Raw genomic sequence first — 144,179 nt, forward strand, 5'->3', positions numbered from 1 at the left:
TACATTCAGCCCGGTGACGTCTTTTATTATTGCTACCAACAGACGACTTTTTGATAACTTTTTAGGTTTAGGGGAGACATCTGACAGACGTGGGGCTTATGAATGTGGTATTTAACCCCCAACCCCAAAAGTTCTTTCCTCAAGTGAATAAGAACGTCTGGGGATACGAGTGATTGGGCCATTAAAGGCTGTATCTATCACCTCCCTCCCCTGCATTTCAAAGAGCCAGTCGTATAAATCTAATACCCACAAAAAGAAAACTACCTTCTGGCATCGCATATCCTGATACAAATTATCTGATCGTGTAGGTCGGTGTAAATGTTGGAATAAGAAAACCCCATTTCACGTTTTAAGTCATAACGATTTCCCTGTCACCTGCATCATGTCTGGCACTGATAAACCAACCGGACCGGACCCATAAGAGTTTAAATCTGAGGCTTGGTTGGGGTTTACTGTTCTCATAAAGCCACTCAGGAAGGACGGAGATAGGATTGTGCACACCTCCTCTATGTCTTCCTGCAGATCAGAGTTAAAGTTACGAGAGGAAATTTATCGTAAGTTTGTCAGGTCGCAGGTTTCCCGTGGCGGAATAGGGTCAAACTCCCACAGTTTGAATTCTAAGTCGGGGTTACATGAAATTCGGTGAACCTTAGCTATGAGGTGATTATGAGTCTCCTTGGTTGCTAGTAAAATCTACTCTCCAGTCTTACCGCATCTGACCATGAACTAAGCTGAGGGGAGTTAGAGACCTTCAGTGGGTTAAACTAAATGCAGTAGAGTCAGTCTGGGCACGGGACCATCTTCATCTCTCAGCCCCAATGCCTCAGGTGAATAGTTGTCTGGCCCTTCCCGTCTGGTGGTGTAGTGATTAGAACACCCCAGTCGGTATGACGTCCATGCAGAGGTTCCATCCCAAAGACGTGACTGCAGGTTTTTTTTTTTTATTATGTAATGCCAAGGCTGGTTATTTGTGCTATAAATGCTACTCTCTCTCTCTCTCTCTCTCTCTCTCTCTCTCTCTCTCTCTCTCTCTCTGAGCTTGCAAGTCATCCTACTGGTCGATCTTGGTGGGCAAGTCAGTAGGCTGGTGGGCTAATGGGTGGGGTAGGCATGGTGTGCGGGATGTTTGGGTGGATAGGTGGGTCGTTGGGTGGGTGGGTGGGTGAAGTAACTTAGTGGATTGGTGTGCAGAGGGAGGTGGATAATGTGGGTGGGACCTTGAGTGGTGAGCAGTGTGAATGTTGTGTTGATGGGTGGGTGGGTGAATGGGCAGTGTGGGTGGGTGGGTGGATGGACAGTGGGGGGTGGGTGAGTGAGTGGGCAAGGTAAGTTAGTGCTAGGGATGGGTGTGTGGGTGGGCAATGTGGATGGGTAGACAGGGTGGGTGGGCAAGTGGATGGACAGAGTGAGTGGTGGGGGGGGGGGGGCGTGCGGGATGAGTAGAGAGTGTGGCTTTTGTGGTTGGGCTGTGGGGTAGAATGGATGGGGTAGATGGGTGGATGGATGTGCGGCTTCTCTGATAACAAGGCAAGTTGCTAGACTGCCTTAAAGGTACTGGACTACGATTGTCTAGCCTCGAGTCTCTATACCTGGGAGGAGGTAGCATATGACCAGTTGTTACCGTTCTATGCCCTTCTCACTTCATCTTGCCTCGACTACTGAGATGCCCTTTCTTATCATTGACTGATCCCGCATTTTTCAACCCTTTCATTGCTGTTGTTCCAGTTAAGTATTTTATTCGGAGTAAGACCAGATTTTGTTCAACTGAAAGAAATCCTAGCACTTAGAGTCTTCAGAAAATCAATATAAATTACTTTTTTTCAGCTGCTGGTACTCGAAGAAAATTTATTAGGCGAACTCCTGACGATTTCGTCCCCTCGAGTTAATCCTACCTGCCACGAAGTTGAAAGAGGGAGTCCAAAGCTTTTTTACACCCGCGCCCACGAAGCGACCATGAATCCCTTCTTGTAGCTGTATGCTCCTTATTTAGTTCACACATTTTGTTCCGTCACTATCCACACCTCACCAGTCGGCAGGATATTTATTGCATGACAGTCCCCGTCTCTCAATCATTATTTTCTACTCCTGTCTATCGTCATAATTATGTCCTTCCTTCCATTACATCTTTCAGTGTGCTCTCAACACTGGACAAGGAAGAATTTACCTCATCTACGAGTAGCTACCTCATTCGGGGTCTGCCAACAGGTCTTCTTCCAGTCGGCGTCCAGTTTGAAAACCTCTTTGAGAATCTCTCTTCCGTCCTTTCTGCATGTCCAAACCGCATCATCTTGGACTCCCCAACTACTTTCAAAATTGACTCGATGTTCATTTCTCTTCTTTTATCCATAATTCTCAACCTAACCATTTTTGGAACTCCCTTATTTAATTCTTAACAGATTTGTTTCCGCGGCTTGTATTTTCGATTTCATCTTTGAGATAATGGCCCACGACTTCGATCCATACTGAAGAATTAGTCTTAATATTGTTGTGTATGTGATGGTCTTACATTTGGCTGGAACATATCTATCATTATTGGGTATAAAGCTTGTAAGTTTGAATTATATTTACTAATTCTGTGGTTTATTTCTTGTTCTTGTAAGTTATCTTCATTACATTTTACTCCCAGATACTAATAACTTTTTTCTCTTTTCAGTTGGTGGTTGTGTATAAATAGATTCCAGTAATGATAATTTCTGTGGCTCTTCATTACTTCTGTTTTGTTTTTATTTATTTTCATTTCCATTTTTTTTTTCAGTGCATTGTTCCAGTTACTTATTGCAACCCGCATTGTTGATTCATCTGATGTTGCCATAACTATGTCATCTGCATATATCATACTTGTCACTTCATTCCGATTGTTAACATCCCTCAAACATTTATCCGTAGAGAAAATAAACAGCAAAGGAAAAAGAACTCCTCCCTGCCTAACTCCAGTCTTAACTTCATACCAGACTCCATCACTTTCTCTCCCTTTAAGATGATCTTTATAACTCTGATTAGCTTCTTATTTATTTATTAGTATTCATCTTCGAGCACTCTCCAAAACTTATTTCTATTTATATAGTCAATGGCCGTTTCGAGATCAACAAATGTTAGTATCTTTTCCTGATTCTGCTCCCATGATTTCTCAAACAATGTTTCCAGTACAAAAACAAGGTTGTTAGTGCTTCTTCCGAAACGAAACCATGTTGACTATTATCTAGTTTATCTTCTGCTATGTCTTTCAATTTCTTTTCAGTTATCCCTCTTAAGTCTTTTCTTTATGCCGTAACTGGGATATCCCTCAGTAATTTCCACTTTCTTGTTTCGAGCCTCTCTCTCTCTCTCTCTCTCTCTCTCTCTCTCTCTATATATATATATATATATATATATATATATATATATATATATATCACAGGTTTTGTCCAGTCTTCTGGAATCATCCCCTCCGTCCAAGTAGTGTTGAAAGTATGTTAACCAGTCTAATACTTCTGGTTCCACTTCCTTAATCATTTCAGTAAACAATCCATCATGCCTTTTAGCTTCGCCATGTGTCATAGATTTCAGTGCATGGACAACCTCAGACCTATCATTTGGATTTGCAGTTATATCTTCATCATCATCTTCCTCACCAACCACACGATCCTCAATATTCTCTGTAACTATCAATAGATTATTAAAGTATTCTCACCATCTTAGAGCAATATGTCCTGCATCCAGTAGTAGCTGTGTACCTTCGTTCCATATTAAATATGACTGCCCTGTGTCTCCCTATAACTTTTGACAATGTTGCAAAGAAGCTTCTTGGTTCCTGACAGATCTTGTTCCAGGTCCCGTACATTATTTTCTCATTCACGTTCCTTTCATCTCTTTGTCATTCCACAGTTGCTTCGTGACATGACATACTCTTATATTTCGTTCAACCATTAAGTTTTCTTCTTTAATCCATTGACCATTTTGATTTGAGTAGTCCTTAAAATGTTCCATATAATAACCTTTTCAGCCACTTCTGGTATCATATCCGAGATCTTATCCTTCAGTCGTCTCAAGCGCTCCTCTTCCTTACATAACATGGATGGATATTTTCTCGTCAATCATGACGCTTGTACAATCATGCCTTACGGTGTATTATAATGACGGAGCATTCATGGTCCTGTAAAAGGGTATTTTGTGTGAATTTTGATCGTTTCTTATGCCAGCCCTTCTTCAACACCCATCTATTTCTTTCTTCTTGAGCTATATGATTAGGGCGAGGGCGTAGCTAGGGTTTTAAAGATAGGGCGGCCTAGTTATGGTATGGCCCAAGGAAGACCCTTCTGAGAAGGCTGGAAATAATCCCTCGGAAATTTGAGGTGGCCAGGCATATCACAAGGGAGGTCAGTGTCACCCTGATCACCCCTCTGGCTACGCCACTGCTCTAGAGCTAGAATTATTGCTATACATACTGTGTCATACCCATCTTTACGAGGTGCGCCACTCATTAAAAATTGCACAGTCTCATTACTTGCGTATTGTCAGAACCACTGATTGCAGAAGCACCATGACTGCACAGTAATTTTGACCGTGAATGGTGGAGTTACACTTGGCGAACGAACGTGAACAAACGCTGTCGAAAAAGCATTCCCGAACCTTCGCATATAATGTATATCCAATCACTCACGGCCCTGTGAGCATTCGTTCATGTCCCTGGACGTCAGTATAGTAATAGAAGTAGGCTTCCTCCACCCCAAACTGGTGGTTTTATATACTGACTCACAGATCGTCCAGTGGCTCATGTCAAGCTAGTCCCTGACATTTTGGAGCACCTCTTTCTCCTTGCTTCACTACCCTGGTGCTTTCGCCGTCAGTGGATCCCCTCACATGTAGGCATCCATGGTAATAAAACTCCAGCACGTTGGTAACCGTGGCACCTGATCCTGTCGCAGTCTCTAACCTCGCACGTGGTGCCTGCATGTCGTAATGGAATGCAATCCTTGTGACTGCCCTTCCTGTCTTTCACCTGGGGCGTTTTCACACTAACTTCTCTTCACATCCTTGGGCTCGCCATTCGCAGGGATGCTGATGTTGCAATTAGCATATTGCGGTTGGGCTACTTGGGCCTCGCAAGTCACCTGTTCCGTTATGGTATGATAGAGTACCCATGATACCAATGGTGTCCCTGGGTTGAAGGGACCGTGGAACACTTCCTGTTGTGGTGCCCAAGATTCCACTTCCTCCGCACACCCGAGAAACCTCCTGGCATCTCTGGGAGTTTTCTTCCTCCCTTCACATCCTGTTGGGAAAGGGGGGGGGGGATAGTGATGAGAACCCTCAGACCGGTCAGTGCTTTTTAAAGAAACATTGCCATGTGAAAGTATTATTTAATCGAAGATTCTTTTTTTAAGTAGCAGCCAGCATGATTCTGTCATATCCCTAGCTTCATCAGCTTCCATAGATACCATGTTTTTACATACGAGAACATTTACCATACTGTATGTGTCCACATTTTTGGCCTACCATGCCTTCTTCCTCCTTTAAACTCACACACTGTACCACTCTGTTTACAATACACCAGTACTTTCCATATGACCATACAACACAACATCCCAAATCCGAATATTCATTTTCCAAAAACCTCCACTTTCCAAAATATTTTTAAATGCAATAGGTGGGTGTTAATGTTCTCTGACCTCACACAGTCGGGGCTTATTTGAAGAAAGTTTATTTGTGAACAAGTGTAGCAGCGGATGACATATTACTAAAACGAGGTACTCCTATACATTTACTGGTCATGGTACTGTGTGTTATTTTTTTATATACGATTTTCTCATTGTTATCCCTATGACTCCACTTTCCAAAATATTCCATTTTCCGTAAAGCCTTTGGAACCAAGCATTTCGGATTTGAAAGTTTGTATTGTGCCATCTAAGCCCTCTCTTCAACCCTACTGGCAAAAGACTTCAGTGTGGGGTCAACTAAAACAGCATCATTCAGTCCTCTTGCTAAAACTCCATCATTCAATCCTCTTGCAACCTCCACACCGAAACCATCATAGCACCATCCGCTTTCCTTCCCGCTGCGTCTTTTCTTTTTATAGCATTTTCACATTTGTCTGTTTGCTGTTGCTCCACCCAAGTACTCGTACTAAAATTAATATTTCTCCATTCACTAGCACATCATCCCTGAGAGTTATCTTCTCTCTCAGTGACCATTACTTTACTGTTATCATTATTTATTTTAGGAGAACACAGTATAGTACTTCTTCTTCATTTAACAATACAGTACCAGTAAAATGAGGAGGCGGTGGCTGAATCGGTAGAGAGGCGGCCTGCAGTCCTAATGGACCCAGGATCGAATCCCGGCTGGGGGCAGGGAACAGTTTAAGGAATTGAATATCCTAAAAAGCAGACTTTCCTGATCTGCTAGATGACCCGCCGACATGTCGTACAAATACCCCCGCTAATACCAATACACCAATCCTGTATGAGACAGCTCTAGCTTGTATTCCATATGGATGGTGGGTGTTAGCGCCGAAGTGGTGACATGTGGAGGTGTAGGAGGACTACTGGGCCTTGGGATAGGTCACTACCCTCGAGAAATAGGCCCTGAAGCCTTTGCCCAGAGTCGGACACGTAAAAAAAAAAAAAAAAAAATGCGTTTTGTGTGCGCGTGACGAGCGAGTAAACGTTTGTACATATTCCTATCATCATAGTTTCGTCTTGGTGTAAACTTTCAGCATTTCTGGTGAGGTAGCTGAACAATAACACATGAATAATTGCACTAAAATATTTACTTTCTTGCGTTTTTTCTCTGGACGTGCATATTGCGAGGCGCCGTAGCATTTATCACAAGCGCAATATTCACAGCTCTGCTCCCGACTTGCCGTGTTAACGAGCTGCGTCGTTAAATGTTTGACTATTGATAAAATGATAAAATTCAGAAATGGGGCGATTACCTTTGCTGATTTCATCCCCTAAACATAGAAAAAACGTTCATCCAAAATTATGAGCGCAATATCCGATTTTTAATTGTTAGAATTCATGCAAGGAAACATAGTGTTACAACAGGAAGTCTTTTTTAATTCGATTTCATAGTGGAGCATGTCAGTTGAAGCCCTCGGTACATTCCCTTGGAGAGCTGGGGATTCCAAGCGGTTTCTTTAGTCTCATGAGTAAATACAGTATGTAGCTAAAAATAAAATCTATTGAATGTATTTACTACCTGCTGAAAGAACCAATTCTCCATCTCACATTGTAGAAAAGTTATTATCATCTAGAAACCATCGCGGTCGGGTCGGGTCGGGCCACTCATTTCTTAACTGAACGTAAACATCGCTTCGCTCGCTGCTCTCCCTCGCTCATAATCATCTGCAAATAACAGAACAGGAAGTTTCCAAACACTGCCCTTTCATAAGTACCGCTCCAACATCCACTGACGTACATTATAACACTTTTATAATATCATCCATATACAGATTGAATAGCCTGGAGATATGACACATCCCTATATCAGTCCAACATTCAGATAGCAAATTCACTCAGTTCACCATCCACACGCACTGCAGCCTTAGCGTCCTCGTAAGTACTCATCACGGCATTCAGCGCGTCCCATTTACCCCGAATGTTCTTAATATTTTCCACAATCCATGTCTGTCCACTCTATCATATGCTTTCTCCAAAGCAATGAAGGCCATATACAACTTATTTCCTTTCTCTAGAAACTTTTCCACTAAAGACCTTAGGATGAATATCTGATCCACACAACCTCCTCCCTTCGTAAAACCTCTCTGTTTTCAAACTAATTCCTATGTTATTTCTCTAACTCAGTCAATAAGCATTCTACCATATACATTTCCTATTACACTAGGAGGACAAATGCCCCAGTGATTGCCACACTTCTTTTTCCCCTTTTCCATTGTACAGGGGAATAATTATACCTGACTTTCATTCCTCCGAAACTCTACCTTCCATCCAGGCCAATCTGCACATCTTCCATATCCATTCTACTACTGCCACTCCACCATGCTTCAGCATTTTACCACACACTCCAATTCCTGGGCCTTTCCCCATTTTGACTTTTTTCATTGCTTCCACTACCTCCATCCTACTGATCTCTTTCTCCCCTCTCATCTCCCTCCTCCTCCCAGCCATTACCCAGCCACTTATACTAACATTACTTTCATTCTCTATGTTTAACAATTCCTTTGTGTCCGCTCTATCTGCTCACTTATTCTCCTTTCTCCACTATCAGTCTACCGTTAACTTTCATCCCCCTACTGACTGCTTTATCACCCTGTCTAACTCTCTTTACCTCCATCGAGAACATTTTCTTACACTCTGTCCACTTTACACTTAAATTCCTTCCAGATTCCTCGTCCACTCTCCTCCTACTCTCTCTCATACTAATCTTTACACCTATCTCTCCCACCCTACATATAACTCTCTATGCCGTCTGTCAGCTTCCTCCATGCCTCTGCTTCTCATCCACTCACTATAGGCTTTCTTCATTTGCGCCACAGCTTGTCTCACCTCTTCATTTCATCGTGCTGTTTCTTGCACCCCCTTTCGACTTTCTTCACCCCAAACACCACCTCACACGCTGCACAGATTTCTTCTGTGAATATCTTGCACACATCTTCCACGTCCCCCAAATGCTCTAAATCATGTTTATCCAATCTCTCCTCCACTTCTCTCTTATACTCTACCTCATTTTCATCCTCTTGCAACCTTTCCACCCTCCTTGCATGGACTGCTTCCTCCTGCCTTTCTCTCCTATTTATCCATCGCATTTGTACCTTGACTTTCACCACCACCAGGTAGTGGTCAGAAAGTCCTTTCCTCCAACCTATGAATGCTCTCGCATCAAGTTCATACCGTCTCATTCTGTCATCCACACACACATAGTCATTGCATTCCGTTCATTCAGTTCACCACCCACCCTTCTCTGTTTTCATGGTTTTATTATTTTCAGTTAGGTGTTACTAAACGACGGTCAAAATCACAGGAAACACTAGGAAACGTTTTGACATCAGTAAATAAAGATTTGTTTCTTGTCTATGCCATGTCCACTGATGGCTGTCTTGGTGCTGATATAATGTATTCATAGTTACGAGGCTTTAAACTAAAAAAAAAAAAAATGTTATTCTATCCCCTTCCGCATTTGTCTCCAGCACAAGTAGCTCCAGTGACACTCAGTTTCCTCTAACTGTCGTCCGAAACGCCCCGTTTCAGTCACTATTTATGTCATTTTCTGGATACGCTACTGTTCCAAAGGTTTCCTGCAGTTGATTGTAAAATTTCTCTTTTCCATTTAAAGGTTTGTCTTTTCGAATCGTTTTCAAATACCGCATTCTTGGTTTATGTAACTTGTTTTCGGGGTTATAATTTTCATAACGCGATTTGAGACAAACTGCAAGTCCTGAAGCAGCCCAGATTTCTTTTTTCTCATAGCTTGGATTATTGGATCAACAGCACGGCCGGATCTGGGGCAGGGCTCAAAGGGCCGCGGCCCAGGGCCCCGCGCTTTTCAGGGGACCAGTGCTGACTCAGTGATTACAATGAATTATGGTAATTGCTTCCTTTGCCCTAGCATAACATAATCCGGCTACATACCTAGCTAATAATAAATCAGTGAACAATCATATTAATAATCATGTCAGAAAAACAAAGTACTTATATGAAAAAGATATGTAAGTAAACGAGCAAACTATACGGTACTAAACATATTTTGAAGCAAGGTATGCCACCAACTGCAAGGTCTTCTACCAGCCTGGTGTCTGTACCTGGTAGCAGTTGACTGATGTCATCTGTAACTTACACCCTTCTACCCAGGCCGAATAATGTATTGGCTGCGGCCAACAACAGCGTGTTTTTATTATTATATATCGGCATCCATTGACTGTTTATGTTCTTCCCTGATTATTAGTAGCCCATACCAACATCTATGTGCCTATGCGTCAGCATGTTTAAATTCATTTGTGAATTTATTATATAGAAGGTGACTAGGTGTTAGTTGCTTGAACATTGCATTTGATTGTACTGTAGGTGTAGCCTTTGTGTGAATCTGCTTGAGCCATGACGGGACGTGAACGTGATCGAACGACATTAAATACCGTCTGGTGTAGCCAAACGAACGCAAAGCATTGAAGCTGCAAGTGAGCAGAACAAGCTCCCTAAAATCACAGGTTGGCTTAAGAGTACGACAGTAACGGTTGGGTTATCTCACACTGAACATGATAACAACGAAGTCGAGAAGGAAACCAGAACTACTACTACGTCAGCATTACCTGCTACTGGTCCTGTTGCTGGTTCAAGTACTGCAGTTAGCGAACTCAGGGGTGATGAAGACGCAAATGATTCTACTGCAGAATGTGGTCCAGGAGAAGACAGAGAAAGGGCTGAAGATTATGAAAAAGACATTGGCCTCTGGCCAGAGCAACTACCTGAGGAGTTCAGAAGCTGCTGGATCGAGAAGGGTAATGCAGAATGTCGTAATGTAGAGAGTGACTACAAGAATTCTGCTGGCCGGGACGAAAAAGACTCGTCATTGTAAAAAAAAAAAAAAAATGTTTAGCAGAAAACAACGTTATATGGAGATGAAATCGATCTCAGCTGGCTTTGCTATTCTGAAGAGACCGGCCATCTGCTCTGTTTTACGTGCCGTCGGATGTCACACACTAAAAGTCGGTTTACTTCCAGATTCCAAGACTGGAAACACGCTAGGGAGTCAATAGAAGGGCACAGCAAGTCAGATCAGCACAAACAAGTAGTATCTAGCTTGTCCAGTAGAAAATCTTTGCTAGGGTGCGTTAACGCGGGGCTAGTTCGTCAGTACGTCAGAACGGCATTACTAGTACGAAGTGCAACGACGACGGCGCGTCGATGTCCTCATGTTTCTATGTGAACGTGGTCTGGCTATCCATGGTGACGATGAGGTGATAGATTCTGTGCATAACGGAAATTACCTGGGAACGATGGCGCTTCTTAGCAAGTACGGCACTTCCAACGCGGACGTCTCAACAAACATGCCAACCAGGGGAATGGTCACGTAAACTACCTCTCATCGACAGTATGTAACGAACTAATCAATGTGCTGGGTGGGAAAGTGATGCGTGCCATTGTAGCAGAAGTTCAGGGGGCCAGATATTGCTATATATCAGTGGACTCTACTCAAGACGTGTCGCACATGGACCAGCTATGTCTAACTATCCCATACGTGATGCCAGAGGGACGTTCGTACCATTATTATACTAAATCATTTCGGAAAGTAGATCGCAAAATTATTGCTGGATTTTCTGTAAACGAACAAAACACCGATCTCTGTCTGTCGCGGTCAATCGTATTACAATGCCAGCAACTTGTTTGGAAAATACTACGGCATTTAGACGCACATAAAAAGTCATTGTGGATTTGCCTAGTTTATTCCTTGCATGGCTTATTCTCTGAGCCTTGTCGAGATGTGTGCTGCTAGATGCTGCACGGCTGCTGTGACTATGTTTGGTATGATTCAACGGCTGTATGTTTATCTCGTGAATCTGTTGTTGGCGAAAACATGGACATATGCTGAAACACATGCTAGGTGTCAAGTGCTTTCAGATACATGGTGGTCGGCCCAAGCAGATGTTGTAGAGATGCTGACCGATGACCACCAGCAGAATATCATGGTACTACCCCTGGGGGTAGGGGGGTTTCAAGAATAATCCCCCAGTATCCCTGCTTGTCGTACGAGGCGACTAAATGGGTTGGTGGTGGGTTAGTGCCCCACCCCGTAAAAAGAACTAACTAAAAAAGCAAACAAAGCGCCTCGGACCCGGACGGACCATACGTTGACGACTAAGGAACGGACAGAGGACATTCTTAGGGTGGGAACATGGAATGTGAGAGGAGTGAATGATGAAGTGAAAGAGAGAGAGATTGTTCAGGTGCTTGAGGATGCAAAAGTGGATATATGTGGATTGACTGAAACTAAATGGAAAGGTGAAAGGGTGAGAGAATGGGAATATGGTTCAGGTATATGTGCGGGAGTCACTGAGAATGAGAGGGCAAGAGAGGGAGTATGTCTGATGATAAGCAAGAAGTGGAAGGAAAATATAAGAGAGTATGGAACAGTGGGTGCAAGGATTGTATGGGTGAGGATGAAAGTAGGTATACAAGCATGGGCGATTGTATGTGTGTATGCTCCAACAGAGGATCGAGTGGCAAGAGTGAAAGATGAGTTTTGGGCGAATGTAGAAGCATGTATGGACAAGTCTGGGAGGAGCGAGAGAGTGCTGTTGATTGGAGACATGAATGGCAAAGTTGGGAATGTACGAGTGGATGGAGTGGTTGGTCAGTGGGGTGTGCCAGCTTAAGTAGATGGGAATGGTAGTGCTTTGGTGGACATCTGTGCTTGTAAGGGGTTGGCAATAGCCAACACCTACTTTCGTCATAAGATGATCCACCGGTATACATGGAGAGTGATGAGGAGGATGGATGGTGAACTTGTTGAACGAAAGGCAATGATAGACTACGTGTGTGTGGATGAGCGAATGAGAAGACAAGTGTTGGATGCAAGAGTGTGGAGAGGGTGGGGGAATGGAGTCTCGGACCATCACTTAGTGATGGCCAAGGTAAAGATGCAAAGAAAGTGGTTGAGGAGGCGAAGGGGAAGACAGGAGGAAGCAGCTCCTGTGAGAAGAGTGGAGAAATTGCAAGATAGTGAGAAAATGACAGAGTATAAGAGCATAGTGGAAGAAAGATTGGGAAGGTATGAGCTAGAGCAGATGGAAGAGGTGGAAGACGTATGTAAGATATTCACGGAAGAGATAGGCGCAGCGTGTGAGGCGGTTTGTGGAGTGAGGAGGAGATGCAAGGGTGTGCAAGGGACAGCATGGTGGAATGATGAGGTGAAACGAGCTGTGGAACAAAAGAAGAAGGCATATGGTGAATGGTTGGCGAGTAGAGGTAGGGGAGAAGATGAGAGAGAGAAGAGAGAGGTATATGTGAGCAGGAGAAGGGAGGTTAAGAGACTGGTGAAGGAAAGTAAGAAGAAAGTGGATGAAGAGTTTGGGAGGAATCTGAGTGTGAAATGGAGGGAGAGTAAGAAATTGTTTTGGAAGGAGGTAAAGAAAGTAAGGCAGTGTGAAAGGGGAAATAATAGGGGAGTGATAAATAGGAATAATAGATTGTTAGTGGAGAAGAGAGAGAAATTGAGGAGATGGAAGGAGCACTTTGAGGATTTGTTGAATGTAGAGAGTGAGAGCAGTGTGAGTATAAGTGGTTGGGGAATGGCTGGGAGAAGAAGAGATGAGAGGAGGGAGGAAGAGATCAGTAGGGCGGAAGTAGTGGAAGCGATGAAGAAGATTAAGCTGGGAAAGGCCCCAGGAATTCATGGAGTGTGTGGTGAAATGCTTAGGTATGGGGGTGAGATTGTTGTGGAGTGGATATGGAAGTTGTGTAAATTGGCTTGGGAAGAGGGAAGGGTTCCAGAGGACTGGAAATCAGGTATAATTGTTCCTCTGTACAAAGGAAAAGGGGAGAGAGAAGTATGTGGTAACCATAGGGGTATTTGCCTTCTTAGTGTGACTGGTAAAATATATGGTAGAATACTCATTGATAGGGTTAGGCATATGACAGAGGAGCTAGTTGGAGAAGAACAAGGGGGATTTAGGAAGGGAAAAGGGTGTGTAGATCAGATATTTGTTCTAAGATGTTTAGTGGAGAAGTATCTAGAGAAGGGAAGGAAAGTGTATGCTGCCTTCATGGACTTGGAGAAAGCTTATGACAGAATAGATAGGCAAGGTATGTGGAAGGTATTAAGAATATATGGAGTGGAGGGGAAATTGTTGAGTGCTGTAAAGAGTATGTACGAGGGAGCTAGGGCTACGGTGCGAGTGGATGGTGAGCTGAGTGAGTTCTTTGATCTCAATGTGGGACTGAAACAGGGGTGTGTGATGTCTCCATGGCTGTTTAATATATATATATGGATGGGGTTGTAAAGGAGGTGCAAGGTAGGGCAGTGGATGTGGGGGTGGCTCTAATGAATGAGGGTGAGATTTGGAAGCTTCCGGTGTTGCTGTTTGCTGATGATACAGTATTGTTGAGTGAAGATGAATGGGAGTTGCAAGGTTTGGTGAATGAATTTGGGACAGTGTGTAGGAGGAGGAAGCTGAAAGTTAATGAAAACAAAAGTAAAGTTATGGTGTTTGAGAGGAATGAAGTCACAGTGTGCAGTGAGGTTGGATGGTGAGGATATGGAGATTGTGAGTGCATTCAAGTACTTGGGTAGTGTGATGAGTAAGGATGGAACTTTGGGGGATGAAGTACATGAAAGGGTACAGCAGGGAAGGAAGGTTGTTGGTACACTGAAAGTAGTGATGAGAAATAGGGAGGTGAGTATGGAAGTTAAGAAGTCACTGCATGATAGTATTGTGATCCCTACCCTGACGTATGGAAGCGAGGCGTGGACCTTGCAAGAGGGGAACAAGTCAAGAGTGAGAGCAGTGGAAATGAGTTACTTGAGAGGAGCATGTGGAGTGACATGGAGGGACAGGTTGACGAATGAAGAAGTGAAGGAACGGTGTGGGGTGGATGTGGATGTGGTTGAGAAGATTAGGAGAAATACACTGAGGTGGTTTGGACATGTGGAGAGAATGGAGAATGAAAGACTGACTAAGAGGGTGTATGTAGGTGAGGTGGAGGGAGGGAGAGGGAGGGGTAGACCGAGGATAAGGTGGAGGGATGGAGTTGAGAGGTATATGAGGGAGGGGGGGGTGAGTTGGGGGGAGGGTAGTCAAATGGTGGGTGACATATTGCCTTGGAGGCGTTTTGTCTGCGGCCACCCTTTGCGAGATTAGGGCGTCGGGCTATAGATAGGTAGATAGATAGACGATCATCTAAACGCAGACGCCAGATGTGAGGCATCTGCTATTTTGAAGGAACTGGAGAAACTTGAGACGGTGATTCTATGAGTAACATGGTAGGAAATTCTGAAGAGAATCAACGCGACAAGTCAGCGGTTATAGAAGCCGAGCCTCGATCTGAACACACACACACACACACACACACACACACACACACACACACACACACACACACACACACAAAAATACTACTCGAGTCACTGAAAGGATTCGTACTGGATCTGCAGGAATGGTTCGACGACTATGAACAGATCGCTATTGAACAATGTGATCATAGCGTATATGATCAGGGACGTGTTCGAAAGAGGAAGCGACATCACAATGAAGTAGACAGCGCAGATCAGGACACTCATCTACCACCCAGAAGGAGAGATTCAGGACCACGTCCTGCATATCCATCATTGATCAGCTATCAACGTCACTATGAGATCGCCTCAGGGCTTATGAAACATTCCAGCAAACGATTCGCCTTCTTTCAGATAATGACCATGCAGACAGACAAGCTTCGGGACCACGCTGCCGACCTGCTCAATAGTTATCCCATTGACCTGGAACCTTGTCTGGTTTCGGAAATTGTACAGTGCATTACCACTCCAGCCATTTCTCAAGACGATGCAGACAGAAGACTCTGAAAAATGGTCAGAAACGAGTACGTTTTCCACAATACATAGATGTGATATGGTGGTAGCGTTCGCCAACGTGGAGATAGCACTACGTATTTACCTGTCAGTGTTTGTGACGAACATCTCGAAACTGAAGAGGATCAAGAACTCTGCGTAGTATCATCGGCCAAAATCGCATGGGATCGCTGTCCATACTGAGTGCTGAACACAAACCTATTCAGAATAGTTAGCACACTTGCGCGATTCAGAGCCAGAGGAAAAAAAAAAAAAGTTTTCAGTGTCTCGCAGTTTCAGAGTTTGTAGTTATTCAGTCAAGTATATGTTTATTTTCTCTATGCCATTAATTTATCCGATAGTAGTGTGATATTCTAATATTTATCAAAGGAGTGTTTTCAAACACGAATGTTTTGTCACGCATAAACGATAGTTTTGCTTTTGCCAAGCCTAAGGTGCATTTACATGTGGATACTTGTATAATACTGTATATGACTAAAAATGGACCTGTGTGCTGCAGCCCTGACAACCAGGCCCCGCGTACTTCTAGGGCCCCACAACACTTAAATCCGGCCCTCTGATCAACAGTATGCAGAACCGATAGTACAATGAGTAATGCGATTATTTTCGCCATTATTGCAACCCCCAAAGCAAGCAAACTTTCGGGTGACAGCTGTAGCTTAGCGACAACACTGTGCATGCAGTGGGGACACAAAAATCCAACTGTGAGGCTTTGCTACGTTAGATAGTCCAGCGTTTATAAATCGCTTCATGCTGTGCATTCTTTGTCATGGCTAATAAAATGCCCGCGACCGGACCTTCCGCCCCGCCACCCCCCACACCACCACCGGGCCACCACCACCCCACCACCCGAGGAGGAGATAACGGTTAGTGACCCGGGACAAGAGGGTCATCCGACCACTACTGACCTGGGCCCCTTCTCCCCGCAACTACCTCAACACCAGGTGAGCCCAGACCCGCAACAAGTTACACGGCGGGTTAACCCTCGACAGCAGTGAGGTGCGACTGATACGTCAGTCCCTCGTAGTCTTGTGGTGACGACCACAACTTCACCCCAACGGGACAGGAGGTCCCTAGGTGAGCCACGGGGTGTTTACACCTACTGCCACCGCGAGCCACGGGGAAGTACCTTCCTCTGCCGCAGTAACCCAGGTGAGCCACGAGGGGCTTGTATCCTCTGCCACAGTGAGCCACGAGGGCGTAATACCCTCTGCCACAATCAGGACAGGAGGTCCTTTGACGAGGGAAGAGAGCCCTCTATAACAAATAGGGCAGGAGGCCCAATAGTGGATTGTACGGGGCTCACGCCCCTAGCCGCTCTAAGGGTAAGAGACCCTCACACACCGCCACAATTGGGTCCCAGGACCGATCAACCTGGTGCCACGGCAATTGTAAAGACAAGAGAGAGAGTCGCCTCTGTGCTACCCTCCATAAGTGCAAGAGAGACCACGGCCTCCATGTGTCCTCTAGAGCCAGCTAACTCCTGCAGGAGTAGCCGGACACCACCCGGGGGAGTTACCCCTAAAGTGTCACCTGAACAGAGGCCTGGTCCCAGTCGGGACCTACCTCCTACCTCCGGGAAATTCTTGTCTTCCCCAGGTACCAGCGGGAGACGAGGCCGCAGCCCACACCTGACGGCACGTCCCCCAGTAGACCTCCGCAGCCCTCGGACCCCTAGGCGAGCCCGGCAACCCGTTGACGCCGACCTCCCCCTGCCGCAGACCCTACGACGTCAGGCCCGTCTGCTACACCTGTTTGGCCCCAGTCCCTAGGGCCAACACAGACAGGCCTCCCTTCACAGTGACCAGAGGAGGGCCTACAACAGGTCGAGACCCCAGGCAAGAGGGTCTCCCTGCACCGTGACTAGAGTGAGGACCTACACCTTACAGTGACAAAGTGATATCGCCCCAGAAACTCGGGCAAGAATAGTGACTTTCCCTTTCCTGTAGTGATCCAGTGACAGAGTGAACCAGCGGGATTACACCAAAAAGTGTCCGTAAATACCTTCCCCTAACAAAGACTATAAGTTCCGGGTTCATCCGAGCAGTGCTATCCCAAAGTCCAATCTAGAGTAGTCTCCCCCCTTGTCAGTGTACGTGCGGGCGAGAGTTGCCGCGCCGAGCCTAAACAGTGAACTCTAGTATTCTACCTCCCTTGTTAATTTATAGTAATAATCCCTCCTCGGCTCATCAAGCCCAGACATCTCTATTGCCCCGACACGCTAAGACCTTTTGGACTTTGATACAAGTGAATCCCATCCACTTACGGACTCTTAACCTATTATAAAGCATAATTAAGGAGTGTGTGAATATCCCATATTACACTAACGTAACTCTGTATATCTGTATCCTCTGTTTATAATACCATCGTATGTGATATTGTTAAGGTGTTGTAATTAAGGTAATAGATGTGTTAAAGGTGGACTGCCTAGTTTTTATGTCCTGTTCCCTTGTTAGTGCATTACTTCCGGTCCGGAAAGAGGACCCCGCTCAATAGTGTCTTTAGTACGAGGAGTCGGCCTAAAAACACTCAGCATTAAAAAAAAAAAAAAAAAAAAAAAAAAGTGAATTTCTGAGTTTGTGCATGGGAAGGGCTCGTTATCAATGAGTCGGTTTTTGGCGCTTGTGGGCGGCTTTGGCAATGGGTTATCAAACTTTTTGATTTTTTTTTTTTTTTTTAATCAAGCTTTCACAGTCACTACGCAGGTTGAATGTTTAAGCCAAGTAAGCCACAAAATTATAATTCATTGCTGATTGCTCTGTTCAGTTGTTGTAAGGGAGGCGTCGAAAGTGAGTACTCCGAAGTTCCTATTCCGAACTCTCCGGGAACTCAGCTGACGGAAGGGAAGTCCGCTGGAGTTGAGAGTGTGAGCCTCTAAGGTTATCTTTTGGTAATGATCAGCTCACGGTTGATATCAGGTAAGGGTCGAGCTTACATTTTAAAGTGGAATAAGATGAGTTAAATTACTTGTCCGGTTATTCTCCCGAGGTAATATAAATGGCAGTATTTGTGGGCAATGGTATGCTACTGTATAGGGGTATTCCATTTTCAGGGCGGTATTTAGGTGAACAGTGGTCGTCTTATGAGATGTAGTAACCCTCGGGTTAGCCTTTTACGTTGGGTACCCTCATATGTAGGCATTACAGGCAGTAAGGTAGCCGACAGCGCTGCACAAATGGCCCATATGTCAAGGGTGTTGTAGCAATTAGACCCAAACATGAGCACCATTCTCCGACAATTCTGGAGCGGCAGCAGGGAACTGCGGGATGCAGATCTTCGTCTTGTTTTTCTTGGGACGAATTTATGACGGTACAGGCCTGATTCCTCACCCCTTCCATGGGGGTGGCACCCTATCCGCAAAATGGATGTGGTGCTGATGTGCCTGCAGCAGGGACTCGCTGCTTTGGCATCGCACCAGCATTGCCTGGTTGTTCATATTGCAGTTAAGAAGAGCATTGATTATGTCTTATGATTCTGCCCACTTGTCTACTCCATGCACACATAGTTGAAGGATTGACTATACAGTATATGATTAATTTTTTACTCAGGTGCGGCCTTTCCATATTTTGTGTTAAAATGAGTTTCACAGATTGCTTTATTATTTTTCCTGGATTATCATACCTACTGGACATTGCTTCTAACTTACCTCTGAAAGCTGTAAATGAGGATTTAGGATGCATAAATATTCCGCTGGCATCTACCAGTAGCTGGCCTTATCTAACATTCCTATTGCACATTTTTAAGTTTGAAAGTTGGCTGTAAAAGGCTGGATTAGGTCAGGTTTGGTTAGGTTAAGTCGTTAAATTTCCCATAGCTTTGACTGTTATTAGTGTTTGTCTTCCTTGGGTATATTTGAGTATGTTTGATACACTGACACATCAAGTCACAGCAGTGGTTGGTAAACAACGCAGACAGTTGGAGAGATCGTTGGTACACACACTGCTGTCGGTAATCTAACTGCTTCTTTGAATACCTCGTTTTTTTTTTTTTTTTTTTTTTTTTTTTTTTTAAATCACTTCTTGCAGTCGGAATTCAACATTTAACTATCTGTGTTGGATATGTGCCAAAATTAGCCTACTATCCTTGAAATCATGAGTTTGTTATACAGTATATAATTAGAATCACTGCTCCCATTTGGTCAAGAATTACCTTCAAGATTGGTGTTCATGATCTCTGTCCCATCTAGTAGATGGCGTTGGATTAAGGGATGACATCCACAGAAGAGTGTTCAGTAATCCTTAACCCGTTAACTGCTCATGGCTTTTTTTTGGAGGTGGCCGTGGTGTGCAGACAGGGGTAAAAATGAAATTTCCCAAAGGCCAAATTTGGTCTTAGAAATTGAGAGAACACATGCCAAAGTATTTAGTAACAAAATATTAGCTCAATATGGTATTTACCTTGATAAAGCCATGGATGAACATCGAAGTGTCTGAGTCCCTATTGGAATGTACCGTATGGTTTTCGGTTTCGGTTTTGGTTTTGAAGGCTCAGACATGCTAGCATGGGTCGGCCTTGGTCACCATGGCACTATATTTGAAATTCACCTGCACAGCCAGGGCTGTATTGAGCAGTCACACTCAGAACAGCCCAGGCTGTATAGAGCAGTTAATGGGTTAAGGAGCCTTAGGACCACTTTATTTTGCAGTTTTCTTATGCTTTTTCCTTAGCACTTCATGTAATACTTTAAGTATTTTCTGATTGCATTTTCATGTCAGTATTTTTACATTCTTTTAAGAGTGGTGAAAAGCATTTTTAAAAGTGGTGTTTGTTTCATACAGGTGCCATCTTGTGGTGTGCGAATACAGTTGGATATAATTTTTTAATGAAATTACCCTTATCAATGCCCATTTATCCACACCTAACCTAAATTCTCATAATTTGATCCAACTTTTTTTTCCCCCTAAGCTAATCTGTTAAATGCTAACCCAACCAAAATTATTCTAATCTGAACTCACCCTTATGTAATTATGTTTTCCTTGTTTATTGTTGGATTCTCTTCATACTTGAAAGCACACTTCGGAACACCTTTACAGAGTCAATGAACCAGTTCAAAGGTAGGTGAAAAACTGAATTTTTAGGAGGTGATCCTGTGTCTGTAAGGATAGCGAGTGCTCTGCCTCACCATCGCCTACCTGCGGGCAACAAGGCTTGCGTCCTGCCAGTAATACATACACTTACCACAACGAGAGGACGAGAGCAGATGAGGTCTCCTGTCCAAACAGTCCTTAAAACATCAAGAAGAACCAAAGAACCCTCAGGTTCCTGATACAGCTGCATTCCCTAAAATCTTGCATTAGGTGCCTGCGTGTTGTACTGGAATGCAAACCTTGTGATAGACCTCCCTGCCACCCACCTGGGGTGCTGTTACACTGATTCCTCTGCATGTCCTATGGCTCGCCACTCCTGTCAGGGTGTTGACGTTCCCATCACCAGGTTGCGGTTAGGTCACAGAGACCTTGCAAGTCACCTGTACTGTTTGCGTATGATAGCACACCCTTGGTGCCAATAGTGTCCCTAGGTTGAAGAGACCATAGAACACATCCTGTCGTAGTGCCCCAAATTGCACTGCCTATGCATACTCTTGCGAGACCAACTGGCAGCTCTGGGAGTTTTCAACCTGTCTCTACATCCTCTTGGGGGGAGGGTAATGAGGACCCTTGGTTGGAGCAGTTTGTCTTGTGGTGCATGTCTGACTTCATCCGTATATGTAGACAGCTCCTGCATTTAACTTGAGGCCCTAATCAGTTTGCAATGAAAAGTCATTGGGCTGTTGTTTTGGCTGCAACCCTCATACCCAAGAGAAGAGGAGCCCTCAGGCGTCCCCACCTTTCCCTCCCAGTCCTCTTAGGAAGTGTCATTGGAGATCCTGCTCTTCACCAACAGACTGTGCTGCACACATATGTATTCCTGTGGTCATCAGAACAACTTCCCTGTCTGTGATTTAGTACCACCCACCATTGGTAGAGGAAGGGCATTGGGTCATTGGTAATCCTGAAGGAGCTGTAAGACCATCTTATTTTGCAGTTTTCTTTTTTTTTTTACCTTAGCTCTTCCTAGATTTGTTTAGTGTGATATGATTGTGTTTTCAGGTTTTGATGTTTTTCCTTTAAAAGTGGTGGAAAGCATTTAAAAAGTGGTGTTTGTTTCCAATCCCTAATGGTTCCAAAGATGGATGGATGCCATCTTGTGGTGTGTGAAGACAGATGGGCATCATCTTACAGTGCCCTTGAATGAAATTATCATTGCCTGTTTATACAAACCTAACTAAAATTGTGAATTAACCCAGCCTAATCTATTTTATGCTGATCTAACCAAACTTAAACCTATCATTTATGTAATTGTCCTTGTTTATTGATGGAGCCCGTTGACACTTGAAAATGCACTTCTTTACACCTTTACAAAATCACTGAATCAGTTTCAGATGTAGCTAGGTAAAAAGAAAAAAAGGTTTATTTTTAAAAAGTGGTCCTATGTCTCCTTTAGGATTACCAGGTCATCTTATGACTGAGGCCCTTTATACCCACAAAAAAAAAGATGAAAAGTAAAAGGTTGACCTTGGCTTCCAGCCACAGGAAGCGTGTGTATGATGAGGTCCTTGTTGGTTACCGCCTTTCTGCATACACCGCAATCCACAGTAGCAAGAAGCAACAAGGAATCATGCGGCAGAGCTGACAGTGGTACTGTGTGAAATGCCCATTCATTCCAGCGCATCTTGTCGTGAACCAAGTATTATGCAATACATATGTGCCTCTTTGCTTGTAGGTGGTGACAGCCATCATCCACTTACTTGATGTAGTGCTGCCTACTTCTTCCTTAGCCTTTATCATTCTTTTACTGTGCCTGCCCTCCTTTCTTCCTATATCTCCCATCATTCCTGTCATTGCAGGCTCATGGGAATGAGGAATGTGGTGAGTCCCAGTATTTACTCAGCATTAAATTTTTGCCCACATAGAGACTGAATGAGTCAGGATACCCACTAGGCATAATATACAGTCTGAACAAACTATGTATTAAGAACCAAACTTGCACTAAATGTAGCAGAAATTAAATAATATAGGACCACTGAAAGGGCAGGTTGCCATCACATGCCATCAATGATATTTTAATTTTCGTTTATGATAAATATAAGCAATTCACGCTATGTTATATATACGTGTTCTCTTTGTATTATTTATATTACTGTATATGACATTATTATGATTCACAGTTTCACACAACAATGTAGATATTTAACAAAGAAAAATATGCTTTTTAAACAGCTTGGGGAATGTTTGTCCAAATCGTGGAGCCATCTACTGCTTTTAATTTGGTAAATTTGTCCTTTCATACAGTGTTGGAATCAAGAGATTTCTTTTGCTACTTGATATGCTGTGTCTTACATTGTTTTGACTTTGTGATTGTGACATGCTTGAAGGTAAATATCAAAAGTGGTGAACTTGCCATTGTTATCTGGAAACTAATGGAACAGAGTGGTGAAGGGGAGGGTGGAGGAAAGTATTAAGATCAGCCAGAATTGGTTAGGTTACATCTAGTTTGCATGAACATTGTCAGTTTGCTGTTGCAATAAAGGTAAACCAGAAACTGTAAAAAAAACATGTGGCTTTGAAAAAAAAAAAAAAAAAAAAAAAAGTAGTGGTTAAGCAAAAGCACAAATTGTTCTTCAGTTATTACTTTTAGGGACTGGTGGGTATGATGATTGATAACGGTCAGTGTGGAAATTATTAACATACCATACAATAAGATGTCAGAATCATGCGGCAAGTTCCCATTTCCGCCCCCCCCCCCCTTTTTTTTTTTTTTTTTTTTTTTTTTTATTATAATAATAATAAGGAAGAAAGAGTCAGAAGCCCTCAGTGGTTATAAGAAGTGCATGTTAGTACGATACACATCACGGATACTCAGTTCTTTATTTTACATTGCAGAGAATGGACAAAATAAACAAAATATGTTGTTATCAATACAGTAGAGCCTCAATTTGCATAGCTTATATATCCATGGAAATTGAAACCCGCTAATGTTGCAATTGACTCCCTTGTTCAGTGGCTATTGGTATGGTGAAATCTCAAGTTTTCTTAAGGTCCTCCCATTGGCCATCTTGAAAAACTTTTACCCCTCATGATCATACCTAACATTCATGGCAGTACACATGCAACCTCTAGGAACATTGTTGGGCATAAAGAAGGATTAGTTAGAGTATACAAATTGGTAAAAAAGTGGTGATCACGTACTGTGACAGGACGGAGCTATATTTTGGAGACAGGAAGGGGGTGTCTTCAGATGATGACTTATCTGCGTAGAGGTACGTAAAGAACTATTTTGATAGCATAAAGTAATGAAAAAGTTAGTTCCAAGAAGAACACAGTGAGTGGTGCCACTGGGGTGAGAGAGATTAAAGGCAGATGGTGAGTAGTGTGTGTGTGTGTGTGTGTGTGTGTGTGCGTGCATACGTGTGTGCGTACATGCATGTGTGTGTGCATGCATGTGTGGTCAGCTGGTTGAGTGTCTTTGTATTGCCTACTGCCTATGACCTTCAGGCTTTCAAACACAGTGTGTTCAGGCATCACAGAATGAACAGATCTTGAATTTGGCTCTCTGTTATTATGTTTTTTTGTTTTTTCTTGGAAGGAACAATCTTGTTGGCTTTTGGCCTTAGGGTGGGAACGTGGAATGTGAGAGGAGCGAATGATGAAGTGAAAGAGAGAGAGATTGTTCAGGTGCTTGAGGATGCAAAAGTGGATATATGTGGATTGACTGAAACTAAATGAAAAGGTGAAAGGGTGAGAGAATGGGAATATGGTTCAGGTATATGTGCGGGAGTCACTGAGAATGAGAGGGCAAGAGAGGGAGTATGTCTGATGATAAGCAAGAAGTGGAAGGAGAATATAAGAGAGTATGGAACAGTGGGTGCAAGGATTGTATGGGTGAGGATGAAAGTAGGTATACAAGCGTGAGCGATTGTATGTGTGTATGCCCCGACAGAGGATCGAGTGGCAAGAGTGAAAGATGAGTTTTGGGCGAGTGTAGAAGCGTGTATGGAAAAGTTTGAGAGGAGCGAGAGAGTGCTGTTGATTGGAGACATGAATGGCAAAGTTGGGAATGTACGAGTGGATGGAGTGGTTGGTCAGTGGGGTGTGCCAGCTGATGTAGATGGGAATGGAAGTGCTTTGGTGGACATCTGTGCTTGTAAGGGATTGGCAATAGCCAACACCTACTTTCGGCATAAGATGATCCACCGGTATACATGGAGAGTAATGAGGAGGATGGATGGTGAACTTGTTGAACGAAAGGCAATGATAGACTACGTGTGTGTGGATGAGCGAATGAGAAGACAAGTGTTGGATGCAAGAGTGTGGAGAGGGTGGGGGAATGGAGTCTCGGACCATCACTTAGTGATGGCCAAGGTAGAGCTGCAAAGAAAGTGGCTGAGGAGACAAAGGGGAAGACAGGAGGAAGCAACTCCTGTGAGAAGAGTGGAGAAATTGCAAGATAGTGAGAAAATGACAGAGTATAAGAGCATAGTGGAAGAAAGACTGGGAAGGTATGAGCTAGAGCAGATGGAAGGGGTGGAAAACGTATGTAAGATATTCACGGAGGAGATAGGCGCAGCGTGTGAGGCGGTTTGTGGAGTGAGGAGGAGATGCAAGAGTGTGCAAGGGACAGCATGGTGGAATGATGAGGTGAAACGAGCTGTGGAACAAAAGAAGAAGGCATATAGTGAATGGTTAGCGAGTAGAGGTAGGGGAGAAGATGAGAGAGAGAAGAGAGAGGTATATGTGAGCAGGAGAAGGGAGGTTAAGAGACTGGTGAAGGAGAGTAAGAAGAAAGTGGATGAAGAGTTTGGGAGGAATCTGAGTGTGAAATGGAGGGTGAGTAAGAAATTGTTTTGGAAGGAGGTAAAGAAAGTAAGGCAGTGTGAAAGGGGAAATAGTAGGGGAGTGAAAGATAGGAATAATAGATTGTTGGTGGAGAAGAGAAAGAAACAAGAGATGGAAGGAGCACTTTGAGGATTTGTTGAATGTGGAGAGTGAGAACAGTGCGAGTACAAGTGGTTGGGGAATGGCTGGGAGAAGAAGAGATGAGAGGAGGGAGGAAGAGATCAGTAGGGCGGAGGTCGTGGAAGTGATGAAGACTATTAAGTTGGGAAAGGCCCCAGGTATTGATGGAGTGTGTGGTGAAATGCTTAGGTATGGGGGTGAGATTGTTGTGGAGTGGATATGGAAGTTGTGTAGATTGGCTTGGGAAGAGGGAAGGGTTCCAGAGGACTGGAAATCAGGTATAATTGTTCCTTTATACAAAGGAAAAGGAGAGAGAGAAGTATGTGGTAACCATAGGGGTATTTGCCTACTTAGTGTGACTGGTAAAATATATGGTAGAATACTCATTGATAGGGTTAGGCATATGACAGAGGAGCTAGTTGGAGAAGAACAAGGGGGATTTAGGAAGGGAAAAGGGTGTGTAGATCAGATATTTGTTCTAAGATGTTTAGTGGAGAAATATCTAGAGAAGGGAAGGAAAGTGTATGCTGCCTTCATGGACTTGGAGAAAGCTTATGACAGAATAGATAGGCAAGGTATGTGGAAGGTATTAAGAATATATGGAGTGGAGGGGAAATTGTTGAGTGCTGTGAAGAGTAAGTACGAGGGACCTAGGGCTACGGTGCGAATGGATGGTGAGCTGAGTGAGTTCTTTGATCTCAATGTGGGACTGAAACAGGGTTGTGTGATGTCTCCATGACTGTTTAATATATACATGGATGGGGTTGTGAAGGAGGTGCAGGGTAGGGCAGTGGATGTGGGGGTGGCTCTAATGAATGAGGGTGAGATTTGGAAGACTCCGGTGTTGCTGTTTGCTGATGATACAGTATTGTTGAGTGAAGATGAATGGGAGTTGCAAGGTTTGGTGAATGAATTTGGGACAGTGTGTAGGAGGAGGAATCTGAAAGTTAATGTAAACAAAAGTAAAGTTATGGTGTTTGAGAGGAATGAAGTCACAGAGTGTGCAGTGAGGTTGGATGGTGAGGATATGGAGAATGTGAGTGCATTCAAGTACTTGGGTAGTGTGATGAGTAAGGATGGAACTTTGGGGGATGAAGTGCGTGAAAGGGTACAGCAGGGAAGGAAGGTTGTTGGTACACTGAGAGCAGTGATGAGAAATAGGGAGGTGAGTATGGAAGTTAAGAAGTCACTGCATGATAGTATTGTGATCCCTACCCTGACGTATGGAAGCGAGGCATGGACCTTACAAGAGGGGAACAAGTCAAGAGTGAGAGCAGTGGAAATGAGTTACTTGAGAGGAGCATGTGGAGTGACGTGGAGGGACAGGTTGATGAATGAAGAAGTGAAGGAACTCTGTGGGGTGGATGTGGATGTGGTTGAGAAGATTAGGAGAAATACACTGAGGTGGTTTGGACATGTGGAGAGAATGGAGAATGAAAGACTGACTAAGAGGGTGTATGTGGGTGAGGTGGGAGGAGGGAGAGGGAGAGGTAGACCAAGGATGAGGTGGAGGGATGGAGTTGAGAGGTATATGAGGGAGGGGGGGGTGAGTTGGGGGGAGGGTAGTCAAATGGTGGGTGACAGAGCGACTTGGAGGCGTTTTGTCTGCGGCCACCCTTTGCGGGATTAGGGCGTCGGGCTATAGATAGATAGATAGATAGATTTAAAAAAAAAAAAAAAAAATCACATCTCATCATTTTTGCCGCATTGATGTATTACCATTTTTTGTAACAAAAAAACTTACTGGAAACCAAGAATGAGTACATAGTGAGTGATGATGATGAGGTGTAAGAGATGAGAGGCAGATGGCAAGCAATGTGTGTGTGTGCATGGCCAGCTGATTGAGTGTAAGCAGGTCATGTCACATCCCGTAATTTTAGCAGTGTTTAATTATGTCCATTTGTTTTAGCAAAATCCCATAAAAAGACATGGATTGTTTATTGTTAAGTTGGGGGGGGGTGATGGTCACAGATAAGGGCCAGCATCTGGGATTTTCCTGCGCAAACTCTTTCTTTCCCCTCATGTTTACTGGACCGGGTCAGGGTTTATCTTTTTACACAAAATGTGTGTACTGCACATGACACCTGCATAAATTGAGGGACTACTATATTGGGATACACATAAGGAACTACCTGAGACCTTGGGTCTCAAGCTGGGTCATGTCAGCTTGAGTCAGTACATTAATCATATTCAAATGGACCATACAAAAAATTGGTTAAAATTGATGAAACTTAAAAATAAGCTAGCCAAACCTATGAGCTAAAAGTCACTCTAACCAGATCTATTAAGCCTAGCTTAATAATTGTGTAGCCATTGGACCCAGACCCATTCAGTCACGAGGTTACAAGAATCATAATCATCATCATCATCACTGATGCTCTGTTTCTGCTTAGGGAATTCCTTGACAGGATGACGATGACCCAACTGCTTCCAGGTTACTCTGTCCTTACATACCTCTCGCAGTCTCTCAGACATCCTCTACTCTCTTTCACAAGTAGGAAATACTGTTTCAATATGTTCTTTCTGTATTACATGTGGTTTGCCTCATCCAACGCTGTCCCTCTCTCAGACTTTTTTTTGGCACCCTATCTATGTTGTTTCTTTAAATATGTCCATGCTGTCTTATTATTTTCACATCCATTCACCAAGCAAGGCTTGGTGAATGAGTTTTGGAAAGTGTGTAAGAAATGGAATCTAAACGTGAATGTAGGGAAGAGTAAAGTTATGGTCTTCGAGAGAAATGAAGTCAGTGACTGCACGGTGAGTTTGGATGATGAGGAAATGGAAAATGTGAGCGCATTTAAGTAATACTTGGGAAGTGTGATGAGTAAGGATGGAAGTTTGGAGGATGAAGTGCTTGAAAGGGTACATCAGGGAAGAAAGGTTGCTGGTTCTTTCAAAGCAGTGATAAGAAATAGGAGAGTGAACATGGAAGTAAAAAAATCACTGCATGATAGTATTGTGATACCAAACCTTATGTGTGGAAGTGAAGCTTGAACCTTGTTGGAAGGACACATATCAAGAGTGAAAGCAGTGGAAATGAGTTATTTGAGAGGAGCATGTGGAATTACATGGAGAAACAAACTGACAAATGAGGAAGCGAAGGAGTGTTGTGGCATGGATGTGGATGTGATACAAAGCATTAGGAGAAATACATTGAAGTGGTTTGGCCATGTGGAGAGGATGGACAGCAAGAGACTAACGAGGAGAGTGTATGTGAGTGAGGGGGAGAGTGAGGGGGAGGCTGAGTATGAGAGGAGGGATGGAGTGGAGAGGTAAATAAGAGAGGGGTGTGTGAGCTGGGGGTAGGGCAGTGAAATGGTGGGGGACAGGGCGACATGGAGACGAGTTGTTTGTGGCCACCCTTTATGGGATTAAGGCATCTGGCAATATATGGATAGATAAATAGAATTCCACATCTCATGTCTGTTGCAGAAAATTGTTTGTCAGTGATTCATTTGGATGGCAGTGAATTACAAAAGCTCAACTGGCCCTTTATCTTGGCAAGCAAACATGGAAAAACTTCAAGAACTATGAAACAAAGCTTTAAGAATAATATGTTTTACAGAGACCACACGTACTAGTATACAGGTAGACCACTTGCACCGAGAAAACAAGTACTGTATTCTAGGGTGCACCAGATAGTAAATTTTGCTATCCAGCCAGATACTGGATAGGCCGGATACTTGAAAAAATATCCGGCTGGATATTCGGCCGGTTACCAGATAATAAGCAAAATATATTTTGCAGATATACAATGAAGTTATTACTTTCAATGTCATACTTATATGTTTCTGCAACTTATCGTAACTTTGTGCGTAGTAAGGTGGGTGGCAAGGTAGCTCAGTTGGTAATCTGCCGTACCCACGCAGTTACAAACCCTGGTTCGAATCCTCGCAGTATCTAACATGGGGGAGGCGGTGGCTCAATCGGTAGAGAGGTGGCTTACAGTCGTACTGGACCCAGGTTCAAATCCTCGCTGGGGCAGGGAACAGTTTAAGGATTTGAATTTCATTAAATCAGGCTTTACCGATCTACCAGAAGACCCGCCGACATGTAAAAATACCCCCGCTAATACCAATACACTAGTCCTGTATGAGACAGTCCTAGCATGTATTCAATATGGACGGTGGGTATTAGCGCCGAAATGGTGACATGTAGAGAGGTATATGATATGTAGGAGGACTGCTGGGCCTTGAGAGCAGGCTGTGAAGCCTATGCCCAGAGTCGGACACATTAAAAAAAAAAAAAAAAAAAAAATGCCTAATTTTATAATACAGTAAAAGCTCAATTAACTGGCATCCAATGCATTGGCACATCCATATAACCGGAACGCAAATTCTATCCGGCATGGGATCGAAAAGATTCCGGATACCAGTCTTTTTGTGTGTATTGTAGTGTACACTCACGATGACTATTTTCTGCTCAGGGGGGCCCCCTTCGTACCCCCATGTACCCGGGGAAGACGGGAGGAGGGATGAAACGAGCTCCACCCGCCTCTACCCCAGCTCCCAACCCTCCCCCATACCCCTACCCCTCCCAGCCGCCCACTCGTCATTCTTAACTGGCAGTTACATCTCAAGCTAACCTCATACTTTACACTCATAGTCACATTACTAAGACACAAATATAAAACACTAGGATATGTAAAAAGTGTATAATATGACTATGAACACGCTGCAGCGAGAAATTAATGCATTATAATGTTGACAATAAAACAAAAATGTTAACAACGGCCATCCCAGGCCTCATGCTGTGGGTGTTTGCATGCGTCTGTGTCTGTGTCTGTGTCTGCGTGTTTGGGTGTATTTATGTCTGTGTTTTTCAGTGTGTGTGTGTGTGTGTGTGTGTGTGTGTGTGTGTGTGTGTGTGTGTGTGTGTATATGTGTGTGTGTCTGTTTGCAAAACAGTGCACCCAACACAGGAGGCCTGAGGTGGCTGTTGTTAACGTTTTTGTTTTACTGTCAACGTCATAATGCATTAATTTCTTGCTGCGACATGTTGATAGTTATATACTTTTATCATATCCTAATATTCTTTGTTTGTATTAGTAGTGGCACCAAGAGTGTTAAGCATGAAATTAGCTTGAGATGTAACTGCTAGTTAAGAATGACCGGTGGGATGGGGGGTTGGGTAGGGGTATGAGGGATGGTCGGGAGCTGGGGTAGTGGCGGGTGGAGCTCGTTTCATTCCCCCCTCCCCTCTTCCCTGGGTATTTTGAGGTAGGAAGTGGGCACCCCTGGGCAGATATTAGTGAGCATGAGTGTACCTGTACTGTATCTTATCTGTACAGTATCTAATACTGAATAATGTACTTTTTGAAATAAAGTACATTAGTCAGTATTAGTTGGCGCAGTATTCAGTTGCTGGTTCCTTGAAGGCAATGATAAGAAACAGGGAAGTGAGCATGAAAGTGAAAAAGTTATTACATGACAGTATTGTGATGTCAACTGTAACATATGGAAGTGAAGCTTAGACGTTGTTGGAGGGACACAAGTCAAGAGTGAAAGCAGTGGAAATGAGTTAATTGAGAGGAGCCTGTGGATTCACATGGAGAGACAGATTGACAAATGAGGATGTGAAGGAGTGTTGTGGTGTGGATGTGGATGTGATAGGAAGCATTAGGAGGAACACATTGAGGTGGTCTGGCCGTGTGGAGAGGATGGAGAGTGAGAGACTGATGAGGAGAGTATATGTGAGTGAGGTGGAGGGGGAGAGAGGGAGGGGAAGGCGAAGGATGAGATGGAGGGATGGAGTGGACAGGTATATGAGAGAGGGGTGTGTGAATTGGGAGCAGGGCAGCGAAATGGCAGGAGACAGGATGATGTGGAGGCGATTTGTTTGTGGCCACCCCGTATAAGGGATTAAGGCATCTGGCAATAGATAGATAGATAGGTAGAAATAACACCCTCTTGCTGCAGTTGGTACACTTGGGTGTAGTATTTTATTTAGGCTAATACCACAAGATTTGGTTAAATTGAGAGAAGTCCTGGCTGTTAGAGACTTCAGGTGCTATGCCAAAGTACCCTTTGTGTACTGTTTATTTAGGATGGCATCACTCTCCCTTGGAGCAGAAGGCCCAGTCCCTGTCCTTCAATGGACATCATAAAGCTTTATACAGGTACAGTACAGACAGACAGTTTTGCGTAGTTGAGAAACTCTTAGCAGTTAAAGAGTTAATAGTTGAGAATATATCAATCTATCTATTGCCAGACGCCTCAATCCCGTTTGGGGTGGCCACAAACAAATCACCTTCACGTCGCCCTGTTCCCCTCCATTTCACTGCCCTGCTCCCAACTCACACCCCCCTATCTCATATGCCTCTCCACCCCATCCCTCCATCTCATCCTCGGCCTCCCCCTCCCTCTTCCCCTCTCCACCTCACTCACATACACTCTCTTCGTCAGTCTCTCACCCTCCATCCTCTCCACATGGCCAAAACACCTCAGTGTGTTCCTCATAACGCTTCCTATCACATCCACATCCACACCACAACGCTCCTTTATATCCTCATTCGTCAGCCTGTCTCTCCATGTGACTCCACAGGCTCCTCTTAAATAACTCATTTCCACTGCTCTCACTCTTGACTTGTGTCCTTCCAACAACGTCCAAGCTTCACTTCCATACGTTAGAGTTTGTATCACAATGCTGTCATGTAGTAACTTTTTCACTTCCATGCTTACTTCCCTGTTTCTTATCACTGCTTTCAAAGAACCAGCAACCTTTCTTCCCTGTTGTACCCTTTCAAGCACTTCACCCTCCAAACCTCCATCTTTACTCATCACACTACCCAAGTACTTAAACGTACTCACATTTTCCAATTCCTCACCATCCAACCTCACTGTACATTCACTGACTTCACCTCTCTCAAAGACCATCACTTTACTCTTCCCTACATTCACCTTTAGATTCCGTTTCTTACACGCTTTCCCAAACTCATCCACCAAGCCTTGCAGCTCCCCTTCGACTTCACTCAACAACACAGTATCATCTGCAAACAACAGTACAGGGAGTTTCCAAACACTATCCTCTCTCACCGGGGCCACTCCAACATCCACTACCCTACCTTGTACCTCTTTTATTACCCCATCCATGTACAGATTGAACAACCATGGAGACATGACACATCCCTGTTTCAACCCAACTTTCAAAGAGAAAAATTCACTTAGTTCACCATCCACATGCACTGCAGCCTTAGCACCATCATACATACTCTTCACAGCATTCAACAACTTCCCATCTACTCCATATATTCTTAATACTTTCCACAATCCTTGTCTATCCACCCTGTCATATGCTTTCTCCAAATCCATGAAAGCCGCATACAACTTCTTCCCCTTCTCTAGAAACTTTTCCACTAAAGATCTAAGAATGAATGTCTGATCTACACAACCTCTTCCCTTCCTAAAGCCTCCCTGTTCTTTTCCAACTAATTCCTCTGTTCTTTCTCTAACTCTGTCAATAAGTATCCTACCATACACTTTTCCTATTATATTAAGAAGACAAATGCCCCTATGATTACCACACACTTCTTTTTCCCCTTTTCCTTTGTACAAGGGAATAATTATACCTGACTTCCAATCCTCCAGGACTCTACCTTCCTCCCAGGCCAATCTGCACATCTTCCACATCCATTCTACTACTATCTCTCCCCCATGCTTCAGCATTTCACCACACACTCCATCAATTCTAGGGGCTTTCCCCAATTTAACTTTCTTCATTGCTTCCACAACTTCTATCCTACTGATTTCTTCCTGTCTTCTTACCTCCCTCCTTCTCCCAGCCATTCCCCAGCCACTTGTACTCGCATTACTTCCATCCTGTATAGTCAACAATTCCTTAAAGTGTTCTCTCCTTCTGCTCACTTTTTCTCCCTTCTCCACTAGTAATCTACCATTTTTATCTTTCACTCCCCTGCTAACCTCACTTCCACCCTGTCTTACTCTCTTCACCTCTTTCCAGAACATTTTCTTACAGTCCCTCCACTTTACACTCAAATTCCTTCCAAATTCCTCATCCACTCTCTTCTTACTCTCTCTTACTAATCTTTTCACCTCTCTCTTTCTTTCTGCATGTAACTCTCTCTTCCGCTTCTCAACTTCTTCCACGCCTCTATTTCTCATCCATTCATTGTATGCTTTCTTCTTTTGTGCCACAGCCTGTCTCACCTCTTCAGTTGAGAATACTGCATGGTAAGGTGTAGCTTAATTGCTGTTTACCATGAGGATGGCTTGTTGTCAGGTAACTGATCTTATTCTTGAATCCAGTCATGTGTTTTTTAGTTTTTCATTTTGCTTGCTATTACCTGACGCATCAAGTTTAGGAAAAAGCTATCATAGTGAAGAGGTTTAGCTGTTACAGTAAAACCTCACTGTAACCGACCAATTGTGGCCCAAACCATTCTCATAAGGGAAATTCCGATAAAAGCGACATCCGGACTTAACCCTGCTATCCCGGACTTTTTATGATATATCAGACATTAGTCCGGATCGCACCAATGGTTTTTAAACTGTTTTCACTACCATTCCAGTACTGTACTGTATTATAAATTCACTACAATAGTCAAATGGTATAATACAGTAAGACCTCACTATAATGGACTAATTGGGGCCCAAACCATTTCGAAAAGTGCGAAATTCCAATAAAAGCAACATCCGGACTTCCCCCTGCTAATCTGGACCTTTTCGAATATATCAGACATTAGTTCGGATCGCATGAACAGTTTTTAAACTGTTTTGACTACCAGTGCAATACTGTACTGTGTTGTAACTTCACTACATTAATCAGATGGTGTAATATATATAATAATACTGTACTGTACACTGATAAACATGTCTTTTATTACCTTTTTGTAGTGAACATAGCTGAAATGGTCAGGCAGTCTGGACTGCATCTGGCTTTTTCGGACTTTTTCTTATATATAGGAATTTAGTCCAGAGAGATGAAAAGATTAGTAAGAGAGAGTAAGAAGAGAGTGGATGAGGAATTTGAAGGAATTTGAGTGTAAAGTGGAGGGACTGTAAGAAAATGTTCTGGAAAGAGGTGAAGAGAGTAAGACAGGGTGGAAGTGAGGTTAGCAGGGGAGTGAAAGATAAAAATGGTAGATTACTAGTGGAGAAGGGAGAAAAAGTGAGCAGATGGAGAGAACACTTTAAGGAATTGTTGAACATACAGGATGGAAGTAATGCGAGTATAAGTGGCTGGGGAATGGCAGGGAGAAGGAGGGAGGTGAGAAGACAGGAAGAAATCAGTAGGATAGAAGTTGTGGAATCAATGAAGAAAGCTAAATTGGGGAAAGCCCCAGGAATTGATGGAGTGTGTGGTGAAATACTGAAGCATGGGGGAGAGATAGTAGTAGAATGGATGTGGAAGATGTGCTAATTGAGGAAGGTAGAGTCCCGGAGGATTGGAAGTCAGGTATAATTATTCCCTTGTACAAAGGAAAAGGGGAAAAAGAAGTGTGTGGTAATCATAGGGGCATTTGTCTTCTTAGTATAATAGGAAAAGTGTATGGTAGGATACTTATTGACAGAGTTAAAGAACAGAGGAATTAGTTGGAGAAGAACAGGGAGGCTTTAGGAAGGGAAGAGGTTGTGTAGATCAGATATTCATTCTTAGATCTTTAGTGGAAAAGTTTCTAGAGAAGGGAAAGAAGTTGTATGCGGCTTTAATGGATTTGGAGAAAGCATATGACAGGGTGGATAGACAAGGATTGTGGAAAGTATTAAGAATATATGGAGTAGATGGGAAGTTGTTGAATGCTGTGAAGAGTATGTATGATGGAACTAAGGCTGCAGTGCGTGTGGATGGTGAACTAAGTGAATTTTTCTCTTTGAAGTTTGGGTTGAAACTGGGATGTGTCATGTCTCCATGGTTGTTCAATCTGTACATGGATGGGGTAATAAATGAGGTACAAGGTAGGGTAGTGGATGTTGGAGTGGCCCTGGTGAGAGAGGATAGTGTTTGGAAACTCCCTGTACTGTTGTTTGCAGATGATACTGTGTTGTTGAGTAAAGACGAAGGGGAGCTGCAAGGCTTGGTGGATGAGTTTAGGAGAGTGTGTAAGAAATGGAATCTAAAGGTGAATGTAGGGAAGAGTAAAGTGATGGTCTTTGAGAGAGGTGAAGTCAGTGAATGTACAGCGAGGTTGGATGGTGAGGAAATGGAAAATGTGAGTATGTTTAAGTACTTGGGTAGTGTGATGAGTAAAGATGGAGGTTTGGAGGGTGAAGTGCTTATAAGGGTACAGCAGAGAAGAAAGGTTGCTGGTTCTTTGAAAGCAGTGATAAGAAACAGGGAAGTAAACATGGAAGTGAAAACGTTACTACATGACAGTATTGTGATACCAACTCTAAAGTATGGAAGTGAAGCTTGGACGTTGTTGGAAGGACACAAGTCAAGAGTGAGAGCAGTGGAAATGAGTTATTTAACCCGCGCCGTCCCGAGGACGTACTTCCACGTCCTCACGTTTTGTCACAGCTAATCCCGAGGACGTACTTCAACGTCCTGCAATTGCAAGGTTCATAATTTCCACAATTTTCAATTTTCGCGAGTCATTTTTGGTACGTATACACGGGACAACTGCCTCAACAAGATGCCAGGCAGAGACAATGCCTTACCCAGCATGACCTCCTCCCCCCCCTTGCATGCCCTTTTCTCAGCAATTCGCCTGTTATCAGTGACCTGGCCAGTATAGCCATGTCATGCCACGGTACGAAATTCAGGGCCAAAGTGATTCCCCAATCAATGACAATGTGGAGGACAAACTTTACATAGCATTAGAGAAAGAAACAGTTAGAAATGATGATCAGGTAATGTGGCAAAAAAAGGTCAGGTATTAGTGAGTGAAACAATGCTTATAATGCCTATATTACTGCTTGAAAACCAATATACTCTTGTACTACATATAAATTCGTAACAGTAAATAAATAAATACCGTTTATGAATGGTGTGAAATAGTTATCCTCCCATAGAACTCGTTTTCTTTGGTGCCAGCCTGATAGAAAACCCAGTAAGGTAAGGAGGCTCTCCTACCTGTAATGAGTATTTTAAACCTCAGGTGAGCGATTTCTCTATGAATTTTCGATGTTTCTCACCAAAAGCGAAAGTTTAAGCAAAAAAAAAAAAAGGTCGAAAATTGCCCGGGATTGGGGGGTACCAGTGGTCGAAAAGTGGCCGGGACTGGGCGGGTTAAGAGGAGCCTGTGGAGTCACATGGAGAGACAGGCTGATGAATGAGGATATAAAGGAGCGTTGTGGTGTGGATGTGGATGTGATAGGAAGCGTTATGAGGAACACACTGAGGTGGTTTGGCCATGTGGAGAGGATGGAGGGTGAGAGACTGATGAAGAGAGTGTATGTGAGTGAGGTGGAGGGGGGAAGAGGGAGGGGGAGGCCGAGGATGAGATGGAGGGATGGGGTGGAGAGTTATATGAGAGAGGGGGGTGTGAGTTGGGAGCAGGGCAGTGAAATGGCAGGGGGACAGGGCAACGTGGAGGCGATTTGTTTGTGGCCACCCCCAAATGGGATTGAGGCGTCTGGCAATAGATAGATAGATAGATAGTGCAGTAGCTCCTTGGGTCCGATAAAAGCGAATTCTGGTCTATTCATTCATTCATTCATTGCCAGACGCCATGTATCCCAAACGGGGTGGCCAAGGGCTTAGAGTTAATTGTTTTACAGGGAGGGGCACTAATCCTCCACCAACCCCACTTGACACGTAGGGATGCCAACAGCATCTGGTGTTCCCAGGCGGTCACTCATCCAAGTACTAACCAGACCCAACGTTGAAGTCCATTATATCGAGGTTTTACTGTATAAACTGAATAATAATACTGTACTGTACACTGATAAACATTTTTTATTTACCTTATTGTGGTGAATATAGCTGAAGAAGTCAGGCAGTCTGGACTGCTTCTGGTTTTATAGGACTTTTTCTGATATATAAGAATATAGTCCAGTACCTCCTCAGTTCCAATAAAAGCGAATTCTGGTCTATTGAAGTATGATATATCGAGGTTTTTCTGTATTACTGTACTGTATCTAACCCCACTCCATTTCAAAAAGTCTGCTGAAAAGGACAAGTATAATATGAAAAAAATATGTTGGGCCTAATGAGTTGAAAGTGAGTCAGTGATTGTAACCCCCCCTCCTCCTTTTATTGGGCTAAAGTTTTGACTCCTTTTACAGGTGGAAGGACGTTGAGACTGATTCATCCATTGGCATTTTTAAGCAAAAGTTGTTTGTCCCTCCAAGCAATGACAGCAGGTACGTTCACTACTGTCAGATTATTTAATTAGATAGTAAAAAATGCCAAACCCATTTTATCCTCTTTAAGCTGTAAGGGCATGAGGCCAGGCAAATGTAATACTGTATAGTACAGTACATGCAGCTCGTTATAAGTCATGGATGTATTCCAGAAGAGCCTAACTTTGTCCATACAGTTAGTGCCATTAATTGGGGGAAACTGGCAGACAGAACTGGGGGCAGTTCAGTTTTATTAATTCCAATACAAATCCATTTCATACAATATGAAATCATCAATCCCAGTTTAAATCAAGTCCCAGCAGAATAAAGATTTGCCCGTTCCAGTTCAGTTAAAATCATGTCTTATTTCATTCCAGTTCAGTTCAGTTCATTTATATTAAGAAAAACATGGATCATAGATTAATTAATTAAGGTACCGCCTCTTTCTAGCTCAGTTAATTAACTTTTCATGAAACAGATGCATGGTTTTGTAAAGCAGTGATGTAACACATAGCTACTTGGTAACCCCCCCCCCTTTTTTTTTTTTTTTACCAACCTGAGATGTGAGTTGACAAGATGAAAACTATCCAGTAACAATACCTTGTCCCCTAAGAGCATTATATCTCATCTCTTGCACCAAAAACATTAAACGTAACACCAAATTACAAGAACAAATATAGTACAATGTTCAAATAAGTCAAAAATAAAGGTTAAAGAAATAGCATGGGGGGAAGGGGAGAGACAGTAGTGGAATGGATATGGAAGATGTGCAGATTGGCCTGGGAGGAAGGTAGAGTCCTGGAGGATTGGAAGTCAGGTATAATTATTCCCCTGTACAAAGGAAAAGGGGAAAAAGAAGTGTGTGGTAATCATAGGGGCATTTCTCTTCTTAGCGTAATAGGAGAAGTATATGGTACGATACTTATTGACCGAGTTAGGGAAATAACAGAGGAATTAGTTGGAGAAGAACAGGGAGGTTTTAGGAAGGGAAAGGGTTGTGTAGATCAGATATTCATTCTTAGATCTTTAGTGGAAAAGTTTCTAGAGAAGGGAAAGAAGTTGTATGTGGCCTTCATGGATTTGGAGAATGCATATGACAGGGTGGATAGACAAGGAATGTGGAAAGTATTAAGGATATATGAAGTAAATGGGAGGATGTTGAATGCTGTGAAGAGTATGTATGAGGGTGCTAAGGCTGCAATGCGTGTAGATAGTAAACTGAGAATTTATCTAAATGTTGGATTGAAACAGGGATGTGTCATGTCCCCATGGTTATTCAGTCTGTATATGGATGGGGTTATAAAGATACAAGGTAGGGCAGTGGATGTTGGAGCAACCCTAATAAGAGAGGATAGTGTTTGGAAACTCCCTGTACTGTTGTTTGCAGTAATACTGTATTGTTAAGTGAAGACGAAGGGGAACGGCAAGGCTAGGTGAATGAGTTTGGGAGTGTGTGTAAGAAATGGAATCTAAGGATGAATGTACAGAAGAGTAAAGTTATGGTCTTTGAGAGAGGTGAAGCCAGTGAATGTACAGTGAGGCCGGATGAGAAGGAAATGGAAAATTTGAGTTCGTTTAAGTACATGGGTAGTGTGATGAGTAAGGGTGGAAATTCAGAGGGTAAAGTGCTTGAAAAGGTACAACAGGGAAGGAAGGTTGCTGGGTTTTTGAATACAGTGATAAGGAACAGGGAAGTGAGCATGGAAGTAAAAAAGTCACTACATGACAGTATTGTCATGCCACCTCTAATGTATGGAAGTGAAGCATGTACCTTGTTGTAAGTCAAGAGTGTGAGCAGTGGAAATGAGTTACTTGAGAGGAACATGTGGAGTTGCATGGAGAGACAGACTGACAAATGAGGAAGCGAAGGAGCGTTTTGGTGTGGAGGTGGATGTGATAGAAAGCATTAAGAGAAATACATTTAGGTGGTTTGGCCACGTGGAGAGGATGGAGAGCAAGAGACTAACGATGAGGGTATACAAGTGAGGTGGAGGGGGGGGAGAGGGAGGAGGAGGCCAAGGGTGAGATGGAGGGATGGAGTGGAGAGGTATATGAGAGAGGGGGGTGTGAGCTGAGAGCGATGCAATGAAGTGACATTGGACAGGGTGATATGGAGGCGATTTGTTTGTGGCCACCCCTTGCGGGATTAAGGCGTCAGGTAATAGATAGTTAGAAATAGGAATGCTTCACTGGCTGATTTTAAAGAGAGAGAGAATCATTATCCAGTACAGTATATCTTTGCACATCACTTACCCAAATTCCAGTTCAGTTCAGTTTGTTTGAAGATTCCCCCCCGCCCCTTCTAAATTCTCTTTCAGTTCAATTTTCTGTCAGTTCCAGTTCAGTTCAGACCCCGTGTCTGCTGACAGATCATCTTTAAAAGGTAACAGTGAAACTCAACCCTATAATCTGGTGATGTAATGCCTCTGTGGGAAGGGTACCAGTAAGTTCTGCAGGATGAGTATCTGGTGGGAATTAGTGAAGGTTGTTGCTTGGCTGGAGGTTTGGGATGGCTGGGGTGGCTTTGTGTTTTGTTGTCTTATTCTCAGTGCCCTTAAATTATTTTGTTTAGCTTTGGAGAGAGTGTTTTGATAGGGTTAGAAAGAGTCTTCATTAACCCCCTCACACCTGATAGCTCTCCTTGAGTTGAATAAAATCATCTGAAGGTAACACAGATAAAATAGAAAATAAATAATTGGAGCAAGCATATTTACAGGGACTTCTTTTTTTTCCAGAATTTATTATAAACTTCACAGAAAAATGGAACCCTCAGAATAGGCAGCTGATTAGGAGGCCCTTATATTTTGTCTTTTTCAGTGTTCTTTGCTGTAAAGGTAGATGCAAGCACCTAGAGATGCAGAAATCATGGTGCTCTTCTCCGTAAACCTGTGGCAGGTTATTTACTGATTATCCCGGGATGCAAGGCTATTTTATCATCAGGTTGTCACAGATACCTCCCATAGGTGTAACCCTAGGTTGCCTACTCATTTTTCCCTACCAGTCAAAAAAGGGTAAATTTGGACACCTGAGTGACAGCAGCTGTCCCTATCAGGATTTAAACCTTGGTATAATCACTCCCGTAGCTTTGCAGTCAGCACTTCGAAACACACAGCTCAGCAATTTACTAAAAACTTAGTTATTAAGGTTTCATTGATGCCTATGAAGATGATAAATCTTCATCATCATTATCATCAGTGTCACAATCATCAGACTTCTTTCCCACCCAAGGATGGTGTGAGGTTGGGTCCTTGAAGTAAGAAAAAATCCAAATTGAGGGAGAACTTAGCAACAGCATACTAAATTAAATGTGACACCCATTCATTCACTTACCATTCAAGCCTCATTGTTTCATTTATAAAGGCACCAACATGTATGCATGTGTCACCTCAGTCACCTAATGGTGACTTTCCGTGCTGCTTAGTCTTTACCAGCCTCTCTGTTCAGCCACTTATCCCTGAAGTCACACTGTATGATCTGATCCCAAGTCTTTTGGTCTGCCTCTACCAGTTCTACCTCAACATTCATTCCTCTTACCCTCCATACCCAGTTATTATCCTCCACATGCCAATACCATCTCAGTCTCTCCCTTTTCATCACTTCAATAATACATTCAAGTCCCATCCTTCCTTTCAACTCATCATATACAGTCCAAATCCCCCAGGCGTGTCATTCAAGGACACACTACATATGAGTTTGATCATTCTTGCCTTTATGTTGGAGCCTGCAAAAAATCCTCCTTTACAGCTCAAGTCTCACTACTGTACAGCATCACAGTGCTGACACATGCTGTATGCGTGGACCCCTTAGCACAGAAGGGAAACCCTCTTAGTGTTGGGAGAGGTAACAGTTCCCTAAACTTTTTCAAACCACTCCTTATCCTTGCAACTGAGTTAGGTCGAGCCCCACCTCAAGCACATACCATGTCCCTCTCAAAAAAAAAAAAAAAAAGCCACACACAAAAGAGACTCCAGCAATATTAATCCATTCCTGCCTCGTTGCTTCTGTGTGCTCTCCCATACATACTGCATGCTCAAAATCAGCATTATTTTGCAGTCTTCGTCTAATATTGCATCTTCTCTTAAGCACCCTCGTATCACAAATATTGCACAAAATGTAGTTATTTCTCACAACCCTTTGGCAAACTGTCCTTTGCCATATTCTTTCTGCTGTGACAGTACTGTCACCCTGCCCTAGATATCATCATTTGTTTTATCTACAGTTACTCTCAAACCCTTGTACCATATTTCTAAATCTTTCTTCTGCTACCCTCTCGTTCTCCACCATCAGCACCAAGTTTTTAGCATACATTCTGAAGTCATGTGAGAGATCGTCAAGCACCATGACAAACAGTTTGGGGCTTCAAACTGACCCAGATGCATAGCAACATTCATGGAAAATTCATCACTTAAACCTCCATTTACTCTCACGTGGGTGCTAACACCCTCGTACTGTACATTGACAACCATTCTAACCAGCCACTCCTTTATCCGAAGCTTTCTCATTGCCTGCTTCGTCACCTCCCTAGAAACTCTCTCAAGGGCCCCCAAATCAACAAAAACAAAGTACTGTATGGCTCTCTCTCTTCCTATATATTTTTCCTGAAGTTGGCAGGCAGTGAATATTGCATGAGTGGTCCCTTTGTTTTGCATAAACCCACACTCCATTTCATCAGTGTTCACTTTCTCATGCCATATCTTCCAGGACTCCCTCCATTACTTTCATTATTAGGTCCAGAAGCTTTATACCTCACAGATAAAACTTTCCACACTTGTGCACTTCATATTACTTATCAGGTGGAGTCATTCCAACAACTTTCACATTACCAGGTAAAAACATGGATGCCAAGCCTTTGTTCAGTGCTCCTCCATACAAAATTCCTCCAGCCAGCTTGATCTGCTGTAAGTTCCCTGCCCTTATCAACCTTCATACTTCACTTTTTCACACTCTCAGTTAGGACATACCATATTCATCCACCATCTTCTTGGCCTACCATGTCACCTCACACCATCACACTAACTCGGGTAGTCCTTTCACTGCCTTATTTACACCCATTCACTCTATATAACTGTAACACGCTCTTCAGTTCTAGTTGAGTTTTCATTTTCATGCCACCCCAAAGCCTCATACCCATATTTTAATGCAGTCCTCGTATAGCTGTGTCACGGAGTTTTTACAATAAATGCAAATATTAAGTGATAATGTTCAATAATACTGAAGAGCAGGGACAATGAATTGTCTTGCTAAATCAAGCAATGATTACTTTATACTGGCTTGCTTCGCCGGACTCTCAGAACGAGAATTTATAAACATTCTCAACAGTACACAGCAGAGACTACTCACAAATGCTGATTATTAGTACTGTTAGCTTCTGGAGAAAGTGACTTCACCCCTGACAATAAATAACTAATATTATTAATGATATCAGGTTCTTGCTGATGCTTAACTCCTAGAAGGCACAACAGATTTTAAGCTTAATACAACAAGACTGGCCTAAGTACCAGTTATGAATGGCAAAACGTTTATGCAAGCTAGGAGCTATAAGGGAAATAAGCTTAATTGTGCAGAAATGAAACACGAGTTTACATTACATTAAGCTCAAGAAAAAGAACTGTTAAATTTATTGATTACAAAGAAATAAATTTAATGTTACACTTCAAATGAATTCAGATAAAGAGATCGTACTCACTCACTCACTCAAAAGCTAAATTCTTACGCCTAAAAAAAAACGACATGCGGCACAGCCGGCCAGCATGTGAGGAAACAATACACTTAACTAAACTCTTAAACCCAGGAAAATACAAAAAGGAAATACTGGTCAATGAATGTGGTGTATCACCAAGAAGGGTGGGAGCCTGGAGAACTGTAGTCTAGTGGAGTCTGGGTGCTAGCTGACCTCTCACTACTCTCACTGCTGGAGCACAGAACCTCACTCCGTCACGACAGACACTTGACTGACTATTCAAATACGATGCGTGTGGTAGAACGCACAGGCCAGCCCAGAAAGCATGGCCAACGGCTTAGGCAAGCAGGGGCGAACAATAAAGAAACAATAATATCGCTCAGTAGAACACTTAATGACGTGCATTAGATCGGTCACTTTTGAAACAGTGACGAATGTTTTGAAAAGTATACCACCGAAATGGAGAGAGAAACAGTTAACTGAGCGATACACAGTGAGTTTTCCACTAATAGTTCGTGGTTTCTCACAAAAGGAAAATGTCGCGAATTTGATTCGTGACATTATGCCCCTACAAAATTAATTTTTTCCTTATGGGAAAAAATTTGTGGATATATATATATATATGTACACATCCTAACTCAGTCACACAAGATTCACACTGTGGTGTGTGTGCTATCCTGCTACAGGAGAAAATCACTATCGCCAATGAGCGTAAAAACCTCGTATTTACGTTAATAGAGGCAAGCTTGAGGGAAAAAACTCCGTGACGACGGTGAAAATCCTGTACTCAGGTCAAACTGAAATCTCCATTCTAGGGGATTTCAACGTTCACCACCACCTTTGGCTCTTCTCTCCTTTCACGGATCCACCTGGTGAACAAGCCTACATCTTTTCTATCCTTAATGACCTAGAGCAGCTTGTACAGCACCCTACCCGTATCCCTGACCGCCTTGGAGAGAGCTCCAACATACTTGACCTCTTCCTCACAACTAATCCTTCTGCTTACTCTGTTAATCTTTTTTCTCCGTTGGGCTCCTCCGATCACAACCATATTACCTTAACCTGTCCTATCACTCCGGTATGGCCTGTGGACCCTCCAGGGAAACGTCGTCTGTGGCATTTTGGAGCCGCAGACTGGGAGGCCCTCAGGCAGTACTTCTTCGATTTTCCCTGGAATGATTATTGCTTTCATGGCCGGGAGCCATCTGAGTGTGCCTTGCGCATTACAGAGGTTATTCTCTCTGGCATGGAAGCATACATTCCTTTCTCATATCCTTTGACTAATGCAAGAAAGCCTTGGTTTAATCACGCTTGTTCTAATGCTGTCCGCAACAAGGAGAGGGCCTACAAAAGGTACCGGAGCCAACCCACCCCTGAATCACATCATCTTTACGTTTCTGCCCGGAATCGTGCTAAGTCTGTTCTTTGCTCTACTAAAAATAATTTCATCCATACTAAATGCTCTCAACTCTCCAACTCGAATTCTTCCCGCTCCTTCTGGCACCTTGCCAAAAATCTTTCTAACAACTTTACCTCATCATCCTTCCCTCCTCTTTTCTACTCTGATGGTTCTGTAGCTATTTTTTCTACTGATAAAGCAGATTTCTTCGCACAGACTTTCTCCTCCAATTCCACCTTAGACGATTCCGGTGCTGTTCCTCCATCACTTCCCCCCTCTGACTTCCTCATGGCTGACATTAAAATTTCTTCAGTTGATGTATTTTCTGCCATCACTGGCCTCAGTACTAACAAGGCATATGGGCCTGATGGGGTCCCTCCTGTTGTTCTCAAGAACTGTGCTTCTGTGCTTACACCCTGCCTAGGCAAACTCTTTCGCCTTTGTCTGTCAACATGTACCTTTCCTTCTTGCTGGAAGTTTGCTCTCATTCAGCCAGTCCCAAAGAAGGGTGACCACTCCCAACCCTCCAACTATCGTCCAATTGCTTTAACGTCCTGTATTTCAAAAGTTTTCGAGTCAAATCTCAATAGAAAAATTTTAAGACATCTTTCCTATCACAACCTTCTTTCCGATCGTCAGTACGGGTTCCGTCAGGGACGCTCCACTGGCGATCTTCTCACCTACCTTTCAGACTCCTGGTCATCCTCCTTTCGGGACTTTGGCGAAAGCTTTGCCATTGCACTTGACATCTCAAAGGCTTTCGATCGAGTCTGGCATAAATCTTTAATTTCCAAACTGCCCTCCTACGGTTTCTATTCTTCTATCTGTGCCTTCATCGCTAGCTTCCTTTCTGGTCGTTCTATGGCCGCTGTTGTAGACGGCCATCGTTCTTCTCCTAGATCCATCAACAGTGGTGTTCCTCAGGGCTCTGTCCTATCACCAACTCTCTTCCTTTTATTCATCAATGATCTTCTAAGCTGTACATCTAACCCTATCCACTCATACGCTGATGACTCCACCCTTCACCTTTCCATTCGGTTCCAGCAACGCCCGTCTCAACAGTTACTTCAACAAACAAGGGATGGGGCTATGGCACACCTAATGTCTGACTTGGCTTGTATCTCTGACTTGGGTAAGAATAATATGGTTGTTTTTAATGCATCTAAGACTCAGTTCTTACACCTATCAACCCGACAAAATCTTCCACAGGTATACCCACTAATGTTTAATAATATTCAGCTTAATCCTGCATCATCCTTGAACATGCTTGGGGTTTCATTTACTCGGGACTTATCTTGGAAAGATCATATTACATCTTTTGTAAAATCTGCTTCCAAGAGATTGGGTGTGCTAAGCCGACTCCGCTCTTTCTTTACCCCTGCACAATTGTTGACTCTATACAGGGGTTTTATCCGCCCCTGTGTGGAGTACAACTCTCATGTGTGGGGAGGCTCCCCACATACAGCTCTTCTCAATAGGGTGGAGTCAAAGGCTTTTCGTCTCATTAACTCTCCTCCTCTTACTGACTCCCTTCAACCTCTGTCTCTTCGTCGCACTGTTGCATCTTTATCTCTTTTCTATCGCTACTTTAATGGTCACTGCTCCTCTGAACTGTCTGCTTGCATTCCTCCACCTCTACGATGGGCGCGTAGCACCTGTCTAGCAGCAAACTCTCATCCCTTTTCTGTCCAACTCTCTAATGCAAGAGTTAACCGTTACTCCCAGTCTTTCATTTATGCAACAGGTCAGCTCTGGAACTGTCTCCCTCTGTCTGTATTTCCTGCTGCCTATGATCTCCAGTCTTTCAAACGCAGTGTGTCCAGGCATCTCAAAATGAACGGATCTTGAATTTGGCTCTCTGTTGTATTTTGTTTTTCTCTTGGAGGGAACTGTTACTGCAGGCTCATGGCCTTTTGTTCCTTCTTCCTCGCATAAAAAAAAAAGAAAAAAAAAAAGAAAAAAGAAAAGAAAGTTCGCTACATTTACATTAACAACTAATTGTTATGTAGCGTAATGTATGTAATACATGGTGTAGGTGTGACAGTTGTGGTGTAACTGTACCTACGTGTAAAATGACACAGTAATATTAATAATATGGTGACGACGAAGGCAGAGGAGAAGAGGCGGCAGCGTGCGGCAGACGATCAGCTGGCCCGCACAGCAAAACTGCTATACCCATTGCTGTACCTGCAAAATCAATTAAGGTGGAGCATCAAAAGTGTCAATGAGACAAAAATTCTTATTACGTTACAATTACTCTCTCTGCTTAGCAGTCAGTACATGCTACGAAAGGTACGCTCTAGCTGAAAAATACGAGTGACAGCCTAAGCTTCGTATATTCGAGGTCGCCATTAATTTATTAGGTAGATTATTAACCAGGAAACGTAGTCCCTGGACACCGTTGTCTCGAGGACTCGTGTAGTTTACTGGTTAAACTTAACTCAACACTTACGATTAGTGTCGGCAAGTTGAGAATTCTTATGCAAACTCGGGCTCACATAGCCTCGAACTGCACACGGGTCCTCAACCTGTGCCTTAACCTAGTGCCTATATTAATATCGGGAAGCTGAGAATCCTTGTGCAAACTCGGGCTCATATAGCCTCGAGTCGCCTCTGCGGGGTTCTTTCTCGAACTTCCCCCTTAACCTACAGTACTTATATTAATATCGGGGAGCTGAGAATCCGTGTGCAAACTCGGGCTCACGTAGCCTCGAGTTGCCTCTGCGGAGTTCTCTCTCGAACTTCCCCCTTAACCTACAGTACTTATATTAATATCGGGGAACTGAGAATCCGTGTGCAAACTCGGGCTCACGTAGCCTCGAGTCGCCTCTCCGGGGTTCTCGACCTCCCTTAACTTACGGTACATAATATGTATGTACAGGCCCTGGACATGATGTGTCCTGTGGGGCCAATGGGTGAGACATCAGGTCTGCACTTTTAACTGGGAACCAGGCTGGTCCTTGGATTACTCAAATCTCTGAGGCTGCCTATCTTACAGAACCCAGCATACAACAGTTGCTAGTTAGTAAGCAGTTAGTAGGTGAGACATCAGGTCTACACCCACATTACCACTACCCTGTCTCTCAACTGACTCAGAGATTACGGGTGTGGTTACAAACGGCACAGGAAGGACATGTCCCTGATTAGTGGTGTTACTTTGACACACACTGCAGGAACGCACAAAACTATCTATGTCTCGTCCCATCCCTGGCCAGAAAAGGTCAGCTCGGATACGGCCCTGGGTCTTCCTTTTGCCCAGGTGACCTCCTGAGGCTGAACAATGACCCCATTCTAACACTGTTTGGCGGTACTTGGCAGGAACGACAAACTGCAGTCAAACCTCGCCCTCAGGTGTTCATGACTCACAGTAGAGCCGTCCTTGCTTACGAAGGAACTTGGCTCGACCTCCCTGTGAATACTTTATCACTCTACCCTTTTGTTTGTTCTGCACGGCAGCAAGTGTCGGGTCAGAATATTGTTCTTGAACAACAAGTTGGCTACACACCAGATCTTGCGGCAATTCAGTGGTCACTGGGGTGACACAGTCTGGAGCCTCAGCCATGGCTCGTGTTAGTGTAGCCGAAGTCTGAGTAGCGTCATCTTTGGTGCAAATATCCTTGACACCGGAAATATTGCGTATTATTAGGTCAAATAAGGGTTCTGGCATGACAACTGCAAGTGTCGTACCAGTATAAAATGGAGATGCCACCTGGATACATGCCTCAGGGAACAATCTCACTGATCCATCAATAAGGTTTGCATGGATCTGTCGACCTGTGTACCGCTCAGGCCGAACTAAACTCTGTTTGACAGAGCAACCTGAGGATCCATTATCTCTCAGGACCTTCACAGGAATGTCTCCCACAAACCCTGGTTGAACAAGGAAGGTACTGTCACCTGTGGGAGGGCCTGTGGAGGAAGCAGCTAGCCACTCATGAGGCTGCTGAATTGTTGATGCGGCAAACATGGTGCCCTGAGAATTTGATACTTGAGGGGTTGTACTCACTGCCTGGGAAGATGGAACATTGGCCATCTGTGGAGGGGTGTTCACTGTCGCTGTGGGACTAGTGAACTGTGGGGGAGTACCCGTACTGGTAGGGATGTGACCACCGTGCTGCTGCCATTGAGGAATGAAGGCTGCGTTTGCTTCCTGCCTCCTTTGAGCTGGTGGTGAAAAAGTTTGTCCCGACGGTCGGTTGCGTGGCTGATACTGCTGCTGGTTAGGGTACTTGTTGTACCTCTTCCACTCAGGTTTCTGAGTGTTTTGCCCCTGGTCCTTCTGCTGTTTGCTTGGACCTTGGCCATTACTCTGAGAACGGCCTTGGTGCTGGGATTCAGTCTGAGACGGCTTCCCAGACTTGGCAGTATCTTTTCTGCTGTTCCAGGTGTTTTGCTTACAAGTTTGATACCCGTATGCAGTGAAGTATGCGTCAGCCTTTTCTGCCATTTGGCTGGCATCTTTCACCTGGCAGATCGTAAGCTGTGCTATGAGCTCAGCAGGCCACGACCTCTCTAGCTGTGTACGCAGCATAAGGTCAATTATCCCCTCACGCGTGGAAGGAGTTTCATCTTTCTCCATCCACTCACCTAAGTAAGCAGTGAGACGGTCGAGGAACTGAACAGCTGTCTCCTTGTCTTGGAGACGAGCTCGCATGAACTGAACTTTGGCGTCGTCTACTGTGAGACCATACGCCTTCATGAGTGCAGCTTTCATCATCTCATACGTGAGATTGTCTCCACGAATTCTGTGGAGAATATCGAGGGCAGGGCCCTCAAATAAACTAAGAAATTGGAGCCGCTTAGCTGCCTCATCCAGTTGATACATGTCTGCCATGTCCTCAAAACGAGCTATGTACGGCTCGATCCGCTCGCCTTCCTTGTATGAAGGAAGCTTGATGCGTGGGGTCGCCAGGACATGTGCAGGGAGAACGCTCGTGGAGCTTTGACCAACTGCACCAGATGTATCTGAACCCAAGGAATCTCGCTTGAGCTTCAGCATTTCATATTTGTGTTTTTCGTGTGCTTCTCGCTTGGCATGTTCGTGTTCTCGTTCTCTCTCTCGTTCCTCACGCTGTTCTCGCTCGTGTTCTAAGTCGAGTTCGCGCTGTTTTCGCTCGTGTTCGCGCTCCTTTTCGCGTTCCTCACGCTGTTCTCGCTCGTATTTGAGCTGAATCTTACGCTCTTCACGGGCATCATTCTCACGCTGCTGCTACTGATTATGCCGTGAGAGTATGTACTCTTTAATTTCAGGTGGGTCCGTAAGACCCATTTCTTTGGCTTCCTGTAAAAATATGGTGGTAGCCATGTCGCTAATTTACTGAGCAAGCCGAAACTGAGTACTGACTGCTGCTTCGCAAACGAATGCTAATAACACAAGTAAAGAATACAGACACAAGCTAGTGGTGACCAGTCTTTTCTAGTTAACTGGCAAAAATAAAGCAAAAATGCAAATGACTGGGAAGACTCAATAATTAACGCAATGGGTACGGCGAGTTCCCAGGAGCGAATAAAATCGTCTGGCGTTACAAAGAATAAAGTACTAAATAGAGTTAAGTACTCTGTGGATTAATAAAGCAAAAATTCACTTACTAAACTAACAGTAAACACCAGTAAGCTTGTTCCTATAAACTTTAATGATAAATACCTAAATATGAACGAGTGAGTATTATCTCGTGAATAGCTTTAGAGCTAGGAGTTAATATCCTGGAATGAGGTTGCCAATTGTCACGGGGTTTTTAAAATAAAAGCAATTATTAAATGATAATGTTCAGTAATACTGAAGAGCAGGGACAATGAATTGTCTTGCTAAATCAAGCAATGATTACTTTATACCGGCTTGCTTCGCCGGACTCTCAGAACGAGAATTTATAAACTTTCTCAACAGTACACGACAGAGACTAATTACTCACAAATGCTGATTATTAGTACTGTTAGCCTCTGGAGAGAGTGACTTCACCCATGACAATAAATAACTAATACTATTAATGATATCAGGTTCTTCTATCTATCTATCTATCTATAGCCCGACGCCCTAATTCCGCAAAGGGTGGCCGCAGACAAAATGCCTCCAAGTCACTCTGTCACCCACCATTTGACTACCCTCCCCCCAACTCACCCCCCCCTCCCTCATATACCTCTCAACTCCATCCCTCCACCTCATCCTCGGTCTACCCCTCCCTCTCCCTCCCTCCACCTCACCTACATACACCCTCTTAGTCAGTCTTTCATTCTCCATTCTCTCCACATGTCCAAACCACCTCAGTGTATTTCTCCTAATCTTCTCAACTACATCCACATCTACCCCACAACGTTCCTTCACTTCTTCATTCGTCAACCTGTCCCTCCATGTCACTCCACGTGCTCCTCTCAAGTAACTCATTTCCACTGCTCTCACTCTTGACTTGTTCCCCTCTTAACTCCTAGAAGGCACAACGGATTTTAAGCTTAATACAACAAGACTGGCCTAAGTATCAGTTATGAATGGCAAAACGTTTATGCAAGCTAGGAGCTATCAGGGAAATAAGCTTAATTGTGGAGAAATGAAACACGAGTTTCCATTACATTAAGCTCAAGAAAAAGAACTGTTAAATTTATTGATTACAAAGAAATAAATTTAACGTTACACTTCAAATGAATTCAAATAAAGAGATCGTACTCACTCACTCACTCAAAAGCTAAATTCTTACGCCTTAAAAAAAAAAAACATGTGGCGCAGCCGGCCAGCATGTGAGGAAACTGTACACTTAACTAAACTCTTAAACCTAGGAAAATAAAAAGGAAATACTGGTCAATGAATGTGTTGTATCACCAAGAAGGGTGGGAGCCTGGAGAACTATAGTCTAGTGGAGTCTGGGTGCTAGCTGATCTCTCACTACTCTCACTGCTGGAGCACAGAACCTCACTCCGTCATGACAGACACTTGACTGACTATTCATATACGATGCATGTGGTAGAACGCACAGGCCAGCCCAGAAAGCGTGGCCAATGGCTTAGGCAAGCAGGGGCGAACAATAAAGAAACAATAATATCGCTCAGTAGAGCACTTTATGACGTGCATTAGATCGGTCACTTTTGAAACAGTGACGAATGTTTTGAAAAGTATACCACCGAAATGGAGAGAGAAACGGTTAACTGAGCGATACACAGTGAGTTTTCCACTAATAGTTCGTGGTTTCTCACAAAAGGAAAATGTCGCGAATTTGATTCGTGACAAGCTGCCACACTCAGAACTGTGTTTCACATCAAGGTCATTGTAGCACTGGCCACACTCCTTCTCTCTACTCTTCTACACTTTTTTTTGCTCACATACGTGTCTCTAGGACTTACTTTGGATATACACATGACCTCTCAACAGAGAGACTCATTGCCCAGAAAATGCTTGCAGGCACTATCTTCAGTCAACAGAAGGAATCTCCGGGAAAAAAAAAAAAATTAAAATGACAGTGAATTAAATGGACACAAGCTGGACTCCTGCCTTAACAGCCACAAACAGGGAAAAGCTTAAAAAAATAAAATGAAATAAAATAAAACACCCACACACACAAAACAAAGCTATTGGATTAGTAACAGGAAGTGCACAGACTGCAATTATGGATCCCTTGCATCAAGAAGCATATGATCTCCCACTCAAGAACCATAAGAATATAAGAGCCACGCAACTGGTCACTTCAGCTCAGGATTCATCCAATCCATGTAACGTTTTTGAACTTCACCTTTCACCACATATAAAAAAAAAAAAAGGGGGGGGGGGGGGAATCTCAGCACTACACAGACTGCAACATTCACATCCTTCTTCTTCTATCCAACATTACACTTCACAGACACATGCACAAACATAGCCTCCACAGCCATTCAAAGCCTCCTTCCAAACACCTTCGTTCATGAACCACTGTCAGACATTCACATCTTAGAAAACTGCCCTGCCCAGAGAGACAGCAGGTGCAGCTAGCCAAACAATGATGCAGTGCTCACTCTTCCTTGCTTCGTTACCAGCACAGCTACAACTCACAAACAATCCATCATGCTTTCACTGCAGTGCAGCCCCCATGCCACATTTCAGTCACCTCGTTCATCTCACTGCCACAACACATACAGCATAATGTCCTCATCTCTGGAAGTTCCTAGGTGAAGTTTCCAGTTTCCTCCAGTCCACTTGGTTCACATCCAGATGAGCTTGAGGTTGCAGCAACTTTTTTCCTGCTTTGCCCCATTTAGACAAATCTGTTGTTATCATTATAATTGATTTTTTTTTCTTTTTTTCATCTGTTAATACTATAATGCATTATGTACAGAGTAGCACATGACAAAGGATTGGCATCCCTTCCATCATGTGCAGTGTTTGTGATAAATGCGTACTTAAGATATGTAGTGGTATTAGAGGTAGAATGTGAGATAATACAGATTTCATGTGTGTGATGTGCTGGGAGAGCATGTGGAAATCATCAGGCATGAAAGGATTGATCTTGCTGGTGCGTCACTGGAGTGTATTTGGAAGAGCTCTGTTACTTGGGAGACATGTTATGTGCTGGAGGTGGGGCAGGAGCTAGCTGTGTGGCTAGAGTGAGGAGTGGTTGGAAGAAGTTCAGGGAGCTGTTACCTTTCCTGACATTGAGAGGGCTCTCCCTCCATGTCCATGGATCTTTGTGTGCAGCATGTGTTAGAAGTGTAATGCTGTGTGGTAGTGAGACCTGGACAGTAAGGGAAGAGGTTATTCACAGGCTCAAATGTACAGTAATGTCAGTGATTAGGTGGATGTGTAGTGCATACTTGAATGTTAGGCCCGAGATGGCAAAGCTTACATTGGAAGAGTTAAGAGGAAGGATGGGACTGGAGTGTACTGGTGTTGTGATGAGAAGAGGTAGGTTGAGATGGTTCGAGCATGTAGAGAGGATGGGGGATGACAGTTGGGTGCAGAAAGTGAGATGTATTAACACTGGGGGCAGGGTTGTGAGAGACAGACCGAAGAAAACCTGTTATGAGGTCATGGAGTGTAATCTCAGGAATAAGAGACTGAATAGGGAGGCTGCCAAAGATCAAGCAACATGGAGAGCTTCCATTTGGTGACCAAGGCTGACGTATGCAAGCATGCTGGAGTCTTTATAAATGAAGCGAAAGTCAACAGGTTGACTCTGTATGGCAGGTATGTTAATGTGAAGCACATGTATTTAAAAAAAAAAAAAAAAAAAAGTGCAGATGAGTTGGCATGTGAAATAAAATAAGGATTCTGGGGGACTGAATGGTGAGTGAATGAGTCTGTCCTATTTTGCTGGGTATAATGGTAGCTTTTCTTATGTATACTCTCACGTTCCATTCTTTCTAAACTCTCCCTTACCCCACCCATAGGTGGGAAAAAGAGGTCAAAATGGTGTTGGTGAATACTATAGTAACTGAATTTTACTCCTGTTAACATCATTATTACAATTTAAGCAGGTGGCCCTGTTGAGTCCATCATCAGAAGGAAGTTAGAGACTGCTCTCAAGCCAAGCCACTTGGAAATAGTAAACGAGTCTTTCATGCATAACGTTCCCCCGGGCTCAGAGACTCACTTCAAAGTGCTGGTGGTGGCTGAAGCATTCAACAATCTTCCACTTATAAAGGTTAGGCCTTGCACATGAGTATAGTATCCCCTCATAATAAGTTATTTTTTCAGAAGTTTTTGTTGTTGTTAAGCCCATGGTAATTTACAGAAATATGGCCTATTAAAGTTCCAGTGCTACCTTTAGAGCTAATTAGCCATCCCCCCATTTGCAATAACTTTGGTGAGAAATAAGTTGTAATACAGTGTTTTGAAACACGTCCATGACCTGTCTTCAAGATTACCTGTACTTTTTTTTTTCCATCTTAATTAGCATCAGTGGCAGGAGCAGTTTTAGCCTGTGAGTGAGTTCATAGTAAACGCTCAGTCTTGCAGTCATGTAGTTTATATTCAATCCAGTTCCCATAATGTATACTGTATGTATAAACATCAACATTTCGTGTTTGTACCCAATTGTTCCTCTTTTCTGCATATTCTGAATATGGTTTTTGGTGGTTAAATCCATCCACCCATCATCCAATCCAACATTGCCCCACGAGGAGCGTAGGAGCCCGGGGCTAGGCAGTTGGTCTCGACATTTAAGATGAGAGTGACCAGCCTCACTCATCCCTGAGTGACATTACATGAGCAATCAACCCAACCATCCCTTGGATATAAACCTTCACCGGCTGAATCCGACTGGAGTGCAGTAATTACCCACTAAACCACCAGGTGCCAAAATTTGGTTATATGGTTACCACCCAGCGTAGTAAATGGTTTCCTGGTGTACAGGAAACCATTTGGCTTGTCACTAAAAAAAAAAAAAAAAAAAAAAGTATTTTCAAGGCCAAAATACTGTAGTGAATATGGAGGCACCATCAGGAAGAGACTTCGAGCCATCATCGACACCACCCAGCTGAATAAAATTGTGTGGCAGTAACTGAAATGGAATATTAGAACTGTACTAACTACAGAAGGAAAACAGATGGACTGGTGGGAAAAATTTTAATAGAAAGGGGATTATGTTAAAACATTGAATAGTTTGCTTACAGGGTATTTTCCTTTTCTCCATTAACCCAATCATGATGGAAACAACCTTAGTAATTTACTCCAGCTGATAGTAAAAAAAAGGTTTTTCCATCTAAGAGTGAATCATTGAAGCATGAGAGTGTTAATACTGTTACAGTACCATTAACCCTCTCATGGGTAGAAGATCTGTAGTACAGTTGTGTACCAGCTAACATCCAAGTAATTTATTCAGCTGAGAGTGGGGATATTGAGAGGGGTAGTAAATACAGTATGAATTGCCTGTCTTTATTTTTTATTTTATTTATGGTATTTATTTATTTATTTATTTTTTTGTGGTAGGTGGGGGGGCTCACCATCCACTCACTCAATGTAGTGCTGCTCTCAGGTGTATGCCCTTTTCTCTCCATTCTTCTTTTCTTCCATCCTCTTCTGTCTTTCTCTCCTTCATTCTTTCGTCATCCTTCTGCTTACAGGTGACTTTACACTCCCTCCTCTGTTTGTCTTTCCTTCATTCTTTCCTCTTCCTTTTGCCTGTGGGTGACTCTACACTGAGTGACAAGCCAAATGGTTTCCTGTACACCAGGGAACCATTTACTATCCTGGGTGGTAACCATATAACAAATTTTGGCGCCTGGTGGTTTAGTGGGTAATTATGGTGCTCCAGTTGGATTGAGCCGGTGAAGGTTTATATCCAAGGGGTGGTTGGGGTTTATTCCTCACGTAATGTCACTCAGGGATGAGTGAGGCTGGTCACTTTCATCTTAAATGTCAGGACCAGCTTGCCTAGCCCTGGGCTCCTGTGCTTCTCATGGGACAGTGTAGGATTGGATGATGATGATGATGATATATATATATATATATATATATATATATATTTTACTTGATCTTCAAATTTACGGAAGAATAATGTACTAGTAAACTAGACCTGCATACTTATGATCTTTTCTCCGTCACCAGCGCCACCGCCTTGTAAACGCTGCCGTAAGTGAGGAACTGCAGAATGGGGTACATGCATTGTCTATCGTGGTTAGTACTTGCTTGTTTATTGTGTTTTGATGTTCTCTGATACAGTTATTCCATAAATAGCACACTTTACAGTTGTTGACATTATACAGGGCAATTATTTGCCCCTACGTAGAGTACAACTCACGTGTGGAGAGGCTCCCCACATACAGGTCTTCTCAGCAAGGTGGGGTCATAGGCTTTTCATGTCATTAACTCTCTTCCTCTTACTGGCATCCTTCAGTGTCTGACTCTTTGCCACACTGTTGCATCTTCATATTTTTTCTGTCACTACTTCATTGGTCACTGCTCCTTTGAGCTGTCTACATACATCCCTCCATCACTGCAGCGGGCACATAGCACCCATTGTTTCCAGTTTTCATATGCAAAAGTTGACCATTACTCTCAGCCTTTCAAGTATGCAGCAAGTCAGTTCTGGCATTGTCTTCCTCAGTCTGTATCTCCTTCCTATGACCTCCATCCTTTTAAATGCAGTGTGTCCAGGCATCTTGGAATGAACATATCCTGAATATGCCTCTATTATTTTGTTTTTATTTTTTCTTGGAGGAAACGGTCTTGCAGGTTTCTGGCTTTTGGTTCCTTCTTTCTTGCATTAAAAAAAAAAAGAAAGTCAACATGGAACAGTTTTTTCACAGCACACTATTGTTTTTATTAACAGATCACGATGTGCAGTGAATGGTCAAAGTTAATACAACTATCACTAGCATTTATAGTATCTCAGTAGTGTTTATCTAGATGTTATCCTTCAGTTGGTTATTACCTGTAATACCTGTGGTTAATGCATACATGCATGTACATCCAATCACAACAGTAGTTTTCAGGAAGACATCTACAGTACAGTGTTTTAATCCCCGAATAGCTGCCAGCGTTCAACAGCACTTTATCGTACTGGTGCCAGTGACATCAAGTTAGCGCGAGCTATAAAAAAAATACAAACAATTATGGGAAGGGAACAAAGGCCACTGGTATGTTTACACAACTCTATCATCCGAAGCACCCTGGCAGATGTTTTCTCCCATAGGGTTACTTGTTAATGGCACAAGTGCTGTAAATTTATGAATTCATCCATGAATCATGGTGAATCACAGAATGAGTTTAGGAAGCTAAAAAGGACATTGCCAGGTGCACCAGATGATTCTCTTCACATCTTTAAGAAAAAGACATTGATTTTAGAATTTTGAAAAAATGGTCCCGGGCAGAGGAGCACGCAGATTTCCAGAGGCACAACCATTAGGGGTTAAGTTAGGAATTGCTGTAACCATAGGCACTACATAAGTCAGTCCTCATTATAGAACTGTATACATACAGTAATGTGTTCCAGAATCTTTGTTTCACAAACATTGCCACATCATTTACTTGAGGGATGATACAGAGTATTATAAGAGTTTCCATACATTTCTTGGATGAAAATTGGGAGGAACCGGCTGATCAGTTTTAGAGATGGCAGGGAAACACAAATAGATAAATTTTTGTAATGTGCTGTGCTGTGGAAAAAAAAAAAAAAAAAAAAAAAAAAAAACCAACTCATAATGATGACTTTGTGTATTATCTATCTGTCTGTCTATATATTATAGCCAGATGCCTTAATCCTGTAAGGGGTGGCCCCAAACAAATCACCTCCATTCCACCCTGCCCCCTTTCATTTCCCTACCCTTCTCCCAACTTACAACCCCCCCCCCCTCATTATATATATCTCTGCTCCATCTCTCCATCTCATCCTCAGTCTCCTCCTCCCTTTCTCACCCTCTGCCTCACTCACATACTGTAACCTCTGCTAGTTTGACTCTCACTCTCCATCATTGCCAAACCAGAGTATTTCTTCATGTGCTTTCTGTCACATCCACATCCATACCACAATGCTTCTTCACTTCCTCAAATGTCAGTCAGTCTTTCCATGTAACTTGACATGCTCCTTTCAAATACAGGTATACTCCAGTGTAACGATGCAATTGGTTAAGTAAAAAAAACCCATCGCTAGGCGGGTTATCGTATACTGGGGTAGATTTAACATGTACAGTATAGGGATGTGTTTTTGAGCCTTGGGTTTTCCCCCCAACCAAGTCCTAAACCCACCCAAATGAGTCCAAAAACAAGTTTCTAGCTCACCTAATCCCCCAGGTAGCTTTAAAACAAACTAAACTAAGCCTACAAGCAGTTTATAACTCACCTAAACCCAAAAATATTTGAAAATCATCAAATATTAGACTGGAAAAAATCTGTCTTTCTATCTATCTATTGCCAGACACCTTAATCCCGTACGGGGTGACCACAAACAAATCGCCTCCACGTCGCCCTGTCCCCTGCCATTTCACTGCCCTGCTCGCAGCTCACACCCCCCTCTCTCATATACTTCTCCACTCCATCCCTCTATCTCATCCTCGACCTCCCCCTCCCTCTCCCCCCATCCACCTCAGTCTCTGACCATCCTCTCCACATGGCCAAACCACCTCAATGTGTTCCTCCTAACGCTCCCTATCACATCCACATCCATACCACAATGCTCCTTTATATCCTCATTTGTCAGCCTGTCTCTCCATGTGACTCCACAGGCTCCTCTTAAATAACTCATTACCACTGCTTTCACTCTTGACTTGTGTCCTTCCAACAACGTCCAAGCTTCACTTCCATACATTAGAGTTGGTATCACAATACTTTCATGCAGTAACTTTTTCACTTCCATGCTCACTTCCCTGTTTCTTATCACTGCTTTCAAGGAACTAGCAACCTTTCTTCCATGTTGTACCCTTTCAAGCACTTCACCCTCCAAACTTCCATCCTTATTCATCACACTACCCAAGTACTTAAATGCACTCACATTTTCCATTTCCTCACCATCCAACCTCACTGTACATTCACTGACTTCACCTCTCTCAAAGACCATCACTTTACTCTTCCCTACATTCACCTTTAGATTCTGTTTCTTACACACTCTCCCAAACTCGTCCACCAAGCCTTGCAGCTCCCCTTTGTCTTCACTTAACAACACAATATCATCTGCAAACAACAGTACAGGGAGTTTCCAAACACTACCCTCTCTCACTAGGGCCACTCCAACATCCACTGCCCTACCTTGTACCTCTCTTATTACCCCATCCATGTAGATTGAACAACCATGGAGACATGACACATCCCTGTTTCAACCCAACCTTCAAAGAGAAAAATTCACTAAGTTCACAGTCCACACGCACTGCAGCCTTAGCACCATCATACGTACTCTTCGCAGTATTCAACAACTTCCCATCTACTCCGTATATTCTTAATACTTTCCACAATCCTTGTCTATCCACCCTGTCATATGCTTTCTCCAAATCCATGAATGCCGCATACAACTTCTTTCCCTTCTCTAGAAACTTTTCCACTAAAGATCTAAGAATGAATATCTGATCTACACAACCTCTTCCCTTCCTAAAGCCACCCTGTTCTTCTCCAACTAATTCCCCTGTTATTTCCCTTACTCTGTCAATAAGTATCCTACCATACACTTTTCCTATTACACTAAGAAAACAAATGCCCCTATGATTACCACACACATCCTTTTCCCCTTTTCCATTGTACAGGGGAATAATTATACCTTACTTCCAGTCCTCCAGGACTCTACCTTCCTCCCAGGCCAATCTGCACATCTTCCACATCCATTCTACTACTATCTCTCCCCCATGCTTCAGTATTTCACCACACACTCCATCAATTCCTGGGGCTTTCCCCAACTTGACTTTCTTCATTGCTTCCACAACTTTTATCCTACTGATTTCTTCCTGTCTTCTCACCTCCCTCCTTCTCCCAGCCATTCCCCAGCCACTTGTACTCGCATTACTTCCATTCTCTATGTTCAACAATTCCTTAAAGTGTTCTCTCCATCTGCTCACTTTTTCTCCTTTCTCCAGTGGTAATCTACCATTTTTATCTTTCACTCCCCTACTAACATCACTGCCACCTTGTCTTACTATCTTCACCTCTGTACCCCAAAATGACAGTGTTCATCCCACCTATGACTAAAACACGTTAATATGTCGGAAAACAGGTTATAAATCAATCTAAACACAAAATTTAAGTCTAAAATATCATCAAAATCAGTAAAAAAAAATAAAAGCCCATTGTTAAACCGGGGTTTGGCCATTGTTAGGCGGGGTATGATGGTATTTCTACCCCCATCACTAAGGTGGGGTATTGCATCAAGGGGTATCATATGTCGGGGTATACCTGTAACTCATATCCACTGCTGTGATTCTCTACTTGTGTCCATTCAACAAGGTTCAAGCTTTGCTTCCATATATCAGAGTGGGTATCACAGTACAGTACTGTCAAACAGTGACTTTTTTACTTCCATGTACACTTCCCTATTTCTTATCACTGTTTTCAGTGAACCAGCAAACTATCTCTCCTGCATCCTTTCATGTGCTGCATCCTTAGGACTTCTGTCCTCACTCATCACTAGAGCCTGGAAATTTAGGCACTAAAAAACTCTTAAATAGGCTAGCAATGAGACATAATAAAATTACAAAAAAGGCATTTATTGACAAAAAAGACATAGAAAGGCATGTATTTCCACCACCAAAATATAATTAAAAATTATAATATAAAGGCATACTACATTAACCCTTTGGTCTAGTGTATATATATAAGTGAAACACCTTGCATAAAGTGAATAATCTGTCTATCTATTGCCAGACGCCTCAATCCCGTTTGGGGTGGCCACAAACAAATCGCCTCCAAGTCGCCCTGTCCCCCGCCATTTCACTGCCCTGCTCCCAACTCACACCCCCCTCTCTCATATACCTCTCCATCCCATCCCTCCATCTCATCCTCGGCCTCCCCCTCCCTCTTCCCCCCTCCACCTCACTCACATACACTCTCTTCTTCAGTCTTTCGCCCTCCATCCTCTCCACATGGCCAAACCACCTCAGTGTGTTCCTCATAACGCTTCCTGTCACATCCACATCCACACCACAACGCTCCTTTATATCCTCATTCGTCAGCCTGTCTCTCCACGTGACTCCACAGGCTCCTCATATTTTTTCTCAGAAAATCACAATTTTCTCATACAGAGGTGCATTTTTGACCATTATCAATTTATCGCAGTAAAAAATGGAAACTTTGCAGTCAGTTCCTATTAGAAAAGCAGCAACAAAGTTATAATTAGCACTTTCATTTTTGAAGGACTTAGGCCACGGGGTAGATCCACTGAGCTCTATCATTTGGAGGGACTTTCCCGTGGGTAGCGCCGCGTAAGTTGTGTGCCCGCTGCCAGGGGCCTAGGGCAGTGCTGATAATGTTTATTCACTACACCCAACGCCTGCACCTTTTGAAATCAGCCGATGAATTCGGAAAATATAGTGCAGTGGTACTCAAATGGCGGACCGCGTCCAAATCTGGACCCAGACAAGCTTTGGTATGGACCCCAACGACTTCCATCACTGAATATTCAGTATCCCTCTCAAATTAAAGAGTTGCAATACTTAACATCTTTGGATGAATTTCGCCCAAAATATGGCTCAAATAAATTTCACTTCGTTCAGCTACCATTGTAAATTATGTTTAGTTCCTACAGTATTACAAACCTGTCTGTTTCATGGGTATAATGCAGACTAGTGAGACCAATGATTAACAAAGAGGCTTCTATTTTTTCCAGCTATTCAAGGTGCTCACATCACTCATAGTAACGAGAGTTTCATGTTTCTAAATAGCATATTATCCATGTCATCTCGTTAGGATTAAACATTGGTAACAAGAGAACAGGAGTCCTCTCCACAAGAATACTGTACTGCATTTAACAAGCTTCATTGCACGTACCCACATACTGTTGCCATTAGTCTGTTCAAATGATGAGTTGACAGAGGGATACTGACAATTGTTCGACTGTTCACTGGTACATAATATGGTGCTAAATTGGTGGTGGAAGTGCTAAAGTGACTATGCTTATGTAAGGAAGGCAGTAGTAATTTGTTCAGTAGAAGAGTTACATTTTGTTAAGTTGGGAGTGTGGAGAGTAGATTCTTTTGTCGTACTTAACCACCTTACTAACAGAAGAGAATATCTGCTTTAAACCTTATTTTTACTTTGGTTAGGGTATTAACTTTCCGCATAGACCCATTATAATAACATAAATGAAAGTGTTTTATTGCATTAGTAATATTAAATACAAGATTTTTCATCTGGACCTTTGCCACAAAGGTAGATAATATGATTGGACTTTCAAGGAAGGTAATTGAGGAACCCTGATGTAGTGCCGTGGTCCACTGCGCAGCTAAAATATAGTGCCATGGCCCACTGCTCAGTTTATGTAAGCAACAGCGAAACAAACAGCAAGCTAAGAACAGTGTTCCAATTGCATTACCATGGTGGAGGCAACGAGTGCAGGTGTTTCAATGTGGCGGCCAAAGTCACACACTCGCTGCAGAGATAGCCCCTCCATACTATAGAGCTCAGTGGGTAGATCTTGAAGAGCTGACTGATGGGTGTCAGCACTAGCCATTCACTTATTAAATTAGTCTGTCATACCCTGTCTTATTTTTTTATCATTGTAATAAATTTTTTTTTCAATAAACTTTTTTTGTAAGTGATTATTAATAACTATGTTAATATGTTAATAACTTATTATTAATGTGTTAACATAGAAAACATCATTGAAATCAGGTACAACTAGAGAATATAGCACAGCCTTTTAGCAAAATGACAATAAAAGGCTGATTTAGGCACTCGATCATGAAAAGCATTATTTTTGTGAAATCATCAAAAAAGGCTTGAAAAGGCATTTGTGGCATTTATGGCAAATTTTGGGCTCTACTCATTACACTACCCAATTACTTAAATGCACTCACATTTTCCATTTCCTCACTATCCAGCCTAACTATGCATTCGGTGACTTCATTTCATTCAAAGATCATAGCTTTACTCTTCCCTACATTCACCTGGAGAATTCATTTCTTACATACTCTCCCAGACTCATTCACCAAGCCTTGCAGCTCCCCTTTGTCTTCACTAAACAATACAGTATCATCTGCAAACAACAGAACAGGAAGTTTCGAAACACTGTCCTTTCTCATTAGCGCTGCTACAACATCCCTTGCCCAGCCTTGTGTCTTTCTTGTAACTCCATCGATATACAAATTGAACAACCATGGAGACAAGACACATCCCTGTTTCAATCCAACTTTCAGAGAGAAAATTTCACTCAGTTCACCATCCATACACACTACAGCCCATGTGCCCTCCCACATACTCTTTATGCCATTCAACAGTTTCCCATTTACTCTATGTTTTTAATATTCTCCACATTCCATGTATATCCACTCTGTCATATGCATTCTCCAAATCCATGAAGGCAGCATGCAACTTCTTTCCCTTCTCAATAAACTTTTCCATTAAACACCATAGGACAGACATCTGATCTACACTTGTAACCTCTTCTCTTCCTGAAACCTCCTTGTTCTTCTCCAACTAATTCCTCTGTTATTTCCCTAACACTCAATAAGTATCCTACCATATACTTTTCCTACTGCTGTACACTAAGAAGGTAAACACCCCTATGATTACCACACACCTCTTTCCTCTTTTCCTTTGTAGTTTGTGTTGGTGTATTTCATTCACCTGGGATAGGGGAGGCTTTGGTTTTTACAGGATCACTGTATTTGCCAAGTGCAGGAAAGGAGCCAAGTGAAAGACGGAGGGAGTGTACTGAAAATGAGAGGTGGGGGGGGAAGCCTGATAGTTAAACCTGTGAGGAGTCAGGACCAGAGGCTTGAATGGTGAGTGTATGAGTGACCCATTTCACTGTTGGTAGTTCTTCCACTACAGTACTTTCTCTTACCTTGATTTCTGTCTTAAGTGGATCCACCTAATGCAGTTCTTCCTGGTTCCCAGAATCACATGACAGACAGGTAGAATATTAAATTTTTTTTATTCAGAAATGATAAAGTGTGATTGGGAATTTACTGAAGTCCAGGATGAGTGAAGTTGAATCAGTGAAGTGGAAGAAGGCAGTGATTTTGCCCTTGTATAAAAGTAAAGGTAACTGAAATAAGCTTAGATAATACTGTTGAATATGTCTGAACATTGTAGAAAAAGTATGCGGAGAAAGTGTTAAAGAGAAAAGGTAAGGATGAAATCAGAATATCTGGTTAATGGTGAATGGGGTGATTTATTGAGTGGTAAGGGATGTGTGGATCATATATTTGCAATAATGCAAATAGCAGAGAAAGCATGTAGGAAGGACTGAAAGTTATTAATGGCATTTACCATCCATCCATCCATCCATCATCCAATCTTATGTTGCCCCATGAGGAACACAGGAGCCCGGGGCTAGGCAAGTTGGTCCTGACATTTAAGATGAGAGTGACCAGCTTCACTCATCCGTGAGTGGCATTATGTGAGCAATAAACCCCAACCACCCCTTGTATATAAACTTGCTCCATCTCAGTCCTCGAGTGCCTTAATTACTCACTAAACCACCAGGTTCCATAATTTGGTTATATGGTTATCACCCAGCATAGTAAATGGTTTCCTGGTGTACAGGAAACCATTTGGCATGTCACTCAGTATGGAGTCACCCATAGGCAGAAGGAAGAGGAAAGAATGAAGGAAAGAATGATAGAAGAGGGAGTGTAAAGTCACACACAGGCTGAAGGAAGAGGAAAGAATGAAGGAAAGAAAGACAGAAGAGGAAGGAAGGAAGAGAGGAAAGGGCAGACACCCAAAGCAGCACAGCATCAAGTGAGTGGATGGTGAGTGCCCCCACGTACCACATAATGGCATTTACAAATCTGGAAAAAGCATATGGCAAGGTGAATATGGAGGCATTGTGGAAGGTTTTTATGTATGTTTGGTGCAGCAGGAAAACTAACTTTTGAGTGCAGCAAAGGACATATTGTATCATATCTGAAGTGACGTTTACACATTTGGTCCGATAGCATTTTGTATAAAGATGTTAGATTTATGAAATAATGATGCCATATAAGAGCTGTTGTAATTCTGTGCTGTGACATTGTTACAGTGTTGTGATCTACCTTTAATGTGAGGAAATGAAGCTTAGACTTTGCTGGAAAGAAACAAGCCAGGAGCAAGTGGAGTGGAAATGAGGTAACTGAGAGGAGCATGTGGAGAGACAGACAAACAAATGAAGTTTGGGAGCATTGTAGTGCTAATGTAGATGTGCTTGAAACTTTTAAGGAAGTACCACGGTTTGGCCACATGAGAATGAGATTAATGAAAAAAGTGTCTGTGAGTGAGATGAAGAGGGAGAGGGAGGCAGGGAGACAGAGGATGGGATGGTGAGGTACAGTATATGAATAAGAGTGATGTGAATTGAAGGGATAGGAGCCTGATGACGAAAAACACAGCGACAAGCAGGAAATTTGTTCATGGTAACCCACTCTAGGAGTACGGTAGGGCATCTTGCAATAGACAGTACAGTACTGTGTACTGTAGATCATTGGTACATTACATTACAATATTTAGTTTTTGGTTTTGAGAAGGCCTTTGACAGAGTCCCATGGGCAGTGGTGAAGTGGGCAATAAGAAAAATTGGGATCAAGGAATGGCAGGTTAGAGTGGTTATGGCCATAGATGTGGGTTCTCACACCCAGGTGAGAGTGAATGGAGATTTGAGTGGCAATTTTTCTGTGAACGTTTATGTGCTTCAGGGGTCAGTCTTGAGCCCCTTATGGTTTATTGTGGTGCTTGAAGGCCTCTCACTTGTCTTCAGAAATGGATTCCCATGGGAGATGTTGTATGCCGATGATTTGGTGTTGATTGCAGAGAATGAAAGGGAGGTGGAGGAAAGAATTAGGAAGTGGAGAGATGTAATGGGGCACAAGGGCTTGAAGGTAAATGCAGATATAACAAAGGTGATGATACCTAGGGTTGGTAGCAGCACTGTCAAAGAAGAGGGAGAGTGGCCATGTATGGTATGCCACAAGGGCGTGGGAAGTAATTCCATCTTGTGCGGTGTTTGTGATCAGTGGGTGGATAAGTGATGTAGTGGCATTAGATGTAGACTGGAAGATAATGCTGATTTCATATGTGCGGTGTGTCGGGGAAAGCATGTAGAAATTGTCAGGCATGATAGGATTGATCATGCTAGTGAGTCTCTTCACTGTGTGGAAGAGTTTTGTTACTTGGGAGATGTTATGTGCTGGAGGTGGGGCTGGAGCCATCTCTGTGGCTAAAGTGAGGAGTGGTTGGAAGAAGTTCTGAGAGCTGTTGCCTCTCCTGACACTGAGAGGGCTCTCCCTCTGTGCTAAGGGATCTTTGTATGCAGCATGTGTTAGGAGTGTGATTATGCTGTATGGTAGCAAGACCAGGACAGTAAAGGAAGAGGATATTCACAGGCTCAAACATACAGAAATGACAGCGATTAAGCAGATGTGCAGTGCATCCTTGAACGTGAGATCTGAGGGGGGCTAAGTTTACAATGGAAAAGTTAAGAGGAAAGATGGGACAGTAATGAATTGGTGTTGTGATGAGGCGAGGTAGATTGATATGGTTTCGGCATGTGGAGAGGATGGGGAATGACAACTGGGTGCAGAAAGCAAGAAGTGTTAATGTTGGGGGTAGGACTGCAAGAGGCAGACCAAAAAAGATCTGGGACGAGGTCATAGGGTGTGACCTCAGGAATAAGGGACTGAGTAGGGAGGCTGCCAGAGATCAAGCAGCATGGAGAGCTGCCATTAGGTGACCAAAGCCAACACGTGGAAGCATGTTGAAGCCTTCATAAACAAAACGAGATGAAACATACATTTCTGTTGTGAAATCAAAATAACACTGCAGCAAGATGGCAAAGTGACACAGTAATATCTCAGGAATTTAATAGACTGAAAATAGTCAGCCATGGAGACACACTCAGTGGCTAAGAATTTTTATATATGGTAACAACTTTGTAGATCTTGCAAGCAGAGCAAAAGAAGAGTTCTGGGCAAATGTGGAAGTGTGCATGGAAAAGTTTGAGAGGAATGAGAGAGTGTTTCTGATTGGAGATATGAATGGAAAAGTAGGGAATGTGAAGGTGGATGGAGTAGTTGGTGAGTGGGATGTGCCTCCAGAAGTGGATGAGAATGGCAGTGCTCTAGTGGACATTTGTGCGGGAAGGGGGTTGGTGATAGCCAGTACCCTTTGTAGGCACAAAATGATCCACAGGTATACGTGGCAGGTGATGAGAAGGGTGAATGGCGAACTGAATGAAAGGAAGGCAATGATTGATTCTGTGTGTGTGTGGATGACAGAATGAGAAGGTATGTATTTCGTGCAAGAGCATACAGAGGTTGGGGAAGTGGACTTTCTGACCACCACTTAGTGGTGGTGAGAATCAAGGTTCAAATGCAGTGGAGGAATAGAAAAAGGGAAGTACTGGAGGAAGCAGTCAATATAAGGAGGGTAGGTTACAAGAGAATTGAAAAAGGCAAATGTAAGAGAGAAGTGGAGGAGTGATTGGGTAAATATGATTTGGAGCAGATGGGGGAGGTGGAAGGTGGGTGCAAGATTTTCACAGATGAAATCTGCAGCATTTGAGGTGTGTTGAGTGAAGAGAAGACAAAAAGGAGTGCAAGGAACAGCATGGTGGAATGACGAGGTGAGGCAGGCTGTGGCACAAAAGAAGAAAGCATATAGTGAGTGGATGGGAAGCAGAGGCATGGGGGAAGTTGAAAGATGGACGAGAGAGTAATATGTAGAGAGGAAGAGGGAGGTGAAAAGATTAGTAAGAGATAGTTAGATGAGACTGGATGAGGAATTTGGAAGGAATATGAGTGTAAAGTGGTGGGAATGTAAGAAAATCTTATGGATGGAGGTAAAGAGAGTATGACAGGGTGGTAAAGAAGTTAGTAGGGGAGTGAAAGATAAAAATGGTAGGTTGATTTTGGAGAAGGGATACAAAGTGAGCAGATGGAGAGAACACTTCAAGGAATTGTTAAACATAGAGAAGTAAAGAAATCCAAGTACTGTATAAGTGGCTGGGGAATGGCTAGAATGAGGGTGGTGAGAAGGGAGGGAGAGATCAGTAGGATGAAAGTAGTGGAAACAGTGAAGAAAGTAAAAATGGGGAAAGCCTCAGGAATTGTTGGAATGTATGATGAAATGCTGAAGCATGGGAGAGAGAGAGTAGTTGAATGGATATGGAAGATGTGCAGATTGGCATGGGAGGAAAGTAGAGTCCCGGATGATTGGAAGTCAGGTATAATTATTCCCCTATGCAGAGAACAAGGGGAAAAAGAAGTGTGTGGTAATCATAGGGGCATTTGACTTCTTAGTGTAATAGGCAAAGTGTATGATAGGATATTTATTGACAGTTAGGGAAATAACTAAGGAATTGATTGTAGAAGAACAGGGAGGTTTTAGGAAAGGAAGAGGTTGTGTAGCTATTCATCCTTAGGTCTTCAGTGGGATAGTTTCAAGAGAAAGGGAAGAAGTTGTATGCTACCATCATGGATTTGGAGAAAACATATGACAGAGTAGATAGACAAGGAATGTGGAGTATGTTAAGAATATATGGCGTAAATGGGTTGTTGAATGCCATGAAGATTATATATGAGGGTGCTTTGGCTGCAGTGTGTGTGGATAGTGAATTGAGTGGAATTTTCTGTCTGAATGTTTGATTGAAACAGGGATGTGTCATGTCTCCATGGTTGTTCAGTCTGTATATGAAAGAGATACAAGGTAGAGCAGTGGATGTTGGAGTGGTTCTAATGGGAGAGGGCAGCGTTTGGAAACTTCCGGTATTGTTGTTTGCAGATTATACTGGATTGTTAATTGAAGACAGAAGGGAACTGCAAGGCTTAGTGAATGAGTTTGGGAGAGTGTGCAAAAAACAGAATTTAAAGGTGAATGTAGGGAAGAGTAAAGTTTTGGCCTTCAAGAGGTATAAAGTCACCGAATGTACAATGAAGTAGGATGATGAGGAAATGGAAAATGTGAGTGCATTTAAGTGCTTGGGTAGTGTGATGAGTAAGGATGGAAGTTTGGAGGATGAAGTGCTTGAAAGCATACAACAAGGAAGAAAGGTTGCTGGTTCTTTGCAAGCAGTGATAAGAAATAAGTAAGTAAGCATGCAAGTAAAAAAGATGTTGCATGGTAGCACTTTGATACCAACTCAGACATATGGAAGTGAGGCTTGGACCTCGTTGGAAGGAAACAAGTCAAGAGTGAGAGCAGTGGAGATGAGTTAATTGAGAGGAGCATGTGGTGTTACATGGAGAGATTGACAAATGAGGAAATGAAGGAGCATTGTGTTGTGAATGTGGATATGATAGAAAGTGTAAGGAGACGTACATTGAGGTGGTTTGGCCATGTGGAGAGGATGGAGAGTGAGAGACAAACAAGGAGAGTATATCTGAGTGAGGTGGAGGGGAGGGGAGGGAGGGGGAGGTGGAGGATGAGATGGAGGGATGGAATGGAGAGGTATATGAGAGAGGGGGGTGTGAGCTGGGGGGAGGGCAGTGAAATGGTGGGGGACAGGGTGACATGGAGGTGATTTGTTTGTGGCCACCCCTTATGGGATTGAGGCATCTGGCAATACTGTAGATAGAGTGATAGATAGAACCTTTTAGTTGAACTGGCTGGCATGTTTCATACTGCATGAAATGACACTTTTCTACCCCCAAGGGATGTAGGCACCCCCGGTTAAGAATAACTGCCCCAGGTAGAGACATCATTGTCCATAAAGCACTATATAGTAATGTATATTGCATATTTACTTCAAGGCTCATTTCTCGTACAGTATATGCCAATGCTCATCAGTTCTGTTTTAATTTATGTAATACAGTGATAGCCTGGTTATCTGGGCAATATCGTGTGAATGGTTCCCCGAAGTCCAAAATCATGATTAATCCGGTGGAAACAAAGCACAGGTGACGTACGGTTTATTTTGTGCAGTAAAAGCAGCTTACCAAATCAGTTCTTCCTTATACAGTAGTCTTGTTATATTTTCCTGATTTTTTCTGGGGTGGTAAATAAACGTTTCTTGTTAAATCTGTTTCCCCATTTTTTTTTTTAGCTGTTCTGCTGAGACAGCTCTTGTTTGATTCATCAGCATAATGGCAGAAGGGACTGTCCTGACCTAAGTGTTTAACTAAACCTAACTGAACGCAGTATAACTGTACCTAATAATTTAACCTAACCTAATCTAACCTCCAGTTGGGAAATTGGGAAACAAAATCCACCCTTGAGTACGAAGAGTGAGTTTCTTCAGTTATGCTGGAAACAAACAGGTGTAGTTACGGCTTAAGGTACGTGATGATAATATCAAAGGGGAAATTTTTCAGCAGGAAAAGGTAATTTACCACCATGAAAATAGTCATAAAAGTACAGAAAACAAACTGAAAGAATATGAAATGAATTGGTAAGGTCTTTCTGCTGCTTAAAGTAAAACATACATTTACCTAAAACACAAGTACAGTAAACTTTCAATTATCTGGCATATTTCAGCCAAGCCCAATGCTGAATAATGTGAAATGCTGGATATTGCATAGCACCCCTCATCAGCTCAATATTTGGCGTCCAGCCAGATATTGCGTTGCTATCTGTCTCAAACCTCTATCCTAAAAGCTTTACCTTAAGTAAAACATGAAAATTAAGCGTAAAATACAATAAAACAGTTATATAATACGGTAATACAACGCTGGTTGGAAACCATTTACAAGCCTGTTGATACACGTCATTGCCGGATATTGGATAGAACCTCTGGTTACATCCCGTTTCAGCGCTGGATAGTGCATAATTTCGCCGGATATTGCTTTAATAGAGCCGAGCCAGCAGTGCCAGATATTGCAACAACGGATAACTGAGAGTTTACTGTACTACTGTATTAGATTGATTTATTAATGGAATACATTATTGTTTGTATCAGTACTCTTTCATTCTCACATACACACAAAAACAAACAAAAGAATGAGCAACCACGAGCATCTCTCAGGTGGTGGCTTCCATTCTTACCAATCACCTCACCAAACTCCACCCCACCACCCTTGTGAGCGGGTTGTGAGTGGGAGGCGTGGGTGGGGGATAGACTCACTCATACTTACCTGTGGCACACCCACTAGCAACTGAATGCTCATTGTTTAAACAGGAGCAATCTTATGGATATTTTTATGTATTACCGTACCACTGTATCATTCGGTCACGGCCCAGACTTGCCAAAAATCGGATGTTCCAAACATGGATAATCGAGCTTTCACTGTATGGTATGCTATGATCTGGGACAGCCATCAAACCATTGTGCACTTGTCAGGTGGCAACATTTCTCTAAAATTCTAATATTGTAGGATAAAAAAAATTTATCTATAATCTTGTAGCTATATATTTTTGATAATACAGTATTACAATTTATTATACAGAGATTTTCCTCAGACATCTCCTTTCATACTGTGCAGAGCTATGCTCACTGTTCGTATTGTGCACTCCATCAGGACCATGTGCCCCTGAAGGAATTTCACACTCTGGTTGACTATCATTGCCTCACCTTCCAGAATAATAATTGTCTATCTGTCTATCTATTGCCAGACGCCTCAATCCCATTCGGGGTGGCCACAAACAAATCGCCTCCACGTTGCCCTGTCCCCTGCCATTTCACTGCCCTGCTCCCAACTCACACCCCCCTCTCTCATATACCTCTCCACCCCATCCCTCCATCTCATCCTCGGCCTCCCCCTTCCTCTTCCCCCATCCACCTCATTCACATACACTCTCTTCGTCAGTCTTTCACCCTCCTTTCTCTCCACATGGCCAAACCACTTCAGTGTATTCCTCCTAACGCTTCCTATCACATCCACATCCACACCACAACGCTCCTTTATATCCTCATTTGTCAGCCTGTCTCTCCATGTGACTCCACAGGCTCCTCTTAAATAACTCATTTCCATTGCCCTCACTCTTGACTTGTGTCCTTCCAGCAACATCCAAGCTTCACTTCCATGCTTTAGCAAAAATTTATAGGCTTTGAATATAACAACAGCTTTTACGTAAGTAATTTTACGTAGTAGTCTGTGATTTACAGTATTAAGGACTAATATGTATCTGGTCTTGTAGGCCCGCACACCAGCCCAGTGGTCTAGTGAGCCTCAGGAAATTGAGCGCAGTCCAGCATGCCGAGGTGGCTTTGGTAAATAGCAGTGAAGGGTCCCCGCTACAGTAGGTTCTTAGTAATTTATTAGGCCCATCACCACAGTTACTTTTTTATTTTGTTGCTGTCTGGAGCCATTTTATTTCACCTTCAGAGAGATTTGTTGAACTGAAATGTCTGATAGATTCCATTAACCTCTTCATCCTAGAAATACCCCAAAAGCTGAATAAAAGCATCTGTTTGCAGCCTAAATACTTTGTAAAATATGTATCTTTGCTGAAGGGATAAGTCCCTGTGTACTCAGTCACTTGCACTTATTGTTAATGAAAAATGTATGAATTTAGTACAAATAGTGTAATCATTGTTGTTTTATATTTACTATGTTGGTGGTAGATGGGGACAGCCATCATCCTTTTCACTTGATGTAGTGCAGCCTGCTTCTTCCTTTGTCTGTCGTTCTTTTTCTGTGACTGTCCTGCTCTCTTTTTACTTCGTCCTTCCTTCCTGTCTCTGTTTATTACTCTTCTTTCCACATCAGGTTGCTTACACGAAGTGAAAAACCAAATGGTTTCTCATAACTCAGGAAACCATTTACAGTGCTGGGTGGTAACCGTATAGCCAAGAATGAGGCAACTTAGAGCCTACTATGGTGTCCCTAACTTGGTGATGAGATGCAACTGCAGCATTCACCCAGAAACCTAACCGTCACATTAACCTCCATGCCTCACTTTGTGAGATGCAGCCTGCCACACGAGAATATCAGTTCGCCCAGCAAGGAAACCAAATGGTTTCTCGTAACTCAGGAAACCATTTACAGTGCTGGGTGGTAACCATATAGCCAAGAATGGGGCAACTTAGAGCCTACTATGGTGTCCCTATTAACTTAGTGATGAGATGCAACTTCAGCATTCACCCAGAAACCTAACTCCCACAATAACCTCCACGTCTCACTTTGTGAGGTGCAGCCTGCCACACGAGAATATCAGTTCGCCCAGCAAGGATGGTTGCTTGCCTGCAGTTGATGGGTCTGCTCAATCAGACAGACTGGGGTAGCAAAACAGCAGTACAGTACCTTATTTAAGAACTTGTAAACTTTTAAACATAGTAATGTATTCTGAGAAATATGTAGTACTGTTTATTATAATATATTGGAAGAATAAAATTGTTTGATGAACCTCTGTATTAAGAAAGAGTCATATCTAAAGGATAGTATTTTTAGCATGAAAAATAATACTGCTTGACAGAAATGTCGGTTCAGAGAGATAAATGAGTATCCCAAGGGAATAACTTGGTGCTGATTTCAAATATGATATTCATTTTGCTCTGTCATGACAATTTTTCTGAACTCACTACCCTCACACACATTCCTGTAATACAGTGGCCCTTCTTTTCATCACTTTATTCGTGCTCGTTATACATCTTTATATACTGTATACACAGTGTATGATATCCAGCATATACATTGCCAGTTGTCTACATCCATTGTCTAAAGTACAGTAACCTCTCAACTAACATGAGTTTATAAAACGCGTTTTCGTTTTAACACGAGCAAATATTTAAGTAGATATGTTTAACTAACAAGGGTTTCTCGATTTAACGCGACTTTACATGTACGATGGTTTCAGATTAGCCACGCGCGCCTTGGACAGTCCCGAGCTGATAGACCGTGTGTGGCAGTTTATGCATAAATACAATTTTTTATTTGTCTGTTGCTTAAACTGGTTTTATTCAAATTATAATATTCGAAAATTAAGTTTGGCCCCATTCTGAGCAATTTGCCTCATTTTCGGACAAAATTTGGCCAGGAAAGTGATGGCAGATCTATATTGTTACAACTTGATGCTGCAGAACAGAAAGAAGAAAACCACTCATACCAAGATAGAGCATTTCTTTATGAAGAAGACAGAAAACTTAAGGGAGTTATCTTCATCACCAGTAGCACGGGAGTCAGTGGAAGAGGAAGAGGAAGGACAGCAGAGCGAGGAGGGACAACAAATTTAGGGTGGGGAGCGGCGGGAGGTGGGGTAGCGGGGTGAGGAGGGATAGCAACAGACGACGAGTGATGCATAGATGAAGTGAGGTTGTGTGTTGTAATTGTTTGTGACCTACTTTCTGTAATGAAAATGTTGCTTTTACTGTAGTGTTTTTAAGACCTACTAATGCATTAATAATGTTGAGGAACTTTCACAATGCCGTGAATGAAGCAGAATTGAAAGAAAATCCACGTAAAAAACGAAAACAGTATGTACTGTATTTGGGGAGAAGTAAACAACACTTCGGCCCAGCTAGGGCTCAAATGTTGTTTATTTCTCCCCAAATATACTGCTTTTGTTTTTTACGTGGATTTTCCTTCAAATTAATATTGTTGCTTTAAAGTTTAGAGTAAGATAACTCCCCAAATGGGTAGACTTTCCCAGAGTCCAGGAACATAACTCCCAATATTACCATTGTTTCTTATGGGAAAAATATGTTTAAAAAACGCGTTTTTAATTAATGCGACCTCTCCAGGAACCTAACCCTCGCGTTATTTGAGAGGTTACTGTATGTCTGTGGAAATTCATTATGCTTAATATAACTATTATTTCAGATTGATGAGTTGACAATGCCTCACAGATGTGTGAATGATCCTAATGCTTTCTGTTATATATTTGAAATGTGGAAATTCGTTATGCTTAATATAACTCTTATTTCAGATTTATGGGTTGACAGTGCCTCACAGATGTGTGAATGATCTTAATGCTTTCTGTTATATATGTGAAAGTTTCACTCCAAGGAAGCAGAAATAGAAGATTATGTCCCTTGTAAAGACAGCATATCTACATTATTTTGGTGTTAAGATTGGCGACCTAGACAGACGATGGGCATCCTATATCTGCTGTGTGACTTGTTCCAACTCATCGTGAATGGCTAGCAGGAGGGAAAACAGGGATGCCTTTCGCAGTTCCCATGATGTGGAGAGAATGAAGTGACCACACAACAGATTGCTACTTTTTTCTTCAAAAACAAAAACAGCATTTTTTATCCATATTTACCGTCAGCAATAAGACCAGTCGATCACTCGGAGGGTCTTCCCATTCCAAGGCCGCCAACTAATAAATGTGTATTTCTGACTTCAGATGAGAATGAAGATGGAGAGGCATCTGGAGCAGCTGCCCCTGATTCTGACTTTGAAAGTCAGTCATCTGGCAATGCACTCCATCTAGTCTTCCAAGACAACCTTAACGATCTTGTACGTGACCCAAATTTATCAAAACAGCAGTCAGATCTACTCACTTTGAGATTGCAAGATTGAAACTTGTTGCATCCAAACACAAAGGTGACAAGTTTCAGGAAGTGGCAACAAAATCTGGAATGTTTTTTTCCAAGTCAGACAGTGGAGTATGCTACTGTAGCAATATTGCACGTCTGTTTGAACCCTTGGGAAGGATTCAGGATCCTGACGAATGGCGACTTTTTATTGACTCCATCAAGTCAGGTCTGAGGGCTGTTCTCCTCTACAAAGGGAACATGTTACTCAGTATACCACTTGATTTAGCTCCTCAAATGAAGGAAACGTACAAATCGGTGCAAAAACTCCACGTTTTGGCTGAGTATGACAAATTCTGATGGAAAATCTACTGCAATTAGAAAGTGGTACTCATGCTGCTTGGACTACAAGGAGGATTCACCAAATACTGTTGCTTCCTGTTTTTATGGGACTGTCGCGATGTCCAGCAGCACTATATCCAGCGTAAGTGTCCTCCCTGAGGCACCTACGAAGCTGGTGTACACAACGTATGGAACAAACCACTCATCCAGGTGGAAGATATCATACACGTATAGCCTGATGTGTGATACCCCTAGATGCGATGCCCTGGCTTAGTGATGGGGGTAAAAATACCACCATGCCCCGCCTAATGATGGCCAAACCCTAATTTAAAGATGGGTTTGTTTGTTTGTTTGTTTTTGTACCGATTTTGATGTATTATAGACTTAATAGGTTGATTTATAAACTGTTATAAACTGCTTTTAGGCTTAGTTTAGCATGTTTTAAAGCTATCTGGGGGTTTAGGTGAGCTAGAAATTTGTTTTTGGACTCATTTGGGTGGGTTCAGGACTTAGTTTGGGGGGAAACCCAAGGCTCAAAAATACATCCTTATACTTTACATGTTAAATCTACCGCGATATACGATACGCCTCCTAGCGATGAGCTTTTACTTAACCAATTGCATCGTTAAACCAGGGTGTACCTGTACTTCCGCCTCGTCACATCAAGTTAGGCTTGATGAAAAACTTTGTCAGAGCCTTGGATAAGACAGGTGCAGGCTTCAGACACCTGAAGAAAGTCATCCCTAAGATTAGTGACGCTAAATTGAAGGAAGGCATTTTCATTGGCCCACAAATTCGTAGCCTCATGAAAGGCAGTCAGTTTGATGCAACCCTTGAGGCAGACGAACTTAAAGCTTGGAGATCTCTTAAGAAAATTTGTGCTGGTTTTCTGGGTAGCCATCACAGTGAAGATTATGTGGAAGTCGTTGAAGAGCTGTCGGTTGCGTACCATGAACTTTGATGCCGCATGTCTCTTAAAATCCATTTTCTTTACTAACATCTTTTTTTTTTTTTTTTGTTTTTTTTAAACAAACTTGGGTGATAATAGTGACAAACAGGGTGAATGTTTTCACCAGGATATTTCAGTAATGGAACAGATACTAAGATAGAATTGGGGCTGGTATGATGGCAGACTATTGTTGGATGCTGACATGGGAAACCATGTAGAGCTCAAAAAGAAATAATCAAAAAACCATACTGTGAGTACCTGTATTCACAGTGAAATTTACATACAACAGTGAAATAATACACTTGATTTTGTTTCTGTGTATTACTTTTACATCCCAAATAATATATCTCCAAAAAATTATTCCTAGCATTACCTGGCAATTGGAGCATATTAATTGCTGACTAGTGGAAGAAAAATTTCAAGGCTAAATTTCATATAATCAGTGCTTGATAGAGAAAAAGTAAAAGTAAAAACATATTTGAAATCAGTACCATGAGTTTACCCCAAATCACCCATTCTCATTTCTGAACTACAGTAGATAAAATGTTGAAATTTGTTGATTAGTGATAATTATGCTTGGATGAGGGTGGCAAAATGGAGAAGGAAAGATCACAGCATAACATAAAAATGATGTCATGCTTTCTCTCAGGGAATCCCAGCCTTGGGGTTGGTCATGGTACATCTGATGTTTGCTGTGGAATGGAAGGTAATTACTTCACAACAGTTGGTGTAAACTGTTGGAAAAAGAAGACTGATGTGTGTAATAAGATTTGGGTCTCAACTTAGACTAACTCTGTGCACAGCTGCTCAGAAGAAAGATCACTGAATGACTGTACAGTACTTATAAATAAACCTGAATGTACCCGGCCTAAGGGTGATGATTGTGTGGCAAGTAACATTTCACACTCATGGTAGTATCTTGCAGGGTTAGTTGCCAAAAAAGAAAATAAAGAAATAAAAATAAGGATGCCTGGTTGCTTGTAGTCAGAGAAGGTGGTCAGTGATGGTCATGAGCCTTGCATACAGTGCCATGAATGTCCCAGAATCAACCATAAGATTTTCAACCATGTTGTGAGACTAAGTTTGTTAATGATTATGTAGCCCATTTCACTGAGTATGCTGTTGACAGCTCTTATTTTCGTACTTTCTGTTTATTTGGTGATCCCGTTTCACCCCAGCTTTAGACGGAAAGTCAGGTTAATGAAGTAAGGATGTTATAAATCGGGAGCATTGCAGGTCTTGAAATGTCCACTGTGAGATGAAGCCAGGCTGCCCATTTGCCACCAGGTTTATGTGCAAGACTTGTCTGCCACCATCACTACCCACCCTACAATGAGATTGCCTTAATACACTTCAGGCATGGGTTGCGGACAATATGCTGACGATTGCTCCAGCCAGGTCCACCACCACGCTTAATACCAATTATAATCATAATCGTATGTACAACATGCTTAATACAGTATTACAAATCAGCATTGTACCTGTGCCATGTACCCCTTCCACTAAGATTCTTGTAGTGACATATGATGTTGGACACACCTTCAAGGGCCGCACACAAGACATAAACAGGTGATGCAACCCAAGACTAAATGCACTTGGAGCTCATGCACGGACAACCTTTGGGCAACAAAAGGAAACCCTCCCTACTCTACAAACAATACCGGTATGTCAGATCAGTGATGTTCTATGCTTCCCCTGCACGGGCTTCCACCCTATCTAAAACCCACTACAAAACATTGCAGACCATACAGAACAATGCCCTGTGTATCATGACTGGCTGCACCAGTACTGGTTGTGTAGCTCATTTACATTCTAAAACTAAAGTCCCCACTGGTAAGGTCTTTCTCAACATGAGAGAGAGAGAATTCTGTGTAGCAGCTTGTGCCAGTACACAACACCACTGTCATTATACGACAGAACCACACATTACAACGAGGCACATAGAATCATTGCCACACAGTCATTACCAGACCTTCTATAACATCCCACTTCCAGACACACGCTAACAATGAATAAATACTTAAACACCTACCGGACACAAGGCAATACAGCACCTCAATCAGAATGCACTACTGCAAGCTCCCCTTCCCCCCAGCATCACCCATCACAGGTATTATTAAGCAGAGCTGATCAAGTTCACCTAGCTAGGCTTAGATCAGGACACCAGTCAGCCCTCCAAAACTACTAGCTTGGATATGGATTGAATGGAATCACAGATGACACATACCCCACTTGTAGATTTGGCCTACATGACACGACACATAATGAAGCACATGACACAGTAAGATGCAGACATAACATCAGTGATGTAGTGAACCTTTGAGACAACCCTATACAGTAGGTTGGTTGTCTGTGGTTGACAGGTCTGCTCAACCAGACAGACTGAGCTTAAGCAACAACAACATTAACCTAAGCATAGTTACCGTGGTTCAAGAGAGAAACCCTTTCACATAGTGGCACTGATGTACCCAGGTAGCTCTGCTGGTTGGTACCTCATCTCCCATTTTTACAGAGGGAGGATGGTGGACTGTAAGAGAAGACAACTTCAGCTTGCAGTCCACTAAGTTCATGTTCAGATGAGCTTTGGACTAAAGGAACAGCAACATCATCATTTGTCATAAAGTGTGTGTCCCTGCCATACCCCTTTTCTGTTGGTTAGTGATGCACAACACTAGGTAATAATATTCAGAAGGGGAGAAGATAGTAAGAGTTTGGAGAGGCAATGAACCTGATTGTGTGCAACACATTTTTTAGGGAAAGAGAAAGTAGGGCTGAGTACATATGAGTCTGTGGTTAATAGTAGCCAGATTAACTATTTCCTGGTCAGGATGTCTGATAGGAGGTTAATGAAGGATGTGACAGTTATAGGGAGTGGAGAAATGTGCAGCACCTAACTTTTTGATTATGTGACAAGGACCTAAAGAAGCAGGTAGTGAAGAAAAAGACTTATGCACACAGAAGAAGCATATGGAAATTGAAAAAACAAACAGTAAAGGATGCCTCTACAGTGGTAGCCAAAAAGGGAGCTGTAGACAGGAGATTTAATGAGCAGTACAGAGCTCTCAAGAACAATCTCTTGAGAGTTACTGGTCCAGTGTGAGGATGGACAAATGACCCACCAAGACATAAGGTAACATGGTCGTGGGAAAAAGGTGTAGAAGCCTTAGTTAAGGAGAAAAGAAGACTTCTGGCAATGGAAAAATGGTGGTAGTAGAGAGGATTGTTTGGCTGCCAAGCATATGGCCAAAATGTAGGTATACAGGCAAAAATCTGAATCTCGGAGACTTTTATTGCGAAGTCTTAATAGTGTTGAATGGAAGAATGTGGTATGTAAGGTGGCAACACAGATGAAGAGAGAAAACAGGGATATCATCGGTGAGCTGTATGTGAAGAATGATGAAGGAAAGGTAGTGGTGGACAGTGAGGATAGTGAAGAAGTCTGAAGAGAACACTGAAACCAGTTGCTGATTGAGGAGTTTGACTGCAATTGGGAAGGTTTGGAGTCAATATATTCAGCATTTGGCCCTTGGCCTTTGAGTTAATGCTGCTACTGTGGGCAGGGCAATAGGTAGGATGCAGTTGGCAAAGGCAGTGGATGTCTTTGGGTTTACTGTTCAGATGTTGAACTAAATTGATAGCATCAGGAGATACAGAAGTGGGTTTAGTTACCGATTCAAAGAATTCAGTTATATAGAGTGTAATTGTAAATGTAAATCAGGGGAAGGGTGATGCCCTGGAAAGGGGAAATTATAAAGGCATAAAACTTTTGGATCAGATATGGAGAGGAAAGGCTCGATACCCAAGACCAGCATTACATCAAGAGAGTGGATGTAGTGCCGCTCTCAGGTGTTTGCCCTTTCCTCTCCCCCATCCTTCTTTCCTTCCATCCTCTTCTGTCTTTCTTTTATTCTTTCCTCATCCTTCTGCCTACAGGTGACTTTACACTCCCTGTTCTGTCTTTCTTTTCTTCATTCTTTCCTCCTTCATCTGCCCGTGGGTGACTACACTGAATGACAAACCCAAATGGTTGTCTGTACACCAGGAAACCATTTACTATGCTGGGTGGTAACCACATAACCAAATTTTGGCACCTGGTGGTTTAGTGGGTAATTACGATGCTCCAGTTGGATTATGTGACCGACTCTGGGCATAGGCTTCACAGCCTGATTTCAAGGCTCAGTAGTCCTCCTACGTACCGCACACCTCTACATGTCACCACTTCGGCGCTAACACCCATCGTCCATACTGAATACATGCTAGGGCTGTCTCATATAGGACTGATGTATTGGTATTACCGGGGGTATTTTTACGACATGTCGGCGGGTCTTCTGGTAGATCAGTAAAGTCTGATTTTATGAAATTCAAATCCTTAAACTGTTCCCTGCCTCAGCGGGATTTGAACCTGGGTCCGTCAGGACTGCAGGCCAACTCTCTACCGATTGAGCCACTGCCTCCCCCTAAGGGGTAGTTGGGGTTTATTGCTCATGTAATGCCACTCAGGGATGGGTGAGGCTGGTCACTTTCATCTTCAATGTCTGGACCAGCTTGCCTAGTCCCAGGCTCCTATGCTTCTTATGGGGCAATGTAGGATTGGATGATGGTTGGATGGAAATGCACATGACGAGTTTTTGTGTGTGTGTGTGTGTGTGTGTGTGTGTGTGTGCACGTGTGGAATGTTAGGCCTGTGAAGTGGATCCAAGAATATTCAAGGCTTGAATAGTAAGTGAAAGGATGTAAGGCTTGTTTCAATAGTTCATCTACTGACAGTTCCCCTACTGTACTTTTGTGCTCTCCTATCTTAGTTTTGGATCCCTCCACCCGATCTGTTAGTGGAAGATGGGATGATCATGATGATAATGTTACCATTACTTAATTTTATTCTGTTTAGGAAGAACCTCTTGTAATGATGGGGTAAAATGTGGACCGACTAGAGGCAAAGTTTCTAAAAAATTAGAAACTTAAAAACTGACCTCTTTGGTGAAGGGGGCAAATGTAATCTGACCAGAGGCAGAAATATCTTTTATGTCAGAAACGTAAAAACTGAAAACTTTTGCTTATACACATACCTGTACATTATATATATATATATATATATTTACGTTTCGTTTCATTTTTGAAGGCTCCAACATGCTTGCATGTGTCGGCCACGGTCACCTAACGGCGGCTTTCCATGGTGCATGATCTATGGCAGCCTCCCTGTTCAGTCCCTTAACCTTGAGGTCACACTTAATGACCTCATCCCATGTCTTTCTCGGTCTACCCCTCGCAACCCCACCCCGAATATTAACACTTCTCAACTTCTGCACCCAATTATCATCCCTCATCCTCTCCACATGTCCAAACTACCTCAATCTACCTCTCCTCATCACAACACCAATACACTCCAGTCCCATCCTACCTCTTAACTCTTCCATCGTAAACCCAGCCCCCCCAGACCTTGCACACAGGGATGCACTGCACATCCAACTAATCATTGTCATTTCTGTATGTTTGAGTATGCGAATATCCTCTTCCTGTACTGCCCAGGTCTCACTACCATAAGCATCACACTCCCAACAAACACATGCTACATACAGATCCCTTAGCATGTAGGGAAAGTCCTCTAAATGTCAGGAGAGGCAACAGCTCCCTGAACTTCTTCCAACCACTTCTCACCCTAGCCACAGAGCTAGCTCCAGCCCCACCTCCAGCACATAACATGTCTCCCAAATAACAAAATTCTTCCACACACTCAAGAGACTCACCAGCAAGTTCAATCCTTTCACGCCTGACAATCTCCACTTGCTCTCACCGACATGCTGCACACACAAAATCAGCATTATCTCGCTGTCTACCTCTGTTACCACTACATCTCTTGTGCACCCATTTATCACAAACACCGCACAAGATGGAATTACTTCCCACACCCTTGTGGCAAACTGCACATGGCCACTTTCCCTCGTCTCTGCAGTACCGCCACCAACCCTAGATATCATCACTTTTGTTTTATCTGCATTTACCCTTAAGCCCTTGCACCTTATACCATCTCTCCACTTCCTAAAATCTTTCCTATGCCTCCCTTTCATTCTCTGCAATCAACACCAAATCATCAGCATACAACATCTCCCACAGAAGTCCATATCTGAAGTCATGTGAGAGGGCTTCAGGTACCATTGAAACAACATGGGACTCAAAACTGACCCCTGATGCACACCAACATTCACGGAAAACTCATCACTCAAATCTCCATTCACTCTTATCTGGGTGCGAGCACCCACATACATGGCCATAACTACCCTAACCAGCCACTCCAAGCCAAGCTTTCTCATTGCCCACTTCACCACCTCTCTTGGGACTCTGTCAAAGGCTTTTCCAGACCATCAAAAACAAAATACAGATCCCTTTTCTTCCCAATATATTTTTCCTGAAGCTGTTGAACAATGAATATGGCATCAGCGGTCCCCCTGCCTGGGATAAACCCAAACTGCATCTCATCAATATTCACTCTGTCTCTAATCATGCCTTCTAGAACTCTCTCCATTACCTTCATTATCTGATCTAAAAGCTTTCTACCTCTATAATTTCCTCTTTCCAGGGCATCACCCTTCCTTTTGTACACATTTACAATTACACTCTTCAACCAATCATCTATCTATCTATCTATCTATAGCCCGACGCCTTAATCCCGCAAAGGGTGGCCGCAAACAAAACGCCTCCAAGTCACTCTGTCACCCGCCATTTGACTACCCTCATATACCTCTCAACTCCATCCCTCCACCTCATCCTCAGTCTACCCCCTCCCTCTCCCTCCCTCCACCTCACCTACATACACCCTCTTAGTCAGTCTTTCATTCTCCATTCTCTCCACATGTCCAAACCACCTCAGTGTATTTCTCCTAATCTTCTCAACCACATCCACATCTACCCCACAACGTTCCTTCTTCATATATATATATATATATATATATATATATATATATATATATCTATCTATCTATCTATCTATCTATTGCCGGATGCCTCAATCCTGTTCGGGGTGGCCACAAACAAATCGCCTCCACGTCACCTTGTCCCCCACCATTTCACTGCCCTGCTGCCAACTCACACACCCCTCTCTCATATACCTCTCCACCCCATCCCTCCATCTCATCCTCGGCCTCCCCCTCCCTCTCCCCCCCTCCACCTCATTCACATACACTCTCCTTGTCAGTCTTTCACCCTCCATCCTCTCCACATGGCCAAACTACCTCAGTGTATTCCTCCTAACGCTTCCTATCACATCCACATCCACACCACGACGCTCCTTTATATCCTCATTCGTCAGCCTGTCTCTCCATGTGACTCCACAGGCTCCTCGTAAATAACTAATTTCCACTGCTTTCACTCTTGACTTGTGCCCTTCCAACAACATCCAAGCTTCACTTCCATACATTAGACTTGGTATCACAATACTGTCATGGAGTAACTTTTTCACTTCCATGCTCACTTCCCTGTTTCTTATCACTGCTTTCAAGGAACCAGCAACCTTTCTTCCCTGCTGTACCCTTTCAAGCACTTCACCCTCCAAACCTCCATCCTACTCAAAACACTACCCAAGTACTTACACTTACTCATATTTTCCAATTCCTCACCATCCAACCTCACTGTACATTCACTGACTTCACCTCTCTCAAAGACCATCGCTTTACTCCTCCCTACGTTCACCTTTAGATTCTGTTTCTTACACACTCTCCCAAACTCATCCACCAAGCCTTGCAGCTCCCCTTCGTCTTCACTCAACAACACGGTATCATCTGCAAACAACAGTACACGGAGTTTCTAAACACTATCCTCTCTCACCAGGGCCACTTCAACATCCACTACCCTACCTTGTACCCCTTTTATTACCCCATCCATGTACAGATTGAAGAACCATGGAGACATGACACATCCCTGTTTCAACCCAACCTTCAAAGAGAAAAATTCACTCAGTTCACCATCGCAGCCTTAGCACCATCATACATACTCTTCACAGCATTCATCAACTTCCCATCTACTCCATATATTCTTGATACTTTCCACAATCCTTGTCTATCCACCCTGTCATATGCTTTCTCCAAATCCATGAAAGCCACATACAACTTCTTTCCCTTCTCTAGAAACTTCTTCACTAAAGATCTAAGAATGAGTATCTGATCTACACAACCTCTTCCCTTCCTATATATGTATAGATAGATAGATGTAGATATATATCTATCTATCTATATATATATATATATATATATCAGAGCCTCTGTGGTACAGTGGTAGAGTGTGCATATCGCACACTGGTGGACGCGGGTTCGTCTCCCGCCAGAGTTTTAAAAACTTTGGGAAACATTCATCAAGCCACTTACTACTTTGGCAAACATAAGGGGTGCTGTGGTTGAACCAGTGTCACATACTAATATGCCTGCACCCAGTTGGCTTAAGGCGGGCCGATTTCACTTGGTTCACAGACTACACTCGCATCCAAAGCCACTACAACACTACAGTCACACTCACAAGCACTTCTCACCCTACATACAGTCTCTACCAGACAGCCTTAGCCACTGGGTAGAGATACATTGGCTGTACCTTTCCTGCTTCAGTAGGGATCGGCCGGTCCTGCAGTGGACCTCAGTGGCTGATGATGATGATGATATATATATACATATATATATATATATATATATATATATATATATATATATATATATATATACCTCCCTAGCATGTATTCAATATGGACGGTGGGTGTTAGCACCAAAGTGGTGACATGTAGAGGTGTACGATATGTAGGAGGACTACTGGGCCTTGGGAGCAGGCTGAGAAGCCTATGCTCAGAGTTGAGCACATAAATATATATATATATATATATATATATATACACACACACATATATACTGTATATATATATGCTAAAGCAGTGTGTGGTGTGGCAAGAATAACAACAAAGAAGATAGGTACGGCATGGTGGGATGAGGAGGTAAAGAGAGCGGTGGATGAAAAGAGGAAGAAGTGGCTAAAGTGGTTACAGGATAGGGGTTCAGTTGAAATAAGAACTGAATATGTTGACAGCAAGAAGCACGTAAAGAGACTAAGAGACTAGTGAAGAGGAAAAAGGAGGAGGTAAATGAGGATCTAGGAAGATAAATGAATGCGAACTACTTTGAAAATAGAAAGTTATTCTGGAAAGAGGTGCGGAAATGTAGAAGTGAAAGCGGAAAGAAATGGGATGGTGTGAAGGATGCAGGTGGTAGATTATTAACCCATGGAGATGAAGTAAGGACCAGAAGGAACGAATATTTTGAAAGCCTGATGAATGGGGATAGAGAGAGCAGTGCAGCTGTAAACATGATTGGTTTTGGGGTGTGCAGAGAAAGAATGCAGTGCCAGGAGATGTGACACTTGCACAGGTGAAGAGTGCTGTGAAGCGGCTGAAAAATGGAAAAGCATCTGGGATTGATGAGGTGTATGCAGAGATGCTTAAATGTAGTGGGGAGAATGGAATGAAGTGCTTGTTGGAGATATGTAAGAAGGCATGGATGAGTGAAACTGTGCCTCCAGAGTGGAAAAAGGCTGTGATTGTACCCCTGTACAAAAATAAAGGTGAACAAAGTGAGTGCAAGATTTATCATGGCATAAGCTTACTGAGTGTGGTAGGGAAGGTATATGGAAGAATTATTATAGAGAAAACAAGAGAGAGATCAGAAGTCCTAGTGAGTGATGAACAGGGTGGCTTTAGGAGTGGCAGAGGATGTGTGGACCAAATATTTGCAGCGAGACAGATAATAGAGAAGGCTTGTGAGAAGGACCATACGGTGTTTATGGCATTCATGAATCTGGAAAAAGCTTATGACAAAGTGGACAGAGAAGGATTGTGGAAAATTTTGTGCATGTACGGTGTAGAGGGTAAGCTGCTAGGTGCCGTCAAGAGTTTTTATGATGGTAGTGAAGCATGTGTCAGGGTTAATGGGCATCTAAGTGAATGGTTCACGATCAGTGTGGGCGTGCGACAAGGTTGTGTGATGTCCCCATGGTTGTTCAATGTCTATATGGATGGGGTGAAGAGAGAAGTGACAACATGAGTAATGGAGAAAAGGATGTCATTGGTAATGAATGGTGATGGATGGAATATCTCAAATTTGTTGTATGCTGATGATGCAGTACTGCTTGCAAGTACCGGACAAGAACTTGGTAGGCTAGTGTAGAGTTTTGCTGATGTCTGTAAGCGTCGTTCCTTGAGAGTAAATGTAGAAAAGAGTAAAGTGATGGTTATTGAGAGAGAAGTTGACTCCCAGTGCAATGTAACAGTGAATGGAGAGAGACTGGAATTGGTGAGAGAGTTCAAATACCTGGGTACAGTGATAGAAAAGAGAGGTAAATGTGCAAAAGAAGTTGAAAATAGAGTGACACAAGGAAGAAAAGTAGCTGGTGCAATGAAGTCCTTGATAAGAAACAAAGGCTTGAGTGTTGCAGCTGCACGAGGCTTATATGAAGGAGTGTTAGTGCCAACTTTAACATATGGATGTGAGACTATGGTGTGGCATGAAAATGAAAAGTCAAGAGTAAGAGCAGTGGAGATGGGACCGCTGAGGAATGTATGTGGAGTACAGAGGGTGGATAGGATACGAAATAATGTGATTCGTGAAAGATGCGGAGTGAGGAAGTCGGTGGACACCAGAATTGAAGAAAGTGTACTGAGATGGTATGGTCATGTGGAGAGAATGGATAACAACAGAGTGGTGAACAAGGTATATCTGAGGGAATTCGAAGGAGGGAGGAGGCGAGGTAGGCCAAGGAGAAGGTGGAGAGATATGGTGGATGAATGTGTGAGGAAGAGAGGTTTGGAAGTCGTTGTGGCTCGGGAACTGACAGGAGATGAAGCTGGCAGGATGAATTTTGTGAGAAGTGCATGATCAAGGATTTATGGCACCTCTTTTTAACGTGGCAGCATCTGGATTGACTCTGTCGGATATGATTATGTGAAGCTACAGAACATGGTGAATGTTTTTGGTGTATCCGATAGAGCCAGGGTTCCGGGGGCTTGAATGATGAGTGAATGAAAGCGTGGCCCATTGGATTGGGCAATTTTGGGCTGTCTGGACATTGCTACTCCTCACGCTGCCCTTGGGTGGGAAAGGAGGTCAGGATGATGATGATGATGATGATATATATATATATATATATATATATATATATATATATATATATATATATATGAAAGGGTACAGCAGGGAAGAAAGGTTGCTGGTTCTTTGAAAGCAGTGATAAGAAACAGGGAAGTGAGCATGGAAGTGAAAAAGTTACTACATGACAGTAATGTGATACCAACTCTAAAGTATGGAAGTGAAGCTTGGACGTTGTTGGAAGGACAAAAGTCAAGAGTGAGAGCAGTGGAAATGAGTTATTTAAGAGGAGCCTGTGGAGTCACATGGAGAGACAGGCTGACGAATGAGGATATAAACAAGCGTTGTGGTGTGGATGTGGATGTGATAGGAAGCGTTATGAGGAACACACTGAGGTGGTTTGGCCATGTGGAGAGGATGCAGGGTGAAAGACTGACAAAGAGAGTGTATGTGAGTGAGGTGGAGGGGGGAAGAGGGTGGGGGAGGCCGAGGATGAGATGGAGGGATGGGGTGGAGAGGTATATGAGAGAGGTGGGTGTGATTTGGGAGCAGGGCAGTGAAATGGCGGGGGACAGGGCGACTTGGAGGCGATTTGTTTGTGGCCGTCCCAAACGGGATTGAGGCGTCTGGCAATAGATAGATAGATAAATATAAATATATATATATATATATATATATATATATATATATATATATATGAGGCTATCAGAAACATAATGGTCTAAGCGCCAAGATGGCCGGTTTGGAGTTAAGTATACCAGTGTTCCCCCAGCCTCCCTGCACCCGGTGAAGCACAAAGCATTCAGATTTGGCGGTCGCAATACGGTCGAAACTCCCATTATGTTAGAGGGTAATCCTGACCCAAATCTGCTTGCCTCTGGCTATTTTGGGCAAACTGAAAAACATAGTAGTATAAGTGCCTAGGGTCGAGTGAGCCAATGGTGCACTGTTTTCTATGACGAGTGGGCAAACCCAAAACACTAGCCAGCCAATAAGCATGCCCCTTCCTCCCCCACTGTCAAGATGGCCATCAGTCTTCCCCTACCACCCACATGGCCTGGTGTATTGGATTGACTTACGTTTATTTTCTGTGATTGTCGCGTACCATATTAGGTGTTTGTGATCATGGATGATACCAGTGAAGTGGTAGACGACCCGGGACCATCGAGGGGTCAAAAACGAGTGAGGAATCTGCCCGACTGGAAGGCAAACAAGGGGGGTTTTGGGGGGTTATACATTCCAATATTGGTTGATCGAACTTACCTGTACCCAATAAAGTCGTCCGCCGGTAGCCGTGATTATCAATATAGACCTGTAAAATGAACATGGGATAATTAAAACAACCAAAACACAGTCGTTAGGGGTTTTGTTTATTGTTTGGGGATTTTGGGGGGTTATACATTCCAATATTGGTTGATCGAACTTACCTGTACCTAATAAAACCGTCCACCTGTAGTCGTGATTATCAATGTAGACATAAAATAATCATGAGATGATTAAACAGCCAAACCACAGTCGTTACGAGTTTTGTTTTTTGTTTGGGGGGTGTTTAAGCCATGTTTTATGCTATCCGATGCTTGAACAACACAATCACTCAGGGAGGAAAATGAAGTCATCGTTTCCTCCTTCAGAATGCATTCAAATTCCATTCTTCTTCCCTAAATATCCTTCAAGTAGACATCCTAACGATCATTTTAAGTTCAGCCACGGCTGTCTAGCTTAAAATTTGCCCGAGCTACCGCATTTTGAAGGTCGGATAACTTTGATCGCGTTTCTCTCTCTCTCTCTCTCTCTCTCTTTTTTTCTTTTTTTTTCCCCCCCCCCCATAGACCACTATGTTTCTGATAGCCTCATATATATATATATATATATATATATATATATATATATATATATATATCTATCATCATCATCATCATCATCATCATCCAATCCTACATTGCCCCATGAGGAGCGTAGGAGCCTGAGGCTAGACAAGTTGGTCCTGACATTTAAGATGAGAGTGCACTCATCCCTGAGTGGCATTACGTAAGCAATAAACCCCAATCACCCCTTGGATATAAACCTTCACCGGCTCAATCTGCTTGGAGTGCCGTAATTACCACCCAGCATAGTAAATGGTTTCCTGGTGCACAGGAAATCATTTGGCTTGTCACTCATTGTACAGTCACCCACAGGCAGAAGGAAGAGGAAAGAATGAAGGACAGAAAGACAGAACAGGGAGTGTAAAGTAACCCATAGGCAGAAGGACGAGGAAAGAGTGAAGGAAAGAAAGACAGGAGAGGATGGAAGGAAAGAAAGATGGAGGAGAGGAAAGAGCACACACCCGAGGGCAGCACTACATCGAATGAGTGGATGGTGAGTGCCCCCACCTACCATAACAATGTATATATATATATATATATATATATATAATATATATACTGTACTGTACATGAAACAAGAGTGCAGACATTCTGTACCAAAGTTTAATACATTTATTTGGCACATACAGTGGTTAAATACTAACAGCTTTGCAATTATTTAGAATATACAGTGGTTAACACCAATAGTTATAATTGTAGTATGTGCACAGGGACTTGCTGTTACATCACTTTATCAGACTGGACCAACAAAATATGAGAGTCTGGGCAACATGGAGTGCTATGATGCAGTATAGGAGGACCCTAGTAATGCACTGTTAGTCCTCATTTAAAGTTCATTGACTTTCGAAAGCTATTTCATTATTAAGTTGCTGATGAATTAACATTTTTCCACTGAAGTTGCTTGTAATTCATTATGAAGTTCTTTTGAAGTAAAAACTGGGGTTTTCTGTGCTATTTATCCCTCAGTCAAGAGCCAGCAGCATTTGGCCAGCACACATCATAGACTTTAAGAGAGAAGTTATTTTGTCTTGGGTCACCAGCAATACAAAACAGACTGCCAGCAGTGCACAAAAGTTTTTCATACCCAATGGATTTTTCTTCGTAAGTCCTTAAATCCAGTGATGTATTTTGCTGTTTATTATCTCCAGATGATTCCACTAAACTAATGTGAGACATTGTTTGGAAGGACATGGATACAGGTGTATGCTTTGTACACATCCTCACTACTTAAATCTTCCTTAAGTTGACTCAGATGGACATGGCAAGAATAAAATTAAAAGTACATCCTCTGACTAAAGGGGTTAACTTACAGAAAATTAAATAAGCGGTGTTATTTTCTTTTCCCTTATGTTTCCATAATACACAAGTTGATGCTCAGTGGTGATAACAATCCATTACATGGAGTGGAAACAAAATTTTGAAGTGGGTGAAGCCTAAACATCAGTCAGGAAGGAGCATGCAGTGATGAGAATATGCACATTTCTTATGGTTCATCTGCCTTAACCTGATAGAGATTTACATCCTTTAGTAGCTTATATCCCATACCTCAGTGGCAGAATAAGACAGTACTACTATGGCTCTGCATCCTTTCCACAACACTTCTTCATGGTTACTATCATAGTCTAATATTACTAGCTCAGTGGCAGAATAATACAATACTAGGGTTCTATAACTTTTCCATAATGCTTCTTCATAACTAGCACCATATTTTAGAGTAATTCTATTGTTACAGTACAGAATTCAAGTTTGAAAGATGGTAAATTTAGGCCACGTTAATGTCAACAGCATACTGTATTCTTGTTATGATGGTTGACTTTGACTGTGATGGACTAATAAACTTATCAATAACATAAGCATTTAAGGGATAGGACATTTTAATCTCTTGCATCCAGTAACATTCTTATATTTCTATTCCTACCATTTTCACACAATTTTAATCTACTTAGGACAGATTTCTGAACTGGAGGAGTCAATTATAGCCTTCAGCAACCTCTTCATGGCTAAAGGTCCTCCCACACTGAATAAAATCATCTGTTGGTAGCCTAATTACAGTGAAATACATTACTAAACTGGAACGGTTAAAGAAAAACAACGTACATCACGACTGGCCTTAGGAGATGCGGGGCTCAATTGGGAACATTTTTGGTGGGGCCCCCCTATGTTCGGACGACAGTTTAACATTCGTTTTTTTTAGCAATATCTTCTACATGCAACACAGATTCACCATATTAATGCATAGTTCTCTGCTTGACATATTCATGGAGGCTGACCTTAGGATATACACTCAAATTACAACATAGGAGGTGCAAAAAAACAAAAACTGACCTGCATCGAGAAGAGTCGCATTTGTAGCTTGGAGGTTTTGTGTGGTTGAAGTAAACAAACTCTCGCATTTTCACGCAAGACCTCGTGGCCCTAGGCCTCATACATTTCACAGGGAAAGTATTGTCTGAACCATCCCACTGTCTGAACCATCACAGCTCTCCCCTATCCTAGCTCCCTAGCATAGGGCCCCCTAGGCACAGGGCCCAATAGGGAGCAATTGGTCCAACTGGTTTGGCCCTGATGCACACAAACAACTCACTTCTGCAGCGAACATATGCATATGAAACAACAGTCTCATACATCAGTTATGAAACTTTTTATGGCACAAATTAGTAATGTAGTTAAAATTTCTAGTACAGGTACCTCACGATTTATACGAGTTTAAATTACACATTTTTGAAGTAACACGATGTAAAAATTCATTTTGTTACAATTCCATCATTCTTTCCTCTCCCTTCTGCCTGTGGGTGACTCTGCACTGAGTGACAAGCCAAATGGTTTCCTGTACACCAGGAAACCATTTACTACGGTGGGTGGTAACCATATAACCAAATTTTGGCGCCTGGTGGTTTAGTGGGTAACTATTGCGCTCCAATCGGATTGAGCCAGTGAAGGTTTATATCCAAGGGATGGTTGGGTTTGATTGCTGCTCATGTAATGCCATTCAGGGATGAGTGAGGCTGGTCACTCTCATCTTAAATGTCAGGACCAGCTGCCTAGCCCCGGACTCCTACGCTCCTCATGGGGCAACGTAAGATTAGATGATGGATGGATATACATTTTTCTTAAAATAACACGATTTAAGAATAAGCAAAACTCACACCATGGGGCATTTCGTTTTGCGGCCACCAGAGGTCTCACATTGTCAGTCAAAGCAGGAGACTGATTCGGACGAGTTATTGTAGTAGTAGTAGTAGTAGTTGTTCCCTAGGCAGTCTGGTCGAACAGCCCCGAGTCCCTTAGGAAGGCCATGGCCGAGACTGGGCTTTCCCACAGAGCTCTCAAAGAGTGTATGTTATGCTGTTGGCGTAGGTGATTGTGTGCAATGCAATCTTCCATAATGTGCTTAATAGTATGGGGTGCTGTGTTGCATCCTGGACAGGCACCAGCGACGGAATCATCCAGCCTCTTCTGGTAGCTTAAGAGGGCTGGATGGTGCCCACATCTCAGCCTGGCCAGGTGGACCCTGTCCTCACGAGGAAGATAGGATTCAGAAGGGTGGATGTCAGGAGGCCGTGCATGCAGCTGTGTGTTGTCTTTAAGTGACTGAATGGAGCGGCGAGTGATCTGAGTGTGGATATGCTTCTGGAAGCTGGTCTGAGGTGGGTGAGGGGGAAGAGATGACAGTATTTGTGTATGGTATCGTGTGCTGGGTGTTGTTTTGATGTTCCTTGGTGTGGGTGGATGTGCTGCCATGTACTGTAGTGGATGTTGTGGGTTTGTGGAGGCTGCAGCAAGAAACTGGATGCCTCTCATGTCTAGGTGATCTTTGACTTTGAGGACTTTGGTTTCTTGATGTAGATGGTCTGTGGATGTAGTAACTGTGCAGCCTGTGATTATTTTTAGGGCCTTGTTCTGTGTGGTCTGTAGTGTGTTGTAGTGTGTTTTGGTGAGGTTAGAAGCCCAGGCAGGGCTTGCATAATTCATCACTGAATGTATGTATTGTTTGTATACTGTGGTGGTGGTTTCTTTGTTGTGTCCGAATGTTGTATGGGCAAGTGACCTCAAAGCATTGAGTCTTGGTGTTATTTTATTTTTAATGTTTGTGATGTGTTGTTTAAATGACATCGATGTATTGTATGTTCCACCAAGGATTTTGGGTATGTGTGTGTGTGGTAGGGAAGTGTTGTTTATGGTGAGGTGTGGGATGTGACGGTATTCTGCTGTCCAATTTTTGAGAAGAGTCACTGTAGATTTGGCTGGGGCTATTTTGAGCCTGTTTGTGGTGAACCATTCGTGTAGTGAGTTGAGGTAAGGTTGAATGATGTGTGCAGCTGTGTTTGTGTTTTGGTGTGTACATGTAAGTGTTATATCATCTGCATAGGAAGCTATGTGTATCTGTGGGGTGTGGGGTGTGGGTATGTCGTGCATGTATAGGTTAAAGAGTGTAGGGGACAAAACAGATCCTTGGGGGACGCTGTTTGTGAAGTTTCTGATGTTAGAAGACTGACCGGCAAATGTTATGTGTGCACATCTGCCTGCTAAGTAGTTTGCCAGCCATCTTTTTGTGTTATTGTGCATGTTTGTGTTGAGTATTTTGTTTTTCAGGTTGTGGCGGGGGATAGCATCAAAAGCTTTGCTAACGTCTAGTGTGATTAGGATTGTTCTGTGTGGTGGCCTAGCTGAATTCATGCCGTTGAAAACTCTCTTGTGTAAGGTCTGTAAGAAGGGTGCTTGTGTAGTGTAGTAGCCTAAAGCCATGTTGTGACTGGGCTAGGGGGAATGCGAGGTGTGACTAGTTGTAGTACCAGTCGTTCAGTGACTTTAGAGGGGGTGCAGAGGAGTGTGATGGGGCGATGTGAGGAGGGTAACGTGGGGTCTTTGTTGGGTTTAGGGATAGTGATGATATTGCCATGCTTCCAGATGTTGGGTATTATGTTGTGTGAGTAGCTGTAGTTTGATATGTTGGTGAGTGCTTGTATGCCTTGTGGTCCTAGGTGTTTAAGGTGAATGTGGCTTATGTTGTCTGGTTCACAGGCAGATGAGTGCTTGAGGTTGTTAATGATGTGCTTCGTCTGGTTGTAAGTGAAAGGTGCGTAGTCTGGGTCTGTGGGGAACTGTCTCTTACGTCGGATGATACGTCGGTCTTCGAGATGAGGGTTTAGATGGCTGACTTGTGAAAAGTGATTGATGAGAGTGTTTGCTTGTTGTTTGTTTGAGGGTATGTCTGTTGTTGTGATGGCACAGTGTGATTGTGTGGTATTGCTGTTGGAAAGTGTGATGCTGTTTAGTGTTTTGTAGAGTTTGCTGATGTTTAGTGTTTGCTGTTCTAATTTTATTGTTTATCTGAGTGTTGAGTTCTTGTATTCGTTGTACGGTGTCTTGTGTATGGGGTGTTGGGGAGTGTCGCAGTGTGTCCCGTTGTCTGATGAGGCCTTGAATTTCTGGTGTGAAGTTGGGGTTGTGTCTCTTTCTGTTGCCTCTAGGGGTGTGTCTTTTGTCTGCATTTTGTATAACTGTATTGAAAGTGTGCACAGCAGTGTTGATGTTTGTGATGGGTGTACTGTTTAGTGTTTCGAAATGTTGTTCTATTTCAGTTACAAAGGCCTCCCAGTTGGCCCTCTTATAATTAGTGTATGTGTGTGTGTTGCCAGCTGGGGTGATTCTGGTTTTGGTAGTGATGATGACTGGAAGGTGATCAGAACCTAGGGTTTTGACCACTCTCCATGATGTAGTGGGGGCGAGGTTTGGGGGAGCAGAAGGTGATGTCTGGAGATGATGGGAGGAAGAGGGCTTGGTGTGGGATATGGGTATGTTGGTCTAGACTGTTTGGTATGAAAAGATGATCTGTCTGGGATTGTAGTACCAGCCCTCTGCCTGTGTCAGGGTTGTTGACGTGCCAGGCCGACGACGTGGTGTTGAAATCACCACCCAGGATGATGGGTATGTTAGTGATGTGGTGTATCTGTGGATTGTAATTGTGTGGTACTGTGGGGGACGATTAGGGGGGAATGTATGTGTTAGCGATTGTTATGTGTGATTTGTTACCAGTGTGTATTTTAATTGATTGTATTTCTGTTGTGGTGTCATGTGGGGGGAGAAGTGACTTTGTGTGTGCACTGGTATCTGCAAAGTTGATGGATTTGTGTACCAGGGTGATGCGTCCACCACCACCACCGTCGGCCCGGTCTTGTCAGATGGTGGTGAAATTATGAAATGTCGGAATTTTCTGTGCTCTGTGTAGTTTTGTTTCTTGTAAGATGGCAATGTGTATGTTCTGTTGTTTGATGAATTGTGTGAGTTCATGTTTTTTGGTGTTTATGCCACCTGTGTTTAACTGAAGGATGTTTATGTTGTGTGTGCAATGTGTGTTGGCTGCTGCAGCACGGGCGGGAGGTGGTGTGGGTGGAGGGGAAGGGGTAGGAGGAGGTTGTGATGGAGGTAAGGGTTGAGGTAGATTAGGATGGGTTGGAATGGGAGGAGTTGAGGGACTGGATGGTGTGGGAAGGGTCGGTGGGTTTGGCTGTGGAGGCGTGAAGGAAGTAGGAGGAGGATTGGAAGGGGGGTTGATGGGTGGGGGGAAGGAGCATAAGGAGCAGGTCCAGGTGTTTGTGTAATGTTTTCTGGATGCAAGTGTTGTGCAGGTGTAATGGGTCCAGTTCTTGCAAGAATTGCACTGAACTGAACCCTTTGTCTGTCGGCTCGACGTGATAGGTTTTGAGCATGTTGGACATATGCATTTGTTGGTGGGTCCTGGATTGCTCTCAGTGTCCCCGACCAGAAGAAGTTGTCGAGAAATGACAGCCGGGGAGTCTTTTCTCGGTGAAAAAAAAATGGTGTTGTTGTGTATGTTGTGTTGGGGGATGTGGTACTTGCCCGGGCGACCGAAGCCACTCCCTGGTACTCGAGCCCCATGAGGGGCTGGGGGGGGTTTACGGTGGTTTGGCCCCCATGCTGTCCTCCTCTTCTCTTCGACAGCCTCTGGGGGGTAGACCTACGATGAAGATACCTGTGCCTCTCCTCTCTACCTGTACAGTGTGTGTACATAATTCAGGTGTAAAGGTATGAAATTATTGTATAACTACGGTATTTTATTTACCACATAGTACTATAGAAAGTTCAAAGAACCTAACTCCTTCTCTTAACATGTATTCTTGTGGGAAAATTATGTTTAAATTACACGAAATTCAAATTACATGACTGCTGGAACACAATACTCGTGTAAATCGAGAGGTACCTGTACTGTACAGTATTTATTTAATACCTGTAATTAGAATTTTTATTTTCATAGCCACAATACCCAGCCAGTCTTTATTATACTTTTTTTTTTTTTTTTTTTTAAATAAATAAATAAATAAATACCACACACTCCTCTCTTGGTGAATGCCTGAGGTATTCACCAAATTTCAAGAACTTTGAAGTGTATTAGTGTGTAAGACTTTGTGACCAGATACCCTTCCCAATGTCAAACAACTGCCCTTGAATAAAATCAAACACTCAACCCTTTGATCTCTAACACACTGCAGCCCTCTACATTAAATGTAAACATGGAAAATAAGCTAAGTTGGCAAGGCTGTTGGTGTGTTGACTTGCCTAGTGTTTACTTCACAGCATTACATTAGGATGTTGGAAGAAGTTATTATTTTTTTCTTTTTTAATCTGGAGGACATGAACCACTCAGGCCATTTATATGCAAGAAAAGGGGTTGAACACCTTGATTTTGAATAATGTGGTACATTTCCAATATCATAATTTTATTTTCATTTTATTCCAGCTACCTTCCAATGATTTTATGCTGCCTGGGAGAGGCATTTTAAACTAGAGGGGGTTAGATACACAGTTTTAATAAACCAGTTAGTATGAAATTTCTTTTCCAAGCTGAATAAAATTTACCAATGATTGTAAGAATAAACTGTAAAATGACATCAATGTACTGAAGGGACTGATCACATTATTTGTTGGTCTGTTGTTGAGAAATATGTAAATAATGGTCATGTCTAATGGAAATAGCAAAGTACAGTATTATAGAGAAAGTTCCTGCTGTGTTCCTTTTTTAGAGAAAGTTCCTGCTGTGTTCCTTTTTTTAATGGATCTTTTTTGCTAATACATCAAAAGTAATTTTCAGAAAAAACAGTCAACTGAAAATTCCACTGCTACCTGTAAAACTGATCTGTCAATTACCCTAATTAATGTATAGCTATTCCAGCTGTATGGAAAAACTAATATTTTGGAGTACATTGCCAACATATAACAAGGATTTATTGCACTGATATCATCTCCACATGAATTCAAGGGGGTTGCTGCACATGGTAGAGCACTTCATAACTTTGTATGTAAACCAGTTATGTTCAGTTTTCTTACACTGCCTACAATCATAAAGTATTGGAGGTCTTGCCATCTTTGCTTACATCACTAATATGGGTTTCATTACAGTGGTCCCTTAACATAACTTTTTAGTATGGAATGTGAAATACTTTCCCTCCATGCTGCAACCCCAAACTCATTTGGACATAAGTCCTATGGATTGCTGGATGAAGTTGGCCTTCTCCTGCAGTTCACCATCCCATCCTTTCTAGAACTACAGCAGAGCCATCTTATCATACTGGTGCCATTGTGTGAAAGTGCCCTTCAACACTTCTTAGAAAATCAATACAAATATTTCAAATGCTTGGCAGTGTGATATTGCTCCCAGGTTGAGTCAAGTGTGACATCATTCCACAGCTGGCTACTGTATGTGTGCTGTGTTGTGCGTATGATGTGTTTATTATGTTTACATCATGGGACAGTATATGTTATAAAGTATGTCAGCAAGGTGTCTGGGGTAATGCTGGTAGAGATATGAGAAAAAAAAGGGTGAGTCTGGCTAAGTGTCCTGTAGCTTGTAGGCACCTATAAAGGTTTCCCAATACTTTATTATTGCAGTTTTGGTGAACAAGATAACTTCCCAGAATAAGCTAATTAGTACATTAATCAAGGACCCAGAGTAATTTAATTGAATAACGATTTTATCCAGATTACTTTAAATGATCACCCAATGCTTCTCTCAAAGACAATTGTTCTGTTCATAAAAACACTCATTTACATAAAATATAAAAGTACCAAAATTATTATGTATATGCTGTGCTCAGTCCATGTACTGACACAACCCACTGTGGACGATTTCACTTAACAACACAAAAACGAAAAGGCCTACGTAAAATGTATGCGAGCCTAACCTAATGAGACCTGACCCTACCCTATCCTCATCTATGCTAACTGCACCTAACCTTACCAGTATAACATATGTTAACTTAGATACAAGTTAGGCATAATCTGAATAATGTAAGTCAGGCAGGATCAGGTAATATTTGGTTAGGTTTGTCTGGTCTGATTTGGTTCATTTAGACTGGTTTACATTCAGTTACTAGTTTTTCCTTTTTGGTTGTTAGGTCAGTGTGCTGTGGTTGCCTATATGTATAATAAACAGCCATGGCACACTGTGGCATTTTTAAATCAATTAGCCTTTCACATACACTAACCACAATACAAGCTCATCCCATAATATTAATACTGTAATGCAATTTGCACTTTCAACAAATATATTAGCCTACATATTTACAGCACACACTGATATACCTGTACACTACTATATACTATTCTTCAACATGTATAACAATTAAACATGCTGAAATCATGGCAATAACTGTAACCTTCTTTGTGAGAATTACATGTAACATTCTCCTTATAATCCAACTGCCATACTAATGTAATGTGATCTTGTCTCTTCGTCACAGCAAATGGAAATACAGTCAGTCCTTCCCTAATGAGGGTATTTGCTTCCGCACTGGCATCACGTTAGGCAAATATCGCATTACAGGGACTCTTGAAAACCCCTATTTCCTTTCGCACCCCTGCCCAAACTCCACTTTTCCCCCCTTGTGGTGCAATTTTTTTTTTTTTTTTGATACTCCCCAATTTAAACCTCTTAAAAGCATTAATATGGTTATAAAAAATACATTAGGTCAATAGGACTTTTTCATTTATTGTACCTTACGTGAGGAGATGGGCAGACACACGTCGCCGGAGATGAGGTAGAGGGGTAGAACACAAGGCATGCTGAGGAGGATGGTGTGGGTAGGAGTGGGCCAAGTGGGGAACGCGGGAGGCGGGAGGGAGGTAGGGGGGTTCTGATTGGTTGGGTGGCAGCAAGAGTGAGAAAGGCGAAGCGTCATTGGCAGGCAATGACGTCAAGTATTGTAAGGCTGCGCCATGCACACTGCATCACAGCCCGCCTGGTTCAAATTACCGCGTTACGCTAAAAGTGCCCCCGTTAGAATGTTTATTTCCTTCTGCAAAATTGTGCCGCGTTAGAGCAATATCGCGCTACAGCAAACCGCATTAGGGGAGGACTGACTGTATCATACACTGTACAACAAATTTCATCACTACAAATTCAACTGCAACACCAGTTTTGAAATAACACATAACTGTAGTTAGAATAAAACTCACAATTAAGCACTTCACTCCAATTACATTTCAAAATATATTCTTGCTACTTTCAGACAATTTTATGCAGCTTATGAGGTACTGAATCTTATGGGTGAAATTAAATACACTCAACCCTCGGCTATCACTCTCAATTGGTCCCGCTATGGCTGCGCTATAGCCGAAACCGTGATAGCTGAATTGAAGAACTTATGGTAATAATTCTAATTGGTGCCATGACCTCAATATTTACCCCTAAGATACCTTTTTTGTACCACATATTAACATACAATGGTCTAAAAATGAGCATGTTTTATGATGTGATAATATGTGATAACAATTCTTATAAATACCCCTCATAGTTGATTCATTGATGTTATGTTTCTTCCCCAAACTTCACTTGGTCTCACCATTCTCTATAAGTTTCACATTTTCAGTTTATCTGCATAACTTAGGTTCTTCCTCCTCTTTACTTCCCTACCAGGTGCCGCAGCATTATGTTGGGTGATGGTAGGGGGACAGGGAGGGGGTACGTTGGCCATGGTCATATCATAAAAAAAGGTTAATGTTCTCGCTATCACTGTTCACGGTCTGAGGGTGTGCACTTGCATAGTTTGGCGGGCAGGAGACTCGGTCGGGCGGCCAATCAGCACTCGGCTGGCATTGACGTCACACGACCAATCACGGAGTGAAGCTTTTGTTGGCTGGGCGGAGGACTGGAGCCTGGCCTTTTTGAAATTTTCGAACATTTGCGGTGCGCGATATCAGGCATTTAGTGCATGATAAAGGTATTTGGGTAGTTTTGTATACAGGCATGATAGCGAGATACGCTATAGCGGAACCCGTGACAGCCGAGGGTTGAGTGTATAGCCTTTATTAACCCCTTCAATATAAGAGGTCTTTTCTAAACTAAATAAAATTCAGTAAAAACCTCGCTATAATGGACTAATTGGGGGCCAAGCCATTCCAAAAAAAGGCGAAATTCCGATAAAAGCGACATCCGGACTTCCCCCTGCTAACACGGACTTTTTCCGATGTACAGTATTAGACATTAGTCCGGATTGCACCAACTGTTATTAAACTGTTTTCACTTCCATTTCCATACTGTACTGTATTATATATTCACTACAGTAATCAAATGGTATAATATACAGAATAATACTGTACTGTACACTGATAAACATGTCTTTTATTTACCTTGTTGTGGTGACAAGGCTGAAGTGGTCAGGCAGTCCGGATTGCTTCTGGCTTTATCAGACTTTTTCCCGATATATAAGAATTTAGTCTGGTAGCTCCTCAATTCTGATAAAAGCGAATTCCAGTCTACTGAAATCCGTTATATCGAGATCTTAACTGTAGTCTGGTGGTAGCACGACTGAAATTTATTAACAGACATAGAATAATCTTCAGTCAGTATCATTTAGTCTTGCATTTCGGAGACAGGACATCTTGACATGCCGTATATATCTGCTGGAGGCAGGCAAGACGTGGCCAGGTGTTCTGCAAAGGAAAATTTCTATAGAACTGCAGTGTACAAGGTATTCTATTGCATGTGATACTACGTAAATTCCTTCACTCCAATGATTCATTTAGATCTTCCATTCTTGCTACCACAAAATGACTTCAGTTAATTATGACAGACTTCTAATAGCGAAGAGATTAATGAAGGCTGTATCTATTTTGTTCTGTTTGGAAGGTCTCCAACATTGGTGATAGCAACAGGAGAACATAATAATAAGTGATGTGAAGAAAACCAATCTTGCTAGTTATATATTAATTAAATGACCACATGAAATTAATATTCCTTCTACTTTACATATTTTTTTGAGTGAACTGTATTTGAGTTATCATATAATCTGCATCTGCTGTAACATAAGTGCTGTACAGTAAGGCCTAAGTTCACAGTATATCACAGAAAAATTATCTGTTAGGTTCCAGTGCTACCCATATACAGTACATACTGTAGTTTCAACTTTCACCCAATTTATTGTAGCAACTGTACAGAAAAAGTTATGATATTCTAGAACCCAACACTGGTTTATAACATGAACTGCCTGCCAAAATTTTTTGTTCATTATAATGTAAATAATTTTACCATTATATACATTTTCATTGCTATCAATAACTTTCAAATTTAATTGCTACTAAACCAATAAAAAAGGATCATTTGATATTTAACCCCTTTAATATGATGGCGTATGTTTTATCTTATTCTTGCTGCTTTTGACAGTTTTATTCAGCCTAGGAAATGAAATCAGATTGTGAATGGGTTAACAGTGAGTGTCTAAACCAGTTATGATAAATGGTCTCTCTGTAGTTAACAAAACTGTCTGGAGATAACAAGAATAAACTAAAAAAATTGGTTGCCTGATTCAAATTGTTAATTTTACCATTTGTTAACTTACCAAAAACAGAGGAATAAGTTTCTGACCCGAATTTGGTGACTGTTCCTTCACCAGGAGTGCCATATAAAAGAGCACACGTTGCTGGAAGGACAATTTTTTGTGTCATTTAAATGCAGTCATGATCAATACTCGACAGGCCAATGATACTTAAGACTGGGCAAGTTAGGGAAACAAGAAATTAAAGCACATCAAAACAACAAACTATCAATAATGTTCACTGAAAATGGCTATACAGTATGTCCTTATATATCAACTTCGCCTGTGCTATTTTCTGCCACTTAGTCAACCGTAAATTGATAAAAATTATCAGTCAAATTCCCCCTACAACCTGTAAAGCTCATTTGTTAGTTTTCTCCAATTTACAGTACAGGTACCAGTTATTATGAATACCGTAAATTATGGTACAGTATTGTGGAAAACAACCTGACGTATATCAGGGATTTACCATGTAGTGCATTCACCCATCAATCAAGCCTACAAAAATTCTCAGTTATATCCGACACTAAAAGCACTTAATATACACTGTTCTTAAAATAGCTGTGAGATATGAGACTGTTCCATCAGCTACCACAAAAAAAAAAAAAACAATCTATACACCCATTTTGCTCTTATCACTCATAACAAGCAAATTTTTCAGGGACACCCTCAGGAAGAGACATCAGTCACTATACACCACTCAGACATCAGAAATGGTGATGAAAGGAAGCAACCCAATTCAAGAGATAAAAGGTGGGTGCATTTCTTCCTGTATCCAGTTATAATATGAGACATGATGACCTCCAAAGTTATCAGTGCCCTGTCTGCTCCTTTATAATGAATGTCATGTGATGTTATTCGTGTGCACAACATGCACAGGGGTGCCTGTAGTCTCTGTGGTATACAGCCTCATCCAGTCATGGTAGGAGGAAGAAAGTAACACTCTCCTGGGCAAGGCCTAGTGAACTGAGGTGCTTCAAAATACACTCACAGATGCTGCAGTACACAATGCATACCCAATCTCTTGGGCAAGGCCTAATGAACTTAGCCGCTCAAAATTCATTCTTAGTTGCTGAAGTACACATTGCATACACTTCTTTGAGGGGCTAATGCACTGGCCCTATATAGAGAACTTTTGTTGCAGTGTGTAGCATTTTGCAACCAGAAGCCCTTCCTGACATCAACCAATGGCATCTGACTAGGATCAAATGTTCATCCCTTTGGTCAACATCATGTATTCTAACCTAGAAAGCTATAGCGACTTTAAAATTCACTCACTGTGAGTAAGGAAATGAGCTTTTGGCTTTACAAAGACCTGTTCATTCATTCTGAAGATCATATGTGTGACATTATGTGGACATTATGATTTATGTGAATATGACATACTATAAGATGGGGCTATTTGACTCACTTTTGGCCATATTTCATTGTAATAAGGTCTGTACTGCACCATTTAGGGCACTTAAAATGCTTTACTGTATGGGCAATGAAACATAAACGATCCAACTTCATATGTGAAAATGGATTTTAACACAGAAAAACAGAGAAAAGACATATTTGAAAAATAAAAATAATGTTTATCAACAATGATGTGTGGCAGTTGGACTCTGTGGGGTTTCCTTCAGTGGAAAGTTCAAAGTTTTCATTCAGATCGCTCCGACCTTCGATGCCTTTCTTGCCCAGTATTGTCCTTTGGTTGCTTGCCTTCAAGAGACCTGTCCTTCCACTCCCTCTGCTTAATCTGAATCAAACCAGCCAAAAGAAGTTCGGTTGTACTGTATATGTCGATTGGTCCTCCTTCAATCCATGTCTGCTGCGAGTGTTCAGCCTTGTAAACAACATATGCTCCATGGGCTAACTTCATACCTGCCAATTTCATTAAACCAAGAACCAGAGGCGAAACAACACATTTTAATTTTACCCATGCAGCTATCCGAGAGCCTCCATCGGTCAGTGTCATAAAAATAACACAAAGTGTGATAAAAGGCACCATGTGTCCAAAATTCTGTGTTCTCTCCTCCATTTTCTCTATTTCACATTTGGTGCATTAGCAGTTACACCATGGAGCTCCTCATATGGACTATGGTGCTTTCCACTGGCAGTGATGGAGAACATGATGGATGTTGAACTCTGTCGTATTCATGATACAGACCACATGTTTTATACCACTCTGGAATATCTGGAGATCGCCCTTAGGATCATCCTTGATGTTGGTTTCATCATAGTAAATGATATTTGCAGGAGGTACTCCGCTAAGACTCTCTTCTAGCTTTTTAAAGTAGGCCACTATGACCTCTTCAGAGACAGCAGCCCACTTCCTCAAAATGTTTTGGCATATCCTGGAGGACAGTAGGGCTTTATGTCTCTTCAAGAAGCCATGTACCCAGTCTGTACCTGGGAGATTATTCTTGAAATCAGCAATGTAGTGTCTACAACTGTCCAGACAGTACTTGATGAAGTTGCTGCATATAAGCTGCCCCAAAGTGCCAAGTCGAACTGCTCCATTAGTCTAAAATCATAATATTTTATTAATGAAAGTAGCTAACTTACTTTGGCAGGTGGATAAACTTTAATTACACTTAGCTTGTTATTATATGAGGCCCCTAATAACATAGTGTACCGAGTGCCACTGCAAGCGAAACCGAGTTAAGTATACCACTATGTAGCCCAAACCCACTTTGATGTGGAGAGCAACCACGAAGTACAGAAAGCAACTGGCATTAGGGTCCAAATTCCCCTTCTGTAACATAGTCTCACTGCCCACTTCACCTCAGTGCATCGACAAGCCTTCATGCTGGTCACAGCATGACTCTGGGCATAGGCCTCACAGCCTGCTCTCAAGGCCCAGTAGTCCTCCTACATATCATACACCACTACATGTCACCACTTTGGCGCTAACACCCACCGTCCATATTGAATACATGCTAGGGCTATCTCATACAGGACTGGCATATTGGTATTAGCGGGGGTACTTTTACGTCATGTCAGCGGGTCTTTTGGTAGATCGGTAAAGTCTGCTTTACATGTATTCAAATCCTTAAACTGTTCCCTGCCCGAGCGGGGATTTGAACCTGGGTCCGGTAGGACCGCAGGCCACCTCTCTGTCGATTGAGCCATCGCCTGTCTGGTGTTACCAGATATTAACATGTCTTTATGCTCACAGCCATGCATTTTTTTCATGTCATTATTAATTATTGTACGATTATTCTAACATAATGGAATATTTTAGCATAAAATTGCATGATTTTAAGGGTAAGTTAGCCATAATGTACAGAAAATGGGAAAGGCAGAGAGCTCAGCAAGACAATGGCAACTGTGATCTGGGAATCTGTCGCGACGTGACACAGATTTTTGTTTACCAGCCAGCCTAGAACACTGCCTGGATTAACTGGCTATTTTCAGAGCTGTTTTAGTGTTGTTTCTCATTGTCTTAAGAACATGAGTGACTCTAGAAGTGAGCAAAAAGCTGCTGGTCCTTCTCATAACAGATAAAGAGCTTACCATTATTCCCAAATGGCTAAAATGAAGATTTCTTTTTTTTATAATGGTTTTTAATTTCTGAGAATAGTATTACATACATCTATTTTGCTTTTGTAAACATTTCCCATTGATATCTTTGGTTGGTTTGATTGTTAAAAATGCTTACTGAGAGTAAGTTTTGTCTCTCAATAACCACACTGGAGAAAAACTCAGCTGTTGTTGTACCATTCAGAATGCTACTAATTTCTCTTCTACCAAGATTAGCATGACATGAAAGTATGAACTTCAAGCTTTAAAAAAAAAAAAAAAAAAAAAAAAAAAAAAAGCACTAAAAAATATTAACTACAGTCGTTCTATTTTATGAAGGAAGTTTGGGTGGGTCGATCTGGGACTTCACACTGTTAGCTCTGTTGTCACATCACCGCCGACACAAATGTAATTATTTGTGCTCACCTCTCTCTTTCTGTCTCTCACACTCTCCTGTTTTAAGCTAGTAACTATTTATAAATGAATTTTTAACACTATAGATGTAATTCAATAAAAAAGCTATTGTATAGTATAAATCTCATAAGACTTGTCAGCGTTGCTTTTGTGACGCTGTCAGGTGGTGACACGAGGGACAGCCCTGCGTGAGCAGGTCATACTCGGTCAGTCTCCCGCCATGGAAGCTATAAAAGAATACGCACCTATAGACTTTTACCTCAGGGGTGGTGTGGAAAAAAAATAAAAAACAAGAGAAAAATAAAGAAAATACAATTAGTAGTAGTTAATATAAATATGTGAGAGAGAGAGAGCACGTGTGTGGCGACGATGTGGCAACAGAGCTAACAGAGTGAGGTCCCAGAGCGCCCCACCCAAACTGCCTTCATAAAATAGAACGACTGTAGTTCCAAAGTTATGGTATTTTGAAAGTTACCCAACTTTAACTGCGTGTTTCTTCATTTTCAACATGTGGCGTTTGGTACACTGTGTTATTAGGGGCCTCATATATCCAAGGGATGGCAGAGGAAAATGCAATTAATCTTGTCTTCATGCTGTAAATCACAGCTCAGAAAAAATCTGAAAATAACGGGAATGAAAAATTGATCACAATTCACTTACCTTCAGCAAGCTATCCCTAACTTTCATTTACAACATAAATTAGTGATTGTGGAATTACCACATGAAAAAGTCAAATATACTCCTATTTACACTGTCTGGACCACCTGAGTCTCACTACCCATTAACATGCCCTGTGCCAGTGCCATTTTAAAACGGTCTGACGTAATTGCGCACTCAGCGCCAGAGCCGTTTTAAAACGGTCTAAAATAAAAAACTTCACTGTGACCGCATTTTTCAAGATTCGCGGGTAAAAACTGGCAGGCATGTAAGGTAACTGCTCCTCTACCATCCCCCAGGCTGTCAAGGCCATACACTCGCTTGCTCCCCTCCTCACGCTCGCTCTGCCTCACTCTGCCTGTGTGCCTCACCCAGTGCTGTACATAGTGAAGACATTTTGTAAATATTTTCATGTAAGTGTAAGTTGTAAATATTTTCTTGTAAGGACTATATAGTGAAGTCAAGTTGTAAATACCTTCTTGTAAGTGCCAGGACTGTACTTAATGAAGTCAGGTTATACCTATCTTCAAGTAAGTGTAAGATAATGCATTCACAGTGAGAAAGACATGCAAATTGTGATAGATGCTGAAGTAATAAGTAATCAGAAAAAGTGTACTGAACATTGCTATACCTTCCCAGCATAAATACCTGAGTATACCCTACATAGAAAACGGCATTCTCACATACGTAGTGAGCATGAGAGAGCGGCTATACCTGTATACGAGTGTGTTGGACTGAATAAAACCCATTTTCGAGCCTCGGTCAGCATTTTAACGGCGAAATTCGTTGTTTCCACATCAAAATCTATCATTTTAGCCCCCCCAAAAAAGGTCGAAAAATGGCCAGCACTGGGGTGACCCATAGGGCTAAAAATAGCCGGCACGTGGCGGGTTAATATGCCAAATTGCCCCAAGTGAGACGAATGTGATATGAATGGTAAAGTAGGGAATGTGAAGGTGGATGGAATAGTTGGTGAGTGGGGTGTGCCTGCTGGGATAGATGAGAATGGCAGTGCGTTAGTGGAGATTTGTGCTGGGAGGGGGTTGGTGATAGCAAATACCCTCTTCAGGCATAAAATGATCCACAGGTATACATGGCGAGTGATGAGAAGGGTGGGTGGTGAACTGAATGAAAGGAAGGCAATGATTGATTATGTGTGTATGGATGAAAGGATGCGAAGATGTCTAATGGATGCAAGAGCTTATAGAGGTTGGGGGAGTGGACTTTCTGACCACTACTTGGTGGTGGCCAGAATTAGGATCCAAGTAGGATGGAGAAATAGAAGAAGGGAAAGACGAGAGGAAAGAGTAGTTGCAAGGAGAGTGGAAAGGTTACAAGAGGATGAGAAAATGGCAGAGTATGAGAGAGAAATGGAGGAACGATTGGGCAAATATGAATTGGAGCAGATGGGGGACGTTGAAGGTGTGTGCAGGATATTTACAGAAGAAATATGTGCAGCATGTGATGTGGTGTGTGGGAGGAAGTGAAGACAGAGGGGGTGCAAGGAACAGCGTGGTGGACTGAAGAGGTGAGACAGGCTGTGGCACAAAAGAAGAAAGCATACAATGAATGGATGAGAAATAGGGGCGTGGAAGAAGTTGAGAGGCGGAAGAGAGAGTTATATGCAGAAAGAAAGAGAGAGGTGAAAAGATTAGTAAGAGAGAGTAAGAAGAGAGTGGATGAGGAATTTGGAAGGAATTTGAGTGAAAAGTGGAGGGACTGTAAGAAAATGTTCTGGAAAGAAGTGAAGAGAGTAAGACAGGGTGGAAGTGAGGTTAGCAGGGGAGTGAAAGATAAAAATGGTAGATTACTAGTGGAGAAGGGAGGAAAAGTGAGCAGATGGAGAGAACACTTTAAGGAATCGTTGAACATACAGGATGGAAGTAATGCGAGTATAAGTGGCTGGGGAATGGCTGGGAGAAGGAGGGAGGTGAGAAGACAGGAAGAAATCAGTAGGATAGAAGTTGTGGAAGCAATGAAGAAAGTTAAATTGGGGAAAGCTCCAGGAATTCATGGAGTATGTGGTGAAATGCTGAAGCATGGGGGAGAGATAGTAGTAGAATGGATGTGGAAGATGTGCATATTGGCCTGGGAGGAAGGTAGAGTCCCGGAGGATTGGAAGTCAGGTATAATTATTCCCTTATACAAAGGAAAAGGGGAAAAAGAAGTGTGTGGTAATCATATGGGCATTTGTCTTCTTAGTATAATAGGAAAAGTGTATGGTAGGATACTTACTGACAGGATTAGAGAAAGAAAAGAGGAATTAGTTGGAGAAGAACAGGGAGGCTTTAGGAAGGGAAGAGGTTGTGTAGATCAGATATTCATTCTTAGATCTTTAGTGGAAAAGTTTCTAGAGAAGGAAAGAAGTTGCATGCGGCTTTCATGGATTTGGAGAAAGCATATGACAGGGTGGATAGACAAGGATTGTGGAAAGTATTAAGAATATATGGAGTAGATGGGAAGTTGTTGAATGCTGTGAAGAGTATGTATGATGGTGCTAAGGCTGCAGTGCGTGTGGATGGTGACCTAAGTGAATTTTTCTCTTTGAAGGTTGGGTTGAAACAGGGATGTGTCATGTCTCCATGGTTGCTCAATCTGCATATGGATGGGGTAATAAAAGAGGTACAAGGTAGGGTAGTGGATGTTGGAGTGGCCCTGGTGAGAGAGGATAGTGTTTGGAAACTCCGTGTACTGTTGTTTGCAGATGATACTGTGTTGTTGAGTGAAGACGAAGGGGAGCTGCAAGGCTTGGTGGATGAGTTTGGGAGAGTGTGTAAGAAACAGAATCTAAAGGTGATTGTAGGGAAGAGTAAAGTGATGGTCTTTGAGAGAGGTGAAGTCAGTGAATGTACAGCAAGGTTGGATGGTGAGGAATTGGAAAATGTGAGTACGTTTAAGTACTTGGGTAGCGTGATGAGTAAGGATGGAGGTTTGGAGGGTGAAGTGCTTGAAAGGGTACAGCAGGGAAGAAAAGTTGCTGGTTCTTTGAAAGCAGTGATAAGAAACAGGGAAGTGAGCATGGAAGTGAAAAAGTTACTACATGACAGTATTGTGATACCAACTCTGAAGTATGGAAGTGAAGCTTGGACGTTGTTGGAAGGACACAATTCAAGAGTGAGAGCAGTGGAAATGAGTTATTTAACCCGCCCCATCCCGACGTTTTCTGGGCAGTGGTACGCCCCAGTCCCGACATTTTTGGATCTTTTTTTTTTTTGGCTCAAACATTCGCTTTTGGTGAGAAACATTGAAAATTCATAGAGAAATCGCTCACCTGAGGTTTAAAATACTCGATCCAGGAACGAATACCTCCTTACCTGACTGGGTTTTCTAACAGGCTGTCACCAAAGAAAATGAGTTCTATGGGAGGGTAACTATTTTATCCACTCATAAACAGTATTTATTTATTTACTAGGTACGAATTTATATGTAGTACAAGAGTATATTGGTTTTCAAACAGTAATATAGGCATTATAAGCATTGTTTCACTCACTAACTCATCACCATTCATGACCTTTTTTTCCCACATTACCTGATCATCATTTCTGATTGTTTCTTCCTCTAATGCTATGTAAACTTTGTCCTCCACATTGTCATCGATTGGGGAATCACTCTGGCCTGAATGTCTTTATTGGCCAGGTCACTGGTAACAGGTGAATTGCCGAGACAATGGCGTGCGGGGGGGGGGAGGTTATGCGGTGTAAGGCATTGTCCCTGCTTGGCATCTTGTAGAGGAATAGAGGAAGGTGTCCCATGTATATGTGCCAAAAATCACTCGCGAAAATTGAAAATTGTGCAAATCAGGGACCTTGCAATGTTGCCGCGTTAATTTACATCTCTGGGATATGAGTGCACATCATGTGAGGACGTGAATTCACATCTCCAGGACGCGGCGGGTTAAGAGGAGCCTGTGGAGTCACATGGAGAGACAGGCTGATGAATGAGGATATAAAGGAGTGTTGTGGTGTGGATGTGGATGTGATAGGAAGCATTATGAGGAACACACTGAGGTGGTTTGGCCATGTGGAGAGGATGGAGGGTGAGAGACTGACAAAGAGAGTGTATGTGAGTGAGGTGGAGGGGGGAAGAGGGAGGGGGAGGCTGAGGATGAGATGGAGGGATGGGTGGAGAGGTATATGAGAGAGGGGGGTGTGAGTTGGGAGCAGGGCAGTGAAATGGCGGGGGACAGGGCGACGTGGAGGCGATTTGTTTGTGGCCACCCGAAACGGGATTGAGGCGTCTGGCAATAGATAGAGATAGATAGAGATGAATAGCCCCATCTTATGGTATATATTTGTCGGGAGACAGTGGCTCAATCGGTAGAGAGGTGGCTTGCAGTCCTACCAGACCCACATTCAAATCCCTGCTGGGGCAGGGAACAGTTTAAGGATTTGAATTTCATGTAAAGCAGACTATACCGATCTACCAGAAGACCCGCTGACATGTCGTAAAAATAGTCCTGTATGAGACAGCCCTTGCATGTATTCATTATGGATGGTGGGTGTTAGCGCCGAAGTGGTGACATGTAGAGGTGTATGATATGTAGGAGGGCTACTGGGCCTTGGGAGCAGGCTGTGAAGCCTATGCCCAGAGTCAAGCACATTAAAAAAAAAAAAAAAGTAGTCATTATCCACCAGGTATATGATTTATATGAACATTCCTTGCCTCCATAATGACTTCAGCCATGACAATATCCTCTCCCTCCTTGACACTTGGGTCTTGTGTACCATTCATTCTTAACTGTCAGTCATCCATGCCACAGAGTTGTACTTCAAAGAGCATTGATTCATCTTAGTGTCATAACTTGCTACCCGAACAATTATAGACCTCCATGTGGTGTATTACTGCCACCACTGGGTGGCTAAAACAAAACAACAACAATAACATTTTGGCTACCATCAAACAGTTTCACGCAGTGGAAAAAAATTCCTACGGTCATTTTACCTTAACTTGGGCCAGATTTTCTTCCTTTTGTAGCTTATTTTGTTCAGCTCATCTCAGTAATCAAGGTGGGGAGATGGTAATTTTAGGCCAAGTCAGAATAAAAAGGGATTAGTAGATAAAGCGGCCATTAGAATATGTGAAACTTTCAGTGTAGTGATTGTATCATATTGTCTCATTAAAAAGGCTCCAACATGCTTGCATGTGTCAGCCTTTGTCTCCTCTTGGCAGCTCTTCATACTGCACAATCTCTGGCAACCTCCCTGTTCATTTCCTTGTCCCTGTGGTCACATTCTATGACCTCTCCCCAGATCTTTTTCAATCTGGCTCTGGCAACTCTACCCCAGCGTTCATACTCACCTTCCACACCCACTATTCTCTCAACATGCACAAACCATCTCAATCTACCCCTTCCATATTGTAACACCAGTACTGTACATTCAAGTTCCATCCTTCCCCTCAACTCTTCAGTCGTAATATTAGCTCCCCCCCCCCCCCCAAGCATCGCACTCAAGGACACACTACACATTTGTCTAATCACTGTCATTTCTGTATGTTTGAGCTTACAAATATCCTCCTCCTTTACTGCCTAGGTCTCACTACCATAGAGCATTACACTCCTAACAAATGCCACATACAAAGATTTCTTAGCATGGAAGGAGAGCCCTATTATTGTTAGATGAGGCAACAGCTCCCTAAACTTCCTCCAACTGCTCCTTTTTCTAGCCACAGACCACATAACAAGTCCCCCAAATAACAAAACTGCACATCCTCCAGCAAGACCAGTCCTTTCATGCCTGACAATCTCTACATTCTCTCACCGACACATCACACACCCAAAATCAGCACTAATTCACAGCCTACCTTTAATATCACTACATCTCTTATGCACCCACTTATCACAAACATAGTGAAGTGAGCATGGAAGTGAAAAAGTTACTACATGACAGTATTGTGATACCAACTCTAACGTATGGAAGTGAAGCTTGGACGTTGTTGGAAGGACACAAGTCAAGAGTGAGGGCAGTGGAAATGAGTTATTTAAGAGGAGCCTGTGGAGTCACATGGAGAGACAGGCTGACAAATGAGGATATAAAGGAGCATTGTGGTGTGGATGTGGATGTGATAGGAAGCGTTAGGAGAAACACAATGAGGTGGTTTGGCCATGTGGAGAGGATGAAGGGTGAGAGACTGACAAGGAGAGTGTATGTGAGTGAGGTGGAGGGGGGGAGAGGGAGAGGAGATTGAGGGAGGGATGGAGTGGAGAGGTATATGAGAGGGGGGGGGGTGAGTTGAGAACAGGGCAGTGAAATGGTGGGGGACAGGGCGATGGGGAGGCAATTTGTTTGTGGCTACCCCGTACAGGATGAAGATGTCTGGCAATAGATAGATCTCTTATGCAAACACTGCACAAGATGGAGTTGCTTCTCACACTCTTATGGCCAGCAGCAAATGGCCACACTTCTTCTGCTTTGCCAGTAGCACCATCAGCCCTAGATATCATCATCCTTGTTTTATCCTCATTTACTCTCAAATCCTTGTGTCCCATTCCGTCTCTCCAGTTCCTAAATCTTTCCTCCATCACCTTTCATTCTCTGCAGTCAGCATCAAGTCATCAGCATACAACATCTCCCATGCGAGTACATTTCTGAACTAACCTGAGAGAGCTTCATGAACCATGGCAAACAATATGGGCATTAAGACTGACCCCTGATTATGACAGTGTTCACAGAAAACTTGTCTCTCAAATCTACATTCACTTTGACTTGGATGCGAGCACCCACATACATAGCCATGACCAATCTAACCAGCCACTCCTCAATCCCAAGCTTTCTCACTGCTCACTTCACCATCTCCCTTGGAACTCTGTCAAAGGCCTTCTCCAAATCAACAAAAACAACGCACAGCTCCCTTTTCTTTCCTACATATTTCTCCTGAAGCTGTCAGACAATGTATATGGCATCAGTGGTCCCTTTGCCTGGCATCGTACCTTCTAGAACACACAATTACCTCCATTATCTGGTTAAAAAGTTTTATGCCTCTCTGATTTCATATTTCCAGGGCATCAGCTTTCTCCTTATACACATTTACAATCTAACTCTTCTGCCAGTCATCTGGGACAACACACTCATATACATAATCGAATTTATAAGCAAGAATTATCATCACAAAAGTCTACTGAGTGTTGCTGGGAAAGTATATGGAAGAATTATTAAAAAGACAGTAAGAGAGACATCAGAAGGCCTAGTGAGTGACAAACAAGGTGGCTTTAGGAGTGGCAGTGGATGTGTGGATCAAATATTTGCTGTGAGACATACAGTGAAGACTTGTGAGAAAGACTATCAAGGAGTTTATGGCACTTATGGATCTGGAAAAAGCATATGACAAAGTAGACAGAGATGGACTGTGGAATGTTTTGTGTATGTACAGCATAGACAGTAAGCTGCTAAGTGCCGTTAAGAGTTTTTATGATGCTAGTGAGGAATGCGTAAGGATAAATGGGCATCTAAGTGAATGGTTCATGATCAGTGTTGGCAAGCGATAAGGTTGTGTGATGTCCCAGTGGTTGTTCAGTATATATATGTGTGTGTGTGGATGGGGTGATGAGGTAAGTAAAAACACAAATAATGGAGAGAGGGCTGGCATTGGTAATGAATGGTGATGGATGGAATATCACAAATTTGATGTATGCTGATGATGGAGTACTCCTTGCAAATACCAGACAAGAGCTTGGTAGACTAGGGCAGAGTTCTGTAAATGTCTGTGTGTCGTGCCTTTAGAGTAAATGTAGAAAGAGTAAAGTGACGGCTATTGAGAGAGAAGGTGACTCCCAGTATGATGTTACAGTGCATGGAGAGAGACTGGAATTGGTAAGAGAGTTCAAATACCTGGGTACAGTGACAGAAAAGAGAGGAAAATGTGCAGAAGTGGAAAATAGAGTGACACAAGGAAGGAAAGTAGCTGACGCTATGAAGGCCTTGATAAGAAACAGAGGCTTGAATGTTGCAGCTGCACGAGGCTTATATGAAGGAGTGTTAGTGCCAACTTTAAAATATGGGTGTGAGACTGTGATGTGGCATGAAAATGAAAAGTCAAGAGTAAGAGCAGTGGAGATGGGACTGTTGAGGAAGGTATGTGGAGTACAGAGAGTGGACAGGATATGGAATAATGTGATTCGTGAAAGGTGCGGAGTAAGGAAGTCTGTGGACATCAGAATCGAAAAGAGTGTACTGAGATGGTATGGTCATGTGGAGAGAATGGTTGACAATACAGTGGTGAAAAAGGTATATCTGGGTGAATCTGAAGGAGGGAGGAGGTGAGGTAGGCCAAGAAGAAGATGGAGAGATATGGTGGATGAATGTGTGAGGAAGAGAGGTATGGAGCTGGTGAGGCTAAGGGACTGACAAGAGATCAATCTGGCTGGATGACTTTTGTGTGGAGAAGCACATGACCAGGGATTTGGCACCCCTTTTTAAAGTGACAGCGTTCGAACTGACTCTGCCGGATAGGTACAGTATATGTGAAGCTAGTAAGCTACAGTATGTGGTGAAACCTTTCAGTCTGTCAGATGGAGCCAGGATTCCATGGGCTTGAATGATGAGTGAATGGAAGCATGGCCCATTGAATTGGGTAAACTTAGGCTATCTGGACACTACTACTCCTCACCCCTCCCTAGGGTGGGAAAGGAGAACTGGACAATGATGGTGATGATGGTCAAATTAGTAACTAAACCCACTCCTTTATTTCCTGAGGCCTTCAGCACCAGCAGTCAACCCAGACATACCCACTGCTTGCCCCAACTGCATCCTGCCCATTACCATGCTCACAGTAGCAGCTTCATTTAATTTTATCACACCTACTATACCACCAACCATATTAATTAATTAGCTTAGGACAAAGCTGTCAATCTATTGGGATAAGAAACCATCTCCATTAGCATGTCAAATGCAGCTCAGGGAAATCTGTCATGCCCTTGATGCACAAATAAAAAGGCTTCTCCAATTAATTTGCTGATCATACTGGCTCATGCAGAATGTAGTGAAGTATATGTTTAAGCCTACCTATTCTGAGGTACATAAGTGCAATACTTCAGCTGCCAGTGTCCTAAAGTTATATCCATCCATCCATCATCCAATCCTACTTTGTCCCATGAGGAGCATAGGAGCCTGGGGCTAGGCAGTTGGTCCCGATATCTAAGATGAGAGTGACCAGCCTCACTCATCCCTGAGTGGCATTACATGAGCAATCAACTCCAACCATCCCTTGGATATAAACCTTCACCGGCTCAATCCGACAGGAGTGCAATAATTACCTACTAAATCACCAGGCGCCCAAATTTGGTTATATGGTTACCATCCAGCGTGGTAAATGGTTTCCTGGTGTTCAGGAAACCATTTGGCTCATCACTCAGTGTAGAGTCACCCACAGGCAGAAGGAAGAGGAAAGAAAGAAGGAAACAAAGACAGAAGAGGGAGAGTAAAGTCGCCCTTAGGCAGAAGGACAAGGAAAGAATGAAGGAAAGAAAGACAGAAGAGGATGCAAAGAAAGAAGGATGGAGGAGAGGAAAGGACAGACACCCAACAGCAGCACTACATAATTTTTTTTTTTTTTACTCCCCCCCCTCAAAAAAAAAAAAAAAAAAATACAGTACATATTTCATCAAAGACCAGTTTTATTGGTATGAGATAAAAGAGAGCAAACTGGAACATGGGTATGCAAACATCAAGGCCAGTCTTTACTATATTTTCACCATATTGAATACACACAAAAAAAATAAATACCATACAGAAATAAATAAGAGCACATGAAATTCAGTGGGTCACTACTGAGATACATCTAAGTCAGAGCAATATTATCTAATGAAATAAGTTGTAGTTTAAGGGTTAACTTCAGTAGGGGCTACTGTCAGATGCTCATACTCAGCTTCAGATCAACCCTTCATAGTAAATGTGTTAAAAGCATTATAACATGGTGCAGATTTTGGAAATGTACTATTAACATGCATCAAACTAACAATACATCCTACTATGAACATAAAACAATGAGTAAAAACTTCAGGAAAAAAAGGACAAACTTTATAAAAGAAAAAAAAACAAGAATAGGAGGTAAAGAAGATTTCACCAAGACCTGAAGTTGGTCTGCCAAGTGGAAGAATCTTTCCATACATAACTCACCATGGTTATTGTCTCTGCTATAACAATATCGATGATGTTACCCCACGGTATAAAGCGTGTGTGTCTCTTGCCGAGGTAAAAGGTAGCAGTTGTTTGAACACCAAGCCCAGCCACTACTAGCAAAGTTTCTGAAATGGAAAGTTACTTTAAAAATTCATCTATAGGGTATCATATATCATCCAGACCTTCTTTGCCCCATATGAGAGAAGAGGACCAAGGCTATGGTATTCTGTCCTGACACCCAAGGCAAGAACGACGAGCCTAATAAGTTACTGAATGCAACACTGGCACCTCATGAGCAATAAACTCAACCACCCACCAGACTGAGATTCTTATGGGTCCCATTCAGACAAAACACCAAACCCACTAAACCACTGGGTGTCCATTTGACAACATGGTTGCCACCCAACATTGTACAGTATCTGGTTTCCTGGATTACACGAAACCATTTGGTTTGCCACTCAGTGTAGAGTCACCTGAAGGTTACAGTACACTGAGAGTGCAGATTGTGGGTGTCCCCATCTACTAGAATACCCTGTACTGGAATATAAGTTCATGCTGCTGGGCACAAAATTAAACGGTGGGTGAAAAGCATGCGAGAAATACATACTGCTGCAGCTGAAAGTGATTAAAAATAAAGTTCCTTGTTTTCTGACTTTCAGGGAGCTTGTACCACCCTCAGACCTTTAAGGTGTGATAAGTGTTTTTCAGTCTCCAGTCAGCAAGGATTATGAAAATAAGGAAAGATCTCACTTCCTATGGTCCCTCTGTGCCATTCCTTAAAGTACAAAAAGGGATTTATGACATGCAAAAAACGCTGCTTTAATTACAATTATCATACTATGTAAGCTGTTGCCTCTGAATACAAACATACAGTTTCGTATTTGCATGGGTCAGTCCTTTTTTCATCTGATGACTGTTTTCCATGCAGCACAATCTCCTGCAACATTCAAGTCCTCTAACCCTAAGATCACTTCTCAGGACTTCTTCCCATGTTTTCTATGATCAGCCAGCAGGAATTGTGCCTTCTATTTTCAAGTCTGCATGGCAATTCACCTACTGACTCTCAAACATTCCCTCCATATGTCCAAGCCACCTCAGGCTGCATCACAACCTTCATTAGCTCACTAACACTCTCAATGCCCAAGCATCTTCTTAAATCTGTACACATTTTCCCTCAATATGACAATTCATAGCCACCTCATGATGCTCATTTCATTATGCTGAATTCTGTGAATACCTCTTACTGCCCATGTTTCACACCAACACAGCATTTACACGACATATACACATAGCATAAAGTTTCCTTTCAAATGCAGTCCCTTCATTGTCAGTGCGGACTACAGCTTTCTGAATTTATCCCACGCACTTCTATTTCTAGCAGTTAAGTAGCATCTGCACCACCACCTGCACTAATCATATCCCCCAAGTAGTAAAATTCATCAACATACCTAAGAGCTACATAGCCAACATTCTACCTTTACTGAACCATATGACTGCCCTTAGATATGGGACACTAATAATTACTTTTGCTTTGCAATCTACCTTTTACACCACTACAGCTGTAATGTGATCACCCTTCACAAACACCTCACAAAAAAGAGTTACTACCAGTACCAAACACACCTGACTGAACCATATGACTGCCCTTAGATATGGGACACTAATAATTACTTTTGCTTTGCAATCTACCTTTTACACCACTACAGCTGTAATGTGATCACCCTTCACAAACACCTCACAAAAAAGAGTTACTACCAGTACCAAACATACCTGCATCCTGCAGATTCTACAAGGCTGCAGTCCACTCACCACCAAGTCTCAGTCCACCTCATTAATCATAAGCTTTGTCTTCTGTTCAGTCACTCTCAAATTCCAATACTGCATAATCTCCCTCCACTTCTTGAATTTTTTACATCACCCTCTTGTTATCAGCAATCAATACCAGAACATCTTCATAACAGCAACTCTCACAGTAACTCATACATGAAATCCCATGACAGTACAGGTATATCTGACACCATGATAACCAAAAAGGGACCTGAGATAGATCCCTGGTGCACACCCATGTTTACTGTACACTCCTCATTCACTCCTCTACCCACTCTCGCAAGTGTCTGAACCATCAAATATTTTCAATATCACATGTACCAACCACTCTTCTCATCCTTACTTTCTCACTGCCTACTGTGTGTGTGATTTTTTTGGACACCCTTCCAATTATCTTATGAATATGGGCATTGTAGACAGGCCAGTACTGGCACAGTGATCATTTAAATCACGGCTTAGAAACAGAAGAAAGCAAGCATGAATCTGAACTGTTGTAACACTTGTGATAGAATTTTAACCTTTCAAAAGGCAGTAGCATCATTCCAGTACAGTATTATATTTTTGCTAACAGCAGACTATCTTAACCCTCTCGCGCACGATGATGCGATTTGAGTCCCATGGTTTTTTCCTGGTAAATGCACACTGACACGAATCGCATGAAAAAGCAGAAAAAAAATCACCAAAAATTAAGTTTTCGGCCGATTTACGTCAAATTTTGGTATGTTCTAGCGGGCCAATCTCACATCCAAAGTACTGTAAATACTTTGCAACACTGTGACTGCTCTGATGAGACAATGCGCAGTGATAAACCTCAGTACCTCACGACCAGCCAGGCTGAAGGGTAGCGCTGTGTCAGTCATCCCTTTAAATCCTCCATTGTCCCCCTCCCGCCCAAAGCAGAAGCCATTATTGAAATATTGTGATTGCATATTGTTTTTTACTATACTGTGAAGTGACTGTGTCTACGGAACATAGATATATTGTTTGTAAAGCACTGGAACCTGTTATCAGCCATTAGGCCTAGAGGCAGGAGTCGAGTTTGCTATAGCAGGGTTTGCCACTCTGCTTCACCCTGCCCATAAATGATGTGAGTAGTTTACCTATATAGTGAAGCCAATACTTATATTGTGTGAAACATATAGTGCCTGGATTAGTGAAATAACTGACCTACCTTAGCAGGTGCTACATATGCCATAGACATACGCCGTGGTCGCAAAGGGAACAGGCGGTCACATACACCATAGAGTCGGGAAGGGAATAATAGAGGAGGCTGGGATGGAATCATTGTGACAGTATTTTATATAGCGCATGGTGTAGTGTGAAATACTGTATACATATAAAATAGTGCGGCGAGTGTTCATCGAGAAATATTGTGTGCATTTACTGACTTAGCGCAAACCTAGCACAAGGATCAGAGACAACAAATACACCACACAACCACAGACTTCAGTGAAAAGGTATTGTACCAATCTCAGACAGTGCTTTATTGCATATGGTTTAGTGTGAAATATACATATAAAACAGTGCAGTGAGTGTTCATCAAGAAATATTGTGTGCATTGACTGACTTAGCGCAAACCTAGTGCAAGGATCAGAGACAGCAAATACGCCACACAACCACAGACTTCAGTGAAAAGGTATTGTACCAGTCTCAGACAGTGCTTTATTGCATATGGTTTAATGTGAAATACAGTAATCCCTGTACTTTCCAGACACCCTACTTACTAGACATTGTGGGCCTGGACCTTCGGAACCCAAAAGTGGCCAAAAAAAGAAAAACATCCCCCAAAAATCCAATTTCTTTCCCACCCGTAATTTAAAATTGCCGCGCGGCGCCAAACAGCTGTTACACCATGGACCCTTCATCCCTTCCTTCCTCCCCCTCCCCCCTCCCCTGTCAGGGTTGCCATTTGGTATTTTTCATTACCAAATGTGGGCCAATTTGGTTATGAAAAATTCGTTTGGTAATGAATCAGAATAATGCAATACCAAATGGATTTATCACATGTGTGAGGATACACAGGATGGTGATGGTGGATTGTTTGCTCTCTCTGATTAATCTGCTATAGTATCCCTCGCCTAAATATGCGGCTGTGGTGTGTCCTGCACCTGTGTACAATGGTGCCACGTTTCCCCAACTTGCGATGTGAAACGGAAGCTATTTATGTACAAGGCATCACAAATACGATAAATTCAGATGAATAAAACTTACAGTTGTGTATTTAGATGGATGAATCAACAGTAATCTTATTATGCATAAAATATTTATACAGTAATACAGAAACATGGCATACATATTGTACAGTGGTGCTAAAACAAATTGTAGTCACTTTTAATGGTTTTTAGCGTAGTTTTAGGGGGGGTAATAATATCACAGTTGTAGATATAAGATAATGAGCCTGAAAAAAGAAGAAATATGCCAATATCCAAAGTAAAAGAAATAATTCATATAATTCTTGTGAGTGGCAACACTGACACACCCAGTCTGGCCTAAGGTAAAGTAAGTACTTCTATAGACCCAAGCATAGCTTGTACAGGTGTTGCTAGGGAAAAATTCTCACATTTACTGGCTTTTACCGTAATTTTAAGGGCGAGGAATAATCACATTTATAATCATAAGCTAATATGTAGGACAAAATAGTAAGCAGATGCCAATACCGAAGTAAAAAAAAAAAAACATTATTCACTCGCGAGCGGCAACACTTCCACACCCAGTCGGTGGCCTTGATCGACGGGTCATCTGTCGCCATATACAAAAAATTATAAATATCACTAAATATAACAAAACCAAATTAACAAATGAAAGCACAATTATAAATAACTTATAAAAGAATCAGAAGTACTCAGGGTGGCTCACATCTCCCGCCAGGAGAGAAAGAAAGAGACAGAGAACGGTATAGAAAACGTGGCAACACTGTACACAGGAGCGGGACACACCACAGCCGGACATTTAGGCGAGGGATACTATAGCCTATATAGTGTGAAAATAATCAAAATGCTGTTAATTATAAGAAGAGTGATTACATGAATTTCCACTTGTATGTATAATTAATGAAGAATAAATGCTAGCTTTACGAATTTGGTAATGAAAAGTTAAATTTGGTAAGGTAAATTGAAGAGTTTGGTAATGTGGCCATTGCGATCTGGCAACTCTGTTATCCAATTATCAACAGTCACAGCCTAACTCCGATCGAGAGCAGATGTTTATCGTAATGGAAGCCACATGTGCTCGTTTTTGTGAATAAACAGTAAATAAACTGCAATACCTCGCACTAGACCACACAGGAATTTACAGTGTTGTGCAGTGTTAAGAAATGAAAATTTAGAGTGCAAAGGATTAACTGTGGAGTGCAAACTGGCGGCTGAAACCAGTCTAGGAGCCAGGGACTTGTTGTAAGTACCCAGAATGTTTAATATTGTATAAACTCACCTCTAAAACCTCATTCTCTGGTTCTTTTGCATTTATTTCAGTCTTTTATATCCCTTATTGGTGTGATTTGGTCTTAAATAGGTGCTATGCATGTCCAGCAGGGAGTTGTATAGGTGTTTTTCTGAGTCAGGGTAGGTTAGGGTCCATAAGTACAAGTCCAAGAAGCTGGGGCCCACTTTCCGGACGGGACCACTTTCCAGACATGCTTTTGGCTCTATTACATCGGAAAGTGGTGGGATTACTGTACAGTATATGTATAAAATAGTGCAGCAAGTGTTCACCTAGAAATATTGTGTGCATTGACTGACTTAGCACAAACCTAGCGCATGGATCAGGGACAACAAATACGCCACACAACCACATATATATACGTATGTTGTGCAGCGAGTGTTCGTGGAGAAATCTATTGTGTGCATCGCATGTGTTATGCAAATGTAGCGCAAGGAGGAGAGAACAAATACGCCACACACACACACACACACATAACTCCTCACTCACACACTACATAACTCCTCAAGGTCCTGCCAGCAGTTCAACACCCTTGGAGGAAGTGAGTTATCCGTATTTTGTTGATTTGTATATTGACCTATTTCTATATTTTTTACACAAATAAGTACTGTATTGTTTTTTACATACTGTATACACATATGAGATGGAAGAAAGTTCAGCTTCAGTATCAGTACCTAGCAAAAGGACTAGTGGTCATGTCAAGTTTCTAAGAGCATTATCAAAAAGCTTATGATATTTTACATGTATACTTTGAATAAAAAAAATAAAACCTAGTGAGCGAAAATATGTAGGTGTGGGTGAGGCAGGGGAAGAGAGTGTTTTTATCTCGCTTGCGGGCGAGGAGTATTCTACCTTTGTCATCCATTTACTCAAAAAGTATTGGATGTATCGATTTCCTGAAAGAACCATGATAAAGCGCATAAAATTCTACGCATGTACATGAAATAACAATGTAACATCTTTGATAAAAAATCGTTGTTACATAGGTGGGAATATAACAGTTACTGTGCGTGCATGACAAGTGCAGCACTGGCATGGATACCCAGTAGTTTTTTGCGATTTACTCAGAAAATATGAAGCACATGAAAAATATGCGGATACCCTGAGAAAGCCCGTGAAATTCTACACAAGACTGTGAAATAAAAACATAACCTTTGTGAGAAAACTTTTGTGCTAGAGCTCCCTGAAAAAAAAAGTCAGTTACCTGTAGGAAATGACTTTTAGTTTTTAGCTATTTTCTCGAAAACTAAAAATTGTATCAAAAAGTCACAACATATTTTAGAAAGCTGATGAAATTCTCTTTCTAAACATCTAATAACAATTATTTGTATGATGGAAAACATTCAAGCTATGTTGGGATGTGAGAGTGATGTTCCAGAATGTTAATTCACACCGGCCTAATGTACTTCTACTCGTACTTTTTTTTTCTTTTCTTTTTTTTTTCTTTTTTGCTTATCGGCTAGAAAAAACATCGGCGAATAAGATGATGTAGGTTTTATGGGAATACATATGTATGTTTGGGTGGCGAAAATAAGGCGAGAATACATGTTTTCATAGGTGCGTGGGGGGGAGCTGGCGGAGAGGGGGTGGGATAAAATCGTGAGCCAGAATAAGTACCGAAACTTATCGTGCGTGAAGGGGTTAAACAGCCATGGGTGAGCCTTGCACCTTCAAGAATTAAACAATCTAGCACTCTTACACTGTAGACTCTACTATGCAGAGTCATTATCAGTCACCTATTCTGACTTTACGTATTTGTTACATCCACAGTAAATTAAAGAAAAGTTGCCTTTAAAGTTTTACTGCTACTTGTGAGTTTTACCTGTTAGTTCTCCCACTTTATGATAGCTGTATGGAAGAAGCAGTGATATTTTGGAGCATATCCCTCACTTGTTAAGACTGTCTGTACTTACCGGAGACAATTTTTCCATGAATTCTGTATAACAAAGTTCCCAGTTGGAGAAGGACTGCAATGCACAACCATCCTAAATGAAGGGTATGCAGCTGGATGATGAAGGCAAGCAGTGCTAACATCCCTGTATACGCAATCCATGGCAGCAGCTGAATACGTCCACTGCTCACACAAACCTGTATATAAAACAAGTACAGCCAGTCCTCACTTAAGTCTTTGATGTGTATTTGTTGAAATACTACTTAAAGTGAATCACGTTTAAAGGGGGACATATTTTTGATTCATGACTGCAGGGTTCTGTCTATCTATCTATTGCCTGATGCAGGGGGTGGCCATTTGACTATGAGTTATTTGTTTTACAGGGAGGGGCACTAACCCTCCACCAATCTACTTGTTGACACGTAGGGAGCACGTATGGTTTGGTTATATGGTTATCACCCAGCGTTGTAAATGGCTTCTTGGCTTACAGGAAACCATTTGGCTTGTCACTCTATGTAAAGCCACCTGTAAAGGAAAGAAAAGCAATAAGAAGTGACAGGAAAGATGGGAGAAATAGGAAGAGAGGAAGGCAGGCACAGAAAAAGTATGATAAAGGCTAAGGAAGTAAGCAGCATTACATCAAGTGAGTGGATGATGGTGGCCACCACCTACCACACAGGGTTAATTGCATTAAAACTACACATTTCTGACTAAAACAACTTTAAAGAGAATCATAGCAACCACTGTATAAGTGAAGAAGAGGATTAAAATCACTAATTTCTGACTTCAAAACAACTTTATAGAGAACCACTGGCAACTATAAGTAAAGAATTGATTAATCAACAACTTAATACTGAAACAACTTGGTGAAGGAACTTATGCTGTGTGTTGTCTTTATACTAATCAGTTCACCTCTTCAGTATGATTTTTTAAGGGTTGAAAACTCACTAAATCAACTTTCAGAATGCTACAGAATTTTCCAGATACTGTAAATGAACTTGTATGTATTTAGCCTGAATAAAATACAAAAAATATTTCTATAGTGGTACAAGTAAGTGGTGGCAACCATCATCCACTCACTTGATGTAGTGCTGCCTACTTCTTCCTTCACCTTTATCATTCTTTCTCTGTATCAGCCCTTCTCTCTTCCTATTTCTCCCATCCTGCCTGTCACTTTTTATTACCCTTCTTTCCATTTCTGGTAGCTTTACTTTGAGTGACAAGCCTAATGGTTTCCTGTATACCAGGAAACCATGTACAACAGTGGGTCGTAACCACATACCCAACCCATTTGAGTTCCCTACATGTCAAAAAGTGGGTTGGCGGAGAGTTAGTGCCCCTCCTTCTAAAACAACTAACGCAAAAAAACACAGCCACTCCTTCCGGGATTATGGTGTCTGGCTGTGAATAGATAAGACTTATATAAAATATTATAACACAATTTCATTACTAGAAATATGTGTTGCAGAAAATCAGGAGAAACAGTCTCTACTGGTGTAAGATATAAGTAAAATTTTACCCTAGACAATTGGGTATACAGACTAGATATGAAAATATATATATATATATATATATATATTTATATACACTGTATATAAGTAAAGGTATGTCAGTACTGATATAAGTATATTTACAATATTTGAAGTGCTGGTGACATTTACAGGTACAGTATAGTTTCATTCCTCCTCCTGAATTCCAACTGCCAATAACCAGCCAGTAATTAAATATTTATGATGCTTTCACATTTTTATTTTACACTAATTTTAGAAAACAGCGAATCCAATTCTTCTCCACAAATTTAACCCCTTCAGCCAAAGGATGATCTTTACTATATTTTTGCTATCTCCAGATTATTGGCTTACTTTAGGACAGACTCTCTGACCTACAGTGCTTAGATACCAACATAGCAGTCACTGACCACTTCAAAACCCGAGGGCTTTCCATCTAGTAGTGGCAATAAAATACAGTACGAGTTCATTATTTGAAGTGCTTAATCAGCTTACCTACATGTAGGTGTTAGATATCAATATGACCTCTTTCCACATAAATGAGTGGTATAGGTGGGTAACAAAACCTGATATTTGCCTAGCAGTGTCATCAACAGTATGCATCTGAGAAAGATTCTTTTCCATTAAGCGGAACTTCGGCCCAGCCTGATGACATAGGACAGTTTGATGTTGTTTTATTTCGTTATAAAGGCTCCAACATGCTTGCATACGTCAGCCTTGGTCACCTAATGGCAGCTCTCCATGCTGCCTGATCTCTGTCAGCCTACCTATTCAGTCTCTTATCCCTGAGGTCACACTCAATGACGTCGTCCTAGGTTTTTTCGGTATACCGTATTTTGCGGCATGTAAGACGCACTTTTTTGTCTCAAAGTTACTTTAAAATATCCCCATGCGTCCTGCACGCTAGACTGAGGCAGGCTAGTTTGGCTCCATTGAGAAGAAACTCTTAAAAAGATGATCATCTCACTGCTTAGCAACCACAGGAGTTTTCTACAGAATGCAGATTTGATTTGATTTTTAAAAATAATATACACTAGTGTGTATATGCAGCAGATTTAAGAAACACACGAGATCAGAAACATACAGAACTTTCGCGGGTTTGTTTACAGCTCAACTGGCTAACATCGTGAAGATATTTAGCGGTTTAGCAGTTTAGCATCCACACTATTCCAGCAAGCTAACGTACATGATCACTGGTGAACTGTCTGCTAACGTTCTGAAAGGCAATCATGACCACTTTGCTTGCCATCCATTCACTAACTAGCAAAGCAATCATACTGGAGAGATGCTGGCTAGTGAAATGCCAAGTCATCAAAACAGACTTTCGTCACGTATGGAAATTCAGTAACCCTAATTAGGTCAGTTACTTTTGTGACATTTTATGAGTGTATATATGCAGCAGATATTAAAGCACGCAAGATCAAGAACACAAAGCATTCACTGTATGTTTTCAGCTCAACTGGCCAATACCGTCAAGGGGTTTAGCAACTTAGCAGGTTAGCGTCTAGCGTACACCCTACTCTAGCAAGCTAACATGCTCACTGGTGAACTGTCTGCTAACCTTCTGAAAGGCAATCATAACCACTTTGCTTGCCATCCACTTACTAACTAGCAAAGCAGTCATACTGGAGAGATGCTGGCAAGCGAACCTGACAAGTCATCAGAATTGATTTTTGTCGCATATGGAAATTCAATCACCCTCATATGGTTGACTTCTCTTAGTGACATTTTGTTTCATGTCTGACAAGAGTATCATAGAAGTGAACAGTCTTATTATACCAATAGCGAAAAACAAGGAAAACAGTTGTAACGTTAAACAGTACTGCCTGAAGTTACAGTTTCACTTTTTCAGCCAAGTGAAGTACTTCAGCAATGTCTGTGCAACTCAGGGCACACCCAATTACAGTATTTTGTTATGAAAATAGGATAAAATTCACTGAGTAGCATAACTGATACAATATCTGAAATAGCGTGCCTGATCGGGCATTCATATCAGCGTCCGCCATTTCTGCTGTATTCTTAGCAGACGAAGCGATCAGAATGATTGACAACGTTCACTCTCTGCATCTCTGCTGCCTAAGCAAAGCTCTCATGATCGGCAATGGCGATCATTTAGGCCGTAACGTCCAAATTGGTTAGGTTAGGTTAGGTTAGGTTAGGTTGTAAAGTCGTTTGCCATTTTGGACGTTACGGCCGAAACGACCAAAATCCTAAGGTGTGGGTGAGAGTTTGGTGTGGGTGTAGTTAAGGAAGTAGGAGTGGGAAGAGTCAGGCTAGGGAACTGATAATCCGCTTATTATAACCCCTTCAGCCCAGCAATGTATTTTATAGGGTAGTTTATTCATGCTCGCCATATGATTTTATTCAGTTCAGGAAACATGTACTGAGGAAGTTAATGTGGGCTGTATCAAATGCCCCAAGTCTGAATATCGCCTGTGCTCAGTTAAAACGATTGCCAAGTTAAAGTCGTATGAAGTGTGGTATAAGCAATTCAGTGGATGGTACTGAGGACCATTTACTGAATGAGAGTGACAGTGAAACAGTGATGATGACCGTGGTGATGACTTCCAGTGATGCTTCAGGACCTGGGGAAAGTAGTGATGAATTCTCAGGATTTGAAGACGAGTGAAATTTTCACCATGTCAGTAATATGAAGTGAATATAGGTTTTAGGTGATCATGACAGATGCAACCAAGGAAAATTTAGGATCAATGGTGCTGTACACCTGCACTGACGATGTTTGGATGAATAAATTGTTTGAGATGTTTCATGTCCGTAAGTGATGATATTTATATTGAACAACCAAATACATTTTGATGTTTTTGACATATAATAAAGCCACTGGGTACTCCAAAACTGACTGGTGTAAATGTTTCAGAGGCGAGCGAATGTTGCATGTGGTGTGTACATGTGTGCGTGTGTGTACCATAGTGACTAGGAGGCAGCAGTGTTAAGACCACAAATGGATGTTTTCACAGTACTCGAATGTTTTGAGATGGATGTCTGTTTTTAGCAAATTCTGATAAGAGAAATATACATTTTTAATTGTTGATGCTGCAAGGAAAACAGCTGACAGTAAGGGAGTGATACTGGGAGAAAAGGGTAGAGACAGTTATCTAGCGCTTGGTATGCAGCAGTGTTGCTAAGGGATAGTTTCACCATTCTCGACATGTTTTGAGATGAATGTCTGTTTTTAGTAAATTGTGATAAGTGAAGAACGTATTTTTAACTGTTGATACTGCAAGGAAAACATCGCAGACAGTGAGGAAGTGGTACTGAGAGGAAGGGGTAGAGACTGCTGTCTAGCGACTGGGAGGCAGCAGTGTTACTAAGGTGTAACAATGGATGTTTTCACCATACTCAGTATGTTTTGAAATGAATGTTTATAGTAAATTATGATCAGTGAAGCATGCATTTTTAATTGTTGATGCTGCAAGGCAAACATAGCTGACAGTGAAGGAGTGATACTGAGAGAAGAGAGTAAAAACAGCTGTCTATCCTGTTCCCAAGCAGCCTTGCTATATTGAACTTTCGTTTTGAAACATTGTAATTTGTGTATTTACAAGTGCTACCTTTTTATATTATTTGTGGAGGTAATTACAGGTTAGTTAGAGTGCATGATTAATGATGGTAGTAGTCTGATATTGTGCTGGAGTCAAGGCAATGTGAGGAAATTCCGTAACAGATGTGGACTATGACGGGGTTCTTTTAGGATAAATGAACTGACGTGAACATTCATTGTACTTTATGTTTTCGTCAGTGAATGAAAGAACAGAGTTTATTGACTTCATTTGTGGTTTTAAATTAATAAAATATTAAAAACAGTGTTGATATCAGTTTACTGATACATATTTATCAACAAAGTTGAGATGGCCTCGTGGTTTGAAGTCACGTTTTGTTAAGACGGGGTTTTGTTTTCTTTTCTCTTTTCCTGTATAGTTCTTTGTACATAAAAGAAGAAACTAAAGGATGATGAGCAGTACTGAATAGATTCTGAAAGGTGAGTGTGTATCTAAGTGATAGTGGCTCATATCAGTTACGTTTTGTCAAGAAGTGGCATTGTTTTCTTTTCCTGTACCATTCTTTGTATATAAAAAAAAGAAACCAAGGCTGATGATCAGTAATGAATAGATTTTGAAAGGTGTGTATCTGTGTGGTAATGGCTCTTATCAAGAAACCTTACTGCAGTCTTGGTTAGGGCAAACTTTTTTCACGGAACTGCCCTGCCAGAATTAGGGTGCGTCTTTCACAATGCTGCGTCTTACATGCCGCGAAATACGGTATCTCTCGCAACCCTACCCCTCATGTTGGCACTTCTCACTTTCTGCTCCCAGTTGTCATCCCCTGTCCTCTCCACATGCCCAGACCATCTCAGTGTACCTCTCCTCATCACAACACCAATACACTCTAGTCCCATCTTACCTCTTAACTCATCCATTGTAAACCTAGCCCCCCCAGGACTCACATTCAGGGATGCACTGCACATCCACCTAATCATTGTCATTTCAGTATTTTTGAGCCTGCGAATATACTTTTTCTTTACTGCCCAGGTCTCACTGCCATACAGCATTACACTCCTAACACATGCCGCATACAAAGATCCCTAGCACGGAGGGAGAGCCCTCTCAGTGTCAGGAGAGGCAACAGCTCCCTGAACTTCTTCCAACTACTCCTCACTCTAGTCACAGAGCTAGCTCCAGCCCCACCTCCAGCACATAACATGTCTCCCAAATAACAAAACTCTTCCAAACATTCGAGAGACTCGCCAGCAAGATCAATGCAATCACCCCTGACAATCTCCACATGCTCTCCTCAACACATCCCGCACGTGAAATCTGCATTATCTCGCAGTCTGCATATAATACCACTACATCTCTTTTGCACTGACTTACCACAAAGACTGCATGAGATGGAATTACTTCCCACACCCTTGTGGCAAACTGCACAAGGCCACTCTCCCTCTTCTTTGACAGTACTGCCACCAACCCTAGATACCATCACCTTTGTTTTATCAGCATTTATTCTCAAGCCCCTGTGCTGCATACCATCTCTCCACTTCCTAAATCTTTTCTCTGCCTCCCTTTCATTCCTGGCAGTCAACATCAAAATCATCGGCATTCATCTCCCATGTGAGTCCATTACTGAAGTCACGTGAGAGGGCTTCAGACATGATAAAAATCAAAGGGCTCAAGACTGACCCCTGATGCACATCAGCATTCACGGAAAACTTATCACTCAAAGCTCCATTCCCTCTTACCTGGGTGCAAGCACCTACATAGTGTCACTGGTGTATTTACCCCAGTAGCGAATGGGTGAAATAGAAGATGAGAAGATAATGTAAGGAGACAGGCAAGCCGTCAAGAATGATAAATCTTTTGTGTAGGCGAACTGTCAAGAATCTTTTGTGTTATCAGTTTTGCTGCCTGTAAGGGTATAGCCCCAGACATCACTGTTTACATAGCGGTCAACTTTTTTGCTTCTGGGCAGGTAACATTGGTTGTTTTTCCCAGAATTATGCAGGGACCCTTTTGTCCTTGATCATGAATGGGTGTGACTTATAGTGTGGGAGGAGCAAAATGAGAGTACTTGCCAATAGGAGTCTAAAAAAACCTTTCTTGGCCTTCTTGATGGCACGCTAATGGTTATGTGTGTTGTAAGGCCCCAATTGGTAGCAGGTGTCTCCATTGTTTGTGTATGGCTGGAGATTACACTTAAGACAGCCTAGTGGCTAGTTAGCTGAGAGAGGCGAAGTAAGGCTACTTTATAAGCTCGAGGACCATGTGAGAGACATACTTTTTTGTCACTTTTTTTGGTCACACATTTTGACACATTGTCACTTTTGTCACTTACTTCACATTACACTTTTTGTCACATTTTGTTGCACTTCTCCACATATTTTCACACATTACTAAATACGTTACTTTGATTATGAAACACACTGTGCACCATTTCTCATTTTTGGTTCACTTCTTCATTTGCACTAGTGTGTGGTTTATATCTGGATTATATCATCAACGAATTCTCCTAGTTCCTCAAACTCTGTGAGTATGTAGCCTTCACTGATTGTAATCTGGTAAGGTATGCAATAACTCATTTATGTTTGTATTCTTAGGCCTGTGTGAATTCCCCTTTGTAAAATGAATCCTAGATTCTTCTTTGGTGTGTGTGTCATAGTGTAAAGTAAGTTAGTTCTCTTGTGAGCTTTGCCTTATGCCTTTTGATGATTAATTAAGGGTTAAGAGTGCACTGTAATATATACCCCTATAACAACAGCCATAACCATTTTAACCAGCCACTCCTCTATCCCAAGTTTTCTCATTGCCCATTTCACCACCTCTCTACGGACTCTGTCAAAGACCTTCTCCAAATCAACAAAAACAAAGTACAGATCCCTTTTCTTTCCTATACAGTTTTCCTGAAGCTGTTGAACTATGAATATGGCATCAGTGGTCCATTTGCCTGGCATAAACCCAAACTGCATCTCATCAATATTCACTCCATCTCTAATCATACCTTCTGGAACTCTCTCCATTATCTTCATTATCTGGTTCAATTGCTTTATGCCTCTATAATTTCCTCTTTCCAGGACATCACCCTTTCCCTTTTACACATGTATAATCACACTCTTCAACCAATCATCTGGGAAAACACACTCATATATAATCGTATTTATCAAGTCTGTAACTAACGCCACTCCTCTGTCTCCTAAGGCCTTCAGCATTTCAGAAGTCAGCCCAGGCACACACCTGCCACCTTCCCGACTTGCATCCTGCATATTGCCCTGCTCACAGTAGCAGCATCAATCAAAGGCAAAGAGGCCAAACACTGGATCTGCTGACTCCAAACCTTCCCTCTTCCAGTCAAACTCCTCATTCACCAACCGGTTATACTGCTTTCTCCAGGCATCTCTAATATCCCCACTGTTCTTCACACATTGCTCACCTATGGTATCGCTGTTTTCCCTCTTCATCTCATCTGCCACCATAAATATCATATTCTTCCTTTCAGGACTATTTAGGTTATCCAGTAAAAGTCTCTGAGACTCAGATTATGCCCTGTATGCCTCTTTTCTAGTCCTACACTTGACAGTCAGTATTCCTCTTTGTTACCACCCTTTGCCATTCCTGGAAAAGCCTTCTTTTCTACTTAACTGCAGCTTCTACACCCTCATCCCATCACCAAGTTACTTTATGTCATGGGGGGCCCCTTGTCCATCCTCACACTGAATCAGTAATTTTTAGAAGATTGTTCTTGAGAGCTCTGTACTGTTCATTAACACTTCTGTCAATAGTTCCCTGTTCAGCCACCACTCTACTCATCTCACTATAGAAGGCAACTCCTCCTGCTTGGTTTTTCAACTTCCACATATTCCTCCTAGGTGCACAGGTCCTATTTTTCTTCACCTGCTCCTTAAGCACCATGTCACATATCAATAACTTGTGTTACTGCACACACTCTTTGCTCCCTACAACTTTAACATCCCTCCCAACTCCCTATCAGCCCTCCTGATCAGGAAATAGTCTATCTGGCTACTATTTTCCCCAGGCTCGTATGTAATCAGCCTACTCTCTCTTTTCCTAATAATATGCGTGTTGCACACAGGAATGTTCACTGCCTCCCTATACTCAAGCTATCATTTCCCCTTCCTCACTTCTCGAACCATATGCGCACCTCCCATATACCCCTTCCTATCCTTGAGCTACATCACCTTCATGACCATTTAAGTCCTCTCCAAAAACTACAATCTCATCATCCCCATTACCACTTACCTCAAGTATTAGGGTCATCCCAGAATCTATCTTCTTCTACATCAGCCAATTCAGCCTATGGTTCATACACTGATATAAATGAACATGTGCCCCTACCGAACAAACTTTTCACTACTACTGTATTTTCATTTCACTCACTCCCATTACATTTATGACATACTCCATCCATTTTTCCTTAGCCAGTACACCCACACCACCATATCTACCTGCTCTTCCCTGCCAAAATATCTTGTACCAACAATTCCTCCCGGCAGTCTTTCTGGCTGATCTTCCCCACATCTTACATCTTGTACACAGTCATTATTCGCCCACCTCCTACTCATTGCCTCGACCTCCTCCCCCGCACTACCCTTCATTCTACCCATCACTCTACCCACATTCCAAGATGCTACTCTGATCCCCTTGGGTAATTTAGCATCATCAGGCTTCTGCTTCTAATTTTTTGTCAGAGTCAATTAATATTAAATAGAGGGAGGGACAGACCACAGGCCCTGCCCACTCGCACAGTCTCGAGTCCAGGCATGGGACGTGGGACCCATAGCCAACCAGCTGCGACCAGTGGTTGTGGTAGGGGCCTCAGGGCATGCTGCCAGGACAGCTACAGGGATACCCTCCAAGTGCACCATGACTCTGTAACTGCCCTGCAATTATACATTCACTGATAGGGCAGCCTCCTGGGGTGCTGCTCCCGGGTTTGGGCCCCTCTCTCTTGGGCGGAAGCAAGAGTCTGGGAAGTGCAATACCCTGTACCCTCTAGTGCAGATCTGAGCCGTATCCCATCCTGGCCCCAAAAAACTATATTGGCAGAGCCTGCATCAAGCCTTCCCTCAATAGGTCCACCACTAGGTAGCAGGGGCAAAGTTTTCTGGCCACATGTCCTTGCTGGCGTCAAACCTTGTGATGTAGTGGGGTAGGTTGTGTGATATGTACTGCTCACATAGGATAGTACATGAGAGAGTTAGAAGAGTGTGTTTGGGAGTGTATGCTGGTCTACTCTCCATGTTAGTGTCACAATGAAAAGGTCAGCAAAGGGGGATGGTCAGATCTGGTGGCGAGTGAAACAGGAGCTCCAGCTCTCCCCATCACCAACATTCCCATTTTCCTTAGGAGTACCACCCTGATCAGCTGGTGCTACAGCATACTCCCTAAACATGGAAACAATTGGCTTGTGGGCACCTCCTCCAGGATCAAGGCATCTGGCTATAGACACAATGACAGATAGCTTTTTCCCTTATGCATTTATGTAGTGAGTTGCATGGCAAGTTTAACTTCAAGCTCATCTATCCCTTTGCTGTCACTAGATTGTCACTGTGCAGTATGTACAGTGTGTTTCAACAGTTTCTGTACATTAGGTTTGTTATTTCATCAGAGATGTTGAATCAGTTTAGGTTAGGAGCTGTTAGGTCATATAAATTTCTTGTTAAAGTTTTACTTAAGGAACATTGCCTGGAGCAACTTTTCATTTAAGTTTACTGATCCCTTTAAAGCACAGACATCTTTTTATGCTTCCTTCTTGCTACTATCAAACATTTTACTAAGCTCTGAAGAGTGTTTAATAATGGTAGTGGGGAGATTAATGAAGGCTGTATCTGACCCTTCCAGTTCAAGAAACCTTTCTGATACTGTAGCTCCAAGAGGTGAGCAGAATTAAGAATTAAAAACATTGATGGGGTTAAATCCGTGACTACATCCAATATTTTTCAGAACAATTTTTTCTGTCTGTTGATCTATCTGTCTGTCTGTTGCCAAATGCCTTAATCCCATAAGGGGTGGCCACAAACAAATCGCCTCCATGTCACCCTGTCCCCTGCAATTTCACTGCCAAGCTCCCAGCTCACACCCTCCTCTTTTATATACCTCTTCATTCCATCCCTCCATCTCATCCTTGGCCTCCCCCTCCCTCTCTCCCTGTCCACCTCACTCACATACACTTTCCTTGTCAGTCTCTAGCTCTCCATCCATTCCATATGGCCAAACCACCTCAATGTATTTCTCCTAAAGCTTTCAATCACATCCACATCACAATGCTCTCTCACTTCCTCATTTGTCAGTCTGTCTATCCATGTGCCTCCACTTGCTCCTCTCAAATAACTCATTTCCACTGCTCTTACTCTTGACTTGTGTCTTTCGAACAAGGTCCAAGCTTCACTTCCATATCTTAGAGTTGGCATCACAATACTGTCAGCGACATTTTTACTCCCATGCTCACTTCCTTGTTTCTTATCACTGATTTCAAAGAACCAGCAACCTTTCTTCCCTGTTGTACCCTTTCAAGCACTTCACCCTCTAAACTTCCATCCTGACTCATCACACTAACCAGGTGCTTATATGAACTCATTTTCCATTTCCTCCTCATCCAACCTCACTGACATTCAGTGGCTTCATTTCTCTCAAAGACCATAACTTTACTCTTCCCTACATTCACCTTTACTCTCCGTTTTTTATACACTCTCCCAGACTCATCCACCAAACCTTGAAGCTCCCCTTCGTCTTCACGTAACAACACATTATCATGTGCAACCAACAGTACTGGGAGTTTCCAAACATTGCTCTCTCTCATTAGGGCTGCTTCAACACCCACTGCCCTGCCTTGTCTCTTTTATAACCCCATCCATATACAGACTGAACACCTATGGAGACATGACACATCCTCATTTCAATCCAGCTTTCAAACAGAAAAAGTCACTCAGTTCACTGTCCACAATCACTGCAGCCTTAGCACCCTTATACATACTCTTCACGTCATTCAGCAACTTCTCATTTACTTCATATATTCATAATACTTTCTGCATTCCTTGTCTATCCACCCAGTCATATGCTTTCTCCAAATCCATGAAGGCTGCATACAACTTCTTTCCCTCCTCTAGGAACTTTTCCACTAAAGATCTAAGAATGAATATCTAATCTACACAACCCCTTCCCTTCCCAAAACCTCCCTGTTCTTCTCCAATTAATTCCTCAGTTATTACCCTAACTCTGTCAATAAGTATCCTGCCATATACTTTTCCTATTACACCAAGAGGACAAATGCCCCTATGATTACCACACACTTCTTTTTCCCTTTTTCCTTTGTCTATCTATCTATCTATTGCCAAATGCCTCAATCCTGTTTGGAGTGGCCACAAACAAATCACCTCCACGTCGTCCTGCCCCCCGCCATTTCACTGCTCTGCTCCCAACTCACACCCCCCTCTCTCATATACCTCTCCACCCCATCCCTCCATCTCATCCTCAGCCTCACCCTCCCTCTTCCCCCCTCCACCTCACTCACATACACTCTCTTCATCAGTCTTTCACCCTCCATCCTCTCCACATGGCCAAACCACCTCAGTGTGTTCCTCATAACACTTCCTATCACATCCACATCCACACCACAACGCTCCTTTATATCCTCATTCGTCAGCCTGTCTCTCCATGTGACTCCACAGGCTCCTCTTAAATAACTCATTTCCACTGCTCTCACTCTTGACTTGTGTCCCTCCAACAACGTCCAAGCTTCACTTCCATACTTTAGAGTTGGTATCACAATACTGTCATGTAGTAATTTTTTCACTTCCATGCTCACTTCCCTGTTTCTTATCACTGCTTTCAAAGAACCAGCAACCTTTCTTCCCTGCTGTACCCACCTCCATCCTTACTCATCACACTACCCAAGTACTTAAACGTACTCACATTTTCCACTTCCTCACCATCCAACCTCGCTGTACTTTCACTGACTTCACCTCTCTCAAAGACCATCACTTTACTCTTCCCTACATTCACCTTTAGATTCCGTTTCTTGCACACTCTCCCAAACTCATCCACCAAGCCTTGCAGCTCCCCTTCGTCTTCACTCAACAACACAGTATCATCTGCAAATAACAGTACAGGGAGTTTCCAAACACTATCCTCTCTCACCAGGGCCACTCCAACATCCACTACCCTACCTTGTACCTCTTTTATTACCCCATCCATGAACAGATTGAACAACCATGGGGATTAATTATACAGTACCTGACTTCCAATCCTCTGGGACTCTACCTTCCTCCCGGCCAATCTACATATTTTTCGCATCCATTCTACTACTATCTCTCCCCCATGCTTCAGCATTTCACCACACACACCATCAGTTTCTGGGGCTTTCCCCATTTTAACTTTGTTCATTGCTTCTACAACTTCCATCCTACTGATTTCTTCCTCTCATCTCACATCCCTCCTTCTCCCAGCCACTTATACTCGCACTGCCTTCATTCTCTATGTTCAACAATTTTCTTAAAGTGTTCTCTCCATCTGCTTGCTTTTTCTCCCTTCTCCACTAGCAATCTACCATTTTTATCTTTCACCCCTTGACTAACTTCTTTATCACTCTGTCTTACTCACTTTACCTCTTTCCAAAAAATTTTCTTACATTCCCTCCACTTTACACTCAAACTCCTTCCAAATTCCTCATCCACTGTCTTCTTACTCTCTTATTGATCCTTTCACCTCTCTCTTCCTCTCTGCATATAACTTTCTTCCGTCTCTCAACGTCCTCCAAGCCCCTGTTTTTCATCCACTCTTTATATGCTTTCTTCTTTTGTGCTAAGTGGTAGGTGGTGGCAACCATCATCCACTCACTTGATGCAGTGCTACCTACTTCTTCCTTAGCCCTTATCATTCTTTTTCTGTGCCTGCCCTCTTCTCTTCCTATTTCTTCCATCTTTCCTTTCACTTCTTATTGCTTTTCTTTCCTTTACAGGTGGCTTTACATTGAGTGACAAGCCAAATGGTTTCCTGTCAGCTAAGAAACCATTTACAGTGCTGGATGGTAACCATATAGCCAAACCATAAGTGCTCCTTATGTGTCAACAAGTGGGTTGGTGGAGGGTTAGTGCCCCTCCCCATGAAACAAATAACTGAAAGTCAAATGGCCACCCCTTACGGGATTATGGCGTCCGGCAATAGATTGACAGATAGATAGATAGATTCTTTTGTGCCACAGCCTGTCTCACCTCTTCATTCCACCATGCTGTTCCTTGCATGCCCTTTTGTCCTCTCTTCACCCCACACACCACCTCACATGTTGCTCAGATTGCTTATGTGAATATCTTGCACACACCTTCCATGTCCCCCATCTCCTCAAAATCGTATTTATCCATACGCTCCTCCACTTCTCTCTTATATTTTGCCTTTTTTCCATCCTCTGGCAACCTTTCTACCCTCTTTGTATGAACTACATCCTCCTGTCCTTACCTTCTTCTATTCCTCCATTTCATTTGAACCTTGATTTTCACAAAGTCCACTCCCCCAACCTCTATATGCTCTTGCATCCATTACTCACCTTCTCATTCTATCATCCACACACACAATTAGTCACTGCCTTCTGTTCATTCAGTTCACCACCCACCCTTCTCATCACTTGCCACATATACCTGTGGATCATTTTGTATCTAAAGATGGTATTGGCTACCACCAACCCCCTCCCCACACAAATGTCCAATAGAGCACTGCCGTTCCCATCCACTTCTGCAGGCACACCCCACTCACCAACTACTCCATCCACCTCCACATTCCTTACTTTTCCATTCATATCTCCAGTCAAAAACACTCTCTCATTCCTTTCAGACTTTTCCATGCATGCTTCCACATTTGTCCAGAACTCTTACACTACTTGCACGATCTTGTGTTGGCGCATACACACACACAGTCACCCACATTTGTAGTCCAACTTTCATTCTTACCCACATAATCCTTGAGCCAACTGATCCACACTCTCTTATATTTTCCTTCCGTATCTTGCACGCAACAATACACACTCCATCTTTTGCTCTCTCATTCTCACCCACTCCCTTGCATATACCCCATCCATACTCCCATTCTCTCACACTCTCACAAATCCATTTAGTCTCAGTTATTCCACATACATCCACTTTTGCACCCTTAAGCACCTAGACCAGGGGTCGGCAACCCTAGGCACGCGTGCCAGACTTGGCACGTGAAGTGCTATACTATGGCACTCAACGTGATCAGTGTAACAAAGAAAATATTGAAAATGCAAAGACAGAGAGAGAGAGAGGTGGGCACATCCTTTCTTACTAAATCAATTAACATTGTCGCTACAGTGTTAAAAAATCTTACCTGACACGCAAAGTGGCGAAAAAATTGGCGTTAATTATAAATTGGCACACCATGTTCAAAAGGTTGCTGACCCCTGACCTAGACAATCTCTCTCTCTCTTTCACCTGATCATTTGCACCCCTTATAATCTGTTCATTGTGGACAATAGTTTCTTTGTAGGTAGCTATTATTGTCCTTATGTTTTTCCCAGTATCCTTTAGCATAACAGCATTCTATCTTACAAGTAGTAGCAGTCCCATTCAACTGCAATACCCACAATCCCAGGCACAACCTGATCTACCCTTAACATAACCCAGAAAGCTATGTCCATCCATCCATCCATCAGCCAATCCTACGTTGCCCCATGAGGAGTGTAGGAGCCTGGGGCTAGGCAGTTGGTCCTGACATTTAAGATGAGAGTGAAGAAAGCTATGTTATTTGTTTTTGTTTTTTTTCTTCTTTTTTTAGACTCCCTGATATTTTTAGGGGAATGTGTCATCAAAATCATGGCCTTTGATCAGGGGGGGAAAAAAAAAAATGGAAACAACATCAATGGAAAACAAAAGTTATATATATGAAAGAATAAAAAATACTGGATGCAATAAGAAAAAAAAATTCATGGTTACTTCATGTTTCAGCACTGCAACTTTTTAAATATCAGTGCTTTAACTGTCTTCTTTACCAACTGGACCATTGAATGCATCCATGTGAACTGATAATGAATTCTGACTGGTCTTCATAATCTGGTTGATTAGTGAAGTATATGAGTGATAGTGGCCCCATTCTTCCCTATAACAATCATTATTTACTTCCAGAGACAGTGAGCTCCTTCAAGGTGAAGGAAAATCATTGATATGCATAACAGAATGCACAGTATGATTTAAACATGCAGAATAATAAAAATATCTTACATATAACAAAGTAAAGAAATGGACAGTCCTATTTGTTGTGGAAAACCTCTTGCCACAACAAAACAAAAGATGTGTCAATGGTCTAGGCATGAAGGACAATGAACTCAATATACAATCTATGGGTGTGAGCACAGTACTGTAATCTGATTGTGAAGTGATATGTATATTCATGTTTGACTGTTGTACATGAAAAAGCTCAGTTTATCTATAAGACACACATACATACACGCATATTAGGCCAGTCTGATAGAAGACAACTTTCTGACATAACCAAATAAACCTAACCTAACTGCTCAAATATGAAATAACAATAGTAATTTTCTTGTTTCAGCCTATCCTCAACTTGGCAATGAATTTTTGACCTTTCTTTTGTTTTTTTATGCAGTCTGCTTAATTTTTACCTTCATCTCCATCAGAAATGACCAATGTTCGAGATACATCCCCTCCCCTCAATTGAGTGAAATACTGTACATGCCAATTTAGGTTTTAGCCTACCCTGACCCCACTTAACCTAAACTCACTCCAAGCAATTCAGTCCTTATTAAACAAATATCAACTTTACCTTAGCTGTTGGCCTCATATTCCTTGGAAAAAAAAAAGGGGGGGGGGGGGGAATGCCTGTTACTTTCACAGAGGCTGTGGCAAAACTCAGTCAGCACCAACTCAGCCAGCGATTGCCTTGAGTCAGTCACGTTACTCATCCTGGTTGCCAACTGGCTAATTTTTAAAATGTTACATCTATCTATCTATCTATTGCCAGACGCCTCAATCCCGTTTGGGGTGGCCACAAACAAATCGCCTCCAAGTCGCCCTGTCCCCTGCCATTTCACTGCCCTGCTCCCAACTCACACCCCCCTCTCTCATATACCTCTCCACCCCATCCCTCCATCTCATCCTCAGCCTCACCCTCCCTCTTTCCCCTTCCACCTCACTCACATACACTCTCTTCGTCAGTCTTTCACCCTCCATCCTCTCCACATGGCCAAACCACCTCAGTGTGTTCCTCATAACGCTTCCTATCACATCCTCATCAACACCACAACGCTCCTTTATATCCTCATTCGTCAGCCTGTCTTTCCATGTGACTCCACAGGCTCCTCTTAAATAACTCATTTCCACTGCTCTTACTCTTGACTTGTGTCCTTCCAACAACGTCCAAGCTTCACTTCCGTACGTTAAAGTTGGTATCACAATACTGTCACATAGTAACTTTTTCACTTCCATGCTCACTTCCCTGTTTCTTATCACTGCTTTCAAAGAACCAGCAACCTTTCTTCCCTGCTGTACCCTTTCAAGCACTTCACCCTCCAAACCTCCATCCTTACTCATCACACTACCCAAGTACCTAAACGTACTCACATTTTCCAATTCCTCACCATCCAACCTCGCTGTACATTCACTGACTTCACCTCTCTCAAAGACCATCACTTTACTCTTCCCTACATTCACCTTTAGATTCCGTTTCTTACACACTCTCTCAAACTCATCCACCAAGCCTTGCAGCTCCCCTTCGTCTTCACTCAACAACACAGTATCATCTGCAAACAACAGTACATCTCCATTATATATATATATAAAGGAGCGTTGTGGTGTGGATGTGGATGTGATAGGAAGAATTATGAGGAACACACTGAGGTGGTTTGGCCATGTGGAGAGGATGGAGGGTGAGAGACTGGCGAAGAGAGTGTAAGTGAGGTGGAGGGGGGAAGAGGGAGGGGGAGGCCGAGGATGAGATGGAGGGATGGGGTGGAGAGGTATATGAGAGAGGGGGGTGTGAGTTGGGAGCAGGGCAGTGAAATGGCGGGGGACAGGGCGACTTGGAGGCGATTTGTTTGTGGCCACCCCAAACGGGATTGAGGCGTCTGGCAATAGATAGATAGATAGATAGACATCTCCATTACTCATATTACTGATTTCTAACAATAATGTCACAGACGAATAGATGTTTGCAAGGTGAGACCTAACTATAGAGCACTTCCAATATAACTGGATCTGTTATGGCTTGAAAAAAGAATACAGAAATAACAGGTACCAACATAATTATCTTTACTGAACTTTTAATATTCACTTTCAACAGAAAACGCAATTTTGCTATTTTTATCTATGATATGCATCCAGATACTTTCCAGCATTCCTAAACATCTTGAAGAGGAAAAGGCATTGAAAATCTGTCAAACTTATGTAAACAAGATGAAGCTAGGTCTGAATGATGTGGTTTTAAAAATGGCCAGATTAAAAAAAAAAAAAATACCATTACCAATTACACAACAAAGTTATTAGTAACCGTGTAGGTTTTACTTTAAGCTGCAGAGAGACCTTATCAATTCAACTCCTATTCCTCCTGTTTGTTTCTTGTATTTTTGTTAATATTTTCATGGTGGTAAACAATTGTTCCCAATTGATTTTTTCCCCTTTGTTTTAATAATGTATTGATCATAGTGGTAGGTGGGGGCACTCACTATCCACTTTCTCGATGTAGTGCTGCTCTCAGATGACTGCCCCTTTCCTCACTTCCTTCCTTCCTCCTCTGGCTTTCTTTCCTTCACTCTTTCCTCTTCCTTCTGTATATGGGTGACTCTGCACTGAGTGACAAGCCAAACTGTTTTCTGTACACCAGGAAACCATTTGCTATGCTGGGTGGTAACCATAAAACCTAATTATGGTGCCTAGTGGTTTAGTGGGTAGGTTAATTAAGATGCTCCAGTCGGACTGAGCCTGTGCAGGTTTATATCCAAGGGATGGTTGCAGTTGCTCATGTAATGCCACTCAGGGATGTGTAAGGCTGGTCACTCTCATCTTAGATGCCATGAGCAACTTGCCTAGCCCCGGGCTCCTACGATTCCCATGGGGCAACACAGGATTAGATGATGATGATGTTATAATCATCTTCCTTACATCTCACTGATATTTGTTTTCCTTACACATAATGGAAAAGACATACTCAAATCTATCCAAATTAATTTCTTTTTGCATTTACTTTTTCTGCTGTTTTTCTTTTTTACTATTTTATATAAATGATGCTTAACAAGTGGATTGCGAGCCACAGCTCAGGCTGGGTAGCATCACGTTGCGAGGCACAGCTCAGGTTGTGCTGGCCATGCAACACTGCCGACTACTCCACCCCTACACAAACTAATGCATGGCACTATGCAAAGATGGAGACAGGGATTTTTTTTCTTTTCACCAGATGATGCCCTGGATGCTTATCTTCAAGTTTATGATAAAAAAAAAAAAAAAAAAAAAAATCACTATCCTACATAAACTTACACATGGTTCTACGCAAAGACGGAGAAAGAGAGAGA

General features: G+C 42.4%; 2 protein-coding genes across 6 annotated transcripts in view; one reads left to right on the forward strand and one right to left on the reverse strand.

The window, feature by feature from the left end:
* The first annotated feature begins 18,332 nt into the window (after window positions 1-18,332).
* Window positions 18,333-73,612, forward strand: LOC145412934 (bolA-like protein 1). 5 transcript variants are annotated; one of them, XM_080282745.1, is made up of 5 exons: window positions 18,355-18,413; window positions 37,679-37,756; window positions 54,244-54,410; window positions 56,315-56,383; window positions 72,392-73,612. In XM_080282745.1, exons 1-5 carry the CDS (start codon window positions 18,389-18,391, stop codon window positions 72,470-72,472), a joined length of 420 nt encoding a protein of 139 aa, XP_080138871.1. In that variant the 5' UTR covers window positions 18,355-18,388; the 3' UTR covers window positions 72,473-73,612. The 5 variants fall into 5 exon arrangements, with proteins under 5 accessions (XP_080138872.1, XP_080138871.1, XP_080138870.1 ...); XM_080282744.1 differs by having other exon boundaries at window positions 18,381-18,413; window positions 54,241-54,410; XM_080282741.1 differs by lacking the exon at window positions 18,355-18,413 and adding an exon at window positions 18,747-18,937 and having other exon boundaries at window positions 54,241-54,410.
* Window positions 73,613-101,749: 28,137 nt separating this feature from the next.
* Window positions 101,750-144,179, reverse strand: part of LOC145412911 (phosphatidylinositol N-acetylglucosaminyltransferase subunit H-like) — a 45,053-nt gene continuing 2,623 nt past the window's right edge. Inside the window, exons 2-5 of the mRNA XM_080282705.1 lie at window positions 124,637-124,811; window positions 117,456-117,583; window positions 102,790-102,870; window positions 101,750-101,884 (exon numbers count right to left, since the gene is read on the reverse strand). Coding sequence (XP_080138831.1) covers window positions 101,801-101,884; window positions 102,790-102,870; window positions 117,456-117,583; window positions 124,637-124,811 — 468 coding nt within the window. The 3' untranslated portion in view covers window positions 101,750-101,800. The remainder of the gene's footprint in view (window positions 101,885-102,789; window positions 102,871-117,455; window positions 117,584-124,636; window positions 124,812-144,179) is intronic.

Source organism: Coenobita brevimanus, chromosome 94 (genome assembly GCF_032717465.1).
Source record: "Coenobita brevimanus isolate Jiangsu-jjx chromosome 94, ASM3271746v2, whole genome shotgun sequence".
NCBI lineage: Eukaryota > Metazoa > Arthropoda > Malacostraca > Decapoda > Coenobitidae > Coenobita > Coenobita brevimanus.

Coding starts and splice junctions, on each gene's coding strand:
- LOC145412934 (XM_080282741.1), top strand. CDS start 18,832: ATGGGGGTGGCACCCTATCCGCAAAATGGATGTGGTGCTGATGTGCCT. Junction 37,757..54,240: donor CCTCCAAGCAATGACAGCAG/GTACGTTCACTA, acceptor TTACAATTTAAG/CAGGTGGCCCTGTTGAGTCC. Junction 54,411..56,314: donor ACAATCTTCCACTTATAAAG/GTTAGGCCTTGC, acceptor CTCCGTCACCAG/CGCCACCGCCTTGTAAACGC.